The following is a 122287-nucleotide window of genomic DNA, read 5'->3' as shown; positions in this document are numbered from 1 at the left end:
TTTCAAAATGAACATTGAACCTATGAAACACACACAAAATGCTGGAGGAACTCAGCAGGCCAAGCATCATCTATGCAAAAGAGTACAGTCAATGTTTCAGGCCAAGACCCTTTGGCAGGACTGGAGAAAAAAAGCTGAGGAGTGGATTTAAAAGGTGGGTGGCGGGGGGGGATGCGGGTCTTGTCCCGAAACATCGACTGTACTCTTTTCCATTGATGCTGTCCGGCCTGCTGAGTTTCTCCAGTATTAAAATTAAAATTAAACCTGATTTTGATTAGAAGTTGCTTTTCCCTGCTGAGTCACAGAGATTCTGCAGAGCTGGAAACTTGGACGAACACACACAAAACGCTAGAGGAACTCAGCATATCAAAGTAGCATCTGTGGAGGGAAATGAACAGAGACCCTTCATCAGTTAAGAGGGAGAAGGGAGGAGAGGAGCTTTTTAATGCACTCCCCAGCCGGCGATGTCCCTCCTCGGGATGAATGCCCCGGCGAGGACCGGCAGTCTGGGGTGTGCCGAGGAAATTCGCAGCCCCTATGTCAACAACGGCAAGGCACGCTGTACTTGCGGCCTCCGGCCACATGGCGGCGCTGCGGAATCACCCCCCCCCCCCCGCCCTGCCCTCTCCCGTCACTAGGCGGCGCTGCCGAGCGCGGCCAACTCCAGACAGAATCCCAACCTCCTTCCCGGCTGGCTGGCAACCTGCATGTGAAAAACCGTAAGGAAAATTATTTAACATTTCAATCCGCTCCCTGGTCTCGGTCATTCGCAAAAGTCCCTCAAATCTGAAGCGCCCAACGGAGTAAATAGTTGGGCGGGGCTCTGTGGAGGTGCCGCCTTGGCCCAGGGGCCTGGGAGTAACCTGGCGCCACTGCTCACAGTGGCTGCAAAACTCTCGGATCGCCGACATCCCCGGCACCGGCTCCGGGGGGGAAGAGTAAGCGAGGGCCGATAGAACCGGGTCTACTTCCGGCAACAGGCGCCCCTGCTCACAGTGGCTGCAAAACTCTCGGATCGCCGACATCCCCGGCACCGGCTCCGGGGGGGAAGAATAAGCGAGGGCCGATAGAACCGGGTCTACTTCCGGCAACAGGCGCCCCGGCCCCGGCCTCTGCCTCCGGAAAATAACCAAACCAAGCGGTTCCGCCCTCCCGCCCTGGGCGTCAACCTAACCAAAGGGTTCCCGCCCGCCTGCCCCACTTCCGACAATAATAAAAACAGTGCCTCGTCTTTATTCGCCCCCCCCAACAAACTTTACATTCTTTAGAGTTTTATTCTTCGGATGTTTCCTCTCCTATAATCATATTTCGTGAGGGTTTAAATTTAAGAGAGGTACATATAAACAACCAGTGTTCATCATGACAGAGTTCTGCGATCTAAAGTCGACATGATTGCAATGAGTAAGTTTTGCGGAATGGAGATGAGGATTAATTGGAAGGATTTCATTAGGTTCCCCCCCCCCATTTCCATGCTGCCCATGTAAATACAGGTTGATACATTATTGAGCAAAGTCCAAAATAGAAAAGACCCATCTAATTCTTGAAGACCGTTGATGGAGCCGAGTGTGGGCCATTGGATAGCACATTCGCCTGTTCATGTGCACTGTGCTTGAACAGTAAGAACCAGTCAGTTGAGTAATTTGTTGATTAGTGCACATTTATTTTAAGAGATACAGCATCATAGCAGGCCCTTCTGGTACAACGAGACCGCGCCGCACATTTGCATCCATTAATCAATAAACCAGTACATCTTTGGAAATGGAATGGCCTTTATTAATCAGAGTATTGAGTATAAGAGCTGGAATGTTATGATGAGGTTGTATAAGGCATTGGTGAGGCCGAATCTGGAGTATTGTGTTCAGTTTTGGTCACCAAATTACAGGAAGGATATAAATAAGGTTGAAAGAGTGCAGAGAAGGTTTACAAGGATGTTGCTGCGACTTGAGAAACTCAATTACAGAGAAAGGTTGAACAGGTTAGGACTTTATTCCCTGGAGGGGAGAAGAATGAGGGGAGATTTGATAGAGGTATATAAAATTATGATGGGTATAGATAGAGTGAATGCAAGCAGGCTTTTTCCACTGAGGCAAGGAGAGAAAAAAACCAGAGGACATGGGCTAAGGGTGAGGGGGGAAAAGTTTAAAGGGAACATTGGGGGGGGCTTCTTCACACAGAGACTGGTGGGAGTATGGAATGAGCTGCCAGACGAGGTGGTAAATGCGGGTTCTTTTTTAACATTTAAGAATAAGTTGGACAGATACATGGATGGGAGGATGGAGGGATATGGTCTGTTTGCAGGTCAGTGGGACTAGGCAGAAAATGGTTCGGCACAGCCAAGAAGGGCCAAAAGGCCTGTTTCTGTGCTGTAGTTTCTATGGGAGCACCTGTAGGAAACCCATGCAGTCACGGAGAGAACATACAAATTCCTACAGACTGCGGTGGGAATTGAACCTGGGTCACTGATACTGTAAAACATTAGGTTAATCTCTTCCCTCCACGCCGCTCCCTACCCTACCAACCAACATTCAAGGTGTACTGATGCCTTCATAAAACATGGCACAGAAAAGTGTTGACCTCAAATGAGCCATTATTTTCAAGGCAAATTTTTATATACTAAAATTTGAAATACTAGAATGGTTATAGAGTAATTGCAAATTTGAAAACCATCAATATATCAGGCAATAATGAAAAACAACAAAATTCCCTGCACATGTCAGACATGAGACTTATAAAAGAAAAATATGAAGCTATTCAGCAGATCAGGCAGTATCCGTGGAGAAAGGTAAAACAGAGTTAACTTTTAAGGTCAATGACATTTTTCCCATTCAGATGCAAGGCTGAAACCTGAAATGTTAATTCTGTTTCAGTCTCTAGAAATGCTGTCTAATCTATGGATTTAGTTTTAAATTAAATCTTAGGTATTTTTATGTTAATACTATTGTGCAATTAAATTTCTGTTGGTGAAATGGTTAAATTATTTACTTTTTTATACAAGAGGTATAGTATGATTGCAATGGGGTATGAACATATTCTATTAGTTATACTTCGCAGCAAAGGAAATTCTGAAATGCTAAGAATTGCAATTGAGGTAATTTGTGAAAGAGCACCTGAATTCTAAAATATAAGGCATTTCACATTCACTGCATGTCTCAAAGCATTTCACAGTAAATTAATTAATTCTGCAATTTAATTATTGTTAATGTCAATCAGTTCATACCTACCTGAGAGAGCACGTCTGACAAGACACTACAGGATTCATTGATATAAAAGAACAGCACATAACCCACATTAGAAACTCATGGGTTCAAGATCATCTCTAGAACTTCATAAAATCTTAGCTGATAGTACAATGAAGTAGCCAAACAAAAGTGAATCTATTGAAGGAAAGGGTGGCAGTTCTCTTTGTGTCTCAGCCATATTCAACAAAACATTAATTATTCATTCATTTTATTGCTGATTTGTTGGACTTTTCATAAATTTGCCTGCAAATTAGAGATATAAATATTTATTAACAGTTGGTATTGACAACAATAATGAGTTGAAGGTGTGTCTATCAGAGTATATTACAATAAATAATGTTTGAAGAGTTTAAAGAACACTAACAGCAATAACTTCTGTCAGAGAAAGTGAATGGGGTCATGTATAGCAGGGATGAATTTATCATCTCCACTGTGGCTGGCTATTGTTACAATTACCATAAAATAATCTGCAGATATTTTTGAGGGGGGAATTTGTGCATATACATTACATAAATTTGATTCTTACACCTACTTGTGCATTCTAACACTTTGAAAACCTTGAAGTAAATCTTTTAGTGGAGCATTTTCTCTTCTGTATCCAGTAAAGTGGCAGCACATTTGGTCACAGTGACTTCTACAGGGTCAACAAGAGGTGTTACTGGCCTATTTAATTGTATTTTTTATGATTGCGAGATCCTGCTATACATTAAGAATTTAAAGTACTGCAGCTCTGCCACATCAGTAAATTGCTTGTTGGTGGAGAAAGTGAAAGAGCTGCGTGTTGTGCTGCTGCCTGAGTCGGAAGAAGCTCAGTCTGATAGCCAGTGACTGCCCTGGCTGCTTTTCTTGTGATCGCAAACCCTTTTAGACGTTATTAATGAGGAATGGCGTAAGCTTGATTCACTGATTTATTGGCGGAGGAGCTGTGTGGCCTTGCTCAGAGTGAGGTCTTAGCCTCGAGCCGCGGTGTCACCAGGAGAGAGGCGTTGAAGCTAATTTGCTTCGCTGGGGGCAGTGTGGCATAGCGTCCATCTGGAGTTTGTACTGCTTCCCCAGTGTTCGCTCAGCAGAAGGCAAGCTCTACAGTGGTCGACTGCAGATTTATGCAGCATTCAGTGGATTCGGGGCCTCAAGCTGTGAATGACCCCTGTGGAACTCCACTTGCCACCAGCAGCCATCCAGAATATGCCCCCTTTATTCCCACTCTTTGTCTCCTGCAAGTCAGCCAATTCCCTATCCATGCTAGTATCTTTCCTGTAATACCATGGGCTATTATCTTTTTGAGCAGCCTCATGTGTGGCACCTTGCCAAAGGCCTTCTGAAAATTCAGATATACAATATCTACTGACTCTCTGTTGTCCATCCTGCCTGTTGTTTCCTCAAAGAGTTCCTACAGATTCATCAGACAAGATTTCCCCTTTAGGAAACTATGCTGACTTTGGCCTGCTTTATCATGCACCTCTAAGTACCCCAAAACCTCACCATTAATATCTTGACTACCTTCAGACCTTTCAGCTTCCCGAGCACCTTCTTCTTACCAATAGCAACTACACTCACTTCTGCCCCCAGTTACTCTTGAATTTCTGGCATACTGCTTGTCTCCTACAATGAAAACTGACACAAAATACTTATTAAATCTGCCTGACATTTCTTTGTCATCATTACTACCTCTCCAGCAACATTTTCCAGCGGTCTAGTATCCACTCTCACCTCTCATTTACTCTTTATATATCTGGAAAAAATCTTTTGTTATCCCTTGATAGGCTTGACTAGCTTACCTTCATATTTCATCTTCTCTCTTTTTTATAGTTATCTTCTGTTGGTTTTTAAAAGCTTTCCAATCCTTTAACTTCTTACTATTTTTTGCCATATTATATGCCCTCTATTTTGCCTTTATGCTGTATTTGACTTCCCTTGTCACCCATGGTTGTATCACCCTCACTTTTGTATATTGGGATGGTAGCATAATTTGAGATGTATCTATCCTGTGTTTTCCAAATTTCCCCCAGAAACTCGAGCCATTGCTGTTTTGCCATCATCCCTGCTAGTATCCCTTTCCAATCAACTTTGGCCAGCTCCTCCCTCATGCCTCTGTAATTCCCTTTACTCCACTGTAGTAGTGATATGCCTGATTTTATCTTTTGCCCCTCAAAAACTGCAGGGTGAATTCTATCATTATGATCACTGGCTCCTAAAGATTCCTTTACCTTAAGCTCCCTAATCAGATCTGGTTCATTACACAACACCCAATCCAGAATAGCAGATCCCCATGTGGGCTCAACCACAAGCTGCTCGAAAAAACCACCTTGTTGAGCTATTTTATTACAATAATGTGTTGCATAAACAGAAATGCTTTGTTAAGTGGTGTCTAGCAGAACTTCCCAAGACACTACAAGGCAGTAAGCCGCTTTTTGGAGCCTAATAATAATTATATGTAGTAACTTTGGTGGCTATTTTGCTTACAGTCCACTCCACAAACACCACATTTATAGTGACTAGTTAACCTGTTTTAGTGCAATGGAATGTTTTATTTTCACCTAAGAGCCATTTGTTATTCTATTCTTATCTTTTCAGCTCACCACTTGAGGGGTGATTGATAAGTTCATGGCCTAAGGTAGAAGGAGTCAATTTTAGAAAACCTAGCACATCTATTTTTCAACATTGTCCCCTCCTACATTTACACACTTAGTCCAGTGGTCGTGGAGCATACAGATCTTGGACCTCCAGAAAGTGTCCACAGCAGGGGTGATTGATAAGTTTGTGGCCTAAGGTAGATGGAAATGAGTTAACTTTAACTTAAGAGAAGTGTTTCAACAATTAATGTGGAGATCATTATTTCAGTAGTGGAACGGTTGCTGTTAGAACAGAGGAGGAAACAAGTGGTCCAGAGAGAATGTAGGAATTGCAGCATGACCCAGTGATCAAACAGGATGCCTAGATTATGCAGTTTATTTCCCAAAATCTGATTCAAAGAACAGATACAGAAAAATGCCCATATCAAGGGACTATATTTTGTGCTAGGTTTTGATAACATGTAAATTCATTAGTAAGTTGCACCCTTTCAAACACAATTTCTGTTCTATTTAATATGTCAGGTGGTATTGGAAATTATGTAGGTATTGATAAACTGGATGATTCAGTAACTAGAAAAGTTAGAATAAAGATAATTATCATAAAAGTCTGGATGCGAGATGAGAAATATTTTTATACATGTGTTTTTATTATGTTGAATGTTTCTCAGAATGGTGATGGATTAAGAGTTAGAAATAGATTTTAAAGTGAAATTGGACATTGAAAAGGAAATATTTGTTGATCAGCAGAGAAAAATAACAGGGTGGCCACATTCACTGGAAAATTCTCAGTTGCTCTGAGTTTCACCTTTTACCATGGTGAGATATGAGGATTAATGTAAAGACAATGACAGAGAGGTAGTAAAGTGGTGAAATCTAGCAGCAGCTCAGGTGGTTGACAATAAATTATCGACTTCTCAGACAAACTTATTATAAGTATTACTGTAAATGTTAAATACATTTACAAATATCTGTATTTTTCAAATGAAATGATTAACTGCTCTTTGACAATACCATATATATAAAATCCGATTGATTTACTTGCAGTAACCTCGCTGCTATTTTCCCTTGCATCTGTCTTTTTTTATCTTTGTTCCCACACAATGATTGCTATTTTCCATTCTCTCTTTTTAACTGTAAATTTCATAACATTATAGGGGCCATTTTACCTTATTATGATTTTGCTGTCAATAAATACATGCCTTTTAATTTTTTTTCTGGCTGCTACCTTACTCCTGTAAGGAGTTTGTACTTTCTCCCCATGACCACGTAGGTTTCCTCTGGGTACTCTGGTTTCCTCCCACAGTCCAAAGACATACCGGTTGGTAGGTTAATTGGTAATTGTAAATTATCCCGTGGTTGGGCCTCCGTGCTGTATAATCAATAGATAAATAAATAAATCTTTAATAGACTTTGTATTCATCATTGCTATGGTAGAATATACAGTACCATTACAATCGCCCTTCTAAAAATATTTTTCAGTATTCCTTTAGTTCTATTTGTGACGATCTTGAATATATGTTCTAATCTATTTGTTGAGCATTTGAAATAGTTCCTATTCATATCATCAACCTTCATAATGTTCTGATAAGGAAAGGTACGTCGTATCCGGAGTTTCTCCGGTTAGCAGACGATTTCCCTTCACGCCTCTCTGACATAGTGGGGAATTGCGTACGAGGCCAGTTACAGCAGTGGTTTGCCATTGCCTTCTGCCGGGTGGGTTTCCAAAGAGCTCACCAGCTCGTAACCCAGCACAGATGGAAAGCGTGCAGGGGAGCCGGCTGGCTGGATTCGAACCTGGGACCTTTTGTCCCGAAGTCTGACGCTGATGCCACTACACCACCAGCCAGGTCAATGTTCTGATAAAGACTATAAAAATTGTCTAAAATTACTGAAATGCTATACCTGCCCATTTATCTCCTCCCTCACCTCCATTCAGGGCCCCAAACAATCCTTACAGGTGAGGTAACACTTCACCCGCAAATCTGTTGAGGTTATCTACTGTATCCAGTGCTCCCAGTGCAGCCTCCTCTACGTTGATGAAAACTGACATAAATTAGGGGACCACTATTTTGAGCATCTTTCCCTGGTGGCCAGCCATTTTAATTCTTATCCCCATTCCCAATCCAACATGCCAGTCCATGGCCTCCTTTTTTCCCATGATGAGACCACTCTCAGGGTGGAAAAGCAACACCTCATTCAGTATTCCTTCTCGGTAGTCTCCAAATTGATGGCATGATCATCGTTTTCTCGTCTGGTAAACATTTCCTCTTCTATTCCCCATTCTGGCCTCTTACCTCTTCTCCTCATCTCCCCCTATTGCCTCTCCCTTTCTCCATGGTCCACTTTCCTCCTATCAGTTTCCTTCTTCTCCAGCCCTTCACCTTTCCCACCCACCTGGCTTCATCTATCACCTTTTACCTAGTCCTCCTTCCCTTCTCCCACCTTTCTATTCAGGCATTTTCCCCTTTCCTTTCCAGTTCTAAGGAAAGGTCTCGGCCCAAAACGTCTACTAGTTATTGACGTTGCCTGACCTGCTGAGTTCCTCCAGCATGATGTGTGTGTTGCTTTGGATTTCCAACATCTGCAGAAACTCTTACGTTTATCTAGCCGATTGATGTATCTAAAAATGATTGCGATATATTTCGTGTCTCTCAAACCCTTGTTAAGACTGCAGTAGTGTCTTTTGCTAAGATTCAGGCACTTTTTAAAGCACGGTGTCTAAATTGTAAGTAATTAGCATTGCATAAAACTTAGGAGGAGGAGTTGGCCATTTGATCTCTTAGCCACAAAAATTCATGGTTGATGTGATCTATAAATTTGCCTGCAATTTCCTACCCAATTCCTAAATCGTTGATTGCAGTATTGTGCAAAAATCACAATCAAAGGTGAGTTTATTGTCATGTGTACAGGTACGTGTATGCCCACATGTAATGAAAAACTTAGTTGCAGCAGCATTGCAGGAATTTGGCATCATATAAGTAACATTTGGAGGAAAACAAAAGTTATACACAATTTTTACAAAAAAAAGAACACAGAACAAAAATAGTCCATTTTAGGGCAAAATGATCAAAGTGGTTGTAGTGTTGCTAAACTATCTCAGCAGTCGATATATTTAATTTCTCGACATTGCAAATGGTCCACACTTTGTTCTGTGTTTAAGCACCCTAGTTCTCGACCCTCTCACAGCCTCAACTGTGTCAGCCCCTAAGAATCTTTTAAGTTTCAAGAAGATCACCTTTCTCTTAAATGTAAGAGTTAAAGGCTCATTAAATACAGAAGGCAATCTCTTCATCCTATCTATCAATCTACTGAACCTTTACTGATATACCTCTAAAACAAATATATGATCCTTGGGTGTGGTCTCACGAAAGCCCTGTAATTATAGATTCATCACTCTTGTGCTCTGTACCCTTTAAACACAGGCAGATTTTCCACATACCTTTCTAATTATTTGTTACACCTGCATATTAGATTCCCTTGTCCTTTGCCCACAGCCCTGTGAACCTCAACATTAAACTGTCTTTGCACTGTTTAAATATTGTTTTGCTTTTATAGATGATTTGCTAATTTATTAATTAATATCCTATCTCTCTTCTACCAGTATTACTATTTTAAGTAACACACCAAAATACCGGAACGGGAATGGGAAGTGGAATTAAAATGGGTGGCCACTGGGAGATCCGGCTTTTTCTTGCGGACAGAGCAGAGGTGCCCGGCGAAGCAGTCTCCCAATCTGCGTCAAGTCTCACCAATATATAGGAGGCCACACTGGGAGCATCAGACACAATATATGACCCCAACAGGCTCACAGGTGAAGTTTTGTTTCACCCAGAAGGACTGTTTGAGGCCCTGAATAGTAATGAGGGAGGAGGTGTAGGGGCAGGTGTAGCACTTGTTCCGTTTGCAAGGATGAATGCCAGGAGGGAAATCAATGGGGAGGGACAACTGGACAAGGGAGTCACGTAGGGAGCGATCCCTGCGGAAGGCAGCAGTTGGAGGGGGGGGAGGGAAAGATGTGCTTGGTGGTGGGATCCTGCTGGATGGGGGGAAATTGTACAGAATTATATGCTGGACTTGGACGTTGGTGGGGTGGTAAGTGGGGACAAGAGGTGCCCTATCCCTGGTAGTGTGGTGGGAGGATGGGGTGAGAGCAGATGTGCATGAAATGGAAGAGATGAGGTTGAGGACGAGAAGCCGTATCTCTGAAAGAGGAGGACATCTCCATTCTGGAATGAAAAACCTCATCCTCAGAGCAGATGTGGCCAAGATGGAGGAAGTGGGAAAATCGCTATTTTAAGTGATAGGCCTGAATCTCAAAGCTTTTGCATCTGTCCTTCTTTTCGTATACATCCCATTCTGCATTAAATTCCTATTAATTTCAGAAGACCTGGTATCCTCAAGACATTGGCCTCTTCACACTATTTGCTAACTTTATTATGCAGATTTTGGCTTTTTTTATATACCAATGCCATGTGTAATCCCTAAGAGTCACCTGGTTTATATCTTCTGGTCAAAATTAAAATTTATTGTTGTTCTGTTTTCCAGCATTTGATTAACATACTGCTAATGCTTGTCACATTTCATTTAAATCCCTATTCCCTAACTTTACCCTCCCCACCTGACTCTCCTAATGATGCCTTATAGAGTACATTTCAAAGATTTGTGGGCACAGAGGCACAGTTTTACAACTGATTAATTTAGCTTAGTTCGTCAGATAAAACAATCTGCTTATTTTTTCCTGCTAGCTTCTCAAAGTTCTATTTCTTGCTTTTTAAAATACCTTCCTTGTCATAACTGGTTACTTACTGGGCAATTAATAGGCCCCAGAAGTTTGGAAATGGATGGACAGATTAGGACAATAGCCAAAGAAATGGTAGATGAAATATAGTGTAAAAGTACCTGAAGTTTCGAAGCATGAGTGAGGATCTGAGTGAATTTTACCAAATATTGAAAGGCCTAGATAGAATGCAAACAACAGGAATTCTGCAGATGCTGGAAATTCAAGCAACACATAAAAGTTGCTGGTGAACACAGCAGGCCAGGCAGCATCTCTAGGAAGAGGTGCAGTCGACATTTCAGGCCGAGACCCTTCGCCTTCAGTTAGTCCTGACGAAGGGTCTCGGCCTGAAACGTCGACTGTACCTCTTCCTAGAGATGCTGCCTGGCCTGCTGCGTTCACCAGCAACTTTTATGTGTGTTGCCTAGATAGAATGGTAGAGTTTGGGACCAGATGCTACAGCCTCAGAATAGAGGGACGTCCCTATAGAACAGAGACAAGGAGAATTTCCTTTAGCCAGAAGATGGTGAATCTGTGGAATTCATTACCACAGATGGCTGTGGAGGCCAAGTCATTGAGTATATTTAAAGTGGAGGTTGATACGTTCAATGGCTATTTTATTAGGTATAGACCATAAGATATAGAAACTCCCTTCAATTCTGCATCAAGGCTGCCCGCTTCTGCTTTTCATTAACTTTAATGTCAGAGAGAATATTTTTTTACCTTGTCTCTGACTTTTTTTGTGTTTAGTTGTTGGCCAGAGGTGAGGGGAAATTTTGAAAGGAAATCTACATGGCAAGTTTTGTTACACAGAGAGTGGGAGATGCCTGGAAAGCACTGGCAGGGGAAGAGGTGGGAGCAGATACAATAGCAACATTTAAAATATTTATACTGACACATGAACTGGCAGGAAATTGTGGGGTGTAAACCTCGTGCAGGGAGATGTGCTGATTAAATTGACATCATTATCGGCACAGGCATTGTCAGCCAAAGAGTTCCAGTTCTGTGCTGTATTGTTCTATGAAGTTTCGTCCACTTTTCTATAGCTTATGACAAAAAGTTTGCCGCAATTCTCCCAATTTTTGTTCCAATTCACCACTCCTACAGTCTCTCTGTAACTCATTGTCATTGCATCGCACCAGGATTCTTGTACTATCACAGCATCCTTGATATCTATTTAATCATATCTCCGGCTCTGTCTTTCTTTATACAGTGCTTCTAGAAGGTCTGTGAGCCCTGTAGAATTTTCTATTTCTGCATGAATATGACCTAAAATGAGACCAGATCTTCAGGTAAGTCTTAAAACTAGATAAAGAGAACCCAATTAAATAAATAACATAAAAACATTATACTTGTTCGTTTATTTATTGAGAAAAATGATCCAATATTGCATGTATTTGTTGGAAAATGTATGTGAACCTCTGTAGTAATACCTTCTTCAAAAGCTATTTGGAGTCAGGTGTGCCAATCAATGAGATGAGATTGGACGAGTGGGTTGTAGAAGCGCTCTGCTCTATACAAAAAACATACACAGTCAGGTTACTGACAGAGCCTGCTCTTCTCAAGAAAGATCTGTTTATGTGCACCATACCTCGATCGAAACAACTTTCAGAGGACCTTAGAAGAATTGTAGAGATGAATGAAGCTGGAAAAGGCTACAAAAGCATTTCTGATGACCTGAGTGTTCATCAGTCCACAGTAAGAGAAATTGTCTGCAAATGGAGGAAACTCAGTACTGTTGTTGCTCTCCCTAGGAGTGGACATCCTGCAAATATCACCCCAACAGCACAATGTGCAATGCTGAAGGAGGTGAAAAAGAACCCAAGGGTAACAGCGAAAGACATGCAGAAGGCTCTAGAACTTGCTAAAGTCTCTGTTCATATGTTCACTATAAGAAAAAACACTGAACAAGAATGGTGTTTGTGGAAGGACACCACAGAAGAAACCATTGCTCTCCAAAAAAAAAAATCGCTGCACATCTCAAATTTGCAAAGGACCGCCTAGATGTTCTACAATGATTCTGGGACAATGTTCTGTGGATAAATGAGTCAGAGGCTGGATTTTTTTGGCAGAAATGCAGATTGCTATGTTTGGAGGAAAAAGGGCACTGCGCGCCAACACGAAAACTCATCCCAACTGTGAAGCATGGTGAAAGGAGCATCATGGTTTGGGGCTGTTTTGCTGCCTCAGGGCCTGGACAACTTGCAACCATTGAGGAAACAATGATTTCAAAATTGTATCAAGATATTTTACAGGAGAACAAAAGGATAGCAATCCGTCACCTGAAGCTTAGTAGCAGCTGGATAATCCAACAAGACAATGAGCCAAAAGACAAGAGTAAATCAACAACAGAATGGTTTAAAAAGAAGAAAGTTTGTGTTTTGGAATGGCTGAGTCAAAGTCCTGACCTTAATCCAATTGAAATTTTGTGGAAGGACCTGAAGCAAGCAGTTCATGCAAGGAAGCCCACCAACATCCCAGAATCCCAGAGTTGAAGCAGTTTTGTAAGGAGGAATGGCCTAAAGTTCCTCCAAGCCGATGTGCAGGACTGATCAACAGTTACCGGAGACGTTTGGTTGAAGCTATTGCTGTACAAGGGGGTCACACCAGTTACAGTTACTGAGAGCAAAGGTTCATGTACTTTTTCCAACAAGTATGTGTAATATTGAATCATTTTTTTCAATAAATAATGAAGAAGTATAATGTTTTTTGTTTCACTTATTTAATTGGGTTCTCGTTACCTAGTTTTAGGATTTCTGAAGATCTGATCACATTTTAGGTCATATTTATGCAGAAATAGAGAAAATTCTACAGGCTCACAAACTTTCTAGCACCACTGGATTATTTTGCATATTATAGATATATGTGAGTGCGCATGCATTGGTATAAAATATATCTGGATATAAATGTTTGTTTACACTATTATATTATTCCCTAGATTTGGGGAGTTTTGGCTGTGCAAGTTGATACATAAGCTCAATCTTGGTTTTGTTCAAAGCTCCTAATATTCCTTTCAATAAACAGTTCTTTTTCAGAATGGATGTATCATTGTCTTCTGATCAAGAGATTCCATCTAGTGCAGAAGAACATGTAGAAGTTGAAGTATCTGTTTTCCAGATAGAAAGGGAGGAACCTGAAGATGCAATCATACGAATTAGACTGGGTAATCGATTACGGCAAAGAAGGCGACGTCAGCGTCTTCGTGCTGCTAGAAATGAAGCACAGAGAGTGGAACCATTGCAAAATGGATGTCAATTACAAGTTACTGCAAATGAAATTGAACAACCTGAAACTCATTCAGAGATTTTGCAGTTGAACCAAAAACAGCTTGGAAGCATTCCTAATGGTAACAATGCTGAGTCTTCCACTGTTGAAGATACTGCTAATCAACTGGAAGAAAATAGAGAGACTATCGATTTACGTGACTTTGAGCGAATCCTGAGACGTCGAGAGAGTATACGCTTGAGCCAACGAAGGCGGCGAGAACGTCTTCGTAACTTGAGTCGTAGTCTTGAATCTTCTGATCCACTTGCAAGATGTCGAGTGAGTGTAAAGTTATGTAAACAATGGTGCAAAAGTCTTAAATCTATAAATGCCTTTCATTATCTGCATGCAGGGCTATTTTTGGTTCAGTGAGTGCACATGCATATGTATAAAATATGCAATATATCAAACATTTACTTATATCAACGATGTAATTTTGACTTGGGGTGATGGTTGGAAGAAATATACAAGGAACATGTGATTTGACATGAATCATACACTGTTACTCAAAGTCAAATTTATTCCCTTCCATAAATATGATCGAGCTTTTATTCCATATTATTCTACTTAACTACTTTCTCTCTCAATTGTTATTATGACCCTTCCAATGAGTGTAATCACACAAACAAAAAATCTGACCTTCATCTGCCACTGCATTTCCAGTTCTCTCAGGAATTTTCTAAATTATTCTCCCAAATTACACCAACTAAAAGTATCGGTTTAAACCATTTAAAAAAAGTTGAGATACACCCTGAACCATGTGATGATTAAACGCATTCAGTGGGATGTCTCTTAATCCTTTCTTTCAGTGTCTTTCAACATCCTCATTTTTTTATGAAGGTCTCAGCCCCTTTTCTTGGCTGACCTTTTCTTGATTTACAATGCCTTAAACTGAACTTGGATTGTACAATGTAAGCACATAGAGCCAAGTCATGCAGGTCGCCAGCTAGGAATTACCAGCCACTCCTGTATTTACCTGACTCAGAATAATGACTGATATTCTGTATCCTAAGATGCAGCTATGTGGTCTGGATTGCAGCAAAGAGGCACCAATGCCTGATAACCCTTGACATCCTGTGACAGTCAGTAAAGTTGAGGTTAGGAGTCCTGGCTGTAACATTTTTAATTGGTCTGAATAGTTTTTGAGGATCTGTAATATTCAGAGATGTGTATTAGAACATAGAAGAGTATAGCACAGAAACAGGCCCTTCAGCCAACAATATTGTGTCAAATCAATTAAATTAGCAATCAAATGGCCAACTAACTAATCCCCTTTACCTACACAATGTCCATATCCCTCCATTTTTCTCACATTCATGCACCTATTTAAACATCTCATAGAAGTTTCTATTATGTCTGCCTCTACACCACCTCAGGTAATGCATTCCAGGCACTCTATGTGTAAAAAATTTGCCCCTCACATCTCCTTTAAAGTTACCCTTCTCTCCTTAAATGCATGCCCTCTGGTATTAGACATTTCAACTCCGGGGAAAAAGTACTGTTTTTCTATTCTATCTATGCTTCACATAATCTTATAAAACATAGAGCATAGAATAGTACAGCACAGTGCCTTTGGCCCACAATGTTGTTCTGACCCTCAAACCCTGCCTCCCATATAAGCCCCCACCTTAGATTCCTCCATATACCTGTCCAGTAGTCTCTTAAACTTCACTAGTGTATCTGCCTCCACCACTGACTCAGGCAGTGCATTCCACACACCAACCACTCTCTGAGTAAAAAACCTTCCTCTAATATCCCCCTTGAACTTCCCACCCCTTACCTTAAAGCCATGTCCTCTTGTATGGAGCAGTGGTGCCCTGGGGAAGAGGCACTCTATCTATTCCTCTTATTATCTTGTACACCTCTATCATGTCTCCTCTCATCCTCCTCCTCTCCAAAGAGTAGAGCCCTAGCTCCCTTAATCTCTGATCATAATGCATACTTTCTAAACCAGGCAGCATCCTGGTAAATCTCCTCTGTACCCTTTCCAATGCTTCCACATCCTTCCTATAGTCAGGCGACCAGAACTGGACACAGTACTCCAAGTGTGGCCTAACCAGAGTTTTATAGAGCTGCATCATTACATCGCGACTCTTAAACTCTATCCCTCGACTTATGAAAGCTAACACCCCATAAGCTTTCTTAACTACCCTAACTTTAAAAAAATTTTTTATAAAAAAGTTTTTATAAACCTCTGATTTCCCCTCTGCTTCTGCCGCTCCAGAGAAAACAGCCCAAGTTTGTTCAACCTCTCACAATAGCATCTGCCCCCCAACCTAGGGGCAGCATCTTGGTGAACCTCTTTTGCACCCTTTCCAAAGTCTGGGCATCCTTCCTATAGTGGGGCAACTAGAACTGTATGCAGTACTCCAGATGCTGCCTAACTGGAGCTTTATAAAGCTGCAACATAACTTCCTGACTTGAACTCAGTGACTTGAGTAATAAAGGCAAGAATGCCATATGCCCTGTGAACCACCCTATCAATCTGTAAAGCCACTCACAGGGAGCTATGAACTTAGACACCAAGATCCCACTGCTCTTTAACACTCTTAAGGGTCTTGCCCTTAGCAGTGTACTACTTCTTTATGTTTGACCTACCAAGGTGCAAAACTTCACATTTGGCCCAATTAAACTCCATCTGCCACTTCTCCACCCATATCTCCAACTGACCTATACCTTGCTTTATTCTTTGTCATTCTTCTACGCTATTACAGCACCACCAATCTTTGTATCATCTGCAAACCTACTAACCCACCCATCTACATTTTCATCCAGGTCTTTTATATACATCACAAACAGCAGAGATCTCAGTAGAAATCCCTGCAGAACACCGTTAAGCGCAGACCTCCAGCGGGAATAAGTCCCTTCGACCACTACCTTTTGTCTTCTATGAGCAAGCCGGTTCTGATCCAAGCGGCTAGTTCTGGATGAGCCTCCCATGAGGGACCTTGTCAAATGCCGTACTAAAATCCATGTAGACAACAACTACCGTCTACCTTCATCAATCACCTCATCAAAAAAACTCTAAATCAAGTTAGTAAGACATGACTTGCCCTGCATAAAGATATGTGGGCTTTCTGTAACTGGACCGTGCTCAGAAATCCTATCCCTATTAATTCTTTCCAGTAACCACCCTACCACTGATTTATGAATAACAATATTAATTTGGCAGGGGAAAGGGAACTAGAGTGATAGAGCTGAGGATTGGGCAGTTGGTACATTAGCAGATGCAGTGTGTAGTCTGACTGTGAGAAAGGGCAGGCAGTTGATAGGCTAGAATTGCAGTCAGTGGGATGAGGTGAAGTGTAATATGGGGCAAAATAAAAAAGGGTGATGAATATAGGATTGAAAGTGTTATATTTGAATGTACACAATATAGTCATAGTCATACTTTATTAATCCCAGGGGAAATTGGTTTTCATTACAGTTGCTCCATAAATAATAAATAGTAATAGAACCATAAATAGTTAAATAGTAATATGTAAATTATGCCAGTAAATTACGAAATAAGTCCAGGACCAGCCTACTGGCTCAGGATGTCTGACCCTCCAAGGGAGGAGTTGTAAAGTTTGATGGCCACAGGCAGGAATGACTTCCTATGACGCTCTGTGTTGCATCTTGGTGGAATGAGTCTCTGGCTGAATGTACTCCTGTGCCCACCCAGTGCATTATGTAGTGGATAGGAGACATTGACCAAGATGGCATGCAACTTAGACAGCATCCTCTTTTCAGACACCACCGTGAGAGAGTCCAGTTCCATCCCCACAACATCACTGGCCTTACGAATGAGTTTGTTGATTCTGTTGGTGTCTGCTGCCCCAGCACACAACAGCAAGCATGATAGCATTGGCCACCACAGACTCATAGACCATCTTCAGCATCGTCCGGCAGATATTAAAGGACCTCAGTCTCCTCAGGAAATAGAGACGGCTCTGACCCTTCTTGTAGACAGCCTCAGTGTTCTTTGACCAGTCCAGATTATTGTCAATTCGTATCCCCAGGTATTTGTAATCCTCCACCATGTCCACACTAACCCCCTGGATGGAAACAGGGGTCACCGGTACCTTAGCTCTCCTCAGGTCTACCACCAGCTCCTTAGTCTTTTTCACATTAAGCTGCAGATAATTCTGCTCACACCATGTGACAAAGTTTCCTATCGTAGCCCTGTACTCAGCCTCATCTCCCTTGCTGATGCATCCAACTATGGCTGAGTCATCAGAAAACTTCTGAAGATGACAAGACTGTGTGCAGTAGTTGAAGTCCGAGGTGTAAATGGTGAAGAGAAAGGGAGACAAGACAGTCCCCTGTGGAGCCCCAGTGCTGCTGATCACTCTGTCAGACACACAGTGTTGCAAGCACATGTACTGTGGTCTGCCAGTCAGGTAATCAAGAATCCATGATACCAGGGAAGCATCCACCTGCATCGCTGTCAGCTTCTTCCCCAGCAGAGCACGGCGGATGGTGTTGAACGCACTGGAAAAGTCAAAAAATATGACCCTCACAGTGCTCGCTGGCTTGTCCAGGTGGGCGTAGACACGATTCAGCAGGAAGACGATGGCATCCTCAACTCCTAGTCGGGGCTGGTAGGCAAACTGGAGGGGATCTAAGTGTGGCCTGACCATAGGCTGGAGCAGCTCCAGAACAAGTCTCTCCAGGGTCTTCATGATGTGGGAGGTCAATGCCACCGGTCTGTAGTCATTGAGGCCGCTGGGGCGCGGCGTCTTCGGCACAGGGACGAGGCAGGACGTCTTCCACAATACAGGAACCCTCCAGAGCCTCAGGCTCGGGTTGAATACATGACGAAGTACTCCACATAGCTGAGGGGCACAGGCTTTGAGCACCCTGGTACTGACACCATCCGGTCCTGCAGCCTTGCTCGGGTTGAGACGTTTCAGCTGTCTTCTCACCTGTTCAGCTGTGAAGCCCACCATGGTGGTTTCGTGTGGGGAAGGGGTATAGTCATGAGAGCAGGGTGGGGGACTGTGAGGAGGGGTAGGAGGGGAGAGTGGAGTATGTGTTGGTTGGGGGCCGACAACAGATGTCTCGTGTGTCAGATGGACAGGGACCACACTGTCAAAGCTGTTAAAGAACAGGTTAAGTTCATTGGCCCTGTCCACACTGCCTTCCGCTCCTCTGTTGCTTGTTTGCCGGAACCCAGTGATGGTGCTCATCCCCCTCCAGACCTCTCTCATGTTGTTTTGCTGGAGTTTCCACTCAAGCTTCCTCCTGTACCTCCCTGATCCTGGCTTTCAGGTCCCTCTGTATTGCTCTCAGCTTCTCCTGTTTCCATCTCTAAACGCCCTCTTTTTGGCGTTCAGGACGTCCTTAATGTCCTTTGTCACCCATGGCTTGTTATTTGAATAACAAAGGACAGTTCTTGTCGGAACATTGCAGTCCACACAGAAGTTGGTGTAATCAGTGATGCACTCTGTGAGTCCATCAATATCCTCTCCACATGGCTCACAGAGTGCCTGCTCGTCTGTCACCGCAAAACAACCCTGGAGCGCCTCATAAGCCTCCTCTGACCATTTTCTCACTGTCCTCGAGGTTGCAGGTTTACTCTTCACCAGAGGCATGTAGTGGGGTTTAGATGCACCAGGTTGTGAGCTGACCTTCCCAGTGGGGGGAGGGGAGAGGAGCTGTATGTATCCTTAACGTTAGCGTACATCAAATCCAGAGTCCTCTCCCCTCTGGTTTTACAGCTCACATACTGCGTGAAGTTGGGCAGTGTTCTAGCCATGGTAACCTGGTTGAAGTCACCCGAGATGGTAATGAGGGCACTCGGGTGCTGGGTTTGTAGTCTGGCTATGACGGTGTAAATGATGTTACACGCCGATGTCGGGTTGGCCGAGGGAGGGATGTACACAACAACCACAATTGCATGCGAGATTTCCCTTGGCAAATAATATGGCCGGAGTCCAACAGCAAAAAGTTCAATATCCGGGCTACAGACCCATTCCTTGATCATAATATGCCCAAGGATTGCACCATCTGTTGTTTACCAGAACCACCAGCCCCCCTCCTTTACGCTTACCGCTCTCAGTGCAATTCCGGTCAGCTTGAACGGTCTGGAAGCCCTCTATGGAAACGCTTTGATCGGGTATGTCCTCATGCAGCCACGTCTCAGTGAAGCACATGACACCGCTCTCCCGAAATGTTCTCTAACTCCTGACGAGCGCCGTCAATTCATCCATTTTATTCCCCAGCAATCTCACATTTCCCATGATAAGAGAGGGGAGGCACGGCTTATAACTTCTCTTCTCCAAAAGCCTCTGTTGTCTCGACCCTGTCCTCTTCCCTCGCCTTTTTGATCCCCCTCTGCATCCTCTGTGTGTTTTCCTCCAGATTTCAGCCGGTATGTCCGCTGCTCTGTTCGCTAAACCGGCCGGCATGAGCGTAATTAATTGGTCCCTGGAATACCCAATGCGGCCATCCTGCTGCCACGCTAACGAGACGTGTCCGAATGTAACTAATTTCAGCGCTAAAAAAACAAGTAAAACTCTCTCCACCAGCATGCTAGAGAGGGTGCAGCTTCAATGTGTTACCGTGAGAAAAAAAATACAACAAATAACTAAGTTAAGTTTAAAAGTAAGAAACTGCGGAGCAACTGTAACCGGCTGCATGCATGACCGGCGCATGCGCACAATATATGGAATAAGGTAGTTGATCTTGTAGCACAGTTAGAGATTGGCAGGTGCTCATGGCTGAAAGATCATAGTTTGGAGCTTAATGTCTATGGATACACATTATATCAAAAGGACAGGCAGGTAGGCAGAGGGGGTGGTTGGCTCTTTCAGTAAAAAACATGAAATCAACTCCTAAGAAAGAGGTGATATAGGATTGGAGGATGTAGAGTCCTTGAGGATAGAGTTAGGAAACTGGAAGGGTAAGAAAACCCTGATGGGAGTTACATACTAGCTTCTGAACAGTAGCTCAGGTGTGGGATATAAATTACAATGAGAGGTAAAAAAGGCATGTAAAAGTGGTAATGTTATAATAATACAGGGGATTTTAATATACAGATAGAGTGGGAAAATCATGATGGTACTGGATCCTAAGAGGTGGAAGTTGTAGAATGCCTGCAAGGTGGCTTTTTAGAACAGCTTGTAGTTCAGCCCACTAGGGGGAAAGGCAATTCTGCATTGAGTGCTGTGTAATGAGTCAGATTTGATTAGGGAGTTTAAGGAAAAGGAACCCTTAGGAGACAATGATCATGATATGGGAGAATTCACCCTGCAGTTTTAGAGGGAGAAGCTAAAGTCAGATTATCAGTATTACAGTAGAGAAAAGGGAAGTATGAAGGCATGAGAGAGCAGCTGGCCAAAGTTGATTTTAAGGGAACACTAGTAGAGATAACAGCAGAACAGCAATGGCTGGAGTTTCTGGAGGAAACTTAGAAGGTGCAGGATAGTTATATCTCAAAGATGGAGTACTCTAAGGGGAGGATGAGGCAACCTTGGCTGACAAGAGAAGTCAAAGACAGCATAAAAGCAAAAGTGAGGGCATTCAATATAGCAAAAAATAGTGGGAAGTTAGAGGATTAGGATGCTTCTAAAAAACAACAGAAGACAACTAAAAAGCCATCGGAAAAGAAGAGATGAAATATGAAGGAAAGCTAGCCAATAAATATAAAAGCATACCAAAAGTATTATCAGATACATATTGAGAGGTGAGAGTAGATATCGCACTGCTAGAAAATGACACTGAGAGGTATTATGAGGGATAAAGAAATGGTAGATGAGCTTTATAAGTATATTCCATTAGTCTTTATTGAGGAAGATACCAGCAGAATGCCAGAAATCCGAGTATGTCAGGGGGCAGAAGTGATTGTAGTTGCTATTAATAAGGAGAAGATGCTTGGGAAGCTGAAAGGTCTGAAGGTTGATGAGTCAGTTGGACCAGATGGACTTCATCCCAGTGCTCTAAAAAAGGTAGCTTAAGGGATTGTAGAGGCATCAGTAATGATCTTTCAAGAATCCCTAGATTCTGGAATTGTTCCAGAGGACTGTAAAATTGCAAATGTCACTGCATCTTTAAGAAGGGAGGGAGGCAGAAGAAAGGAAATTATTTCCAGCATCTGCAGAATTTCTTGTGTTTATGATTTGCTGCTCCACTGTGAAGTCGCTTTGAGGGATGTCTACCCTGAAGAAGTTTAAGTCTTCTCTTTGACAGGAGTTCAATGAAACCCTCTCTCAGTGCTCCCCCTCTGTGGTATCTGCTGCCCTCTCACTCTTTGACCATATACCCACCCAGTCTCGTTACCACAGCCACGTCCTCTTACCTCTTCTCACCTGCCTATCACCTCCACCTGGTGACCCTCCTCCTTCCCTTTATCTGATGGTACACTCTCCTCTCCTATCCTTCCTCTCCTATCCTTCATCTCCAGCCCTTTACCTTTCTATCCCACCTGCCTTCACCAATCACCTTCGAGCTATCCTTCTTTCCCTCCCCCTACTTTTTTATTCTGGCATCTTTCCCCTTCCTTTCCACTCTTGAAGAAGGGTCTCGAGCCGAAATGTCGACTGTTTATTCACTTTTATGGATAATGCCTGTCTTGCTGAGTTCCTCCAGCATTTTGTGTATGCTGCTTTGGATTTCCAGCATTTGCAGAATTTCTTGTGTTTAAAAATTATAGGCCAGTTAGCCTGACATCAGTGATTGGGAAGATGTTGGAGTCCATTATTAAGGGTGAGGTTTTGGGGTACATGGAGACTCATAATAAAATAGGCCAAATTTAGCGTTGTTTCCTTAAGGGGAAATCTTGTCTGATAAGTCTGTTGGAATTCTTTGAGGAAATAACAGAGGCAGGATAGACGAAGGAGAGTCAGTGGATGTTGGACTTGGAATTTCAGAATGCCTTTGACAAGGTGCCACACATGAGGCTGCTTAACAAGATAAGAGCTTATGGCAGTACAAGGAATATATTAGCATAGATAGAATATTGGCTGTATGGCAGGAGGCAAATTGTGGGAATAAAAGGTGCCTTTTCTGGTTGGCTGCCAGTGATGAATGTGGTTTTGCAGGGGTCGGTATTGGGACCACTCTTTTCATATTATATGTCAGTGATTTAGATGACTGAATTGATGGCTTTGTAGCCCAGTTTGTGGACAATGTAAAGTTAGGTAGAGGGGAAGGTAGCGTTGAGAAAGCAGGGGGTCTGCAGCAGACTGAGAGCTATGAAACACTCCTCACACGTTAACCCTTTCATTCTCAGAATCATTATCGTGAACCTTCTTTGAACCCTCTCCAATGCCGGCACATCTTTTTTTAGGTAAGGGCCCAACACTGCTCACAATACTCCAAATGCGGTGTGACCAATGCCTTATAAAACCTCAGCATTACATCCTTGTTCTTATACAGGTGTCCCCTGCTTTTCAAATGTTCGCTTTATGATACCTCGCTGTTAGGAAAGACCTACATTAGTTACCTGTTTTCGCTAACAGAAGGTGTTTTCACTGTTATGAAAAAAGGCAGTGAGCGATAAAAGGCAGCGCACAAAAAAAGCAGCGCGTGATAAAAGGCAACGCGCGCCCCGAGCAGCCAAGCTCCTCCCCCGGAACTGCATTCTAGCCGGCATTGCTTAAACACGTGCCTGTGAGCAGCTGTTAGCAAGATGAGTTCTAAGGTATCAGAAAAGCCTAAAGGAGATCATAAGGGTGTTACACTTAGCGTAAAACTAGACATAATTAAGCGTTTTGATCGTGGTGAACGAAGTAAGGACAAAGTGAGTTTGGCTTGTGGAAGGTGACGAAGATGATGTTGAAGAGGTTTTGGCATCCCATGATCAAGAACTGATAGATGAAGAGCTGATGCAATTGGAAGAGGAAAAGATAACAATCGAAACCGAATGCAGTAGCGAACGGACCAAAAGTAAAGTCGTCCAGGAACTGAACGTGAAGCAACTGCGTGAGATTTTTGCTGCAATGATTGCAGAAAAGTACGACTTTAATTTTGAAAGGGTACATAGCTTTAGGGCATATTTGCAGGATGGTTTGAGTGCTTACAAAGAACTGTGAGATAGAAAAATGCGCCAGTCTAAGCAGTCAAGCATACTGTCGTTTTTCAAGCCTTCCACATCAGCCACAGCAGATGACGAACCTCGACCTTCGACATCAAGGCAGGCAGACATAGAAGAAGATGACCTGCCTTCCCTAATGGAAACAGACGACAATGAGATGACACCCCAGTGTCCCACCACCCCAACCCCCGGGCCGCGGACCGATACATTGCCGCGGTGGCCGGGACGCACCCAACACATTTTTAAGGAAAAAGCCTCTGATCTGGGCCAACATGTACGTGCCGGGTGGCACCTAATTAATTAGCTTGGTTATTTCGGCTTTTTTCTTAAAGATGTGAAGGGTGCGTCCCGGCCAACGCTGCACCCCTGCATACTTCGCGGATCGGTATCGGTCTGCGGCCTGGAGGGTGGGGATCACTGTACTACCCCAGCCTCCGACGACTCAGCCTAACACACCATCATCAGTGTGCTCGGTGCTGTCTTCCCGATTCTGGTAAGTGAAACTACACTGTACATACATTATTTCTACTTTATATAGGCTGTGTATTTTTATGTGTTATTTGGTGTGATTTGGCAGCTTCATAGCTTAAAGTAGAGAGTGTTTCTGCCGAGAGTGCTTGCGTGAGATTTTGGCTAGGGAGAACGGTGCGGCAATGATTGTGGAAAAGTATTTCTACTTTATATAGGCTGTGTATTTATCATATCATTCCTGCTTTTACCATATGTTACTGTTATTTTAGGTTTTATGTGTTATTTGGCATGATTTGGTAGGTTATTTTTTTGGGTCTGCGAACGCTCACAAATTTTTCCCATATAAATAAATGGTAATTGCTTCTTCACTCTTTACCACATTCCAGCTTATGAACCATTTCATAGGAACACTCTACCTTCGGATGGCGGGGGAAACCTGTATCGTAGTCCTCTTCAAATGAATGCTAACATTACATTTGCCTTCCTTACTGCTGACTCAACCTGCAAGTTAACCTTTAGGGAATTCTGCACAAGGACTCCCAAGTCCCTTTCTTAATCTGATTTATGATCTTTCTCCCCGTTTAGAAAATAGCCTATGCCTTTATTTTTTCTACTCAAAGTGACTAACCTTATATTTCCCTCCACTGTATTCCATCTGACACTTCTTTGCCCTTTCTCCCAATCCATCCAAATCCTTGTTTAGACTCCCTGCTCCCTTAACACCTCTTGCCCCCCCCTTTTTTTTTATTGTCTTCAAACTTGACTACAAAACCACTCATTCCATCATCCAAATCTTGACAAGTGACGTGAAAAGAAGTGGTCCCAATACCAGCTCCTGCAGAATACCACTTGACACTGTCAGGTAACCAGACTAGGCCTCCTTTATTCTGATTCTTAGCCTCCTGCCAATCAGCCAATCTTCTGTCCCTTAGTATCTTTCCCTATAATATCATGGGATCTTGTAAAGCTGCCTCATGTGTGGCAACTTGTCAAAGGCCTGAAAATCCAAGGAAACAACATCCACTGACTCTCCTTTTTCTATCCTCCTTGTTATGTCCTCAAGAAGAATTCCAACAAATATGTCAGGCAAGATTTCCCCTTCAGGAATGTGAAATATCAAAATAATCCAAAATATTTTTAAGAATAACATCTTTGCACCTTTAATCTTTGACCTTTAAGCCTCATTGGAACTTTCAGATCCGAGACATTATACTCGGGAATTTCAGCAAGATTAGGTTTTACTGCTATAATCTCAGCAGCAGGATAGCTTTGTGAATGAAGCAGAGCGGAAAAAAAATTAAACATTAAGATGGTAGTTTTGTATACTGTATTTTTAAAATGATGTGTTGGTGTGTGTCTGTAAGAATGGAAGAAATGTCTGCTCTGGTTTCAATTTGTTTGGTTTTTGATTCCATGAACTTTGAAAGGAGAGAAAGTGAGTCACAACGTAGGGATAAAGAGAAATTGAAACTGGAGCACTTGGGCTAAGCAAAGGAAAATAGTCCATAAAATGATGTTATTTCAGTTAAAACCTGTTAATGAAGTTGCAATTTAAGTTGTAGTTGCATTTTATGTTGCAGCTTTTACATATTACAGCTTTTTTTGTGTTGTAGCTTTATAACATTTAAACTGCATCTACGTAGTCTGTGATCTACATTTTGGTGGTGTGTTATCGAGCCAATTGAGTGAAATGGCGCTTCGCTGTCTCTGAGAAAGCTCTGGGAGAATTCGAATGAAATGTGTGGCCTCAAGGCCAAGAAGTCTGGAGATAGGGCGCGAGTTCACATTATACTGTGTTTCTTTTTTTGTTGCTATTTTGGGTGACTTTGAGTCAGGGTGGCCTTCAGATAAAGAACACTGAGCTGAACTGAAGTATGTTTGGACTGTTTCGATTTTGTGTTTTGAAGTATGTTTGGACTCTTTTGATTTTGTGTTTTCTCACTTGTTTTTTTTGCTGCCAGTTGCGTGTTTTTTTTCTGCGTGGGGGGAGGGAGAGTTTGCTGTTTCTCTTCAATTCAATTCAAGTTTAATTGTCATTTAACCATATATACATAGTCAAGTTCAGTTTAAATCTTCAGTCACCACAGCTGCTCTACACTGCTCCTGGTAGAGTGCAATGGCTCAGACGTCCCAGCAACTTGAGACCTGAGTCCATTGAGTGCCACTAAAAAATCTTCAGTCAGCCACAACAGAGCTTGTCTTCTGCCGAGTGAAACTGGGAGGGCAGCTCCGACTGTGTACGGACACCGTGCCACATCACCCCCAGTAAAGCACAATGGCTTCGTCCCCTCACTCTGGGTGGCTGCAAACAGGCGACACCGTGACTTGCAGGCCTGGTCCTCCCTTCGACCGAGGATTAGGCCCCCTTCGTCTGCCCCTGCTCACATCCAATAAATCAGTGAATCAAACTTGTGGCATCGCAGATTAACAATGTCCAAAGGGGTCTTCCTGATCGCAAGAAAAGCGATCATGATGGCCACTTGCTATTTGACTGTACACCTCCATCGACTCAGGCAGCAGCACGTTCTGGAGCTCCTTTGTTATCTCCACTAGTGAGCAACCTGCTGATGGTGTAGACTTGCAGTCCTTCGAGTTCTTAATGTATAGAAGGATTTTGAGTAGAACGGTAGCACCTTTGGTTGACCCCATAGAAGCCGCTGCAACCAGTAGTGCCGCCACCTTGCCGGAAGGGAAAAAACAGGTTCCATGGTTTTCTTTTATTTGGTGGCTGTCTATGGGGAAGACGAAGCTCAGGGTTGTATACTGCATTCATAGTTTGATAATAAATGTTCTTTGAATCTGGAATATTGCATTCACTTCTGGTCACCCCATTATAGGAAGGATTTGGAGAGAGTGCAGAAGAGGTTGACTGGAATGCTGCCTGGTTTAGTGGTGTGTGCTGAAAAAACAGGGTGGATGGTCTTTGGTTGTTTTTTCCTCAGCGGCAGAAGCTAAGGGGAGATCTGATAGAAATTTATATGATTATGACAGACATAGATAAATAGCCAGTATCTTTTTCCCAGGGTTGAAATGCCTAACACTGTGTGTGTGTGTGTGTGTGTGTGTGGCCTCCGTCGGTTGTGGTTGACCATGGGTACTGCGCCTCTGGTAGTCACTGGGGAGTGGCCTCTCCAGGGCGCAAGCCAGGGCAGAGTTGATATGGAGATCCGTCTGTTGCCCATGCAGTGGGACCCCCCCTCCATGCTGATGACAGGTCCAAAGGAACAACGAAGGTCAATACAGTTTGGTGCCAGCAGCATGGCAGGAGTTGCCGTGCCGGTGCTGGGTACAGCAGACAGCCACCTTCGGGACTCCGACTCTGGATTTTTCCTCGGGGTTTACTCCCAAAGCCTTTCCTGTGAGCGGGTATAGCCGCAAGGCAGCAGAGGTTTGAAATCGTAGTTTTCCCTCTTCTAGATGATCTACCATCCGTGGTTATGAGCCCCATCTGCCCGGAGCAACTGGTTTTAAGGTGCCAGTGGCCCGCCTTCGCCCCTTCTCCTGTCAGTGAGAACAGCTCTGCTGGGCATAAGAACTAGGCCACACGTGAAGGCCAGGAGTTGGACTTGGTTGTCAGAGGCTGTTTGAGATGCATGCCATGAAGAACATTTGTTTAGCAGTGGGAGCTCGTCCCCACTACTACCCTTCAGCTGTGACTACCTTTGGAGCGTCTATTAAAGGTGAGGGGGTTAATTAGGTTCAAAGGAGATGTGCAGGTCAAGTTTCTGTTCTTGTGTTGTACTGTTCTATTGTCTAATTAACTCACTTGTATTTCTTTCCATTTGGAAAAGATAATTTTAGTGGCTTATAAAAGTAAGGAAGAACTTTCCATTTCTAATATTGGCGAGGAGACAGAAAGTCAGCAAAAAAAAACATATGACCATTTCTTTTCTCATTCTGGTTTGATTTTTTTTATAGAGTTGGATTTTGAAATTTTTTTTTAGCAAAATTGACTGGAGATGAAAAGAAAGAAATGAATTGAAGGTTCTGGTGCAACTAGAAGTAAGTTGTGAACTGAAGTTGACAAACCAACTAAGTTAGCCTTCTCTGGGCCAATCATGTTGTAGCCTCTAACTTCATTCATCTGAAGATTGCACATGATATTAACATTGGTCTGCAATTCCAACACAAGTTTTCAAATAATATTGCAAATATGTTTTTCCTTTCAGTGCTTTCTGTTTCTAAATATCATTACGAACTTACACTCTACATATACCGCTGCTAATAGGACAGTGTAATGAAATGGGGAATGTAGTTGTCAATAAAGAATTTGTAATGAAAAATATGGTCAAAATGTGTGACTTTCAATTCGTACGCCTCGATCCAGTTAGCTGTTGAGCAGCATCTGTGCTGGTGGTGGGGGGAGAAGAATAGTCAATATTTCAGGAGGAGTGAAAGGTAACTCGCAGGTGAGAGGAAAGGTGGAGGAGTTGAGCGACAGCAGCAGAAAGATGATAAGTGTGCCAGACAAGGAGAAAATAAAAGGACGAGAAAGATTGAGAACTAGATGGAGATGAGTGAGAGAAGATAAGGGGAAGATTGGAGACAGATGCTGAAAAATGATAAGCAGGAACACAAAATTCTAATTCTGCTCTACTGACCAATACACATAGTATTGGTTGCCTATCTGGAATAGAATGAGAGAAGTCTTTGTATTAAAATCTGTGTGTACCAAGTTCACTGCCTTCTGAAAATGAAAGATGCAATGTGTGTGATTTAACCTTCACTAATTTTATACTACCTGTTTATTTTTATGAGAGCAGCTCTTAATGACCATGTTGTACTGACCATTTTGTTAATTAGCTTGACACATCAGCTTGGAGTCAATTTTATGAGTGATGTTATTCTGTTAGTTACTCTGCACCCACTAAAGAGGAGGCACACTGTAGCTGGTGGTTGTTGCTGTCTGCCTTTCTGCAATGACCTGAAAAACAAAGAAGAATGGCAGAACACGGGAGAAGGCACAAGGTTTTCAGTTGCAGCAAACTGCAAAATACATTCTGTGTCAATACATAACCAGGAGGCCGTGCAGCTATTTGTCAAGAAAGAGAAAGATCTGGAATAGAGCATTTGATGTTAACCCTGGGAGACAAGTCTCAAGGACCTGAATGCATTGCCACAAGGAGTTCAACTTCATCACACTTGTCAAGGTCTGTGAGTAATTTTTTAATGTAATATCTTACCAACTGTTTATAAGCAATCCTTATTTCACTATGTCTCCATTTGTTTTGCCAACAGTCTTGATTAATCAAGGCTCATTCCTAACATCTATCTGTGATGCTGCTAGGTTGGAGGTGTTGTGGTTAGTGTAGAAGATTGTTGTAGGTTGCAACAGGACATTGATAGGATGTAGAGCTGGGCTGAGAAGTGGCAGATGGAGTTCAATCTATAAAAAGTATGAAGTGTTGCATTTTGAAAGGTCAAAGTTTAAGGCAAAATACTGGATTAATGGCATGATTCTTATCAAGGTGGAGAGTCGTAGGGATCTTGAGATCCACATCCATAGACCCCTCAAATTTGCCTTGAAAATTGATATGGTGGGGCCGGCTGGTGGTGCAACGGCATCGATGTTGGACCCGGGAGCTGAGGTTCCTGGGTTCGAAACTAGTCAGGTCCTCTCCGAGTACACTTTCCATCCGTGCCGGGTTGAGTGTCGAGATTGCAACTCAACCTCGTAGGGGAAGGGAAAATACTGCGAAAATGTCTGTGTGAGGAGTGGCACGCCACAGTCTCTCTCTCACACTCCGTGCCTTGTAAAAGCCATCATCACGGATGCACGCATGGACACGCAGACACACACGCACACGCACAGACTCGCACGCACACAGGCAAACGCCAAAAAAAAAAGAAAATTGTTATGGTGGTTAAGAAGGCATATGGTGTGTTGGCCTTCATTAGTTAAGGATTGAGATCAAGAACTGTAAGGTAATGTTTCAGCTCTATAAAATTCGGGTTAGACCACACTTGGAGTATTGTGTTCAGTTCTAACCACTACATTATAGAAAGGATGCAGAGGCCTTAGAGTGCAGAGGAGATTTACCAGAATGCTAGATGAATAAGAGAGAATATCTTATGGAAAGGTTAAGTGAGCTAGGGCTTTTTCCTTTGGAGCAAATGAGGATGAGAGCAAACTTAACAGAGGTTCATAAGATGATAAGAGGCTTTGATAGATTTGACAGCCAGCGCCTTTTCCCCAGCAGGAAGATGGGTAATACAAGAGGGTCTAATATTAAGATGATTAGAGGAAAGTATAGGTGGGATGCCTAAGGTAGGCTTTTTACACAGAGTGTGGAGGATGTGTAGAACATGCTGCCAGGATTGGTGGTAGAGGTAGGTACATTAGGGACATTGAGAATTCTTAGATAGGCATATGTATGAAAGAAAATTGAAGGGCCATGTGGAAGGGAAGTGTTAGATTGATCTTAGAATAGGTTAAAAGGTTGGGATAACATAGTGAGCCAAAAGATCTGTACTGTGCTCCACTGTCCTATGTTCTGTGCTGCAATTTTCATACTGGTATCTCATGGTCTAAACACAGTGAGGTACTCATCCATGATAACTACATTGACCAAACAAGTTGCATGGCACTGAATTTCACACTTCTCTCTCTCTCACTCTTGCAGGGCAAGGTGATGTATAACAAGATGCAGAAGGAACAAACTAAAGCAGACAGGCATGCCTGTATGCCACAGTCATCATTAAAGGAGAGAATACAGACCATTATTAGTGTGTCCATTATTTAGGCCTTGGCTCAAAGATAATGGTATTTTCATGCTTACTTATCACATCCCACATCTCCCCTGATACATTCCTTTCTAATTTACAAGTTGTTAATAATATAAAAATGTTTTCCCCCACCTAGCACAACCTTACCGTTATTTCTTTTTCATTTCAGATACCCAAGATCAGGCCAAATGAGAAGATAAACTGCCCTCAAGTTCCAAATTGGATTTGACAATACACGTAATTTTGAGTATAGCATAACGCAGAATCTGCATATAGTGATAAATCAGGTACTTAATGATACTGCTCATCGATAAGGCTGACAATACCAGCAAAACTCTCTTCACTATCAGCCAGCGTGAAGGTGTCCAATACAGAGCTTTGTACAAAGTTTAAAGCCTATCCTTTCTGCAAGGAAAGGGATGGCTAACTCTGGTCTGCATGGACTGAACTGAACTGAATGGTAGTGCAACCCCAGCTGTAAGATTGGGCTTCAGCGCCCACCGCTGCCTGTAAGCAGTTTGTGCGTTCTCCCCATGACCGTGTGCGTTTCCTCCGGGTGCTCCGGTTTCCTCTCACATTCCAAAAACACACAGTTATGATTAGTGAGTTGTAGCTGGAAGCATGACGATACTTGCGGGCTCCTCAGCACAATCCTTGCAGATTTGATCTGATGTAAATTATGCAATTCATTGTATATTTCGATGTACATGTGACGAATAAAGCTTATCTATAACACAGCATCAGAAGGCCAACATTCCAGCACCAACATTACATACAATCTTGCCTGATTCCAGTGGTTTAGGCAGTTTCCCAGCTCATTCCGCACCCATGAAGTCCATCTTCTGCCATTTTGGTTGAGCATTACTGTGCAAGGTATATCCTGGTGGTCCAGAAATTAATCGGGTTACTTGGATTACCATGGTGCCACTCTGGGTAGAGATGGAGCCCAGAAGTCTCATTTCTGTCTCTTGTCTGTGTCATTGCTGTTGCCTTTCAGCCAGCCAATTCAAACACCACTGTATGGCCACATAGTATATATGCAGTTGGGTTCTCTTTATTAAGAGCTGTTTGAAGTCATTGTTCAAGGTCATCTACAACTCTCCCAATAAACGTCATCCATCATGCACCAGCTGTGCTGGCTACTGGAGTGGTACTGTAAAAGAACATTAGGACGTGCAAAGGCACACCAAAGACATGGACAAAAATAAATTATTTTTGTTGACATTATGACATGATTCCATTCATACATTTGATCTCTATTTTGTATTTTGTTCTTGCATTTACTTTTGTGGCCAAGTAAAATTGATCATTGTCATAAAAAAGATGTAGAGTTGTTGGTGAATAAAGGTTGTTATTATCCTTTTTGCACAAATTAGATTTTTATGGTCAATCCAGGGAGAAAGGGACCGCATGGGTCACTCCCTTTTGTTTTTTCTTTGCCATTAGCTGATGGCAAGATTGGCCCTCAAAAAAACATCTTGCTCAGAACAAACCATGCAGTGAAAGCTTCAGGTCTGCTTTTTTACATTCATTGCACACGTTTCCAGTATGTTGCAGCGATTGTGCACTAGTCATCAGTTGTGTTGTAAGGAAACACCATTTTTACCCAGTGTTTCATTTTCATTTTTCCATGTTTGTTCCATCACAATGGATTGTTGTGGAATGAAGATAATGTGATTCACTGTCTGCCAGCGGGATATTGAGGAAATGGAATTCCTTGTGGTTTCTGTGTAGGTTAGTGTTGACAAGTGACTTCCTGAAACTAATTTTGATGGCACCCTGTGTGCAATAAGGGAAAGCCGTGGCATTGCCACCTGTTTTGTCTGTCTGGAAAGGCAGAACAGAATCCTGAAGAAAATGGCGCCAGTGAACAATGCAACGAAAGGCAACATCCTTCAGACAGTTCACAGAATTGCTTAATTTACTTCCTTTACTTCTTCTTTCAAATATGATTCAGCTGCTATTGGAACCTGTGTTCTACAGTTTGATGGTGTATTGAGCAATCTGGCACTTTGTTATCTCAGAGGGAATTTGGTGAGGTTTCGAATGAAGTGTGCGGCCTGGAGGCCATTTCTTGCCAATCTTACCAATTAAAGCACTGAGGAAAATTGAAACCAATGAGGGTGAGAGCAGAAGGCGAGCGGGTGTTCAGCACTGGATGCTTGTGAGTGACCGGTCTCTCCCATGCTGCTCCCAGAGGAAGGTGCCTGTATTCAATCGGCACCTCTCACTCATTCCTGCTGGAGAATAGTGCCAGAGTCTCGAGTCTTGGGGAAGGTTCAGTTGACACGGTTTGTGGATTGCGCAATTTGTTGTTTTTCTTTGCATGTTGGGGGTTTGATACTTTGAACGGGTTCCATGGTTTTCTTTGTTTCGTGGCTGTCTGTGGGAAGATGAATCTTTGGGTTGTATACTGCATACATACTTTGATAATAAGTGTACTTTGAATCTTTGAAATAGTTCTTTCTGAAAAGAGAACCCCAGTGATTAGTATCCAAATTTAAGCAGCAACACACTATAAGATACTGCAAATATCGTTAGCTTCAGAATGGAAGGAGCCAGCCGCATAAAAGTTTATTTCTGGCATCACTATTACAGATACTGACAATGTAGCCTCCATACTTCTCTAATCTTGTATTGGTGGCTGCAGCAGATGGCAGGTTTCAATAAAAATGTGTTAGTTAAATTGCAAGCATAAAACCATTAGATATAGGAGCAGAATTAGGCCATTTGGTCCATTGTGTCTGCTCCACCATTTCATCATGGCCGATCCAATTTCTCTTTCAGTCCTAATCTCCTGCCTTCTCCCCATGTCCCATTATGCCCTGACTAATCAAGAATCTATCAACCTTTAGCTGAAATATATCCCATGACTTGGCCTCCATATCCGTCTGTGGCAACAAATTCCACATATCCACCACCCTGTTGCTAAAGAAATATCTGCTCATCTCTGTTCTAAAAGGACATTCCTTTATTCTGAGGCTGCCTCCTCTGGTCATAGACTCCCTCACCATAGGAAATATCCTCTCTATGTCCACTCTTTTGAGGCCTTTCAACATTCAATAGTTTTCAATGAGGTCACCCTTCATTCTCCTGAATTCCAGTGAGAACAGGTCCAGAGCCATCAAACTGTCTTCATATGACAAGCCTTTCAATCCTGGAATCATTTTCATGAACTTCCTTTGAACCCTCTCCAATGTCAGAACATCCTTTCTTAGATAAGGGGTCCACAACTGCTCACAATACTCCAAGTGAGGCCTTACCAATGTCTTACAAACCCTCAATATTACATCTTTGCTTTTATATTCTAGCCCTTTTGAAATGAAAGTTAACATTGCATTTACCTTCATCACTACTGACTCAACCTGCAAATTAACCTTTAGGGAATTCCCATGTCCATTTGCAAACATATCATACATTATTCTTTGTTCAGGTATAGATTGGAGAATTACTGCCTGAGCACAGTTGATTGATGTAATTTCCTGTTGAGAGTCCTGCTGACCGTCTCTCTCCTTCTGTCCTGTTTTATATGTGATTTTATTTTTTAACATTGCTACATTTTATGGAGAATGTCTGAATGCATTCTTGCCTGAAAACACACAAAATGCTGCCTGGCCTGCTGCGTTCCACCAGCATTTTGTGTGTGTTGCTTGAATTTCCAGCATCTGCAGATTTCCTCGTGCTTGCCTGAAAACACTGTGTTTATGTGGAACCTTGAGAATTTACCACATCATTCCCATTTGACAACTGAAGCAATTATAGAAAGCACAAACACATGTAGAAGAAATCAACTAGCAACAACCCTCTAAATAGCTGTTAATTCCTTTTTAATAGGAATAATTAAATGTTATTCTTGATGCTGAGAGTGTTGACTGAAGTGCTAAATTTAAACCAGCATTTATGCTTCACAGTTAGCTAACTTTGCCCACCAGAAGCATGCATTCATTGCAAACACATTACGGCATTCATGCATATGGCATCCAAAGTGGTTTGACGCTTTGGTTTACCAAAACTATGGGAAAATTTGAAAGCCGTATGACTCCCTCAGTAGCACATTGCTATTTTTATTGTAGATCTTTGTGCTCTTATTTCTAGAAACTTGAATCTTCTAGCTTGGGTAACTTAAAAACTTATATAAATAGCACATTTTTAAACATGTTAAACTACTACCGGAGCTACAAATGAAATATGATAGTGGTAAATAGCTTTTGTGGTACATACTCAGCTCATTAGCAATTAACAAATCGCTCTCAGTAATTGGGTCCATCTGTGCCACCAGATGGGATTGCAAAATATCGATATCCCATAGCACATTTAGCTATGCGAGTACGATGCCTGGGTAATGGTAGATTTAAAATAATCACTGTATATTAGGTTTATTTGTCAAAGTCAATTTATTATCAAAATATGTATATGTCACCATCTACTACCTTATACTATATACTTAAGATGGCACCAAGCTGTGACCTCCGTTGAGGTTGTGGCTCAATTTTAGCTGTTTTTTTGGGGGTGGGGATGGTTTTTAGGGACAGGGAAGAGAGAAGTTAGGTTAAGGTTGTGGGGCAAATAGAGGACTGCCCAGAGTCTTAAGTCTCCACTCCATGTTTGAAAGCCAGCAACAAGGGCACAGGACATCTGGAGGCTGGGCCACGATGTCCAGCCAGAAGCTGGACTGGCATACCAGCATAGATGAAGGCTGTGTCACCTCCCCCCACCCCCACCCACCATTGCCAGCAAGCTGTCAGTAGGTTTCCAAAGTCCATACAAGCAGGAGAAACGAGGTGAAATGTGTTTGAGAGTCACATGTGGAACTTGGAGATCAAGACCTATTGACTGAAGCCCGGGGTCTACAAATCTCCACAAGTCCTCTGGGGTAGTCGAAGGCCCAATGTCTGCATATCTGAGTCCGCAGGAGGCTGGAGTCCAAAAAGAAACACTGTCTTAGCGTTAAGAGGACTGTGTACACCACGGGTGGGAGGAAGAGGTGTGGCTTATTTTACTGTTGTTGTTTTACTGCTTGTTGTGTTCTGTTTAGTTGTGCTCAGTGTTGTTCCACCAATCACTGTGGGTATGTTATGTTGACACTGGAATGTGACACTTGCGGGCTAACCCCCGCACACCCTCAGGTGTGTTGGTTGTTAATGCAAACGATGAACTTCACTGTATGTTTCAACGTACACGTGATAAATAAACTTGCATTTTAAATCTTGAATCTTGGGATTCAATTTCTTGCAGGCATTTACAGGAAAATAAAGAAGTACAATAGAATTTATGAAAAAAACTGTACATAAATAAAGACTGACAAACAGCCAATGTGCAAAAGAAGACAAATTGTGCCAAATTCAAAGTAAAATTTATTATCAGAGTACATACATGTCACCTCATACAACTCACACCTGAGGTTCATTTTCTGCAGGCATACTTAGCAAATCTATTGAACAGTAACTGTAAACAGGATCAATGAACAACAAACTGTGCAAATACAAAGATAAATAAATAGCAATAGATAACAAGCACGAAATAACAAGATAAAAGGGTCCTTCAAGTAAGACCATCAGTTGTGAGAACACCGTGAGTAGAATGAGTGTAGTCATCCCCTTTTGTTTAAGAGCCTGATGGTTGAGTGATAGTAACTGTTCTTGAACCTGATGGTGAGAGTCCTGAGGCACTTGTACCTTTTACCTGATGGCAGCAGCAAGAAAAGAGCATGGCCTGGGTGGTGAGGATCTTTGATGATGGATGCTGCTTTTCTAAGACAACGTTTCATGTAGATGTGATCAATGTTTGGGAGGATTTTACCCGTGATGTACTGGGCCAAATCCACTGCCTTTTGTAGGATTTCCTGCTCAAAGGCTTTGGTGTTCTCATACCAGCCCTTAACGCAGGCAGTCAGTACGCTTTATACCACACGTCTCTAGAAGTTTGCCAAGGTTCTTATGACATGCCAAACATCACAGGCGCCTGAGGAAGTAGAAGCGTTGTCGTGCTTTCTTTGCAATTATATATGATGGGTCCAGGATAGGTCCTCTGACATAGTGACACCCAGGAATTTAAAGTTACAGATCCTTTTCACATCTGATCCTCCGATGATTACTGGCTTGTAGATCCCTGGTTTCCCTCTCCTGAAGTCCACAATCTGTTCCTTGGTTTTGCTGACATTGAGTGAAAGGTTGTTGTTATTACACCACCTAGCCAAATTTTCAATCTCCCTGCTGTATGCTGATTCATCGCCATCTTTGATACAGCCCGTAACAGTGGTGTCAACAGCAAACTTGTATTGCCGCACAGTCATAGCTGTAAAGCAAGTAGAGCAGGGAGCTAAGCGTACGTCCCTGTGGTTCTCCTGTGCTGATAAAGATTGTGGAGGAGATGTTTTTAACAATCCAAACTGACTGGGGTCTACAAGTAAAGAAATCCAGGATCCAGTTGCACAAGTATTGAGGCACAGGTTTTGGAGTTTACTGGTTAGTTTTGAGAGGACGATGGTATTTAATGTTGAGCTGTAATTGAAAAAAAGCACCCTGATGTATGTACCTTTGATGTCTGGATGTTCCAGGGTTGTGTGAAGAGCCAATGTGATGACATCTGCTGTAAACCTGTTGCTTCAGTAGATGCAACACACATAAAAATTGCTGGTGAACGCAGCAAGCCAGGCAGCATCTGTAGGAAGAGGTACAGTCGACGTTTCGGGCCGAAACCCTTTGTCAGGACTAGCTGAAGGAAGAGTGAGTAAGGGATTTGAAAGTTGGAGGGGGAGGGGGAGATCCAAAATGATAGGAGAAGACAGGAGGGGGAGGGATGGAGCCAAGAGCTGGACAGGTGATAGGCAAAAGGGATATGAGAGGATCATGGGACAGGAGGTCCGGGAAGAAAGACAAGGAGGTGGGGGGGGGTATATTCAGAGGGACAGAGGGAGAAAAAGGAGAGTGAGGGAAAGAATGTGTGTATAAAAATAAGTAACAGATGGGGTACAAGGGGGAGGTGGGGCATTAGCGGAAGTTAGAGAAGTCGATGTTCAGGCCATCAGGTTGGAGGCTACCCAGACGGAATGTAAGGTGTTGTTCCTCCAACCTGAGTGTAGCTTCATCTTTACAGTAGAGGAGGCTGTGGATAGACATGTCAGAATGGGAATGGGGTGTGGAATTAAAATGTGTGGCCACTGGGAGATCCTGCTTTCTCTGGCGGACAGAGTGTAGGTGTTCAGCGAAACGATCTCCCAGTCTGTGTCGGGTCTCGCCAATATATAAAAGGCCACATCGGGGGCACTGGACGCAGTATATCACCCCAGCCGACTCACAGGTGAAACCTCGCCTCACCTGGAAGGACTGTTTGGGGCCCTGAATGGTGGTAAGGGAGGAAGTGTAAGGGCATGTGTAGCACTTGTTCCACTTACACAGGTAAATGCCAGGAGGGGGATCAGTGGGGAGGGATGGAGGGGACGAATGGACAAGGGAGTTGCGTAGGGAGCGATATCTGCGGAATGCGGGGGGGGGGAGGGAAAGATGTGCTTAGTGGTGGGATCCCGTTGGAGGTGGCGGAAGTTACGGAGAATAATATGTTGGACCCGGAGGCTGGTCGGGTGGTAGGTGAGGACCAGGGGAACCCTATTCCTAGTGGGGTGGCGGGAGGATGGAGTGAGAGCAGATGTACGTGAAATGGGGGAGATGTGTTTAAGAGCAGAGTTGATAATGGAGGAAGGGAAGCCCCCTTCTTTAAAAAAGGAAGACATCTCCCTCGTCCTAGAATGAAAAGCCTCATCCTGAGAGCAGATGCGGCGGAGACGGGGGAATTGCGAGAAGGGGATGGCGTTTTTGCAAGAGACAGGGTGAGAAGAGCCTGAAACGTTGACTGCACCTCTTCCTAGAGATGCTGTCTGGCCTGCTGCGTTCACCAGCAACTTTTATGTGTGTTGGTTGAATTTCCAGCATCTGCAGAATTCCTGTCGTTCGCTTCAGTAGATGCATTGGAGTGGATCCAAGTCGCCACTCAGACTGGAACTGATATCCTTGAACGCCAGCCTCTCAAAACACTTCATCAAGCTGGATGTAAGTGCCACTGGACGATATTCATTGAGACAGGTTACCATGCTCTTCTTGGGCAGCAGTGTGATTGAAGCCTGCTTGAAGCAGGTGGGTACCATACTCTGCCAGAGCAAGAGGTTGAAGATATCCATGAATACACTAGCCAGTTGGTCAGCACAGGTCTCCAGTTCTCAGCCAGATACCCTGTCCATACTGGATGCTTTCCTTGGATTCACTCTCTTGAAGGAAGCCCGCACGTCATCTTCAGATACTGACACCAAAGGATCGTCAGGAGACATGGGGATATGTGATAGTTCCTCCCTTTTGGTGGTCAAAACAAGCATAGAAGACATTGAGCTCATCTGGAAGCAAAGCTCTGCTGTCCCCTATGTTGCAAGATTTAACTTTGTAAGAGGTTTAACTTTCTGCGCAAAAAATAATATTCAGAACGATAGCTGTAGAGTCCTTGAAAGTGAGTGCAGGTTATGGATTCAGTTCAGAGTTGTGTCAGTATAAAACAGCATTCTTGCAACCTTCATATATTTCAGTTTTCTTTCATACAGAGTGGGATTTATTTTGCTTTTCCTTTTCAACTAAACACCTGTTCAGGTCCCTTTCAAAAACATGAACTGTTCCCATTGGAAATTACTTAACTGACACTATAAATAATGAGAGGTATATAGTTTGGAAACAAAAGTTGTAAAGCCTTATGATCAAGAAAAGAATCAAATGTGAACTGAAACTTATTTCTATCTCTTATGCATGTACTGGGATGGACATTCTTATGGCCTTGAAACTGACACTGTAAATGTCTTCCCATTTTATCTCTATGTGGTTAGTAATTTCCTAGTAGACTGGCTGCATTGAATCCTTATTGAACTGTTTCCCTACAGTTTCCTTTGAATAACTCCATTTAAGCTCTCAGTTTGTCTCAGAGTGATACAGTTAACATGTCATATATATGTGGATATGTCTGTGGTGCTAGTAAGTTATGCTTAGTATATTTGGGGAAGAATATTACTGAAACTTGTAACCCATGGAAGTAGGTTGCTATGATACATGTCTATCAGTACTTACGATGTGGATATGCAGATTATTTTTAAAAATCTTTTTTGGGAGATTAAAGCATAACTGGCAAGTCCAAGATTTATTGCCAGTCTGTATATGTCCCATGGGATGCTGATGGTGAGGAGCTACCTTGAACTGCCATGTTCTGTCTGGAGAAGCTATTCTTACACGTTTGTTGGCTAGAAGATGTAGAACCAGGGGCAATGAAGGCATACATGGTTTTCAAGCCAGGATATTGTTCAATTGGAGTGTTGGGGATGTTTCCATATACACAAAGTCTTGTTCTTTTTGCATGAACTTCATGCAAAAGTAAGTTCAAGCAAGTTAGGGAAAAATTGCTAAGGTAACCCAGGCAAGTGAATAACTACAAATGAATTTTGTAGATTTTAAACATTGAAGCCATGATACACTGATGGAGGAAGGATATTAAAGAGTTGTTTACTCTGTCCTGAAAAGGATTGAGATGCTTGAGTGTTGAAACTGAGCATATCTATCAGTGGAGAATGTTCTGACTGACTTCTGACTTGTACTTTGTAGATGGAAGAGCTTTACAATGTCAGGAGGTGAGTTGCTCTAAGCAGGGTACACATCTTCTGATCTGTGCCAGTTTGTAGAAGACTTAATTAAATTTCATATTATTAGTGAATCCAGATGACATTAACAGCACAATCCACACAAAATGTTGGAGGAGCTCAGCAGGCCAGGCAGCATCCATGGAAATAAACAAACAGTCAACATTTTGGGCCAAGACCCTTCTTCAGGACTGAAAAGGAAGAAGAAAGACACCAGAGAGTCCAGGGGAAGGAGGATAGCTAGGTGATGAGCTAGGTGGGTGGGAAAGGTAAAGGACTGGAGAGGAAAGAATTTGATGGGACAGGAGAGTGGAGCATAGGAGGAGGGGAACAGGGGTAGGTGATACATATGCAGCTGAGAAGAGGTAAGAGGCCAGAATGGGGAATAAAAGAAGTGGAGAAAGGGAGGGATTTTTTTTAAACTGGAAGTTTGAGAAATCAATATCATGCCATCTAGTTGGATGCTACTGAGACAGAATATAAGGTGTTAATCCTCCACCCTAAAATGGCATCATCATGGCACAAACGGAGGCCATGGATCAACATGTCAGAATGGGAATAGGAATCAAAGTTAAAATGTTTCACCATCAGGACGTTCTGCTTTCGGCGGATGGAGCAGAGCTGCTCAGTGAAGAACTCCCCCAATTTATAATGGGTCTCACCAATGTAGAGAAGGCCGTATTGGGAGCACTGGATACAATAGGCAACCCCAGCAGATTCGCAGTTGAAGTGTTGCCTCATCTGGAATACTGTTTGGAGATGAGGAGGAGGTGAATGGGCAAATGCAGCACTTTGGCCACTTGCAGAAATAAGTGCCAGGAGGAAGATTAGTGTGGAGTGCTGAATAGACAAGTTAATCAAGGAGGGAACGATCCCTGTGAAAAGCAGAGCTTGGCGGGGGGGAGAGCTAAAGATGTATTAGATGGTAGGATCCCTTTGGAGATGGTGGAAGGTGCAGAGAATGATATGTTGGATCTGGAGGCTCATGGGGTGGTAGGTAAGGACAAGAACTCTGTTGCTGTTAAGGCAGCGGAAAGATTGGGTGAGTGCAGATGCCCCGGATATGGAGAAGATGTGGTGAGGACGGTATTAATGGCAGAGGGAGAGATTTGATGATTAAACCTATCTCAAGGATAGATTCACTTGTTGGAGACAGTCATTTGGCACTTCTGTAGCACAAATTTTATTTGCCAGTTATCAGAGTAACAGAGCATTTGCAAACTCATAATCTGGAGTCTTAACAGTTATGGTTACCAGCTTCACGATGTGCCATGATGCAGTCATAACCATGTTCTCAAAGCTTACTTTTGAAAGGAGAAAGTACCACTGATCCCTGAAGGAATCCTTTGGGTTGAAATCTTAAGCACATAATTTAAGCAAATGAGCTGTACAGATGGATTACATAAGGATGGATCAACTGAATGAAGCAGGAGATACGACTTGTGTTATGCTACTGCTTAATCCAAGGAGACAACTGGTACCAGGAGTCAGACTACTGAAACTGTAGGTAGGCTGACATTTTAGCTGTTGTGTACTGTATATTGTTATAGAAGTTAAGTAATCACTTTTCAAGTTTTCTTGCTGTGAGTAATGCAGCGTCAAGTGTTTAGATATTAGTCACCTGCCAACTGTCTGTTAGTTTGTTGATATCCAAGAATTTGCACAGATGATGTTTGCATCTCGCTGTTAAAGAGCATATAAATTAAGGTACCCTATTGCGAGCTTGAATAGTGTCTGAGACCATAATGGCTACAGCAATACTGAAAGTGGTTTTTTTTGGCGTGTGTGTCTGCGTACATGTGTCCATGCGTGTGTGATGTTGGCGGGACGATGTCTTTTTCATGCCTTTACAAGGCGCAGAGCGAGAGAGAGACTGTGCAGCGCACCACTCCTCACACAGACATTTTGCGGTATTTTTCCCTTTATTTTACGAGGTCGAGTTGCGATCTCGACACTCAACCCGGCTCGGATGGAAAGTTTACTCAGGTGCAGATCCGACTGGGTTTGAACCCGGGAACCTTCGCTCTCGGGTCCAGTGCTGATGTCATTGCGCCACCAGCCAGCCCACTGAAAGTGTCTTCATGGTTGAACGTGAATCACCTGAAATCAAGGACTGAGTTTGAGGAAAGAAGAGAGGGGCTGGTAACTGTAGGTCAAAGCCTATGGAATATGGACAGCCTGGCAAACCAGATAAGTGGTGAGAACATTAGATAATATCCTTAAAAAAGATTGGGACCAGGGAAGGGTTGGGGTGATGCTTGAGATTTCTGCTTTTACAGGGATCAGTGTCAGGTAAAAGGTGATTGATACAGCTTACCAAGGATATAGCCTAGGAGAGGTTTGTACATGGCTGAAGGGGTGGGGGTGGAGGTAGTTTGTAGAGTGAGGTTTGCATGGCTTCCACTGGGTGCCGGATCAAAAAGGAGATGTGAGAGGGGTTCCTGGGTCTTATGGGGTGGTGAGGCAAGGCTTTGAGCACCAGAGATCAGGGCCATCAGGGATTCAGGGCCTGGGCCAAGAGGTACTATGTTAGATTAGTGGGGAGTTGTAGGTTTTGTGCCAGATCCTGTGAGTTGGCCTACAGTATCAAAGGTAATTATAGGGGTCCCAGTGTAGTAGTCTTATGTTAAAATGTAATTGTTCCAAGATCAGTGAGTTTTACTTCCACAATAATTGGGTCAAATTAACTGCAATAGGAAACATTCCATTACAGAGTCCTTTGTGCACTGACAAGGCATTTATGTCCAGCACTTAGGGTTAAATTTCTGGACTGACAAGCAACAACCTGGAAATATTCATTGTTGTGCTTCATTCCAGTAGGGTTAATTTACAATTGTGTAACATGATATCACATAGTTGAATTTCTAAGCAATTGTGTCTGAGAGACACAAGGGACTGCAGATGCTGGAATCTGAAGCAACAATCTGTTAGAGGAACAGCAGCATCAATATTAGGAAATAAATTTGAATATTTCAGTTTGAAACCCTGCATCAGGACTGAGAGTGGAGAGGGAAAATAGAGAGGAGAAACACTTAACAATTTATTTCTTCCCAATAATGCTGCTTACCCTCTGAGTTTCTCCAACAGATTGTTTTATGTTTCACAAAGTGCCTTTTTCGGTTTCTTCAAATTAACAAGTGCTTTTCAAATATCTGTTTCTTTAATAACTGTCAATAACTTGGAGGCATTGCTCTTTCATGAAGAGTGACCTTTACAAGTTTAAAAAGTGAACTGCACTGCGTTGTCACAGTTTCATAAGAGACTAGGAAATCTGAAGTAATTGAATGATGTATTCATCCAGCACACCAATGAGTATGAGTAAACAATTGTCTTCTATAGGTGTTGGTAAGAATGATTCCAGACAGGCAATGAAGTGATTGTGATACCTAGCCTGGTCAGTTCAGTCCTAAAGTAGGGAGGTTAAATCCTGAGATGACATTGCATAGAGAATCTTTGTACTAAAAACAAAAGGTGGTGAAACTCCAAAGATAAATGTTCAGGCATTGAGTCCTCAGACCTCCTTTGCTGTTTGATAGCAAATTCAGCATCATTAATAAAAATGGTGGAATACATTTTTCATTTAGGTTGCCAATGGTGCCATTGAAAATTGACAAGCAATCACTCTGATGCAGAGATACTTTACTAAACAATGGAGCATACTTATTATAACAAACTTATTATGACTGAAAATCCTTTGAGGAAATAATTTTGTTATTATGATTCTAAAACCTTAGCCCCTAATCCCCTTTTTCCCATTGACAACTGTTTTTATAATACATTTTTATAATGCAAGGTTTCATATGAACACAACTACTGAATTATATGTATATTGCTTGATATATATGACACGGAAGCGAAGCTGGCTCCTGCTGTACTCCTGGGGATTAAGGTTTGCACACATGAACTTGACCAAATATGCTGTATTTAGGAGTCCACTTGTACCTTGTGCTTCTTGAATGCACTCAATGGAACCAAAATATTGAAAAAAGGTGATGCTTGAAAAAATTACTCAGAATCTGTGGCTTTGATCACGAAACAAACCTTTGCTTGTCAAAAGTGAAAAGCAGTGACAGCTACTATGAATAGGTACTATAAAAATATACTTCCCTTTGAGTTTCCTGATCAGCTAGAAATGATGCAGTTTCAACAAGGCATTGAAATGAACATTGAAGATATTTTTGTGCAATCTCTAAATGGTGATATTCTGTGTGAGTACTGCAGTACTACTTGATTTTACAGGCTACACAGATCACACTATTAATGCTATTCACAAATAATTACATTATTTCCAGCCTAGTATGCTTTAAAATTACCAACGTAAATTTATATGAATGAAACTTTTAAAATTTCTCTCTCATATCAATTTTAACTAACATTTAACTGAACAAAATTCAGACTGAATGCTACTTAAGAATACTTGTAAATTGTGAATACCACAGTTGCTGCAATTCAAGCAACTGCCTTCAAGTTTTAAACTATAAATACTATAATTCTGAAATGTACAGTGATGCTAGAAAGTTTGTGAACCCTGTAGAATTTTCTATATTTCTGCATATGACCTAAAATGTGATCAGATGTTAACACAAGTCCTAAAACTAGGTAAAGAGAACCCAATTAAGTAACACAAAGAACATTATCCTTTTACATTCATTTATTGAGAAAAATGATCCAATATTACATTTATTTGTTGGAAAAAGTATGTGAACCTCTGGGGTAGTTATGCCTTCTACAAAAGCTATTTGGAGTCAGGTGTTCCAATCAATGAGATGAGATTGGAGGTGTGGGTTGTGGAGGTGCACTGCGCTGTAAAAAAGACACACACAGTCAGGTTACTGACAGAGCCTGCTCTTCTCAAGAAAGATCTGTTTATGTGCACCATGCCTCGATCAAAACAACTTTCAAAGTACCTTAGAAGAAGAATTGTAGAAATGCCAGAAAAGGCTACAAAAATATTTCTAAAAACCTGAGTGTTCATCAGTTCATAAGAGAAGTTGTCTATAAATAGAGGAAGCTCAGTACTGTTGCTGCTTTCCTGAGGACTGGGCATCCTGCAAAGATCACACTAAGAGCACAACATGCAATGCTGAATGAGGTGAAAAAGAACCCAAGGGTAACAGCAAAAAACCTGCAAAAATCTCTAGGATTTGCTAAAGTCTCTGTTCATGTGTCCACTATAAGAAAAAACACTGAACAAGAATGGTGTTCATGGAAGGACACCACGGAGGAATCTACTGCTCTCCAAAAAAACATTGCTGTACGTCCCAGGTTTGCAAAAGACCACCTGGATGACCTACACTTCTGGGACAATGTGTGGACAGATGAGACAATAGTTGAACTTTTTGGAAGAAATACACATTGCTCTGTTTGGAGGAAAAAGGGCACTGCACACCATCACCAAAACCTCATCCCAACTGTGAAGCATGATGGAAGGAGCATCATGGTTTGGGGCTGCTTTGCTGCCTCAGGGCCTGGACAATTTGCAATCGTTGAGGAAACAATGATTTCAAAATTGTATCAAGACATTTTGCAAGAGAGCATCAGGATAACAATCCGTCACCTGAAGCTTAATAGAAGTTGGATAATCCAACAAGAAAATGATCCAGAAGTTAAGAGTAAATCAACAGCTGAATGGTTTAAAAAGAAGAAAATTCGTGTTTTGGAATGACCAAGTCAAAGTCCTGACTTTAATCCTATAGAAGTGTTGTGGAAGGACCTAAAGCAAGCAGTTCATGCAAGGAAACCCACCAACATCCCAGAGTTGAAGCAGTTTTGTAAGGAGGAATGACCTAAAATTCCTCTAAACTGATGTGCAGGGCTAATCAACAGTTACCAGAAACGTTTGGTTGAAGTTGTCAGCAAGGCATTTGACAAGGTACCCCATGCAAGGCTTATTGAGAAAGTGAGGAGGCATGGGATCCAAGGAAACATTGCTTTGTGGATCCAGAACTGGCTTGCCCACAGAAGGCAAAGAGTGGTTGTAGACGGGTCATATTCTGCATGGAGATCGGTCACCAGTGGTGTGCCTCAGGGATCTGATCTGGAACCCCTACTCTTCGTGATATTTATAAATGACCTGGATGAAGAAGTGGAGGGATGGGTTAGTAAATTTGCTGATGATACAAAGGTTGGAGGTGTTGTGGATAGTGTGGAGGGCTGTTAGAGGTTACAGCAGGACAGTGATAGGATGCAAAACTGGGCTGAGAAGTGGCAGATGGAGTTCAACCCAAATAAGTGTGAAGTGGTTCATTTTGGTAGGTCAAATATGATGGCAGAATATGGCATTAATGGTAAGATTCTTGGGAGTGTGGAGGATCAGAGGGATCTTGGGGTCATAGGACACTCAAAGCTGCTGCGCAGGTGGGCTCTGTGGTTAAGAAAGCATATGGTGCATTGGCCATCATCAATCGTGGGATTAAGTTTAGGAGCCGAGAGGTAATGTTGAAGCTATATAGGACCCTGGTCAGACCCCACTTGGAGTTACTGTGCTCAGTTCTGGTCGCCTCACTATAGGAAGGATGTGGAAATCATAGAAAGGGTGCAGAGGAGATTTATAAGGATGTTGCCTGGATTGGGGAGCATACCTTATGAGAATAGCTTGAGTGAACTTGGCCTTTTTCCTTGGAGCGACAGAGGATGAGAGGTGACCTGATAGAGGTGTATAAGATGATGTGAGGCATTGATCGTGTAGATAGTCAGAGGCTTTTTCCCAGGGCTGAAATGGCTAAAACGAGAGGTGACAGTTTTAAAGTGCTTGGAAGTAGGGACAGAGGAGATGTCAAGGTAAGTTTTTTACACAGAGAGTTGTGAGTGTGTCGAGTGGGCTGCCGGCAACATTGGTGGAGGCGGATAGGATAGGATCTTTTAGAGACTCTTGAACAGGTACATGGAGCTCAGAAAAATCGGGCTATGGGTAACTCTAAGGTAATTTCTAAGGTAAGGACATGTTTGGCACAGCTTTGTGGGCTGAAAGGACTGTATTGTGCTGTAGGTTTTCTATGTTTCTATGAGGTTATTGGTGTACAAGGGGGTCACACCAGTTACAGTTACTGAAAGCAAAGGTTCACATACTTTTTCCAACAAATTAATGTAATATTGGATCATTTTTCTCAATAAATGAACAAGTATAATTTTTGTGTTATTTATTTAATTGGGTTATCTATCTAGTTCTAGGACTTGTGTGAAGATTTGATCACATTTTAGGTCTCATTTATGCAGAATTAGAGAAAATTCTATAGGATTCACAAACTTTCTAGCACCACTATAATTAAAACAAGTAATTCAGCTATTTATTGTCATTCAGCTTACTTGAAAAGTTAACGATTTAAGCAAATGATGAAAACATGGTGGTTCATTTCTCACGGATTAAAATGTTCTTTACAGTGATTCTACAGAATCAGCTAATTTCAGAGCTTGGTGCTAAATCTCCTTTGTACTCTCCCTTGTCCTAAATACACTCCCAAACAAACATAAATATTTCAGTCAGGTCTATTGTCATATGCAAAAGTGCATACAGTCACAGGTGCAATGAAAAACTTACTTACAGTGTCATCACAGGTACATGGCATTATATAAGCAACATTCACAAGAACACCACAATTATATACAATTTTTACAAGAAAAAAATGCCGTTAGAACTAAAAAAGACAAAGTCTGTTTTAGTGTAAAGTGATCCTAGGGTTGTTAAAATAATAGAGTTTTGCCAGTTGTCTCAAAAGCTGAATAGTTGAAGGGAAGTAGCTGTTCTTGAACCTGGTGGTGTGGTACTTCAGACTTCAGTAACCCCTGCTTATTGGTAGTTTATGAAAATAATGTTCTAAAAGCATTAACGTGCATTAATAAACTTACTACAAGGTTTAAATATCTTAAAAGAAATTATATTAGTAAACAAACTACTTCCAATTACAACCAGCAAAAGATTTGACATCACAAGGAGCTACCATGTAAATATTAAAATAGCACACAGTATTTGACGGTGTTTTAGTAAAACGGAGCTTTTCTAAAACACTCTCCAGAGTGTGTACATTTGAAAATGATTGTTGCGCGTTGTAGTGCCATTTGACAGAAGTAGTCTGGAAACTGATCACCATACTTATAGAATGATTGGTTCCTGAATGTGTACATATATATAGATATATTACTAGAGCCTAGAGCCTATTTCGTAAATATGTGGATAACACATCAGTGGATAATGAACTTTGAGTAACACAAGAGAGAGTTGGAAAAGATTTTCTTAATTGAATTAATTATATGTACAGCTACTTTTGATAATGGACAGTCATCTGGTGGGGTTCATCAAGGACGGTGACCCACTATTCAGACTGAACTTTGCATAATAGTATAGGCATACGAATAGCATAGGCTTGCATATGCAAAACAGGAAAAATTGTTTTTCTGCAGTCAGGCAGAAGGTGAATTTGTTGTATTTGCAAAGAGATCAAACGGATGCGGTGCAAATATGGTAATTAACAGCTCAACTGCTCAAATGGGATGTACAAATGTTTAAATATTATGTAACCATTTACTTGTTCAAGCTGAGTGATATACTGTTATACAAAAGGAGGTGTAATTCCACAGATACTTGTTCAGGCTTTGAGTCCTCAGACCTCTGACTGTTTCATAGTAAAGTCAGCAGTAATTAATAACAATGATAGAATACATCTCCATTAGACACTCTTTAGTAGATCATCCACCACACTTTGTGGGGAGTTACGGCTTTTCAATTCTGTTGGAAATAACTGAGGCTACGTCCACACTACGCCGGATAATTTTGAAAACGAAGCTTTTTCTCTTTGTTTTGACCCTCCGTCCACATTGAAACGGCATTTTCATCCCCTGAAAACGGAGCTTTTCTAGAACACTCTCCAGAGTGTGTAAATTTGAAAACGATTGTTGTGCGTTGTAGTGTGGATGGGGTAAACGGAGATATTTAAAAACACTGTCATGACAACACCACAACAACAATGCTTTTAATGCTTCTACTTGGTACTGCACAGGCACTGCTGGACAGCTGTTGGTGTGAACGGCGTGAGAGTTAAATTGTAAAGTGAGCTTTTTTGACTAGATCCCCTAAATTGATTTGATTGAGTCTATCTTTAAAAATATTAATGTCAGAAATACTGCGCAGGTCTGGCGGCAGAAGATTCCACTCTCTTGTTGACCTTGGGTAGAGGACGGCTTCATGCGTGTTTTGTTTACTTTATTGTCTACGTTAATAGCTTGCTTGGAGTTAAGCATCTCCACGTTCTCCACTGCTTTGCTAACTTTGTAGTCGTTTGTAACTCGCAGAAACAGCTCGACTTCATTGTCTGTCTAAATGAAGAAGTCCAGTCTGCTTTTTCTAGCGGAGGTTTTCTTTGCATTCCTCAAAGACATTGTTGAAAACTTTCTTTCGCTGCTGTTGTTGGTACTCTAGTTTTTGACCAATGGAAATAGCACAATGCCGCTGCGGAAACGTATTATACCGTTTCCTCTTTGCTTGTTCTCTGTAGATGTGTCTGCGCATGCCCAGTAGGAGTAGATTCGCCCAAGTATCCGTTTTAATGTGAACAGAGATATTTTGAAAATCGCCTGTCGTTTTCAAAATTATCCGGTCTAGTGTGGATGTAGCCTGAGTTGTGCAGATCCAATAGTTTAAACCCATTTTCAATAAAATGGAAAATCTCCAAAAAAATAGGAAACACAAATTAAATGCAATTTTCTATTTCACCAAACATTTTTTAAGGAAGATAGTTATCTAAGGTAGAGAGATTAGAAGGTTAGAATTCTGAGTTTCTTTGTAAGAAAGAATAAGGAGGAAACTTGGTTAAAGTTTAGGAAGCAAGATTCAGTTAAGGTTCTGGAATGTTACAAGGCAGCCAGAAAGGACTTCGAAAAGGACTTGAGGAAGCTGGAAGGGGGCATAAGGCGGCCTTGGCAAAAAGGTTTAAGGAAAACCCCAAGGTGTACTACACTTACATGAAGTACAAAAGGAGGTCTAGACTGAGAGTAGGACCGATCAGGGATAGAAGAGGAAACATGCCTGGAGTTGGAGGAGTTAGGGGAGTTCTTTAATGAATACTTTGCTTTAGTATTCACCAGTGAGAGGGACCTTGAGGTTTGTGAGAACAGCATAAATCAGGCTGAAAGTCGGTAACTAATAGTGTTCCTCAGGGATCTGTTCTGGGATCCCCTGCTCTTTGTGATTTTTATAAATGACATGGATAAGGATGTGTAAGGGTGGATTACAGACATCCCACCCTGCAAAAACTCATTTCAGGGAGGTAGCACCACCATTTCAGAGAGGTAGCATCCCCGTCCCCCCGCAACCCCATATCTCCCACCCCACCCCCCGTCGACCTCCAAGGGTGTATGTAATACTTTGTTTAGTGATTTTGTCTAATCTGTAAACAAGTTGGGTATATGCAGAAAATGTGACATTAAGCTATGTACTTATATTATCATTTTTATTCTATTACAACTTTAAGCAAGTCTACAGGGAGTTTGGCCTCATCACGTAGGACATCAATAGCATAGCTCCTTAGCAGCCAGCCAGCTAGTTTAAATAATGTTAGCTATGCTAATGAACGAATGACACCTGTTAAACTCACCTCAACATGTCTTTTACATTTTAACCCACCACGGGCAAAAGAAAAGCCACTGTTGCAAACAGTGCAGCGAGCAACACTGTCATTATTTTTGAGGTCGACTGTAAAGCCCGCCCACAGAGAAAACTGATAGGTCTACTTGGCAGGGGTCCCTAACCTTTTTTGCACCACGGACCGGATTAATATTGACAATATTCTTATAGACCGGCTGACCCCGGGGAGGCGGGGTGTGTTAATCATGACCGGAATATAGGTGATAAGTCAACTATAAGTCACTTATAAGTGGCTAATACACTCAATTTCGTTTCTAAAAGGGTTTATCTAACAAATTTAATATTAAACACAGAGCATATTTTCCTCACATGAATGTAGTGATAGGTCAATTATAAGTCAATAGCATCATACATTTTAAGTAACGTTTGGATATTAAACACACAGTGCATATTTTCCTCATATGAACATATAAAATCATTGCAACACACCAATATTGCTGAATCAGTGGGAACCCTGGGCTTGTTTTCCTGCAACAACACATTCCTATCGAGGGGTGATGGGAGACAGCGATACTCGAAGGAGGTTCCTTATGTCCAGTCTATTCCACAATTTATTTTTCGTTGCATTCATTGCAGAAAATCCTGCTTCACAGAGATATGTTGGAAATGTAAGCAACGTTTTCAGTTCTTCCGTAGCTATCTCTGGATATTCAACCTTGACTTTGATCCAGAATGTTGGCAGAGATGTTATGTCAAACGTACTTTTCAGCCGGCCGTCATTTGCAAGCTCAAGGAGTTGATCTTCCCGTGCTGACATGGATGACGCGTGCGTAATGACCTCACGTGCGTTCAAGTTCAACAGTGGGCGTGACAGGGAATGAGGAAAAGGTGCAGCTGACTCATATCGCCAAATCGCATCGTTTCCTCGCGGCCCGGTGGTTGGGGACCACTCTTAGCATGAAGAGAGACCAATCAGGATGCTCATTCTCCCTCTCCCTCTCCTTCTCAAAAAAATCGATTTCCGGAATATTGTATTTAATTTCCAGGCGTCAGGGAGCCAGTATCAATATGCGGGAGACTCCCGGAACTTTCGGGAGAGGTGGGATGTCTGGGATTAGTAAATATGCAGATGATACTAGGTTGGTTTAGGTGTGGATGGTGTAGAAGGTTGATGTAGGCTCCAACAGGACACTGACTGGATGTAGAGCTGGGCTAAGAAGTGGTGGATAGCGCTCAGCCTGGAAAATTGTGAAGTCAATCACTTTGGAAAGTCAAATTTGAAGACAGAATACAAAGTTAATGGCAGAAGTCTCAGTAGTGTTGAGGCAAAAGGGGATCTTCAGGTGCCCGTCCATAGATCTCTCAAAACTCGCGTGCATGTTGATAGGGTCGTTAAGAAGGTGTATGGTTGTCGATCTTCATTCTGAACTCGAGAGCTATGAGCTAATGTTCAAAGTTCAATAAATATCCCTCTTTGCTGATTCATCACCAGCTTTGATTTGACCAACAGTGCTGACATCAGCAAACTTAAACATGACATTGGAGCTGTACTTAGCCTAACAGTCGTAAAGTGAGTAGAACAGGGGGCTAAACACACAGCCTTGTGGTGCACCTGTGCTATTGCAAGTGAGGAAATCAAAGAAGTTGCAGTTCTTTAAAAACCTGGTTAGATCACACTTCGAACATCATGTTCAGTTATGATAATCTCATTCTAGAAAGGATGTGGAAGCTTTACAGAGGGTGCAGAGTAGATTTGCCAGGATGTTACCTGGATTAGAGAGCATTTCTTCATCAGGATAGGTTGAGCGAGCTAGGGGTTTTCTCTTTCGAGAAAAAGAAGTTGAGAGGTGACTTCATGAGAAAAAGAAGTTGAGAGGTGTACAAGATGATAGGCATAGATCAAGTGGATATCGAGAGTGTTTCCAATGGTGAAAATGGCTAATATGAGGCAGCATAATTTTAAAGTGATTGGAGGAAAGTACAGTGGAGTGACAGAGTTAACATTTTTTTTTACTGAGTGGTGGGTCCATGGAATGCCCTGCCAGGGGTGGTGACATAGGCAGATACATTATCGACATTTAAGAAACTCTGAGATAGGCAGATGGATGATAGAAAAATTGAGGGCTATGTAGGGAGGAAGGCTTAGATTGACCTTAGAGTAGGTTAAAAGATCAGCACAATGGAACAATGTTGTGAGCCAAAGGGCTTGAACTGTGTTATAATATTCTATGTTCAGACAAGAAAGGATGGTGGGATTGATGTAATATATTTGCATTATAATGGTACAATGATAGGAAGGTTAAATATAGCATGACAAATTTATATTGGAAATTTTCAAGTAAGTACATCATAGAATTATATACTGAAATGAATACAGAAAAAAAAAACAGTATAAACAACCTCCTGGACAGTCAAGATTAAATTAGGATTTAAGGTGTAGTGTGGTCAGATGCTGAGATAATGGAATCAGATTAACAAAGTAATTGAATCTTCATTTCAAAGTTATACATTCTACTCTAATTTTTATTTTCTGCCAGTTAATTCCTGATGCTACACTCAAGTAATTTAAGATGACATGGAAGTCTGTTGTTGCCTGAAAGTGCCAGAATGAAAAGAGTCTGGTAAAGAAGGTCCAATCAGAAACAAGAGAAAATCTGCAGATGCTGGAAGTCCAAGCAAAACACACAAAATGCTGGAGGCACTCAGCAGGCCAGGCAGCATCTAAGGAAAAGAGTCAAACTGTTGAATATAAAAAGTTTGGAAGTCATGTTGAAGCAGTATAAAACTTTGGTCAATATTTGGAGTATTGTGTGCAGTTGTGGAAGGAACGTGAACAGGCAGGAAATTGGGGAGGGGGTGGATATAGACCATGTGCATGCAGGTGTGATTAGTTTAGATGGGCATCATGGTCAGCTCAGCAATGGTGACATGAAGAGTCTGTTCCTGCACTGTACTGTTCTATGCTGAATGTAATCTATAGGTGAAATCTGCATCGCAGTCCGTCAGGCTAATTACATCAAGACATCTGAATTGTTTCAAGCTCTATTTTAAAATTATACATCTTATTATTGTTTCTATTGGAAATTCCTTCCCTAGCACCTAGATTTCTCCTTTGACAGACTAAAACATTGTGTGTAGCAATAGCACCAGGTTTAGCACCAAGTCCTGATGAAGGGTCTCAGTCTGAAATGTTGACTGTTTATTCCTTTCCTTAGATGCTGCCTGACCTGCTGCGTTCCTCCAGCAATTTGTATGTGTTACTTTGTAAAATCAGTTGGCGGCTAGCATGCAACCGATTGGTATGAGTTTCAGTCAAAGGTACATTAAGTTGTCATGAGTATAAGTCTCCATGGGATCATTCAGATTTATTACCGCTGTCATCAATTTTTTGCGCCGCAAAGAAACTTCAAACAAAACACACGAAATGCTAGAGGAACTCGGCAGGTCAGGCAGTCGAAAATTCAGGCCAAGACCCTTCATTAAGACATCTGCCTCACCTGCTGAGTTCTCCCAGCATTTTGGGTGTGCTGTTCTGGATTTCCAGCATCTGCAGAATGTCTTGTGTTGACCAGTCTTAAAAGACACTTTTCCCATGGAAGCAAAACAGAAACCGAATCAGTATGGCTACGTAAAAGAGACGTAGGCTGGAGAGGACTCTGTTCTCTTGAGTGAGAGAAAGAGATATATGTCATGAAAGATTTCCCATATATAACAGAAAAATAAAATTAAAGAACAATGAACTATAGATTTTAGAACTCTGAAACAAAACAGAAAAAACTTGTAGGCTACTTAGGTAGCTTCTGTAAGAAGAGGTAAAATATCATATAATAGGTTTATATCAGATTTGAGAAAAGCTAGAGATCTAACCTATTCAATTTGCAAAGAGAGACTTGCAAATAGAGTAAAGGAATGTCAGTGATACTTACTTAAGCCGGCAGTAGCTCGCCAGAGCCCTCTGTCCTGGGCCACTCCTCCGTGTTGTCTTCAGGTTTAGCCTATCTTCTTGGTGTATCCTTCATCTCCCAGGGATGAGGGCTTTGGAGCTTCATTTGGCATTGCTGTAGCACTGGGTTTTTAAGGAGATGGGGCTGCTAGCCCCATGCCCAACCTTCCTCCTTTCGCAGCCAAGCTTCAGACCATCTATGGCGGAGTTATGTCAGTAACAGGCAGGAGATAAAAAAAAGACCAATTGGTGATACTGGATAAAGGTTATTAATCACACTGATCTGTGTAAAGAATATGCAAACAGAAGATGGATGGAAACAGGGAAAGAAAAGAAACCATGTTGGAGCTGAGATACAGAACAATGCTGATGCCAGGAATTTGAAATAAAACAGAAAGCTGGAAACAGACCATAGATCAGGCAACCTCTGTAGGATAAGAAAAACTGAATTAACATTACAGGTTGTAAAAGTGTTTCTGAAACAAACTGAAGTTGATTCAATCAAGATGGCAGTGTGTCCAGTTGTAGTGACTATCTCAGCTCCAGCAAATGGTGTAATTGTTCATCCTTTACATCTTTCTTATGATCACACGACATTGCTGGATATAAGGACACCAAGTACTGCAAGTCTACCTCACTAGTGAGTGATTGGGAAGCAAATAGGCTCAGCAGCAGAGCTTATTGTGCACCACGTTGTCACCTGCTACAGCCACCCAGGGATATGCTGTCCGAAGCCATGCGCAAGGGAACAAACGAGAGGAAAGCACGCTGGTATTTGTGCAAGACTAAAGGTGAAACCATTCAGACCAGCTCTCCCATCAATTCTGCTTTCAAACATTTGATTGCTAGAAAATAAACTAGATTACCCGTGTCTGAGACGGAATCAGCGTGCATTCATTCTGATGGAAACATGGCTGAAGCAGCCAGCCAGCTAGAGGATTTCATCTCTTTTCGGGCCTCTTAACAGAATTCCCACGATCTCTGTTAAGACCTGCGGTGGAGGTATATGTGTCTGCATTAATAAGAACTGGTGTGTGAACGTTTCAGTAGTGATAACCCACTGTTCGCTGATGTGGAGTTCTTAATAGTGAAGTGCAGGCCCCTCTGATTACTGAGGAAGCTCACTGCTGTTGTGATTGTGGCTGTATACACCCCCACCCCACTGCTAATAATGCTGGTGAAGTATAGCATGACTTCTGTGGCACCATCAGTGATTTACAAACAATGGTTTCTTTATTGTTGCTGGCAACTTCAACCATGCTAACTTAAAAACAGTCTTGCCTAAATCCTATCAGCACATTGACATTGCTCCCAGAGGTGAGAACACATTAGACCTGGTTTATACCAACATCCCTAGGCAATACAAAGCTGCACCCCATCTTCACTTTGGATTCCCTGACCACTTACCTATTATGCTAATTCCAGTTTGGGGACCACTGATTAAACTGTCAAACCAGTTCAAAGGAAGATAAGACCTGGCCAGAAGGAGCAACCTCAGCATTACAGGACTGTTTTGAAAACGTGGACTGGAATGTGTTCAAGGAGACAGCTACCTACAACTGTCACACTAATATCAATGAATATGCAAGATCTGTGACTGGCTACATAGAGAAGTTCATTGAGGATGTTACCATTATTAAACACATCTGTGTGAGGGCAAATCAGAAGCCATGGCTGACAGCAGAGGTCCGAGCATAGCTGAGAAATGGGGATGCCGCCTTCAGTTTGGAGGATAAGACAGCTCTCAGGTCAGCAAGAGCTGTGCTTTCCTGTGCCATCAGGAAAGCAAAACAGGATTATTCACAGAGAATATTCAGCCATTTCATACAGCCAGAGACATGAGGTGCATTTGGCAGGGCATTCAGGCCATAGTGGTCGACAAATCCACGCTGTGCGTCAACGACAGTGACGTTTCTGTTCCTGAAAGGCTGAATGTCTTTTACACTCAGTTTGATGCATGGAAGGATGTGCTGGTGAGGAAAGCCCCCCTTCCCCCCAAGGAGCAGGCACTCTGTCTGGCCACAGCTAATGTGAGGGAGATCCTAGCCAGGGTCAACACATGTAAAGCTGCAGGGCCTGATAACTTGACTGGTCAGGTGCTGAGGTTCTAACAGACATCTTCACCATCTGTCTGGAACAGTCCACTGTCCCCTCAGGCCAACATTATCCCTGTGCCCAAGAGAGTGACAGTGACCTGCCTCAATGAGTACCATCCAATGGCACTGACCTCAATAATGAAGTTCTTTGAGCATCTGGTTATGGATCACATCAAAACTCCCTGCTACATTGGATCCTTTCCGGTTCGGTTATCGCTCAAATCGGTCCACTGTTGATGCCATAGCCTTTGCACTCAATTCCATCTTGTCCCGCCGAAACGTAATGCCTCATATGCCAGGATGCTTTTTATTGACTTCAGCTCAACGTTTAATAGATCATCCCTCAGAAGCTGATGGGCAAATTGTCCTTGTTGGGTCTCAACACCTCTCTATGTAACTGGATCCTGGTCTTCACAGAAAGGCCATAAGCAGTCCATGTTGGCAGAAGCATCTCTTGCTCCATCATGCTAAGCATTGGTGCTTCCCAGGGCTACTTGCCCAGCCTGCTGCTGACGCATTTCTGCACTGCTAGATTGAATTGAATTGACTTTATTTTTTACATCCTTCACATACATGAGGAGTAAATATCTTTACGTTACATCTCTGTCTAAATGTGCAATTTATAGTAATTTGTAATAAATATTATGTACAACAGGGCATTGAATATAGCATAGAAATACAATTGTATTAGCATGAATGAATCAGTCTGATGGAAGAAGCTGTCACAGGGCCTGTTGGTCCTGGCTTTTATGCTGTGGTACTGTTTTCCAGATGGTCGCAGCTGAAACAGTTTGTGCTTGGGTTGACTTGGGCCCCCAATAATCCATTACTTTACTTTATACTTTATTGTCGCCAAACAATTGATACTAGAACGTACAATCATCACAGCGATATTTAATTCTGCGCTTCCTGCTCCCTGGAGTACAAATCAATAGAAAATATTAAAAATTTAAATTATAAATCATAAATAGAAAATAGAAAATGGTAAGCAAGGTAGTGCAAAAAAAGCGAGAGGCAGGTCCGGATATTTGGAGGGTACGGCCCAGATCCGGGTCAGGATCCGTTCAGCAGTCTTATCACAGTTGGAAAGAAGCTGTTCCCAAATCTGGCCATACGAGTCTTCAAGCTCCTGAGCCTTCTCCCGGAGGGAAGAGGGATGAAAAGCGTGTTGGGTGGGTGGGTTGTGGCCTTGATTATCCTGGTAGCACTGCTCTGACAGCGTGCGGTGTAAAGTGAGTCCAAGGATGGAAGATTGGTTTGTGTGATGTGCTGCGCCGTGTTCACGATCTTCTGCAGCTTCTTCCGGTCTTGGACAGGACAACTTCTATACCGGGTCGTGATGCACCCTAGAAGAATGCTTTCCACAGTGCATCTATAAAATCTAGTGAGGGTTTTAGGGGACAGGCCAAATTTCTTTAGTTTTCTCAGGAAGTAAAGGTGCTGGTGGGCCTTCTTGGCAGTGGACTCTGCTTGGTTGGTCCAAGTCTGGTCATTTGTGATATTGACCCCGAGGAACTTAAAGCTTTTGACCTGTTCCACTTGCGCACCACCAATGTAAATTGGGTCGTGCGGTCCGCTACTCCTTCTGAAGTCAACAACCAATTCCTTCGTCTTGCTGACGTTGAGGGATAGCTTATTGTCTTCGCACCATGCCACCAGGTTCTTAATTTCCTCTCTGTACTCAAACTCATCATTACCCGAGATACGGCCTACAATTGTGGTGTCATCAGCAAACTTATATATTGAGTTTGATGGAAACTTGGCTACACAATCATGGGTGTACAGTGAGTACAGCAGGGGGCTGAGTACACAGCCTTGTGGGGCACTGGTGCTCAGAGTGATTGTAGAGGAGAGCTTGTCCACTATTTTTACAGCCTGGGTCCTGTCTGTGAGGAAGTTGAAGATCCAGCTGCAGATCCTTTGGGCTCTTTTTAAGTACCTGTCTCTGTAAATGTCCTGAATAGTGGGAAGTTCACATCTACAGATGTGCTGGGCTGTCTGCACCACTCTCTGCAGAGTCCTGCAATTGAGAGAAGTATAGTTCCCATACCAGCCAGTGATTCAGTCAGTCAAGATGCTCTCAATTGTGCCCCTGTAGAAGGTCCTTAAATTTGCGGACTCATGCCAAACTTCTTCAGCCGTCTGAGGTGAAATAGGCGCTGTTGTGCTTTTTTTTCACCACACACTGGTATGCACAGACCACATGAGTTCCTCGGTAGTGTGTATGCCGAGGAATTTAAAGCTGTTCACCCTTTCAACCCCAGATCCATAGATGTCAATAGGAGTCAGCCTGTCTCCATTCCCCCTGTAGTCCACAACCAGCTCCTTTGTTTTTGTGACATTGAGGGAGAGGTTGTTTTCTTGACACCACTGTGTCAGGGTGATGATTTCTTCTCTGTAGGCTGCCTTGTTATTATTTGAGGTAAGGTCAATCAATATAGTATCATCAGCAAATTTAATTAGCCAATTGGAGCCGTAGGTGGTGACACAGTCATGGGTATACAGAAAGTAAAGGAGTGGGCTTAGGACAGAGCCCTGAGGGGCATCTGTGTTGAGGGTCAGAGGGGCAGAAGTGAGGGAGCCCACTCTTACCACCTACCAGTGATCAGACAGGAAGTCCAGGATCCAGCTGCACAAGGCAGGGTGAAAGCCGAGGTCTCTGAGCTTTTTGCCAAGCCTGGAAGGAATTACGGTTCAAACCAAATCAAGTTCACTGTCACAACAGTGGTGGCCTCATCAACAATGACCATGAGACAGCATACAGAGACAAGTGGAGTGGCTGGTAGAATGGTGTGAACATAACAACTTGACTCTCAATCTGGACAAGACCAAAAAAATTATCGTGGACTTTAGTCTGACCACTCCTCCCTGCACATACTCAGTTCCTCCATGGAGAGAAATAGGAGCACCAGGTTTCTGGGAATGCAGATAGCGGACTATCTTACCTGGTCCCTCAACACCACCTCTTTGGTACAATGCACAACTGCGTCTGCACTTCCTGAGGAAATTGAAATAAGTGAGGCTCCCTTCCCCCCCCCACCAAACCATTTTAATCATTTTTTTATAGAAGCACCACTGAGTGGCCTGACCAGCTGCTTTATTGTCTTCTATGGGAATTGCAAGGCATCTGACCGCAAGTCCCTACAAAGGATAGTGAGTACTGCTTAAGAGGGTCACTAAGGTCTCACTTCCACCCATCAGAAATATTTATCAGAAGCCCTTAGCATTGTCAATGATCTCTTCCATACATCCAACAGTCTCTTTGGCCTACTACTATCAGGCAGGCGGTTCCATAGCATTAGGACAACAACTGTAAGGATGGAAAACAGCTTCCCCCGGGCAGTAAGACTACTGAACTCCCTTCCACCACTTAGGTCTCTTCACTTATGAAGCACCTGTAGTGTTATACTGTTTACCTATTAGCTCGCATTGTAAATGCATGTTATTGTAATTTTATACGTGATAATGTTACTTTATGTCAGGGGTTCCCAACCTGGGATCCAAGGACCACTTGCTTAATGTTGTTATTCCCATGGCATAGAAAAGGATGGGAGCCTTTTCTTTTTATATCATGTGGGTGAGTTATATGTACTGTATTGTGCACCTTTGTCTCCAATTCAATCCAATAACGGCATATCCTTTCTTAGATAAGAGGCCCAAAACTATTGACCATATTCCAAGTATGCAAGACAGTGATAAAGACATGAACAACAAAAGATATGTGTGTGGGAAGTTTATTTAGGAATGAAATGCAATCTCCAGGACATGAAATGATGCAAGACTGGTTATTGGAAATAGCAGAAGAGTCTTAGAACAGGGGTTCCCAAACATTTTTGTATCAGCCTGACGTCAGGCTCTGAGACAGAGGTCACAAGTCACTGGGTGCTGCAGGATCCTCATAACTGTAGTTTTATTCTCCCTTTCAAAGCGAGCATAAAAGGCATTGAGCTTTTCTGGGAATGAAGGCATCACTGTCATTGAGTTTTGCTTTGTAGGAGGTGATAGACTGTAAACCCTGCCAGAGTTGACGTTGCCTGCAACCTCGTTCAGAATTGTGTTCCTTAGCTCTTGAAATAGCCTTCTGCAAGTCATACCTGGTTTTCTTGTACAGACCTGGGTCACATGAATGCAACACGTGTTAGGCCTGATTTTGACATTCTCAGGCCACAGTGGGGTCAAGATGGAGAATTAAAGTCACAAACAGCACAAGCTCAGAATCACCCTGCAGACTGAACAAAGGTGTTCCAGAAAGTGTTCACCCAATTTGATTTCTCGAATGTACGCATAGGAAACCACAACGTGAACATCAAATGCAGTACATTAGTCTGGAAAAAGTGTAAGTGAATCATCTACTTCACCTGGACAGACTGGGTTCCTGGATAGCGGGAAAAGAAAAGGTGAAAAGGCAAGAATGAATCACCTGCAGTTAAATGGTAAAGTGCCATGTTAAGGGGCAGAGAAGAAATGGACCAGGGAATCAGGAATCAAGGAATGGTCCCTGCAAAACGCTGAAAAGAAAAAGAAAGCAGGAAAACAATGGTGCCAAAAGCGGTTTTAGTCCAATCTTCCTTAACTCTTTGCCTAAAATGATGGCACACTATGTAATAGTGGAATGGAGAATATAGGTTTTGAAAAGAGAATTGGATCCATTTTACCTTCAAAAAAGGGAAAGTGACAGCAATGCAGATGATGGAAATCTGAAGTTTAAAACAAAATGAAACATGCAGGAAACACTTAGGTCAGGCAGTATCTGTGGAGTGAGATGCAAGGTTAAAACTAGGCTTCTCTCTCCACCCACCCTACCCGTCAGATGTATTTTCAAAGTCAATTTATGTCAAGTGCATATATGTCACGAGACCCTGACTCATTTTCTTGTGGGCATTCACAGTAGAATTCATTCATTCATTCATTGTCTAGAGGCATCGGCATTTTCCGTGCGCTACTGCAGATTTCCAGTACTTTGCTCTTGGATGACCGGCTGCCGAGAGGAGGCAACCTTAACTGAACGCCCCTGAACTGTCAGTCAATCCGCTACCTCAGGGGTTCATTTTAAACAAGGCAATACAAAAGATTAAATGAACATGTACGCGGATGTACAACCGCTGAAGGAACGGCGTCCGGCGTACCACATTACCCGGAGCCGGGCAGGCAGTAGCGCGCCGGGTCGGAGCGGGCCGGGCCGGCCGGCGGTTCGCCTTTAACCTCCGCCAGTCCGCCGGCGCTGACGGATCGCCTCCGCCTGATTGGTTCCCGGGCCGGGCCGGGGCGGAGTGATTCTGCGCGGGGCTCAGCTCACTGAGCGGCGAGGAGCGAGGAGCGAGGAGCGCGGGGCTCGGGGCTCGGGGCGGAGACGGGAACGCAACATGGCGGAACAAAGCGCGGCGAAGGTAACGGCTTGGCGTGCTGGCGCGGCGGTCGCTGTCAGGCCGGGCCGGGCCGAGTCGGGTCGGCACACAGCCAGCAGTTCCAACGGGACGGTGCTGGGGTTTGGATGAGTTCCGCTTTTGATTTTTTTCCTAAGGTGCTTCGGGAGTGAGCGACCCCCACTCCCGTTATTGAGCATGCTCAGTTCAGGATTTTTTAAATATGCCTTTAAGTTTCCCGCCAGATACTTCCGCTTGTTTGTTGGACGGGGAGTCCAAGGAAAGAGATGGCTTTCGTCCCGAGGGAGACAATAACTTCTATGCCATTTCAGTGAGGTTCTCCTTTAACTGGGAAAGGCAGTCCGACTAAACAAAACTCCGATAATCCGGCAATCCCCGAGACGCTGCCGATTTACCTTCTTTTTTCCGATCTATTGGATGGTGTTCTCCATTCGTATTCCATAACTCATAATACAGATGGTATTATTACACACACCTTTTTAACTTCAGTTGATTACTATATAAATTTAAACTATTTCCCAATGAATCAAGTAAGTTTAAAGTGAGTGTGGGAACCTGAACCTTGAAAAAATGAATGAGAGTTTGGGAGTACGGATTTCAGTTGTCTCTTGCTGATAGTTCTGAATTTCTAGTATCAATCATATAACTGTGATAGCCTAATGACTGCCAAGAATCTTAGCCCTTGATTATTTACTGCTTATATTAATGACCCTGGAGAAGAGGGCAGAATGCAAAGTATTCAATTTTCTGGTGACACTAAAATAGGTGAGAGGATATATTGCAATGAGAATGATTGAGCTGTGCAGGAGGACGTATATAGGATGAATGAATAATCAAAGACGGGAAATTGTATTTATTGTCAGAAAGAGCCAGGTCATGCAATTCAGTAAGGAATAAAAAAGTTTAGGGCATTTGTTAAATTGGATCCAAAATTGGTTCAGTTGCAAGAAGCAAGCTGTAATATTTGCTGAGTGTTTTGTGACTAGAAAGTTGCTCCCTTTGGAGTTCCATAGTATTCAGTATTTGTATCTTTTTTTTGTAGAATAGGTTGAGCATCCCTTATCTTGCCTTACAAAGCGCGGAACGAAAGACTGTGTGGCGTACCACTCCTCACACAGACAGTAGGTGGCCATTGACTCACAAAGAGTTCATCTGCCCTTTGACAGGTTTTGTTTTCAGTCCTGCTGGGTGCCTGCACACCCTCCTCCCTGGTTAACCGAAGTGCACTGGGGGGTGTACCAGTTGAGTCGCCGACAACCCGACCCGAGACAGGTAGTACTGGGCTACGTGGTACCAGTAGCGAAGCAAGGCCCTGACCTGACCTAGTAGTAGCAATAGTATCCCTTATTTGAAATGCTTGGAGCTGGAAGTGTTTTGGAATTTGGAATACTTGCATCTATATAATGAGATAGCTTGAGGTTGGGACCCAAGTCTAAACACAAAATCCATTTACATTACATACATAGTTTATAAATATATCCTGAAGATAGTTTTATATATTATTTTAAAAAATTTATGCATGAAACAATGTGTACATTGAACCATCGGAAACGATTGTATGTCACAGATCCATAAAGAAGCAGTGAGATGATTTAAATGGTATGCTTTCTTTCAGTAGCCTAGATACAATGGAAAAGATGACATAATATTGTAATTTTGAATAATCTGAATTTTGTATATGAATATATGGAAGGAATTATACTAGAGCACTATACAACATCAGTCAGGCCATAGTTTGAGTCTAGCATAACGTTCTGGTCACTACATTACAGGACTAGACAAGATGAAAATGAGATTTATGAGATGTCAGTAGAAAAACTTGTAGGATTGGATAAACTGGGATTTTCATTTTCCTTAGGAAAGACCGAGAAGCAACTTAATTAAGGTACATAAAATTAGAGTAATTAATTAAAGATAAACTGCTCCAAAATCATGTTTTGTTAGTTTTTTGATCCCTTTTCTAAATTCTCAGATATTTGGAGGATTTTTTAGAAAAACATTATTTAAATCTTCAATTTTTTGAAATCATGGCTTCATTTTCCTATTATTTCATGTGTGTATTCTACTTTGTAATTTCAATGTGCTAATCACCAGAACTATATTAATAACCTTGTTTATTCTCCTCCCCCCCCCCCCACCCCACAAAAAAGAACATGATCCTGGGCTTTAGGATATCTGAGCTTCAAGCACTTTTAAGATTTGCAGGACGTAACAAAAGTGGGCTGAAACATGAATTGGTGTCACGAGCATTACACCTGGTAAGGACCAACTGTTCATCAGAGATTCTAAAGAAGATTCAAGATTTGCATGCTCAGAGGAACAGTTTAGCTTCGACAAATGCACAGAGTCAACCGCTTCTGTCTGCACCAACGTTTCCTTTGCATTCTTCAGAAGCAGCTTTGAATGCAAGAACATCAATTCCAATTTGTCACGCAGGAAAGGATGATACAAAGTCTAAAGTGAGATTAACAGAATTGCCTTTCTATGAAATATTGGATAATCTCATGATACCTACAGAACTAGGTAGGTTAATACTTTGTTAGATTTTCAACATGCGCAGACATGATGCAATGATGAATGGCCTCCAGAGTTATAAATTTTCTTTGATTTGCGTTTGTTTAAAAATAAAGCCCCAAATTAGGAATGTCTTGGTGATAAGAGTTTTCTCAGATAGATCTTGAACATGTGCTTGGGTTATCTGGGAGATATCTGATTATTTTCAAAATTTGCTCTTAACTAAACATTTCAATAATACGTAGATGCATCAATAATATGAACAAAAGAAGTTTTTACAGATTTCAAAATCCTTTTGTTTCTGTTTCACATTGAAGTAGTGGTTTAAATATTCTCACCTTTCAAAATAGCAATTTTACATTATCTCAGTTCTTTTTGTCATTAAAGGCAGTGACTCATTTCATTGTGCAGTGCCTTAATTTTTTTAGGGAACTAATAATTATAAATTACTTCGCTAATTAGGCCATGGTAGTCAAGCAATTTACAACTATCTGTAACCTAAAAAATTATAGTCAAGTTCAGGTGTAGTGTAGAAGTCTTCAATGCAGTCCTTCCTTAACGGTCTCTCTTTTCTACTTCAACCCAGTCTCTTGTAGATTATTACTTCTGACTGGTGACTAAATAAAATAAAATGAAAACATTGTGTGGAGGCCATAGGATGACTGATGTGGGAAAACAGAAAAACTGCCTTCAGAGTAAAAGACACTGTTTCTGGCATGAACTCTGCTAAGTTAACTTGGTTAATAGTGCAGCTTGTTTAATAACTGGAACGTATAATTCTCTCCCTAACATCTCTCATTTTGAAGAGCACAAAGGTGTTAATAAAAATTCAAAATGATGTACAAAAGACATTTAGCAGCCTCTTGCCTTGTAAGAGTTGTCACTTTTGTAAAAGATATGATGAATTCCAACATATATTTACAAATTTTGATGTTGATCCCATTGATTCTTGGGAATCCCTGACCCATTATCATTCATGGCAAATTAGCTTTTCAGATGCTGTAGAGTAGTGGTCACCAAACTTTTTAAGCCCAAGATCCCCCACCTGGCACGAATTGCGCTCTTTGGGGGGTAGGTGTCTTTAAATTTCTGGTGGTTGCTGTTGTGGTGCTGCTCCAGTGCCCTCTTTTAGTCAGTGCTTGTGTTTGGTGGCACAACGTACATACACACTTGTCTTTCACCAAGGTATGGGTTTCCCCCGTCATCCGAAGGTTGAGCGTTCCTATGAAACGGTTCGTAAGCCGGAATGTCGTAACGCGAAGAAGCAGTTACCGTTTATTTATATGGGAAAAATTTGTGAGCGTTCGCAGACCCAAAAATAACCTACCAAATCATGCCAAATAACACATAAAACCTAAAATAACAGTAACGTATAGTAAAAGCAGGAATGATATGATAAATACACAGCCTATATACAGTAGAAATACTTTTCCACAATCATTGCCTGCACTGTTCTCGGTAGGGAAAATCTCACGCAAGCACTGTCGGCTAAAACACAGCGCAAGCGCTCTCCAGTAACCTTTAAGCTCTGAAGCTGCCAAATCATACCAAATAACACGTAAAAATACACAGCCGATAATAAAGTAGAAATAATGTATGTACAGTGTAGTATCACTTACCTAAATTGGGAAAGCGCCGAGCACACTGATGATGGTGTGTTAGGCTGAGTCGTTGGAGGCTGGGGTGGTGCAGTGGCCCCCACCCTCCGGGCAGCGAACCGATACTGATCCGCGAAGTATGCAGGCGTACAGCGGTGTCCGGAACGCATCCAGCACATCTTTAAGAAAAAACCTAAATAAACAAGCTAATTAATTAGGTGCCGCCCGGCATGTAAATGTCGGCCCAGATCAGAGGTGACGCAATCGGCAATCGGCTATGATTTGGGCCGACATTTACGTGCCGGGCAGCACCTAATTAATTAGCTTGTTTATTTCGACTTTTTTCTTAAAGATGTGCTGGATGCCTCCCGGCTACCGCTGCATTCTCTGCGAATCGGTATCTGTCTGCGGCCCGGGGTTTGGGGTGGTGGGACACTGGGGTGTCATCTCATCGTCTGTTTCCATGAGGGTAGGCAGGTCATTTTCTTCTATGTCTACCTGCCTCGATGTCGAAGGTTGAGGTTCGTCGTCTGCTGTGGCCGATGTGGAAGGCTTGCTTGACTGCTTAGCCTCGCGCATTTTTAGATCATACAGTTCTTTGTAAGCACTCAAACCATCCTGCATATATGCCCTAAACTGACGTACCCTTTCAAAATTAAAGTCGTACTTATCATTGCAGCGAAAATCTCACGTAGTTGCCTCACGTTCAGTTCCTGGACGACTTCACTTTCGGTCCGTTCGCTACTGCATTCGGTTTTGATTGTTATCCTTTCCTCTTGCAATTGCATCAGCTCTTCATCTATCAGTTCTTGATCATAGGATGCCAAAACTTCTTCAACATCAGTTTCGTCAACTTCCAAGCCAAACTCACTTTGTCCTTACTTCGTTCACCAAGATCGAAACGCTTAATTATGTCTAGTTTTACGCTAAGTGTAACACCCTTACGAGCTCTTTCAAGCTTTTCCTATACCTTAGAACTCATCTTGCAAACGGCTGCTCAAAGGCACGTGTTTAAGCAATGCCGGCGAGAATGCTGTTCCAAATCAGGGGGAGAGCGGCTGCTTGGGGCGCGTGCTGCCTTTTTTTGCGCGCTGCTTTTCTTCATAACAGTGAAAACACCTTCTGTTAGCGAAAGCAGGAAGCTAATATAGGTCTTTTGTAACAGTGAGGTTTCGTAAAGTGAACATTCAAAAAGCGGGGGACACCTGTAAATAGAAATTCCTCTTCCCATTCTGGATGGAATTTGTACGTTTTCACCTTCTTTCGTGGAGCCTCCGCCATACTATCAGGATATCACGAGCGAGTGCCGTATATTGATGTTTGTGACAGTCTGTACTCTTATCGAGTAGTTCCCAAACTCCGGGCCGCGAAGAATGCAGCGGTGGCCGGAACCCACCCAGCACATCTTTAAGAAAAAAAGCCAAAATAAACAAGCTAATTAATTAGGTGCCACCCGGCACGTAAATGTCGGCCTAGATCAGAGGTGATGCAATCGGCAATCGCCTCTGATCTGGGCCGACATTTACGTGCCGGGCGGCACCTAATTAATTAGTTTGTTTATTTCGGTTTTTTTCTTAAAGATGTGCTGGGAGCATTCCGACTACCGCTGTACCACTGCATTCTTCGCGGCCTGGTGGTTGGGGACCACTGCGTATCTAATTTAATTGATCACTTTGATGCAGCACAAGCCATGCTGAAAACGCAGTTCATGGAGAGGGTGCTACACACATGCGCAGTGGGCAGAAAGAACGGAACTAAAACCCCGCAACCCGGAAACAATCTCTCTTTACAAAAGTATTGCTATATTACCATTATCCTAATTAGTATTACTTATTTTTATAATGCTCACATTACAACAGTATTTGTGTATTTATTTTTGATTTTTTTTCGGGATCTACTGGGAAAGTCTCAAGGATCAACGGGTTGGCGACCCCTACTGTAGAGAAACTTGTGAGCATGCATCAGGACTACGCAGAAGTTCTATTTAAATATAAGAGTATGCAGTCTTAAACTACCCACCTGCCTAGCCCACCAATCATCTTAATTTATAGATCAGTTTGCTTTTTCCATGTTGGCTTTGTCAGTCACTTCATAATCGACAAAACTGGAATGGAGGCAGATATTCCTCGATCCCAAGGAAATGCCTAAGAAGAAAAGGCATTTAAGGTGAAGCCATATAAATATATATGGGGAGAAAGGAATTGAATGTTATTGCAGTTGGGCAGTTTAGATCAGGAGCCTTTAACACAAATAACAAGAACTCTTTCCAATATGGTTAAAAATGGTAATATATTAAGAATAGCAGTGCAATTGATGTGAATAATCAAGTAACAAAACAGACTAGTAACTGTGCTCACCTTGGTTAGGATGACCAAAACACTCTGAAGAAGATACCTTCATAAATGTAGTTTAGTCATATTTAAAGTCACATGCTGTGAATCTTGCTACTCCCATCATTAAATCTGGATCTCTTTTTCCCGTCAAATCAATCACCTCAACTTAAAATCATAAGACATAGGAGCAGAATTAAGCCATCTGGCCTATCGAGTCCACTCCACCATTTCATATGGCTGATCTTGGATCCCATTCAACCCCATACACCTGCCATCTCACTATATCTCTTGATGCCCCGACTAATCAGGAATCTATCAGCTTCCGCTTTAAATATACCCACAGGCTTGGCCTCAACCGTAGTCTGGCAGAGTATTCCACAGATTCACCACTGTTTGGCTCAAAAAATTCTTCCTTACTTCTGTTCTAAAAGGCCATCCCTCAATTTTGAGGCAATGCCTTCTAGTTCTGTATACTCCACCCCCCCCCCCAGAAGAAACATCCTGTCCACTTCCACCTTATATAGTCCTTTCAGCATTCGCTAGGTTTTGATGAGATCCCCACTCATTCTTCTAAATTCCAGTGAGTACAGGCCTAAAGCTGCTAAATGCCCCTCATATGTTAACCCCTTCATTCCTGGAATCATCCTCAGGGAACTCCTCTGGACTTTCTCCAATAACAACGCATCCTTTCTGAGATAAGGGGCCCAAAACTGTTGACGATACTCCAAGTGTGGCTTGACTAGTGTTTTATAAAGCTTCAGCATTATCTCCCTGCTTTATATTCTATTCCTCTTGAAATAAATACCAATATTCCATTTGTCTTTTTTGCCACAGACTCAACCTGAGAATTAACCTTCTGAGTCTTCTAAGTCCCTTTGCACCTCTGATGTTTGAATTTTCTCCCCATTTGGATAATAATCTGCACTTTTGTTCCTTTTACCAAAATGCATTATCATATATTTTCCAGTACTGTATTCCATCTGCCACTTTTTTGCCCAGTCTTCCAATTTGTCTAAGTCCTGCTGCAATCACGTTGCTTCCTCAGCACTTCCTACCCCTGCACCTATCTTTGTATCATCTGCAAACTTAGCCACAAAGCCATCAATTCCACTGTATAAATCATTGACAAGCAATGTGAAAAGTAGTGGTCCCAATACTGACCCCTGAGGAACACCTCTAGTCACTGGCAGCCAATCAGAAAAGGCCCTCTTTATTCCCACTGGCTGCCTCCTGCTTGTCAGCTGTTCCTCCAAACCATGCCAGTATATTTCCTGCAACACCATAGGATATTATCTTGTTAAGCACCTCCATGAGGCACCTTATCAAATGCCTTTATGAAAATATAAGTAACTGACATCCACCCTGCTTGTTACTTCTTCAAAGAATACCAACAGATTTGTCAGGCAAGATTTCCCTTTACAGAAACCAAGCTGACTTTGACTTATTTTATCATTAGTCCCCAAGTACCCCAAAACCTCGTCCTTATTAATGGACTCCAACACTTTCCCAACCACTGAGGCTAGGCTAACTGGCCTATAATTTCCTCTCTTTTTAAAGAGTGGAGTGACATTTGCAATTTTCCAGTCATCCAAGACCGTGCCAGAATCAAGTGATTGTTGAAAGATTGTGACAAATGCATCCGTTATCTCCTCAGCAACCTGTTTCAGGACTTTGGGATGTAGTCCATCTGGTCCAGCTGACTTAGTCACCTTAAGACCTTTCAGTTTGCCTGGCACTTTTTCCTTTGTAATAGCAATGGCACTCACTCCTGCTCCCTGACACTCACAGACCTCGGGCATACTGCTGTGTCTTCCACAGTAAAGATTGAAACAAAGTACTTACTGAGTTAATCTGCCATTTCTTTGTTCCCCATTACTATATCAGCAACATAATTTTCCAGTGGTTCAATATCAACTCTCACCTCCCTTTTATTCTTTATTTAACTGAAAAAACTTTTGGTATCCTGCTTTAGTTTGTCGGCTAGTTTGTCCTCGTATTTCATCTTTTCCCTCCTTATACCTTTTATAGTTGCATTTTGTTGGATTTTAAAAACTTCCCACTCACTTTTACTACCTTATATGTCCTTTCCTGGGCTTTTATGCAGTCCTTAACTTCCCTTGTCAGCCACAGTCGCCTGACCCTGCCATCTGAGAACAACTTCTGTTGGACATATCTATCCTGCGCCTTGTGAGCTATTCCCAGAAGCTTCAGCCATTTCTGTTCTGCCATCATCTCCGCCAGTATTCCCATCCACCTACCTGGGTAAGCTCTCTCGTGCCTCTGTAATTCCCTTTATTCCATTACGATACTCATTCGTGTGAGTTGTGCTTCTCCCGCTCAAATTGCAGTATGAATTCAATCATATTATGATAACTGCCAGCTAAGAGTTCCTTTATGTTAAACTCCCTAATAAGATCTGGGTTATTACACAACACCCAATAGCTTTTCCTCGAGTATACTTGAGCATAAGCTGCTCTAAAAAGCCATTTCATAGGCATTCAATAAATTATCTCTCTTGCAATCCAACACCAACCTGATTTTCCCAATCCCCTTGCATATTGAAGTGTCCCATTACAATCATGACATTACCCTTACTACATATTGATCCCTTTCAGATTCAAGTACAACCCATTCCTTTTGTATATAGGTCACACCTGCCCCAGAAGAGGCCCCTATGATCTGGAAATCTGAATCCCTGCCCCCTGCTCCAATTCTTCAGCCATGCATTTATCTGCCACCCCATTCTCTTCCTATCCTCCCTGTCAGGTGGCACAGGCAGCAATCCTGAGATTACTACCCTTGAAATGCTGCTTCTCAACTTCCTTCCTAACTCCCTGTATTGTTTTCAGGACCTTCTCCCTTTTTTTTTACCTATGTCATTGGTACCAATATGTAGCACGACTTGTGGCTGTTCACCTTCCCTTTTCAGGCTATTGTAGATGCGTTCAGAAACATCGCGGACCCTAGCACCTGGGAGGCAAACTACCATCCATGTTTCCTTTTTGTGTCCACAGCATCACCTGTCTGTCCCCCTAACTATAGACTCCCTATTACTGTTGACATCCTCTTCAGTTTCCTGTGTTTCTGAGCCACAGGGCCATACTCAGTGCCAGAGGCACAGGCACTATTGCTTCTGCCAGGTAAGGCATTGTTCCCCTCCCCTCTCTTCTCCCCCCCCCCCCCATTCTCTTAAAACTCAGCATGCCAGGCAACAAACAGGGTTAATGTTTCAGGGAGGTGGCTTCTCATATCTCTCCAAGCTGCTAGCTGACTTTAGAATTCTTAAATTTTTCTGTTTTATTTCAGATGTCCAGAATCTGCACTGCCTTGACTCTTTGAAAAGCAGTTAGGCTACCTTCTGATGTGACAGAGGTCTTTATTTTGAAAGGTCTGAAAAATGGTGGCTTGGACCTGAGGCAAACATTAAAGCAATACTCCAAGCCATTCAGAATTTTTAATTTTAACATTTAATTCCTTTAAACAGAATCTTAGTTATATTTTAGGTATAAATATAACTAAGATTTTTGCACAGTCCTGTAATTCTTACTAAATAATTAAATATATTTGAATACATAGAAACTAAAAACAGTAGTAGGCCACTCAGACCTCAAAGACTGCTCCACCTTTTAATATAATTGTGGCTGATCTGTGCGAACCTTTCATCTTCATTCTTATCTATCTGGGGTGTCCTTTCACTTCCTTACTCACTGACTTCCTATCTACCTCTGACTTAAAATAAGTAAGGACTTTTTTCCTCTAAGAACAAGGGAGCCACAGTTCCAATGACCCAGATCTGAGAGAAATTATTTTCATGTTGGCTTTGATTTAAATTGCTTTCTCCCTTATTTTAAGCAGTGATCCCTAGTTGTATATTTTCCCACAGGAGGAAGCATACATTCCACGCCCACCATGTTAAGATTCCCTTTAATTCTCATCAAGGATCTTGTACATTTACATTGAATCCCTCTCGCTTGTCTAAACTCCGTCAAATGTAAGATAACCTGGATTGGTCTATTTAATCTTCCCTAACTACCACTCATGTAGTAACATCATTCATTAAATAAGGAGGTCAATAGTGTGAACAATACAGGGCTCCCTTAGGATATGAATGACCTAATTTGCAGAAATATGATTATGCAAATTCTTCCATACATTTTAAAGCTTTTTCCAGACCGGTGATAGTAGATAGCTTCATGTCATTCATTTGTTGCTGTCTATCGTTTCCGACAATGGCAAAAAACCTGTGAGGGAGAGATTTTAAAGTGGAAAAGCTATTGCACTGGGGCAGTTGGACTCTCTGGACCTTAGAAATCCAGGTCCAGTGGTATGAACAGACATCACAAACTGGGGTATTCCTTGGTTGCAGTGGATGACCATGATGTTTTCTATGCCCTTTGCTTTCCATGGAGCATTGCAGTACCTTCCTGGCCATTGGATCTCACTGTAGATTTTATCCACCTAGTCTGACTTCGTGTGCTAGGGCAGGCATACCCCTATCTCACCGGGGTATGAGGCTGCCAGCTACGCTCACATGGTATAGCCCAGGGGTCCCCAACCTTTTTCGCACTGCGGACCGGTTTCATATTGACAATATTCTTGCGGACCGGCCGACCGGGGGGCGGTGGTAGGGTTGCCAACGAACAGGAGTGGCAGTCAAATACGTTGAGTTTACCCTGTGAAAGACTACAATGACCATGAAGTTTTGTGCGGGCACCAGTGCGCATGCGTAATTTGCGCATGTGTGTACGTGCCAATTTTTTCTACAAATCGTTTTTGGCGATTCTGCTGGAGGGGGGTGGGGGGGTGTTAATCACGAATGCAATATAGGTGATAAGTGGCTAATATATTCAATTTCGTTTCTAAAAGGGTTTATCTAACGAATTTAATTTGGGTTAGGGTTAGGGTTAACCCTAACCCTATTGCGAATTTAATATTAAACACACAGCGCATATTTTCCTCGCATGAGTATAGTGATAAGTCAATTATCAGGGGAGGACGGAGAGCTTGAAGTAAGTGTTGAACGAACTTCCAGTAGAAATGGTAGAGGCAGGTTCGATATTATCATTTAAAGAAAAATTGGACAGGTATATAGACAGGAAAGGAATGGAGGGTTGTGGGCTGAGTGCAGGTCGGTGGGACTAGGTGAGAGTAACGTTCGGCACGGACTAGAAGGGCCGAGATGGCCCATTTCCGTGCTGTAATTGTTATATGGTTATATAAGTCAATAGCAGCATAACATTTTAAGTAACATTTGGATATTAAACACACAGCACATATTTTCCCCGTATGAACATATAAAATCATTGCAACACACCATATCGCACTATATCTTGTTGCAGTTTTGGAAATAATAACACTAAACCCGAACCCTAACGCGAGAAGTGGTCTACAATTTCTTGAATCACATTAACATCAGTAGCAGCCAGGGCTGAGTCGTCTGCATACAGAAGCTCTCTGACACACATCTCTCTTGATTTGGTTGAGGCTTTGAGTCTTGACAGGTTGAACAATTTTCCATCTGAGCAAGTCCTGATGTACACACCTTTGTTCAAATTATGGTCCATTATTTCCAAAACTGCAGCAAGATATAGTGTGAACAAAGTTGAAGCAAGAACACATCCCTGTTTTACCCCCTGGTTGATGGTGAAGGCTTCGCCTAACCCTAACCCTAACCCCCCCCCCCGAAGAGTTGATGTTTTATTGTTTTACAACATTGAATCACAGTGGATTTAATTTGGCTTTTTTGACACTGATCAACAGAAAAAGACTCTTTCATGTCAATGTGAAAATATATCTCGACAAAGTGATCTAAATTAATTTCAAATATAAAACACAAAATAATTGATTGCCTAAATATTCATCCCCCTTTAATATCTCACACCAAATCATCACTGATACAGCCAAATGGTTTTAGAAGTCACATAATTAATTATATGGGGATCTGTATTTGGAGACCTCTGTACAGTCAAAGTGTTTCAATTAATTGTAGTAAAAATACACCTGTACCGGGAAGATCCAACTGCTAATGGGTCAGTATCTTGGCAAAAACTACATAACAAAGACAAAGGAACAATCCAAGCAACTCCTTGAAAAGTGCAAATCAGGAGATGGATACAAGAACATTTCCAAGTCACTGAATAATCCCTTGGAATAAAGTGAAGTCAATCATCAAGAAATGGAAAGAATATGGCATAGCTGTAAATCTGCCTAGAGTAGGCTGTCCTCAAAATCGTATGACCGTGCAAGAACAGGACTAGCAAGGGAGGCCACCAAGAGACCTATGACAACTCTGGAGGATTTTCAAGCTTCAGTGGCTGAGATGGGAGAGACTGTGCATACAACTACTGTTCCCTGGGTGCTTCACCAATTGTAGTTTTTTGGGAGAATGGCAAAAAGAAATGAAATCTCAGCTAGAGTTTGCCAGAAAGCATGTGGTAGACTCTGAAGTCAGCTGAAAGAAGGTTCTGTGGTCTGATGAAACCAAACTTGAGCTTTTTGGCCAACAGGCAAAAAACTATGTTTGGTGAAACACCTCACATCATCAAAAACCATCCCTACCGTGAAGCATGGTGGTGGTGGCTGCATCATGCTGTGAGGATGTTTCACTGCAGCAGGCCCTGGAAGGCTTGTGAAGGTAGAGGGTAAAATGAATGCAGCCAAATACAGGGAAGTCCTGGAGGAAAACCTGATGCAGTCTGCAAGAGTACTGTGACTTAGGAGAAGTCTTGTTTTCCAGCAAGACAATGACCCCAAGCATAAAGCCAGAGCTACAAAGGAATGGCTTAAAAACAACAAAGTTAATGCCTTGGAGTGGCCAAGTCAGAGTCCAAACCTCAACCCAACTGAGAATTTGTGGCTAGACTTGAAAAGGGCTGTTCACTCACGATCCCAAAGTAATCTGACAGAGCCTGAACAGTCTTGTAAAGAAGAATGGGGAAAAAATTGGAGTGTCCAGATGTGCAAAGCTGATTGTCCATTCACACAGACTGAAGGTTGTAATTGCTGCCAAAGGCACATCTACTGAATACTGACCGGGGTGGGGGGGGGAGGGGTGTGAATACTTAAGCAATGAATTATTTTGTTTTATATTTCAATTCATTTAGATCACTTTGTAGAGATCTGTTTTCACTTTGACATGAAAGTGTCTTTTTATGTTGATTAGTGTCAAAAAAAGCAAAATTAAATCCACTGTGATTCAGTGGCGTAAAACAATGAAGCTTGAAATCTTCCAAGGGCGGTGAATATTTTTTATATTTTTTCTGAAAGTTGAGATGTGTTGATTTAAAGGTATACAGGTGTCTCTGCTTTTCGAACGTTTGCTTTATGAAACCTCACTGTTATGAAAGACTTACATTAGTTCCCTATTTTTGCTAACAGAAGGTGTTTTTTTTAAATTTTATTTTTATTTGGATAAGGAATTCACAAATATCATGTACTTTTTTCACACATATAACCTTTTCCCTTTTTTTATATGTATAAAACTATAATTATTTATACATTTTTAAGTACACATTGAGATGATATAAAAGGAAATTAGACACTTAAATAGATAATTATGTACTGTGGTAATTCTGATCTATTTGGCTAAGTAATGGTATTAGTTGTTAAGAAAAATGGTAATAATAGTTTCCATATAACTCTTCTGGACCATTTCCACTGGTCCAAAATGTTGTATATAAGCCTACGTAACAACCATTGTAAGTGTTTATATCCTAATTTGTTCATGCTTGCTCCTGCCCGCAGACATAATTATCCAATCCCTATGTACTTATTTAGTTAATTTTTTCATTTTTTTATCCCTTTCCCAAATCTTTCCCTTTACTTGCGTTAATTCTCTATGTTCCAAAAGAAAACGCAAAAAAAAGACATTTAGACTAGGGGTGCTTAGGTTAGCAATATTACTGTGTTGATGAGAAGAGCAGTATAAATCATTAGGAGAGTCATCTAAAGTCTGCTCGCATTGGGGTTATATATTCAATCCATTTATTCCAGATTTGATAAAATTTTTCTTTTTGAATTCTCAGGGAGTAAGTCAACTTTTGCATTTTAAATATTTCCAAGGTAATTTCGTGCCAATCTTCTAATGTAGGTGGTATTGGATTTAGCCACTTTCTAGTGATTGATTTCTTACTTACCGCTAAGAGGGCCTGCAGCAACTTTATATCTTCCTTCTGTTCAAGAAACAATACATGTCCCAAATAGAGCGTCTCAAAGTTCAGAGGTTTCTGGGACCTAAGTACCTTAACTAATGTTCTATGAATACCTTCCCAATATAGACTTAATTTAGGGCAATCCCAGAAAATATGAAAATGATTTGCCTCCTTGGAGCCGTACCTTCTCCAACACGTCACATTTGTATCTTTATATTTTTCCTGATATGGGGTCTTGAAGTATCTTATAATGTTTTTCCAACAATGTTCTCTCCAAGTCAAAGAATTAGTCGAGGACCATTGAAAGTTGCAGATTTTCCCCCAAGCCTCCTCTGAAAGTACCAACCCCGCTTCTTTCTCCCACTTCTCTTTAATATACAGTGTATTTACATTTTTAGCATGGGAGAGTGCATTATATAATCGAGAAACTGATTTATTAGGTATTGAACTGCAAGCCGAATTCAGAATCTTGAAAAATTCTAATTCTACTGTTGATAGGTCTGTATATCTACAACTCTGGTTAACATAGTTTCGTACTTGAAGGTACCTAAAAAAGTCATTATGTTCTAGGCCATGTTTGTCCTGCAGGATTTGGAAACTTTGTAATACTCTTTTACCTATAAATGAGAGGTAGGTTGTAAGACCTTTCTTTATCCATAGCTCAAATCTTTTATCTTCTCTGTTGGGAAGGAATTCGGTATCATATGCACACCATCTAAAGAGTTTTAACATGTTATTAATTCCACATGAATTAACCACCTTCTGCCATACTTTTAATGTAAGATTTATCCAACTGTTCAGAAGGTGTTTTCACTGTTATGAAAAAAGGCAGCACACAGAAAAAGCAGCGGCGAAAAAAGGCAGCATGCGAGAAAAAAAAATCAGCGCGCACCCCGAGCAGCTGCTCTCCCCCGGATTCAGAACGGCATTGCTTAAACATGTGCCTTTGAGCAGCCGTTTGCAAGATGAGTTCTAAGGTATCAGAAAAGCCTAAAAGAGCTTGTAAGGGTGTTACACTTAGCGTAAAACTAGACATAATTAAGCATTTTGATCGTGGTGAACGAAGGAAGGACAAAGTGAGTTTGGCTTGTGGAAGTTGACAAAGATGATGTTGAAGAGGTTTTGGCATCCTATGACCAAGAACTGATAGATGAAGAACTGATGCAATTGGAAGAGGAAAGGATAACAATCAAAACCGAACGCAGTAGCGAACGGACCGAAAGTGAAGTCATCCAGGAACTGAATGTGAAGCAACTGCATGAGATTTTCGCTGCAATGATAAAGTACGACTTTAATTTTGAAAGAGTACTTCAGTTTAGGGCATATTTGCAAGATGGTTTGAGTGCTTACAAAGGACTGTATGATAGAAAAATGCGTGAGGCTCAGCAGTCAAGCATACTGTCGTTTTTCAAGCCTTCCACATCAGCCACAGCAGACGACAAACCTCGACCTTTGACATTGAGGCAGGCAGTCACAGGAGAAGATGAACTGCCTGCCCTAATGGAAACAGACAATGATGAGATGACACCCCAGTGTCCCACCACCCCAACCCCCAGGCCACGGACAGATACCGATTCGCGGAGAATGCAGCGGTAGCCGGGAGGCACACAGCACATCTTTAAGAAAAAAGCTGAAATAAACAAGCTAATTAACTACGTGCCAGGCAAGACCTAATTAATTAGCATGTTTATTTCAGCTTTTTTCTTAAAGATGTGCTGCGTGCCTCCCGGCTACCGCTGCATTCTCCGCGAATCGGTATTGGTCAGCGGCCCGGCAGGTGGGAGCCACTGCACCACCCCAACTTCCAACGACTCAGCCTAACACACCATCATCAGTGTGCTCTGCACTGTCTTCCCGATTCCCGTAAGTGATACTACACTGTACATACATTATTTCTACTTTATGTATAGCCTGTGTATTTTTACGTGTTATTTGGTATGATTTGGCAGCTTTCATAGCTTAAAGGTTACTGGAGAGCGCTTGCGCCATGTTTTTGCCAACAGCGCTTGCGTGAGATTTTCGCTACAGAGAACAGTGCAGGCAATGATTGTGGAAAAGTATTTCTACTGTATATAGGCTGTGTATTTATCATATCATTCCTGCTTTTACTATATGTTACTGTTATTTTAGGTTTTATGTGTTATTTGGCATGATTTGGTAGGTTATTTTTGGGTCTGCGAACGCTCACAAAATTTTCCCATATAAGTAAATGGTAATTGCTTCTTTGCTTTACGACATTCCAGCTTACGAACCGTTTCATAAGAGCACTCTACCTTCAGATGGCGGGGGAAACCTGTATTAAGCCCTTGGATCTGAGCCAGCTCTAGAGAGGCAAACCTACACTCACTTAAATTTTAGACCATGTATGTATTTTGTGTTACATAATAAAGTGCTGCTCTATTCGTAAATCTATTGATCTCTGCAGTACATCAACATGAATAAATTTGGTAGCATATCCTATGAATTCCCAAAAGTCTTTCATCTTTTAAGTGACAAGTCAAGAGTGTAATGGACTATAAGAATAGTTTAATTCAGCTACTCTCCAGTGATCCACAGGCTAGTGGCACTACTGAAGAGTGCACTAACTTTGTTAGTAACATTTTTTGGCATTGTACCATACATGAATTTACTTCTATTAAGAAAAAGTTATTTTAACTTTAATTCATTCGTACATTTAGGCAAGATGCCTTCTTTAATGCAGTCACCAGTATGGTTGATTTCAATAATTAAGTTCTTTGAAATAGTTTAATTCTAATTGTAATAATTATAGATGGCCTGTTTGAAAAATATTGTTTTAACTCCCTCTGTAGTTTGTAGGATATCTGAAATAGCATGAGCGTCCTCATAAAACCAGACTTCTAAGATGATTGTTCAGATCTAGATCAACTTTATTGTGGTGACAAGTTTGTGTCCCTTGACTTCACCAGTGTTTTTCAGTTGTTAGGATAACCAAATACTTCAAATTCAGTGTTACTTATGTAAAAGTACAGCAAATCTGATATTTGTGAAAGAAAATATCTTTGAGAGCAACAGTATCACTTGTGTGATATTAAGCTAAAATACTTCAAATATATTTTTGCCATTCACAAAGATAATCTTGAAAACTTGAAAACAAGTTCTTAACTCTGGAGATATCATTGGCTGAACAGCTGTTCACCCTGTATAAATTACTTTATCCTTTTAGTTACAATTTTGCCTTTGCCAGATTTTCCATGAATTGGATATAGTTTTCAACCTCTCAGTCTGAAAGGAAATGTAAGAATGATTTTGTTGCAAGTTTAAATTTTTAAGGCAGACTGGTGGTTTTATGGCAAATTGCTGTGAATCCAAGCCAGATTGGACATGGACTTTAAATTATACTTTTGAGTTGCTAATTAAAAATAATGAAGTTATGGCATAAATATTTTGAGGTCTGTGGATCTTTGGACTTCTCTCCCTCAAAGATTAATGGAAGCAGTCCTAAAAATTTTGTAAGGCAGACTTGCATTCATGATGATCCATGATCTTATTGAATGGAGATGGCTGGGTGTCAATTCCTCCAAGTTTATATTTATATACATATATATAGCATTATTAATAAGCATAAAGTCTTTACTGTAATTTTTTTCACACTCTTGTGGTACCTCCATGCCACATTCTTAAAACAATCACATGTACCTAATAGATCCAATAGTAAGCAACACACATCAAAGTTGCTGGTGAACGCAGCATTTTTAGGAAGAGGTACAGTCGACGTTTCGGGCTGAGACCCTTCGTCAGGACTAACTGGTCTCAGCCCGAAACGTCGACTGTACCTCTTCCTAGAGATGCTGCCTGGCCTGCTGCGTTCACCAGCAACTTTTATGTGTGTTGCTTGAAATTCCAGCATCTGCAGATTTCCTCGTGTTTACGAGATCCAATAGTAATGTGACTGAGTTGGGAAAAGAGAATACATGGAATAGTAAAAATGCTGACATCAGAGGTTGATCTTGCATATGTGGTATTATTATCCCCTGCATTTTATCATAGAAAGAATAACTGGTGTATTCACTTTATTTATACAATAATTAAAGATAAGCATTTTTGCAAACAATTACCAAAAAAGCCTTAAAACACAAAACTTTAAAAAAAAGAGGATAATTTGACTGTTTTGTTCTTCTGTTATAGTAAATCATACTTAATAAACTGTTACTCTGGTAAAATGAAATTATTTCTTGGATAAAAAGGGAAATTAGCGTTTTGATAAATTTAAGAACTAAAATTTACTCTTGATTAAGAATGGATATACAAAAGGAGGGTATATAATTCCATTCGGGAATGCTGAATTTCTTTTCAGCTTTGATTGCGGTGTGAAATAATTTAATTATTGGCATTTTTTGTCTTAAGTCCCAACCAGCATAGAGAGGATTCAATCAAATGAGTTTCGGTTTGCATTAACTGAAAAGCAGAGAGAGCAGATTATTGCTGGGTAAGTTTCTAGATTTGTGTATTTTTCAAAATGGCTCATGTTACTAATCACAGTTAAATTTTCAGAAAATGAAGTATCTCTCTTTGGCAATATATATGTGCATCTTCCCTACCTTCAGGTGTATTTTTCTGTACTATCAAATTTGAATGTTGTCAAAAAAATAACTTCATTTGTCCTGAAGTGCACTTTAACCAGCTTTTCTGTCTCATCTGTGGGAAAATAGTGAACTGGGAATCTGCAGCTGTTGCCAATTTTGTTTTTTAAGTATTGCTTTGCCTTCATTAAACTGGTTTAATGCAGCTCAGTTCAAAGTTATTGTCTCCAACTTATAGCATTCATGAGAAAGCTATGACAGTTGTCTGCTGATTATCACAGGTTGAACTAATGAGCTCACGAGTGATATAGCTTTGGTGACCTAGTCTTCCCATTTTGTACACATTTTACTTCTTAGATATGAACTTTGATACAAAAATATTTATTTTGTGAACATGTGTGTAATTTCTAAATTTTGGTTTGCTGAAAAACAGGAAATATATTTTATTTTCTCCAGGTGCTCTAAAACTGGTGTGCAGACAGTTCAAGTTCAGTTAAGGTAAGCAGTACACAATTTACAGAACAACATAGTTTGGTTTTGTAAGTAGATATGAAATATTTTAAAAGTAATCATAGGCACAGTAGCTATTGTTCTTGCTTTGTAAATGGAGACAGCATCTTAATGACCTACTAGTACCTTAACAATTGGAACGATAGATCTCCAGTATATATTTTAATTTATTGAGTATGACTTCTATATGTAAAGAACCTATCTAAAATATTTTGAATTTTAGAGTAGCTTTGGGCTTTAATATTAAGGTAGAAGGAGCAACAAATATTTCAGCGAGTCAGACAGCATCTGTGGAAAGAAACAGATTTGACGTTTTAGGTTGTTTTCCTTTATCTAGAACTCATGAACCCAAAATATGAAATGTGTTTCTCCTTCCATAGGTGCTGCCTGTTTCTGAACATTTCCAGCACTTTTCTGTTTAAGATTTACAGCATTTACAATATCTTGTAGTTGCATTCTAATATAGGAATAAAGGGATTTGATAATGAGGAACTGTTCTGTCATCCAGTTACGTTCTTGGCCAAGATGATTGAGAAGTGAAATGATTGCCATTTTTCAGATTCCAGGAACTAGATAATGTAAAGTATGATGAACTATTAACCCATTGTCCAGAGAACTGAGGGATTTTTGAGTAGAGAGAATTCAAAATTAATCTCCAGAAATATTTCAGTAAGCATTTCTTTGGAGTATAATTCAATGACAGCAGTAGAAAAAGCAATTAATTTTAATTCATATGAGTTATTAGTCTTGGAAATGTTTTGTTTGTTTAAATGGAGAAGTAAAATATGGTGGATAGAGCACATAACTTCTCCTGTTTCTGCTGTTTGCCTTAGCCAATAAAATGCATATTTTTAAAAACAAAACATCTCAAAATCTCATTTTATATCCCTCTCAGTACATTTACTGTTAAAATTGGTTGATACTCAAATGTGGTATAACTTCAGCTCCACAAGATGTAAAACAGCATGTGGTATGTTGTTTACTCACAAATAAAATGCCACAGACTGGATCCTTAGTTTCTCGTATTGATGTGTGTTTTTAAGAATTCAATTTGTGGTAAAACAGCATTCGTTGAATATATTGTGCAGAATTTACATAATGCAGCCTTTAAGTTTCCCATCTCCAAAGTTAAAACATCAAGTTCACATTGTAGAGATACTATTTTCGAGAGCATTTTTGAGACAATTCTTTCACTACCTAAGTGAAATGTGTACTTGCGGTGAGGAGTACAGTAAAAATCCACACCCAGTAAACTAATACCAACATTTATCCCACAAAGAAACTTGTATTGCCTTACACATCAATGTATAAGTTGTTCTTCCTTGTTAGGCAGCTCCTTGGTGTAGAGGATGACTTGCATCTCTGGTTTTGTGGGTTCTGAGGTAACCAATGTGGCCAGAGTAGCATATGCAGATTCGTCCACTGTTGGAGCAGGGTGTGTCAGTTAGGGTGGCAGGGAAGTTTTTGAGATGGTGTGCATCTGCCAGTTACACATTCATTTGCTCCCAGTGCATGGCTTTAGGATTTACAGGCCCAAATATGCCTTCTCTACTTTGAGTGATTGTGGACCAGGGATTTGTAAGAGTGCATAGGAATTGCATTTTATTTCAGAGGCTTTGAGTATATCTTGAACTGTTTCCTCTCTCCAACTGATAACCCCTTTGCATCGCAGATTAGTGTCTCAGTGGATAGAAAATTGGTTAATTGCAAAGGGTTCATAACCTTTTTTGTCTTGCAACTCTACTTTTGAATTACTTTGGCTACAATCTGTAAATTTTCTAACAACGAACTTCTGAATTACGTCAATGATCTTCAGATCTCACAATTGATGAAGGAAAGCAGATTAGTCAAGCGCGGTGCCTGTAAGGGACATTGCCATGGTTGGAAGCGTGGCAGGTGAGGGGGAATCCAAGTCAGGCTGAAACACAGAGGGATGAGGCCTCCTCTACCCAGCATCTTGTTGGCGAGTGTGCACTCACTAGATCTGTCCTGTGGGCAGCACTTCTGTATCAGAGGCAGATGTCAATTGTTTTCAATGCCGAGACTTGGTTATCTGCGGATGCTGGACACAGCAAAAGGATTTACAATTTTCAGAATGGATCAAACTGCATATTCTGGTAAGGCAAAGGGAGGTGGCATTTGTTTTATGGTCAATTCTCGTTGGTGTTCTGAAGTGGCAATTATGTCAAACTGATTTTTCCCCTGACTTGGAACACCAAATGCAGACCAGTCTATTTGCCTCAAGAGTTCTCATTTGAGATCCTGACCACCTGTTCTAAACCACTAGTGGCCAGATATAAGCAAGCACTCACGACTCTGCACTTTGTCATCTGTAGACAAGGAACAGCCTATCCGATCTCATTTCATATTGTAGTTGGAGACTTCGACCACACCTGTTTGAAGAAAACCCTGCCAATTATCACCAACATATAACCTGCAGCACCAGAGGCTGCAGCACACTAGACTACTGCTACACTACAATAAGGAATGCTTATTGTTCCTTGCCTAGGGTGCACTTTGGTAAATCAGACCACTTGGCTGTCCTCTTACTACCTGAATACAGACTTAGCCTAAAAAGCAAGGCTACAGCGATTAAAACAACTCAGAGGTGTTCACATGAGGCAGACGAATATTTACAGGATTGCTTTGAGTCATGGACTGGGCTTTGTTCAAGCATTCATCTGTGGATCTGAATGACTATATTAACAGAGTTTTAAATCAGAATCAGGTTTATTATCACTGGCATGTGTAAAATTTGTTAACTTAGCAGTAGCAGTACAATGCAATAAGTGATAATATAGAAAGAAAAAAATAAATAAATCAATTGCCATAAGTGTGTGTGTGTATATAGTTATGTGTGTGCGCGCGCCAGCGCGCACACACACACACACGTATACATATATATATGTGTGTGTGTGTATCTATATATCAAATAGATTAAAAATAGTGCAAAACAAAAATAATATACATTAAAAGATTTGAGGTACTTTTCATGGGTTCAATGTCTGTTTAGGAATCATATGGTAGAGGGAAAGAAGCTGTTCCTTAATCACTGAGTGTGCACCTACAGACTAGATGAGTGTGTTCAGAGTCTTCCCCATTCAGAAGCTCTGGATGAGCCATGAAATCTGAAATTTGCCAAGTGCCAGATCGAGGCATTCAAGTCTGGAGACCAAGAATGCTGGTATGATCTCGGAAAGCCATTTCATAGGCAAAGTGGAGATACTGCGACAAATTTGAATCAACATAGGATGTTCGACAGTTATGACAGCGCTTGAATGCGAGAACCTCCTTCAAAGTTAAATCAAGTGACATGGGGACAGTGGGGCTTGCTTTCAGATGCCCTCAATGCCTTCTCTGCTTGCTTTGACCATCAGAACATGAAGGAACCATCATGAACCCCCACATCTCCTGATGATCCTTTGATCTCAGTATCTGAAGCTGATGTGTGGGCTGCCTTCAGGAGGGTGAATCCAAGGAAAACTTCCGGACCGGACGGGCTACCTAGCTGCATACTAAGGACCTGTGTTTGCCAACTGGCTGTTGTGTTCACTGATGTTTACAACCTCTTACCTTGGCAGTGTGTGGTATCTGCCTGCTTGAAGCAGGCTTCAATTTAACCAAGAATATCATGGTGACCTGTTTCAATGACTACGCCCAGTTGCACTTACATCCACAGAGGAAGTGTTTTGAGAGGGTGGTGATGAAACATATGAGCTTTTATGTGAGAAACAACTTGTAGCTGCTCCAGTTTGCCTACCGGAGCAACAGGTCTACAGCAGCTGCCATCCCACTGGCGCTTCACACAACCCTGGAACAGCTGGACAACAAAGGTGTATGCATCACGATGCTCTTTACAGCTCAGCATTTAATACACAATTCCTTCAAAACTAATCAGTGAACTCCCAAGACTTAGTCCTCAGTACCTCCTTGTGCATTTGGATCTTGGATTTCCTCATTTGCAGACCTCGGCCAGTTCAGATTGGCAAAATCTCCTCCACAATCTCCCAACAGCACAGGTGCACCACAGGGCTGTGTGCTTAGCCCCTTTTTCTACTTACTTTGAACCTATGACTGTGTGGCTGATGAGACCACTGTGTGGGCCATGTTAAGGTTGGTGATGAGTCAGCATACAGGAGGGAGATTGAACATTTGGCTGAGTGGTGTCAGAACAACAATGTCAGCAAGACCAAGGAGGTGATTATAGGCTTCAGAGAGGGAAACCAGAGGTCCATGAGCTAGTCTTCATCCAAGGTTCAGAGGTGGAGAGGGTCAGGAACTTCAAATTCCTGGGTGTTACTATCTCAGAGCACCCATCCTGGACCCATCATAGAAATGTAACTGCAAAGGAAGCACGACAGCACCTCTACTTCCTTAGGAGTCTGCGGAGATTCAGCATGACATCAAAAACTTTGACAAACTTCTATAGATGTGGAGAGTGTATTGACTGACTGCATCATGGCCTGGTATGGATACACCAATGCCTTGAAGGGAAAATCCTACAAAAGATAATAGATTCAGCCTAGTACTTCATGGGTAAAGCCCTCCCAAACATTGAGCACATCTAAGTGACACACAGTTGGAGGAAAGCAACATCCATCATCAAAGGTCCTCGCCATCCAGGACATGCTCTTTTGCTTGCTGCTGCCATCAAGTAGAAGGTACAAGAACCTCAGGACTCACACCACCAGGTACAAGAACAGTTACTACCCTCAATCATCAGGCTCTTAAACAGAAGGGGATAACTGCACTCAATCTGTATGAGATGCTCCCACAACCAATGATCTCATTTTAACGATGCTTTATCTTATTTCATGTTCTCATTATTTATTGCTATTTATTTATGTTTGCATTTGCATAGTTTGTTGTCTTCTACACTCTGCTTGATGTTTCATTGATCCTGTTATAGTTACTATTCTATAGATTTGCTGAGTATGCCCTCAGAAAAAAGAATCTCAGAGTTGTATGTGGTGACACATATGTTCTCTGATAAAAATTTACTTTGAACTTCAAGTTAAATGATTTTGTAGTGACAGGATTGATGGTAATATTCCAATACCTTAGGTGTCTGGTATAAGTAACATTACTGTGACTGTGAAGCAGATAGAGGGTCCAGCGATCCTGCTGCCTAGTATACCACAAGTTTTATGCCAGATCTAAGGTCTTGAACTTCAATTAACAATTGAGGAAGATGGCAGGAATATTAATCTACAGTTGCTGCAGTCAGACTAATTTCTCTTCTTGAAGATTACGCTTATGACGGAAGTCCTACATATTTTACAACTTCAGCTGTTTTTTCGTGAGTCCTTGTTATTTAGTTAGGATAAGGTCTTGACTTGTTGCAGTGAAATTGAACTAAATGGTTTGCTGTGGGATGATGTCAAGGGAGCTCATGTCAAAACCAAGTTACAGATAAGAAGTTCTTTGAAGTATTTATTTTGGCAGGCATTGACTGCCTTTCTGCCATGATGACTTTGTCTTTAACTCAAGGCCTTAGATGTTTGGGATCTGGATGCCCTGAAGAGTACTGAAGAGACCACACACTCATGGCTGTCAGCAAGTTGTGATTTTCTCTATCCACTATCTGTTCTTTATATCACACAAGACATCTGCCTTCAGGTGCCTACTGGACTGCTTGAACTTTGAAGCTTCCAATCAGGAAAGCTCAACAGTTACTGATAATTAGCTCTTTGATCGTTCAGTGATTCTCATCAGACTTGTCATGGTTGCTCTTGATAGAGCCAAATATGTCTTTGCAGGATGATTATGATGAACCTGAGGGTAGTCCATAAGATGTGGACACTCTAGCTCGTGTCAAAGCTGGGAGTTGACAGGTCAACTGTGAGGCACTAACTGATAAGCATTACCTTTTGTGTATTGGGGCTGACGTTGACCTTCTAGCAGTAGCTCTTCTGTTGCTGATGATGTTTTGAGCCAAGCTGATGGAGATACTTGAGTGGGTTTGGTGATGGACAGTGCAGTAATTTTCAGTATCTGCCTTGGCAAAGGCAATGAGGTCATGTTAACAGCCCCTGACTGAAATTATGATTTAGTTTATCAGCTGCCTTTTCTCAGACTGAAAGTGTTGCTGTTATGTCTTGTAATTATCCTTCAACTAAAACAAAATATTTGTCATAACCTCTGAATTTTTCCTCAAACATGTTGGAAAATTGCAAAATAAAATTTTAAATGAAAACTGTAGATGCTGGAAATCAAGAATAATACCAGGAGGACACAAAGTCAGGGACGTCCTGAGTGGTGATAAATGCACTGCCTATATAAAAGCAGACAGCTCATCTCACAGTGGATATAACTTTTGGCATTCCTACTGGCATGTTAAAAGCGAGTGGAAGAAGCTAGTTATGATCTCCTGATATTTATTGTTTTATTAGAATGGAGTTTAATCAAAAGTGTAATTGGGTGCATATTACAGAAAAACAAAAATTCTGCAGATGCTGTAAATCTGAACCAAAAACAAAACTGCTGGAAATACTCCGAAGGGGGCATCTGTAGAGAGAGAATTAACATCTTGGGTCAATGGGAGGTCATCTGCTTCTCTCCAGAGATATTGCGTAATTCATTGAATATTTTCAGCATTTTCTGTTTTCATGCATTATAAGAGGTGTGCGCAATTTCTAATGTAGCAACATTACCTGATTTAATAGTGGTATAATTTTGTTATCTAATAAAGGCAATGGACAGCTGAAGTTGTGCTTATGCTATGCAGGACAGATTTTCAGAATGTTTCTGTGGTCATGACTACTGATATTCGGGAACTTTGTATTCCAAAAATGAGTTGGCGTGACTACATTGTAAATTTTGATTTAAGTACATCGACTCTGCACTGAAGGAGTTGAGACTAGTAATAACTAATGTCTGTCTGTTTATCATATGTGAAGCCAATGTAAGATTAAATCCTAGTTATTTATTGTAGATGAGAGCTAAGATAACTATTTGAACATCTAGTGTTTTGGTAAGTATATCCCCGAATAAGATAGATGGAATAATGGTCCGATCCACTTTTTTTTAAACAAATAATTTTTTCATCTTTTCTCATTTTGTAAGTGGATATATACTGCAATCAGAAATTGAATGTACTGCAAAAAAGGGGAAGTACTCTGATTTTTCTCAGTAAGCAGCAGTATTGACTTGTCAAGAGAATTTGTTTCCTAATTGCCAAATTACTGATTGTAACATGGAAGACAGATGGTTGGAACTAACATAATTTTAATTCTAGCAATGATAGAACTAATATTGGAACAGCAGCTTTTGTTTTCTGACAAGAGTATTAAAGAGTGTGTATTGTTAATGCTCTTGAAAAAGCTTGCAATTCTTTTTCTCAGTTAACCCTGAATGTATATGTTACTTCATTTTTAAGGATTTGTCATACAGATACTGAATTGATTCAGGAAGACCAGTATCCCCCCTACCTGTCAGTAAAAGTGAACTCAAGAGTGTGTCCTTTCACGGTAAGCTTTTGTCATCATCTTGCATGGGACAAAAGAAAATTTCACAACTGGTTGTAAAACTTTAATAAGCAAAATAGTATCTTTTTATTTTACATGTCTATTTACTTTTTAAAAGGAATTGGTAAAGGTAATAGCATAAAAACCAGTTGCTAGTAACAATGGAATGAAACCTAACACATTCTGAAATAATCTTTAAATACCTGTAGCTTATGTTGCTATCTTGCATTGACGTTTTTAAGTTCATATTTGTTGTACAATGCTCCCTGCTCCAACTTTGTTTTTCCTCTGCTTTAATTTTTTTAGTTAGTAATGAGCGTGAACACACGACGACAATTTTCGGGCCAGGCAGTTGAATTTTTTTTTTACATTCCCAAGATGTGGATGTTGTTAAGAAGGCCAGTACTTAAGCCCATATTTAATAGATCTTGGAAAAAAGTAGAGGTGTACTATCTTTAATGACTGCAATCTTTGTGGTGAAAATACTCTCACAATGTTGTTAAACTTTCTAGAATTTTGAACCTCTAAGGGTAAAGAAATGGCAATTGTATTTCTAAATCAGTGTAGTATGAGGCAATGAGGAGAAGTTGCTAATAGAGATATTCTTCAAGTCTTTCTGTGCAGTGGAGGTTGTGCACTTGGAAAATGCTATGTAACATCTTTGCCAGGCTGATATAAGGCATTTTCCAGATGGTATGCACTACAGCTACAGTGCTCTGGTGGTCAGTTATGATACTCTGTCTTGGATACTTTGAGCTTTGTTAAAGTGAGTAAAAAATACCCCCAAGTTCCTGACATGGTTTGTGAAACGTCTTTGAGAAGTTATTAATGGATGACTTATGCTAATAGTTACACAGTTTATGTGGCTGATCCTGTAAAGTTTCTGGTTACAAGTTATTCACCTCACTGTCAGAATGTTGACTGTTGGTCACATTATTAAATGTCATAGAGGAGTGATGGCCTAATACTCATGTAATGAATTGTACTTTGCATTTATCAGCCCATACCTATTGTTCAAGTCTTGCTGCATGCTGGACTATCTGAGTAGTTGTAAAAAGCACTGAAAATTACGCAATTGTCCATAAACAATACAACCAACTTCCTCAGCTAATCTAATTTTGCGCTAATGATGGCTAGTTACTAATGATGTGGCTGGCTGGGCCTAAGACATTGATGTCATGAAACCAAGTTGATTGCTTTTCACAGTTGTGACCATTTTATGTTGTGTTTGTTCTGACCAACAACCACAAATGATAATTATAGTTGGGCTAAAGACGTCTTGTTAAGAGCTACATCATAGATATGAACATGCTTGAAATTGATGGCTTTTCACTGACATTTCACTGATTTGAAAGGGCTTTGAAAACTTCTAATTTTGGATTTGTAACTTTAAAATTTTGCAGTAAGGGATCTGTAATTTTTATGTCAGCAGAAAAGGTAATGGATTTACTTGTCCCCAGTGAGAATCAGAGAGTCAATTGCTAAGCTACTGTGTTATTCATCAATCTCATAGGCATTTTAAAAAAACCACGACATCACTCCTAAATAATGATACAGATATTTCCTACATTTGGCTGGATTTTGATAATTAAATGTTTCTTGTTAAGTTCCAAGTGAGATTGTTTTTGATTTTTAAACCAACAATAGAGTACACAATAACATTGAAGGCACGTAAGTAATGCTTTTTACCCTATTCTGTCAGAATGAATAGGAAATGATTTGACAAGGAACATTGGAGTTGACCAGTGATTTTATTTTATCAGTGTACATTCTTATCTGTTTTGAGTATGGATGAATCCTGATATTTCAAAAACATTCCTGTGGGCTTTTACCCATTGAGAAAAAGAATCCAATGAAACAACATGGTAAATCACAGCTCCCTTTTAAGGCTAATTGAGATGAAAGATGATGTTTCTGCTAAAATGTCAATGGTTCAATTTAATATCAGAGAACATATACAATATACAGCCTGAAATTCTTACTCTTCACAGACATCCACAAAACAGAAAAAAACCCCAAAGAATGAATGACAGAAAACATTAGAACAACTTACATGCACGAACAGCAGCAAAGCCCCAACCCTCCCCCTCCCTCCACTTGTTCCAGCAGAATCATTAACCCCCACCACCCACCATACAAGCAGTAGTAAAGCCCCCAAAGAAACCATGATCTAGAGTTCATCAAACATTATTGTCCATCCCAACTCTTCGACATCTCAGACAGGCTCTTTCACTAGTGAGAGAGAGATTGAGATCGCTCCTGCAACAATGAGAGGGGAGACCAGCAGCTCGCTGTTTCAATGTTACAATCTGCCACATCGCTTGTCCAAGACAGCAACTCAAGGACCAACAGACTTGTTTACCATCGAGAGAGATCGCTCGGGTGCAGGGGTCTTCCAAAAGCAGTGCACACCACTTGCTCTCTCAATATTTCAATCTCGTGTGATGCTTCAGCCTGCAACATCGGCAAGGAACTGAGTCATCCATGGGGCTGCCCCAAAGGTGCATGGCATCCAGGCCACACAGCGAGTCTAAGAATAAGAACCCACCTCCCTTGCAGAACCATAGTTTGAGGTGCAGTTATAGATCACACACTGTGACAGGACTCCAGCCATCTAGAAAAGAATAGACAGGCATGAAAGAAGAATAAACTGTTTCGCTAATGAACTGGAAGAAGTCGCCTGGATCTGCGGAAACATCTGCTTCTTTGCTTGATATTTTGAATTATGTTATTTGTTATTTTTTGAATGCTTGCTTGCTATTTGAATGTTTTGCACCTTGGTCCAGAGGAAGGCTGTCTCATTCTGTATCTGAATTGAATTAACTTTATTACTTAGATCCTTCATATATATGAGGAGTAAAAATCTTTGCGTTACATCTCCATCTAAATATGCAATTATAGTAATTTATAATAAATATTATGTACAACAGGATAGTCAATATAACATAGAAATACAGTTGCGTCGGCATGAATTAAGCAGTCTGATGGACTGGTGGAAGAAGCTGTGGCGGAGCCTGTTGGTCCTGGCTTTTATGCTGCTGTACTGTTTCCTGGATGGTAGCAGCGGGAACAGTTCGTGGTTGGGGTGACTTGGGTCTCCAATGATCCTTCGGGCCTTTTTTACACACCTGACTTTGTAAATATCCTGAATAGTGGGAAGCTCACATCTACAGATGTGCTGGGCTGTCTGCACCACTCTCCGCAGAGTCCTGCGATTGAGGGAAGTACAGTTCCCATACCAGGCAGTGATGCAGCCAGTCAGGATGATCTCAATTGTGCCCCTGTAGAAAGTTCTTAGGATTTGGGGGCCCAGACCAAACTTCTTCAACCGTCTGAGGTGAAAGTATTGCTGTTGTGCCTTCTTCACCACATAGCCAATATGTACAGACCACGTGAGAACGTCGGTGATGTTTATGCAAAGGAACTTAAAGCTGTTTACCCTCTCAACCCCAGATCCATTGATGTCAATAGGGTTTAGCCTGTCTCCATTCCTCCTGTAGTCCACAACCAGCTCCTTTGTTTTTGCCACATTGAGGGAGAGGTTGTTTTCTTGAAACCACTGTGTCATGGTGATGTCTTCTCTGTTGGGTTCCTCATTATTATTTGAGATTAGGCCAATCAGTGTAGTGTTGTCTGCAAATTTAATTATCAGATTGGAGCTGCGGGTGGCGACATAGTCATGGGTATACAGAGCGTAAAGGAGGGGCTTAGTACTCAACCCTGAGGGGCACATGTGTTGAGGATCAAAGGGGCAGAGGTGAGGGAGCCCACTCTTACCACCTGCCGACAATCTGATAGGAAGTCCAGGATCCAGCTACACAAGGCAGGATGAAGGCCTTGTGTATGGTATTGAATGATAATTAAACTTGATTTGATTTGAACATCTGCCGCCATCGCAAAAACGTCTGGCATTGTAATACATATTTTAAACTATTGGACAATAAGACCAGTGTAAATGAAATGAAAAGGTTCAGGTGGGCAGTTCAATGAAAGGAAACAGAATTGGAAATGATATTTAGTAAATTCTACGGGTAATTTGCAAGCTATTTCACTGTTTTAGGCTCCTTTGAAAGCGGTCACGCTAGGTTACAGAAAAACATCCCAGGTTCATAAATGAAGAATTGCTGAGTAGGTGAGGCTTCAAAGGGATGCCCTTAGCAGCGAAACCTTATCTAAGCAGGCATCAGAGTCTGCAGAAGAGATGAACTGGAAAGGTGAAAAAGCAGAAGATTAATTTGCATGAGCATGTCATCCGGATAAAAGATTTGCAATTAGTGGGTAATTGTTTTCAGCTCTATGATACTTCATTAAAATACTTAGATTGGGTTTTTTTTTATCACGTACATACAGCGTCATGTACATTAGTGAACACACCTAGGAATGTGCTGGGATCAACCTGCAGGTGTCCCACATTCTGGTGCCATCATAGCATGCCCACAGTGCTTGGCAGAACAACACAAAACACAATGAAACAGAACACAACAAAATAACAACAGCAAACTAAGCCCATTTCCTTCTTCCCTCCCACTCAGCCCAACACACACACCACACACACAGACTGCCTTGCAGTTCCAGGGCAAGTCTCCACACGTTGGCCATCAGGATAAGATTTTTGAACTTCCAGTCAACCTTTAGCCTCTGATTGTGGGTATCAAGCTCCAGAGTAGCTGATGATGGGATCCCAAACTCCAGGGTAAAACTGTGGTTGTGCTGACTATCTGACCTTCATGCCAACTCTCACATGGGCACCTGATCCTGGAAACAACCTGGGACAGCCCAACATCCACAAGTGTCCTCACTACCTGTCCACTGGCCTTCATGTAGAGTGGAGGTGTAAACTGTGGATGTGTGGCTACATTTTGCAATGCATGAGCCATTTGAAAACTGCAGGTCTTGCCAGGAGTGAGTCATTGTTTCAGCCAATAAAAAGAAAGGAGATGTAAGCCGAGCGGCTGTTGTTTGAGCAGGTCAGTGTTAGTGGTACGCTTTGGCTCAATAGGCTTGGACAAGAGCAGGCAGAGGCTCTAAGTAAGTGTCTAGTAAGTTTTTCTGTTAGAACTTACCTAGTGCACTGAGAATGGATCTAGAGTTACTGGAATGTTCTGTTTGTGAGATGTGGGAACTCTGGGAGACCTCCAGTTAGGTGGCCTTGAGGAGGTGATAGATCGGAGCTACAGGGAGATAGATAGTCACCCCTAAGCTACAGGAGGTAGGCACCTGGGTGATTCTCAGGAGAGGGAAGGGGAATAGGCAGCCAGTGCAGAGTACACCTGTGGCCATTCCACTTAGTAATAAGCATACCACTTTGGGGGCAAGCAGGTCTCTAGCACTGAGCCTGGTTCTGTGGCTCAGAAGGGAAGGGGGGAGAAGAGGCAACCTGTAGAGATAGGAGATTCATTGGTTAGGGGAACAGAAAGCAGGTTCTGTGGACGAGAACAAGGTTCCTGAATGGTTTGTTGCCTCTTGAGTACCAGGGTCGGTGACATCTCGGATCAAGTCCACAGCATTCTTAAGTGGGAGGGTGAACAGCCAGAGCTCGTGGTCCATGTTGGTACAAATGACATGAATAGGATGGGTGATGAGGTCCTGCAAAGCGAGTTCAGGCAGTTAGGTGCTAAGTTAAAGGACAAGACCTCCAGGGTTGTAATCTCATGATTGCTACCTGTGCCACGTGCTAATGAATTAGGAAAATCATACAGTTTAACAAGTGGTTAAGGAGTTAGTGCAGAGGTAGAGCTTCAAATATTTGGATCATTGGACCCTCTTCCAGGGAAGGTGGGACCTGTATAATTGGGACAGTCTGCACCTGAACTGAAGGGGAATGATACCCTATCCTAGAGAGAAGGTTTGCTAATGCTGCACAGAAGGAGTTTAAACTAGAGTTGCAGAGGGATGGGAACCAAAGCACCAAAACAGATGGTGGAGTAATTCTGGTGAAAGATGTTATTAAGCCTGCGTGCAAAATCAGCAAACAAAAGGTTGAGCATGGTGGGACTAATGTTCTGAGCTACATATATTTCAATGAAAGGAGTACTGTAAGAAAGGCGGATGAGCTTAGGACATGAATCAGCACATAGAATTATGATGTTGTAGCCAATAGTGAGACTTGGTTGCAGGAGGGCTAGGACTGGCACCTAATGTTCTGGGGTTTCGTTGTTTTAGACGTGATAAAGCAGAGGGGATTAAGGAGGGCAGGGTGGCATTACTAGTTAGGGAAAACACGGCAGTGCTCAGTCAGGGCAGACTGGAGAGCTCATCCAGTGAGGTTTTGTGAGTAGAACTGAGGAAAAGAAGGGTTATGACCACATTAATAGGGTTATATTATACACCACCCAACAGTCTGCAGGATTTAGAGGAGCAAATAAGTTCAGAGATTGCAGACTGTTGCAAGAAACTTAGAGTTGTTATAGTAGGTGATTTTAATTTTCCACATATTGATTGAGACTCCCATACTGTAAAAGGGCTGGATGGGAAAGAGTTTTTCAAATGTGTTAAGTAACGTTTCCGTAATCAGTACATAGAATACCCAACTTGAGAGAGGGTGATACTAGATCTCCTGTTAGGGAATGAGACAGAGCTGGTGACAGAAGTTTGTGTAGGGGAACACTTTGAACATAATACCATTAATTTCAAGGTAATTATGGAACAGGGTAGGTCTGGTCCTCCGGTTGAGATTCTGAACTGGAGAAAGACCAATTTTGGTGGTATCAGAGACAATCTAGCAAGTATGGTTTGGGACAGGCTGGTTTCTGGCAAAGGTGTACTTGGTAACTGAAAGGCCTTCAAAAGTGAAATTTTGAGAGTACAGAGTTTGGATAAAACACAAGAATAACAGGTTTTTGAGGGATATTGAGGTCCGGGTTAAGAAAAAGGAGGTGCAAAGCAGATATAGGCAGGCAGAAATAAATGGAAGTACTTTAGGTGTATATGAAATGCAAGAGAACATTTAAAGAACGAAATCAGGAAGCTAAAAGAAGAGAGATTGCTGTAGCAGATAAGGTAAAAGAGAATCCTAAGCATTTCTACAGACATATTAAGAGCAAAAGAATAACAAGGGACCAAATTGGTGCTCTGGAAGATCAGTGTTAATCTATGCGTGGAGCTGGAAGAGATGGGGAAATTATAAATTGATTTTTTGCATCTGTATTTACTTGGGAGATGGATAGTCTATAGAAGTGAGACAAAGCAATAGTGAGGTCATGGACAATATACAGATTACAGAGGAGGAGATATTTGGTGACTTGAGGCAAATTAGGGTGGACGTTACCTCAGACCCTTTCGGAGGCTAGTGCAGAAATTGCAGGGAGCAGAGGTATTTAAAACATCCTTAGCCACAGGTGAGAAGCTGGAAGATTGTAGGATTGTTGTTCCATTGTTTCAATAGGTACATTTAATGTCAGAGAAATGTATACTATATACATTGGGGGTGTTGTGGATAGTGTGGAGGGCTGTCAGAGGTTACAGCAGGACATTGATAGGATGCAAAACTGGGCTGAGAATTGGCAGTTGGAGTTCAACCCAGATAAGTGTGAAGTAGTTCATTTTGGTAAGTCAAATATGATGGCAGAATATAGTATTAATGGTAAGACTCCTGGCAGTGTGGAGGATCAGAGGAATCTTGGGGTCCGAGTCCATAGGACACTCAAAGCAGCTGCGCAGGTTGACTCTGTGGTTAAGAAGGCATACGGTGTATTGGCCTTCATCAATCGTGGAATTGAATTTAGGAGCCGAGAGGTAATGTTGCAGCTATATAGCACCCTGGTCAGACCCCACTTGGAATACTTAGCTCATTTCTGGTCGCCTCACTACAGGAAGGATGTGGAAGCCATGGAAAGGGTGCAGGGGAGATTTACAAGGATGATGCCTGGATTGGGGAGCATTGCTTATGTAAACAGGTTGAATGAACTTAGCCTTTTCTCCTTGGAGCGATGGAGGATGAGAGGTGACCTGATAGAGATGTATAAGATGATGAGAGGCACTCATCGTGTGGATAGTCAGAGGCTTTTTCCCAGAGCTGAAATGGCTGCCACAAGAGGGCATAGTCTTAAGGTGCTGGGGAGTAGGTACAGAGGAGATGTCAGGGGTAAGTTTTTTACACAGAGAGTGGTGAGTGCATGGATGGGCTGCCGGCAGCGGTGGTGGAGGTGGATACAATAGGGTCTTTTAAGAGACTTGGATAGGTAGAAAAATAGAGAGCTGTGAGTAACCCTAGTAATTTCTAAGTTAGGGAGATGTTCGGCACAACTTTGTAGGCCGAAGAGCCTGTATTGTGATGTAGGTTTTCTATGTTTCTATATCCTGAAATTCTTTTTCTTCACAAACATCCACAAAAACAGAGGAGTGCCCCAAAGAATGAATGACAGTTAAATGTTCAAACCCCAAAGCCCCGCCCACGTATAAGCAGCAGCAAAGCAGCACCCACCACCAGCAAAAAAGCATCAGCACCGCCCATCGAGCACTCAAACGTGCAGCAAAGTATCAATAAAGACACAGACTTGCAGTACCCCAAAGTCTACTCATTCACCAGCAATTCAACATACCACAGGCTCTCTCTTTCCCTAATAAGAGAAGAAGAGGTGTCCCCATTTCACAGCGAGATGGGAGACATAACAAAGCAACTCACTGATTTATGGTATTAAAAGTCTGTTGCGTTGCTTTTTCCAAACTCTGTGCCCAAAGAACTCAGGTCTCTAGGCACATAACCAGTAGCCAGCTTGCTGCTTACAATCTTCCGTCTCCCACGAAGTATCAGGCGGCAGCACTGGCTTTGAATCTGCCCGTCTCCAGAGCCCATAAAAATCTGACACCCTGAAGGTACGCTTGTCTTCCGGGCTGCATCCTTGGCATATCGAAAAGCAGCTGGTGGTGAAGTCCCAACAGTGGGTCCCATTTCTGCAAAGAATTGAAGTCAGCGTGTAACTCCAGGTCAGGGTCTTCAAAAGAGCCTTGAAAGGGGAAAAAAGAGCTATCAAAGATAAAATAGAGCTGTTTCTGAAGATGCACGCAAAGGAGCCGCTGTTAGGCGCCATTGTCTTCCTAAACGCAGCCTCCTGTCCTGTTTAAGGAAGGCTCTAAGAAAAAGCCAGAAAATTATAGGCTGGTGAGCCTGACATCAGTAGTGGAGAAAATATCGGAAGGCATTCTAAGGGACCAGATGTATAAGTATTTGGATAGACAGGCACTGATCAATGATAGTCAACATAGCTTGTGCGTGGTAGGTCGTGTCTAACCAATCTTATAGAGTTTTTAAGGAAGTTACCAGAAAAGTTGATGAATGCAATGCAGTGGATGTTGTTTACACAGACTTTAAAAAGGCCTTTGACCCGGTCCCGCATTGGACATTGGTCAGGAAGGTTTAGTCACTCGGCATTCGCAATGAAGTAGTAAATTGGATTAGACATTGGCTTTGCAGAAAAAGTCAGAGAGTGGTTGCAGATGGCTGCCTCTCTGTCTGGAGACCTGTAACTAACGGAGTTGACCAAGTAACTGTTCTTTTGTGGTGGGAGGAAAAAAAGCTTTAATTATAGGAAATATGGGTTTGGAGACAAAGAGTTCACTGACTCTTGGCTATTGTTGCTTAAAGTTTGTAATTGACAATAGAATTGAACTTATTGGGTTTGCATATAAGTAGCTGGTGTCAATAGAACATAGAATAGTATAGTACAGAAACAGGCCATTCAGCCCACAATATTGTGCTGAACCAGCTAAAAAGCAAATCAAAAACACCCAAATACTAATCCCTCCTACCTGCACATTGTCCCTATCTGTCACCTTCCTTACATCCAGTATTGACTATCCAAACATCTCTTAAAAGCCTGTAATGTATTTGCCTCTACCACCATAACTGGCAGCACATTCCAGGCATCCACAATTCTTGCTCCTTACGTCCCCTTTGAACCTAACCCCTCTCACATTCAACACATGTCCTCTGGTATTAGACTTTTCAACCCTGAGAACCAGCTATTCCCTCTCTACTCTATCTGTGCCTCTCTTGTAAATCTCTATCTGATCTCCCCTCAGCCTCTGTCACTCCAGAGAAAACAACCCAAGTTTATCCAGCCTCTGATGATAGCACATGCCATCTAAACCAAGCAGCATCCTGGTAATCCTCTACTGCACCCTCTACAAAACATCAATATCTTTCCTATAGTGAGGCGACCAGAACTGTATGCAATAATCCAGATGTGGCCCAACCAGAGCTTTGTAAAGTTGCAACATAACTGCTTGACTTTCGAACTCAATTCCTCGACTAATAAAAGCAAGCACTCCATAAGCATCCTTATCAACCTGTGTAGCCACTTTCAGTAGGCTATGAACTTGGATCCCAAGATCTCTCCACTCAGAAACACTGTTAAGGATCTTGCCCTTAACAGTGTCTGTCTGTTTGCATTTACCCTACCAAGGTGCAACACCTCACATTTATCAGGGGTAAGTTCCATCTGTCATTTCTCTGCCCATAGCTACAACTGATCTACATCACACTGTATTCTTTGTCAGTCTTCAACACTATCCACAACTCTACTAATCTTGGTATTATCCACAAACTGAACAACCCACCCATCTACATTTTCATCCAGGTCATTTATATACATCTCAAATAGCAGAGGTCGCAGCACAGATCCCTGTGGAGCTCCACTGATTACAGACCTCCAGCTCAAATAAGTCCCTGCAACCATTACCCTCTGTCTTCGATGTGCAAGCCACTTCTGAATCCAAACAAACAATTCACTATGGACCCCATGCATCTTTACCTTCTGTATTAGCTTCCCATGACGACTTTGTCAAAAGCCTTACTAAAATCCATGTAGATAACATCCACTGCCCTACCCTCATCAAATCTCTTGTCACCTTGTCAAAAAACTCAATCAAGCTGGTAAGACACAGCCTGCCCTGCACAAAGCCTTGCTGGCTTCCCCTAATTAGGCCATGGGTTTCCAAGTGCTAATATATCCTATCCCCAAGGATTTTCTTCAGCAATTTCCCTACAACTGATGTGAGACTCACTGATTTATAGTTCCCAGAATTTTCCATTGCTTCCTTCGTAAATAGAAGTACATTAGCCACTTGCCAGCCCTCCAGGACCTCACCTGTGGCTAGACAGTACACGAAGATACTGTCAAGGCCGCAGCAATTTTGAATCTTGCCTCCTTCAATAATCTAGGGTAAATCCAATCAGGCCCCAGGGACTTATCTGCCTTAATACTCATTAGGAAGCCCAACATTTCCTCCTCCTCAACCTCTGAATGCCCTAACATATTTATACACTCAGCACTGATCTTCTGGTCCTCCGTATCCTTTTCCTTGATGAATACTGAACTAAGGTACTCATTAAGTACCTCACTCACTTTCTTTGCATCCAAGCAAATATTTCCCCCCTTTATCCTTGTGATCCCACTCTCTCCCCAGTTATCCTCTTGCTCTTGATGTATGTATCGGATACCTTGGGATTCACCTTGATCCTACTTGCCAAGGACTTCTTGTGGCCTCTCTTGGCTTTTTTCTGGCTCGTTTATACTCCCTGTGTGCTTCGTTTGATCCTAACTTCTGAAGCTTTATATACTTTTCCTTTTTATTCTTGATTAAATTCATCACCTTTCTGGATATCCAAGGCTCTCTTATATTTCCATCCCTGTCCTTCCTCCTAACAGGAACATAGCTTTCCTGTACTCTCTGCAATTGATCTTAAACACCCTCCACTTATCTGATGTGGACTTGACAGAGAAAAGGTGTTCCCAATTAATGCTTCTTAGTTTCTGCCTAATTTCCTCATATTTTGCTCCACTGCAGTTTAGAACTCTCCCACAAGGACCACACCTATCTTGATCTGTAGCTATCCTGAAAGTTGAGGAGTTGTGGTCACTGTTCCCTAATTGCTAACCTCTGCCTCTCTGTGGCTATCCATCCCATAGGATGATGATGGTTCCTTTCAGTCAGTTAGTGGGGTGGTACCCCACTCCTCAGAAAGGAACAGCGTGTGCGTGAGTGGATTTTAGGTGTGTAGGGGGTTGCGCAGGTCCAGACCCACCCTCCCGACATCCCCTCCGAAATCCAGTGGCATGGTGTGCAGTTTTGGTCTCCAAATTTGAGGAAGGACATTCTTGCTATGGAGGGAGTGCAGCGTAGGTTCACTGGGTTAATTCCAGGGATGGCGGGAATGTCATATGTTGAAAGACTGTAGCGACTAGACTTGTATACACTGGAATCTAGAAGGATGAGAGGGGATCTGATTGAAGCGTATAAGATTATTAAGGGTGCACACACCTGCCGAAGGGTCTCGGCCTGAAACGTTAACTGTACCTCTTCCAATAAATGCTGCCTGGCCTGCTGCGTTCACCAGCAACTTAAAATTATTAAGGGATTGGACAGACTAGAGGCAGGAAACATATTCCCGATGTTGGGGGAGTCCAGAACCAGAGGCCACAGTTTAAGAATAAGGGGTGGACCATTTAGAACAGAGTTGAGGAAAAACTTTTTCACACAGAGGGTTGTGGAACTGTGGAATGCTCTGCCTGAGAAGGCAGTGGAGGCCAATTCTCTGGATTCTTTCAAGAAAGAGTTAGATAGAGCTCTTAAAGATAACGGAGTCAAGGGATATGGGGAGAAGGCAGGAACAGGGTACTAATTGTGGATGATCAGCCATGATCACAGTGAATGGCAGTGCTGGCTCAAAGGGTTGAATGGCCTACTTCTGCACCTATTGTCTATTGTGGGGTCCAAGACGGCTAGGGGAAGTTCTGTTGCAGTGAATGGCCAGAGCAAGCTTTGATGCAAGGGATGCCCTTTCCACGCTTCACGGCACGTGTTTGCTAAATGGCCGTTGACTCTACGAGAGGGTTCATCCGCCCTTTGACAGGTCTTATATTTTGTCCTGCAAGCCTGGAGGGGGAGCCGGTTTAGTGGCCAACCATGCAACAGGTAGTACTGGGTTACATGTTACCAGTAGCACTCAGACAAGTGACCTGACCAGAAATGGCCGGGCCCATTACCCAATACCAGATCCAGTACGGACCCTCCGCTCGTTGGACCATCCACATATTGATTTAAAAATCCTTCCTGGATGCAGAAATTCTGCCACATTTAAAGCCTTGCACTAAGAAGGTGTATATTAGGAAAGTTGAAATCTCCCATGACAGCAACCCTATTATTTTTACACATTTCCTTAATTTGATTACCTATCTGTTTTTCAAAGTCCCAATAGCTATTTGGGGGGTGGGGGGGGCATCTGTTGTACAATCCCATCAGTGTGATTACACCCTTTCTATCACTGAGTTCTTCCCAAATGGACTCGATATCTGAACCCCTCCATTATGTCTCCCATGAGTGCAGCAGTGATATTGTCCCTGGTTACTAGTGTAATTTATAACTTGTGTTAATAAATCATAAAATTGTGACAAGGAAAATTTTTTTTCTACTTTGAAGCAGCAAAGAAGAATCATCACTTTGGTGCCAGCATCCGACTTGCATGCTACGGTATTGAATTTGTCTTGCAAACATCCATAAAAGGATAGTCTTTGCCATCAGACAAAATTCTGACCTTTGTTCTAAAATTGGCTCAGACTTGCAAGCTGAAAGTATAACTTAGTGTTGCGACAGATATGTTGGCCTAAGGTTTGGATCTTTGAAAGCTAGAAGCAGCTTGAATGTCAATTGCTTTAATTAATAACAATGGTTGGACTTAAACTTTATTGCCAGATATTATAATCCTCTGTATTTTTCATTTAAGAGTTACTTTTCATCAAGAAGACCTGGAATAGAACCAAAAAGACCTTGTCGACCCATTGATGTTACACCTCTTCTCAATTTGACATCTCGTGGAGCTAACTATGTAAAAGTATTTTGGGGCCATTTTACTCAGGTATGATTATGTGCGATGTGATCATTTAGAATCGATACTTTAGCAATAGTATCACCAGCCTCTAGTATTGCAAGTAATACGTTAACTGGTGTAGGGACAGAATCAGGATTTAATTTGAAGGAGATCTGTGGCTGTTCAATGAATGAAACTATCCTCTTTGGTTATTTCTTGTAGCGATATTCTGTGGTACTAAACCTGGTAAGGCAGCACAGAGCTGCAGAATTGTTGCGTAAACTTCAAGTAAATGAAACCCGAGCCTCTGAAGTGTCCAGGGAGCTAAGTAAGTACTTAGTCCCATTATATTAAGTGTGTGCAATGGAGTAATTAGTAATATTGTAACTTGATTTTGCTTAACAAAAAAAAATCATACTAGGAGCACCGTTTCTCGGTTAAGCTGGGATAATTGCAATTTTGCTTTTGTTGAAAAGTTTTGGTAAATTAAATTATCTTTTTTTCCTTCATTAAAGTTCGCAAAAAGCTTCAGCTGGAACCTGATAATGACGTTACCACAACTGGCCTTCGTGTCTCTCTTATGTGTAGCGTATGTATTCCTTCCTGTGACAATATGTCTTAAAATTAGTAAAAGATTTGCAAAAATTACTTTAATACTTAGACACTACTTTCAAACACTACTGACAAGGTAATAAATATAATTGTTTTTTTAATTAAAAGAAAAACTAAATATTTCTTCACATTTGAAATACTACTTGTAAAGATCATGTGTTACTTAGATTGAGAGCAGTCATTTTTTTTCAATTTGCACTCCTTAGTAAAGAGAGAGTTTAATGTTATCAATAATATACTTTGGAAATCAATGAAAGAATGGGGGAACTAGTATCTGGTAGGGGGATTGAGGTCTTGAATGAATTCCTTGCATTAAGCAGTGTATATGCTAATAAGAATGAATACAGCGATGACCCTGGTGGAAATAATAACTGAGAAAGGTCAAGTTAAGAGTCCGAGAATATGGCAGCGTCAGCAGGAAGGAGGTGTGAAAAAAGTTTAGATTTCAGATTTATTTATCACATGTACATGGAAACGTACAGTGAAATACATTTTTTTCATTAACAAACAACACTGAAGGCTGTGCTGGAGGCAGCCCACAATGGTCACCACACATTCTGTTGCCAACATAGCATGCTGACCATGCTCAGTGGAATTACACAGAACACAATAATACTGAACATACCAAGCGATAAAGCAGCAACAGAGAAACAAGCTCTATTCCTCCCTACCTTCAACTCACCTACACACATATACAGTACTCTAACCCCAGGACAGACTATCTTCGGGCTCCAGACTTCAGCAGACTTGTGGATCGCAGATGTTGGGTCTTCAACTTCCCCAGTGGACTTGCAGAGATTCACAGACCCAGGATTCAGCCATCGGGCCTCACTTCTGGACTTGCAGTCAATCTTTGGGCTTAAATCTGGCCTTCCACGACCTTCAGGCTTTGATCTTTAGTATCAACTCAGGACTCACTAATGACAGGACCCTAAACACTAAGTCTTTAACTCTGTTCTCACTATTTGCATGCCTGCCTTCATCCTTGACAGTCTGCTGGCCCGATATCCGATCATGTACGTATTGCTGGTCTTCAAATGTGGAGCAGAGGCTTAGACTCCAAACGGTCATCTAATTCCCCCACCTCCCAGTCCCTAACCCTAACTCCCCTCTCTGTCCTCAGAACCATCCTTATAATCCTTAAAAAAAAAACTAAACCACGAGCTTGACGGAGACCACAGCTCAGTGCCATCTTGAGATGATTGTTTCAGAAGCCTTGATAGCAGTGGAGACGAAGCTGTGATAATGTCAGGATATCTTGGCTTTCACACTCCTGTGTCTTCTCCCAGAAGATAGAAAAGACAAAAGGGAATGACCAGGGTGGTTGATGTCCTGGATTATATTATTGGTCTTCCTGAAGCAATGCATCCTGGAGGTGGACTCCATGGAAGGAAGTGACAAGCCTGTGATGAACTGGGCCATATTAGCAACTCTTGGCAGGTTCTGTCGGTTTAGAACAGAGAAGTTACCATTACCAGGCTGAGATCCAACCTATCTAGATACTTTATATGATGCATCTGTAGAAGTTCAAGAGAATCCTTGTAGATAAGTTACATCTTCTCAGACTCCTGAAAAAATAACTACGCTAATGCACTTTCTTGATAACCACATCAATGTGGAAAAATCACGTGAGATTGCTGGTGATATGGATGGCAAAGAACTTGAATCTGTTTCAGTTGATGAGGGCTGAGTTGTGTTCATCAAACCAGCTAATCCTGCTTGTTTAGGTCAACAACTAACTTCCATTTTGATGTTATGGGCGAGGTGACTGTTCTGATACCATGACACAGGTTCACAATCTGCTTTCTGTACTCTATCTCATCATTGCCAATAGTAGTGGTATCATCAGCAAACATGAAGATCATGCTTACACTGTAACTGGTCACAGAGTCATTGGTATACAGTGAGTAGATCAGGGATTTGAGCATACAACTCTGGGAATCGGATCACCAGGATGATGCAATATGACCTGGTTGGCTGAAATGATCAGGTCAACCACAATCTTAGTAAATGATGGAGTGGTTTTAGGGGTCCAAGAAGCCCATTCCTGCTTTGAATTTTTATGTAGTTTTGCTGTCTGGAAATTAGTACTTACCCTATTTGTGCCCCTCATAATTTTGTATACCTTTATCAGGTCTCCCCTCAGACTCCTCAACTCCAAGGAAAACAAACCCATGTGGTCCAACTTCATAACTGAAACATTTTCTGCCAGTACTAGATAGTTGTAGGAATGGGGCAGTGCTAGATCTAATCCCAGGAAAGGAAGCCAGGAAAGTGGATATAGCAGTTCAAAAATCATGTTATTGAATCTTACTGCATTAATAAAAGGGGACTCGTTTCTAATCTTTTTCTAATTTTGTTGCTTAACAGCTTGGTAAGATGCGTCTTTCAGTGCCCTGCCGTGGTATTACCTGCACACATTTACAGTGTTTTGATGCAGCTCTATATATTCAGATGAATGAAAAAAAACCTACGTGGATGTGCCCCGTGTGTGACAAGCCAGCCCCTTATGAACTGTTGTTTGTAGATCAGTAAGTATTATTATTGCAAACCTACAGTACTGTTTTCTATGCTATTCTGGAAGTGACTGGTTTCACACTGGCTGTTTGATTGGGCTATCTGATGAAATGGATAAACCAAGTTTTCCCTCCATCTCCCCTCCACAAAAAAGAATATGTTAACACTTCTATGTGCATCTTCTCATTGTCCAAACAGACTGTACCTCTTGCGTGACCAGCTTCAGGTCGGGAGGCAGTTGGACAAAGCATCTCTAACCCAACAGCACCCAGCACCAGGTGGGATTTTTGTGGCTTTATTTTCCACAAGCACTGATTTAGTGGGGACTGTCTGAAAGAGCGGATCAGTGAAAGGCTAGGTTGGAAGCGGTAGTTCACCTGGGTTAGTTTTGACTCAGTTGAAGTGAAGCTTCTCCTATGTGTGGTCATCCTTTTATTGTGAACTATTTCACTGCAGTCTCATTGATTACCCCACATTGAAATGCTAGAAAAAGAAGGAAAATTTCATTCTTAAAGGAAAATTGGACAAGATCCTTTATGGAAATGCTAATTTATTTTTCTCTCTCTGATTCATTCCACCAAAGTATTCAATTCACTGTATACCCAACAATTTTACCTCTCCATTGGTTAAATTTGTGGAACCTTTCTGTGAACATAGCTAACCTATTTATGATTCATATGGTACAGAGAATAGTGAAACGTGTATAATTTAATCTATTAAATGTATATATTGTTTGTTTTTCCTTTCTTCCATTTATAATTTATTCACCTGTAGGATTAGTCTCTTTAGTACATTCTTTTTTGGCGATGTACCTTCCAAAGAGCTAGAAAGCTATGTCCACTTGTTCCTCCTTATCTGTTCTGCTAGTCACATCCTCAGAACTATAGCAGATTAGTCAAACATGATTTTCCTTTCAGAAATCTTCATGGGTTCTGCTCAATTCTGTTATTCTTTTGTAGAAGTTTTACTACTTTCTACCGTTACATCACTGTTTTGTTTACTGTGTGCCACCATCTGTGGTGGTTTTATTCCGGCATTGGTACAAATCATATGAATGATGATTGAAGCGCTTGGAGTTCTGATTGAAAAATGCAGTTTTGCTTTAATGGCGGACTAGCCTGAGAGACAACTCTTTCAATTTTGATGCAAAGGTTCCAGGTAAAGGTAAGGAGGTCTTTGCTGGATTAACAGGCTGGATCTACAAATGATGTGTTAATATACGCAACATTATGTGTAACTTGTTATGTACAGTGCCATGATTAGGAAAAAAATCACTTTGCTATCTCCTCAGAGTAGAGTTGAGATGATGGTGATAATTGGATTGCTTGAAGAATAAACACATTTTTATTTTCTAGGCTGTTTTTAGATATATTGAAGGAGTGTGAAGATGCTACTGAAGTTCAGTTTAAGGATGATGGCAGCTGGTCTCCAATAAAGCCAGATAAACAGCCTCAGAAGAACTTCGGAACCAAATGTTCAGTAGTGGAATTAGATGGTTTGTCTCTTTTTAACTTCTGTCCCATTGATATGATAATTGGGGAAACATGATTTATAAGTTACAAATCAGCTACTCTATAAAGAAGGGAACAGGAATTTTTGTGCTTACAAAGGTGTTGTAAAATACAACACACTTAGTGTTCCTTACTGTTGTGACACTGCTTGATGCTGAATATTGCTCCTTCATTATATCTTCTATCTTGAATTTAACTTTGAGACACTTTTGATTGTATTGATGTGGTGTTTACAGGAATAGCTATTCCTTTTGTATCTGAAGGAAGCTTGGGGAGTTTTTGTGCTGTAGTTTCACACCAGAAAAGGAATTGTGGTGACTGCATATTGGCTCTTTTTCACTTGCTAATGTACTAGTATGGAATCACAATAGATGGCATTTCAATCCAGATGCCAACATGAAAGAAGCAATATGTAATGTTCCTTTGCTTGCTCATTTTTAATTTCTGCCCATTTTTACTCTTGATTGCTTTCCTGGCATGCTAGTACACTGACTGGATATTAGATGTACCACAGTTTGCATATAATTAACATCAATCCAGTGCTTCCTGTCATTTTCCCCCTCTTCCCTGTTCATCTTTGGAAGGGAAAACATATGCAATTGATACTTTTGTGATTATCAGAGAGCAATTATTTTAATCGAGATGTGCCAGTCATTGCAGTTGTTCCACATGACAGCGTGCAGAGCTTAGTCACAATTGGCTGTTGTATATTTGGCATTATTCAACCAGGTGTTGGATTGATTAATGATCAAATTATTTGTAATTGAATATTGAAGCAGTCTAGTTAAAATTTGGATAACTTAATGGGCTGATTGGTGGCAAGTAGCATTTGCACTGCCCAAGCATCTGACAATACCATAACCAATTGGCCACTTCCCCATGACATTATAATCACTGTGGAATTCCAATCCTAAATTAACATGCTATCATTATAGACCAGAAACTTAATTAGGGTCAAACCCTATCTACTGTTTACTACAGGCAAAAATGAGATAAATTGTATACTATGGCTCACCTGATTTCCCAGAATCCTTTCATTATCTACAAATTAGGATGCTGAAGGAATATTATCACCACTGTCTGGATGAGTAAACTTGAAACAGTATTAAAGACTAGAGACGTAGGCTATTTTCTAAACAGAGAGCAATTTAGAAATCAGAGGTGTCCTAGTGCAGGATTCCCTAAACGTTAGCTTGCAGGTTGAGTCGTTGATAAGGAAGGCAAATGCAATGTTAGCACTCATTTCAAGGGGACTAGAATATAAGAGCAAGGAGGTAATGCAAAGGTTTTATAGGGCATTGATCAGACTGCACTTAGGAGTATTGTGATAAATTTTGGGCACCTGATCTAAGAAAGCATGTGCTAGCATTGGGTCCAGAGGAGATTCACAAGAATGATTTTGGAAGTTAAAGGGTTAAACTATGAAGTGTTTGATGACTCTAGGTCTGTACTCACTGGAACTGTACTCAATGAAACTTAATTATTGAAATGTCGAGGTAGAGTGGACATGGAGAGCATGTCCCTAAAGTGAGGAAATGTAGGAAGGGAGGATACAGCCTCCGAATACAAGGATTAAAACGCATGAGGAGGTATTTCTTTAGCCAGAGGGTGATGGATCTGTTGAATTCATTGCCATGGAAGGCTGTGGAGGCCAAGTTATTGGGTATATTTAAAGTGGAGGTTGATAGGTTCTTGATTAGTAAGGAGGTCAAATGTTGTGGGGAGAAGGCAGGAGAATGGGGTTGAGAGGGATAATAAATTAGGCAAGGATAGCAGAACATACTTGATGGGCCAAATGGACTAATTCTGCTCCTATGTATTATGGTCTTAAAGAACGAGACAAAGCAACCACTTTGTCCCAAACAAAGGTCTCAGCGTGAAATGTTGACTGTTTGCTCTTTCCATAATACTGCCTGGCCTACTGAGTTCTTCCAGCATTTTGAGTGTGTGTTGCTTTGGATTTCCAACATCTGCAGACTTTCTCATGTTTGTGCAACCACTTAATTGCCACTCAATTGGCCATCTGCAGTGTGTACCATCCACATAGAAGCAACTGACAAGATCTTACTGATAGTATCCCCAAAAACCTCAGTCCCTCCCATTAAGAACCATAAAATGGCCGAGCAGACTTGACGGGCCGAATGGCTGACTTCTGCTCCTTTGTCTTATTGTCTTGTGGTCTAAAATATGATTTGAAAATGTATAACCATTCCTCATTGTTGCGTCATCTAAATAATAGAAAACTCTTCCTAAAAATACTGATAAAATCCTTCACTATTTTCTCAAAAGTAACTAGAATACAGCACAACAACAAGCCCTTCAGTGCACATTGTCTGCACTGATCATCATGCCGGTCTCACAAATTCCATCTGTCTGTGTGTGGTCCATATCCCTCTATTCCCTGCCTGTTAATGTGTCTTAAACATAGCTGTCATATCTGCTTCTACCACCTCCCTGGTAGTGTATGGCGGGCACCCATCACTCGCTGTATAGATAAATAAAAATGCCTCTCACATCTGCTTTAAACTTGCCCTCTTTTACCTTAGAGTTCAAAGTAAATTTATTATCAAAGTGTATATACCATATACAACCTTGAGACACATTTTCTTGCAAGCACCCACAAAAAAACGAGACACAATAGACCTATGCCCTGTAATATTTGCTGTTTCCATCCTGGGGGGAAAAGACTCTGGCTATGTACCGAATCTTTGCCTGAATAATTTTATATGCTTCTTTTGAGTTTCCCCTCAGCCTTCGATGCTTCAGAGAAAACAATGAAAGTTTGTCCAGTCTCTCTTTATGGATAATGCTTTTCAACCCATGCAACTCATCTGGTGAACCTTTTATGCACCCTCTCGAAAGCCTCCATATCCTTCCTACAATGTGGTGACTGTAAACCTGTACACAGTAGTCCAAATGTGACCTGACAAAAGTTTAATATAGCTACATCACGACTTCCCAACTTTTTTTACTCAATAGTCAAACCGATGAGGCATTATATGCTGCCTTAACTGCCCTGTCTACTTCTGTTGCTATTTTCATGAACTATGGATTTAGATTTCTTTGTGCATTAATAACATTATGGGTCCTGCCATTTACTTCATACTTTATTCTTTCACTTGACCTCCCAAAATGGTCCTTCCCTAACACTTTTCCTTAATAAGCTCAATTGCCATTTCTTAACCAGCTGATATTCTGCTGTAACTGACACCATTCCTCACTATCCACAACTCCATCAATTTTTGAGTCACTTGTAAGTTCACTAATCAGATGACCTACATTTTCATCCAGACCATATATATATATGCGTGAAAACAGCATACAAGTTCAAATTTTGTTCCGTGTACTTTTCCTGAACCTGATGAACAGGGAAAATCATGTGGATGATGCTGCGACCCAAACAAAAACTGAACTGTGTTGCAGGGAGGTTCTCTTCTGATATGCTGGTGATCAGATTGTTGAGAATTATACAGGTCGGAGCTTTCCTGACAATGGACAAGTGTGAGATGCCTCAGTACTTAGCACAAGCAGCTTTGCTTCCCTTCTTTTTGAAGAGCAGGACGATTGTGGCATCCTTGAAGTCTTCAGGCATGTTGCATGTTGTCTTCTTCCCAGATGCTCGTACGAATGCTGTGGAATCACAGATGGAGACGAGAGGGCGTACAGGAGCGAGATTACCAACTAGTTGAGTGGTGTCACAGCAGCAACCTTGCACTCAATGTCAGTAAGATGAAAGAGCTGATTGTGGACTTCAGGAAGGGTAAGATGAGGGAACACAAACTAATCCTCTTAGAGGGATCAGAAGTGGAGAGAGTGAGCAATTTAAATTGCTAGGTGTCAAGATCTGAGAATCTAACCTGGTCCCAACATATCGATGCAGCTATGAAGGAGGCAAGACAGCAGCTCTATTTCATTAGTAAGAGATTTGGTTTGTCACCCAAAGCAGTTAAACTTCTATAGATATACCATGTAGCGTATTCTGACAGGCTGCATCACTGTCTGGTATGGGCGGGCAGCTACCACACAAGACCGAAAGAAACTGCAGTAAGTTGTAGAATTAGTCAGCTCCATTCTGGGTACTAGCCTCCATAGTATCCAGGACCTCTTCAAAAAGCAGTACCTCAGATAGGCGACGTCCATTATTAAGGACCCCCATCACCCAGGGCATGCTCTCTTCTCATTAATTACTCAAAATCTGGTCTGATCTTCATCTAAGTCACAATAATAAACAAATACAATCTGCCTAAACTAGTAACACACAAGTAATTGTATTTCTCATCAATACAGAGTACACCATTTAAACGATCAGTCTGTTAGAAAGAAGTATGTGAATCTCTGGGGTAATGCCTTCTACAAAAGCTATTTAGAATATAGAATAGTACAGCACATTACAGACCCTCAAACCCTGCCTCCCATATAACCCCCCACCTTAAATACCTCCATATACCTGTCTAGTAGTCTCTTAAACTTCACAAGTGTATCTGCCTCCACCACTGACTCAGGCAGTGCATTCCACACACCAACCACTCTCTGAGTAAAAAACCTTCCTCTAATATCCCCCTTGAACTTCCCACCCCTTACCTTAAAGCCATGTCCTCTTGTATTGAGCAGTGGTGCCCTGGGGAAGAGGCGCTGGCTATGCACTCTATCTATTCCTCTTATTATCTTGTACACCTCTATCATATCTCCTCTCATCCTTCTCTCCAAAGAGTAAAGCCCTAGCTCCCTTAATCTCTTATCATAATGCATACTCTCTAAACCAGGCAGCATCCTGGTAAATCTCCTCTGCACGCTTTCCAATGCTTCCACATCCTTCCAATAGTGAGGCGACCAGAACTGGACACAGTACTCCAATTGTGGCCTAACCAGAGTTTTATAGAGCTGCATCATTACCTCGCGACTCTTAAACTCTATCCCTCGACTTATGAAAGCTAACACCCCATAAGCTTTCTTAACTACCCTATCCACCTGTGAGGCAACTTTCAGGGATCTGTGGACATGTACCTCCAGATCCCTCTGCTCCTCCACACTTCTAAGTATCCTGCCATTTACTTTGTACTCTGCCTTGGAGTTTGTCCTTTCAAAGTGTACCACGTCACACTTCTCTGGATTGAACTCCATCTGCCACTTCTCAGCCCACTTCTGCATCCTATCAATGTCTCTCTGCAATTTTGAACAATCCTCTACACTATCTACAACACCACCAACCTTTGTGTTGTCTGCAAACTTGCCAACCCACCCTTCTACCCCCACATCCAGGTCATTAATAAAAATCACGAAAAGTAGAGGTCCCAGAACAGATCCTTGTGGGACACCACAACATATCCCTGCAGAATGGGGCTTTCTGCAGTGAATGCAACGAAAACTAAATTGCGTAATAGACTGGACATAAGGAACCCCCTTCGCTGTCTCCCGTCACCCCTCGACTTGTTGCAGGAAACAAGCCCAGGGCTCCCACTGATTCAGCGATATTGGTGTGTTGCAATGATTTTATATGTTCACACGAGGAAAATATGCGCTGTGTGTTTAATATTCAAACATTACTTAAAATGTTATGATGCTATTGACTTATCACTATATTCATCCAAGAAAAATATACACTGTGTTTAATATTAAATTCGTTAGATAAAGCCTTTTAGAAATGAATTTGACTACATTAGCCACTTATAAGTGACTTATAGTTGACTATATTCCGGTCATGATTAACACCACCCCCCCCCCCCCCCCCCAGTGGTCAGCTGGACCGCAATGCAAAAAAAGTTGGGGGCCCCTGACTTGATGATCAAGGCACCTCGCATCCAATTTACCAACTTGCCATGGATCTGTTGTGATATCTGGACCAGCCTACCACTAGGAACCCTGTCAGTGTTTTAACCAAAATTTATGCAGCCAACATCGACTACGAATTATATTTGCCAGTTCTATCATTTCTTCAAAAAAAACCTCTCATTTTTAAAACTAGGCCACACCTGCACAAAGCCGTGCTTATTTGTCCTAATAAATCCATGTTGTTCCAAATGCAAGTAAACCCAGTCTTCTATAATTACCACTGATGCAAGAGCCACTTGCCTGTAATTTTGTGGTTTGTCTCTTGCTTTTAAAGAAAGGAACAATATTGGCTATTACCCAGTCTTCTGAGACCTAACTCATACCTAAAGAAAATACAAAGATCTCTGATATCGAGCACCTTTACGCTATGTAATATAACAAAAAACAATTAACTCAGAATGGGTCAATCATATGTGCATTTATTTTACTTACAGCAAGGGAAGACTAGCACTGCACAGGAGCTGGTGATAGCTTTGTTAAAACAGACAGCATAGTTACTCCTTTATATACAAGTTCAAGGATATGATGCATTCTGTTAGTCTGCTTGATCAGTGTATTTAGCATTCTTCCAGTTACTTCTGGTCTGTAGTTTTTCAAGGACTCAGATTCCATCGGCGTAATGTTGCATGAGCGTTATTAGCAAAGCACTCTACTATAAAAGTTCAAAGTTTAATGTACATTATTATCAAAGTACGTATAAATTACACAACCTTGAGATTTATCTGCTTCCAGGCAGCCAAAAAACAAGAAACCCGAAATAACCCAATTTAAAAAAAGACCCAACACCCAATGCGGAGGTCGGGGGGGGGGGGACCACAAAACATGCAAACAATAAAAGCAAACAACAGCATTCAGAGTGAAATTGAATCCATTGACCTGGAGCTGGAGTACGTCCATAGCCTCAGTCTCAGTTCATCACACAGCAGGGCTAGTCACAGTGAAGCTCACAGATGCGAAGCCTGCAGCAGTCTCACAGCCTCAGTGCCATGGAAGAGTGAGCAGAAACGGTTAACTCTCACCTGCAGTCCTGACACGCTGCCTTTTCAGTCTTTTTTAACATTTAAGAATAAATTGGACAGATACATGGATGGGAGGTGTATGGAGGGATATGGTCCGTGTGCAGGTCAGTGGGACTAGGCAGAAAATGGTTCGGCACAGCCAAGAAGGGCCAAAGGGCCTGTTTCTGTGCTGTAGTTTCTATGGTTCTAAAACAGGGGTCATGTCCTACACTAGGACCCTGACCCTGCTGCAGCGATACACTCTGGACCTGTGTGAGGCAGTACACGATCTTTCCAAATCAGCTTGGCGCTTAGATCGATCTTAACCTCACTCCCAATTTAGATGGACAGGCTCTGAAGCTTCTCTGCTCTGATTGCTTTCAAAGTCGCTCATTCCAACTCCATCTCTGACTCCTTGACGTGCCTCAACCTCGCTTTGACCACTTCTCGAACATACTACGCTCCAACTTTGCATCACGCCTGCACACCTCGACCCTCGGGTCAGCCTCACCTTTTCCTGCCTATTCATCGTTTGTGGTGATAGTTTACCACAAGTTACCACAGAAAAAGTGTTATTAGTGGTATTTAGTTGTATTTTTTGCTTTGTGAAGCACCACTACGCTGTCGCCCTACTTCGGTAGCACCATCTTAAACAGGTTCTATTTTGTTACAGACAAAAATGCCATTTTGTTACTACAAGTAAAATACATTTCCATACTGGCAAGGCCCCAACACCCTCTTCCCTTATGAACGGACTTCATATACAGTGTATATATGACCTAACAATGGCAAGAGTAGAGAAGAATTCTGTTAATGGAGGTCAAAATCTGTGGTTTTGTTATTCAACAAAATGTGGATAAATGACTCAGAACAGGATCAGATGTGACAACAAGGTCGTGCAATCTCATTTAGTGTGAGGCAGTAGCTGGCATGATGGATGTCATTTGTAAAAAAAAAGCTTCTGATGAGAACAAACAGTACTGGTTTGGTCATATTGTAGTTTTTAATGAAGGAAAGTATCTCATCCAATAGTGGAAGCAGATGAATGGACTGAGAGCATAGGATATCGAGGTAACGATGATGTCCCCATGCATTGTGTATACTACTGCATGTAGCAAACAGGAGAAAATCTGCAGATACTGGAAATCCAGGCTCAACACACAAACTGCTGGAGGAACTCAGCAGGCCAGGCAGCATCTATGGAAAAAAGTACAGTTGACATTTCGTGCCGAGATCCTTCGGCAGGACTGCATGTACTGCTACTATTAGAGTTCTGTAACTTCAAATCTAAATATATACTAGAGGATTATGGTAACATCCTCTAAACAAGAGTGTGCTAAATTCGGGACAAATCAAAACTACAAATAAAAAGTCAAAAAGTGGTCAAAGTGCCAGGACAATTTTTGCAACTGTGTTAGTGTGTTTATAATTGGCTGTGCTGCATAATTTTAATCAAAGGCTTGGAAAACAGTTTGGAGCCTTTTTGGAGCTCCTCTTTACTGTTTGTCACGTTGCTCCTGTTTAAATAAATATCAAGGGCAGTGAATGCCATTAGTTAATCATTGAACAGATTTGAAAAAGAAAATGGACATTTCATTCTCAACTATTTTGTTTTAATGTTTACCCACTCATCATCTCCCCATTTTCATCTGTGCATTGAAAGTTTTCTGTTAATAGACATTTTTGAAAGCATTTAACAAACCTCTGATACTTCCTTCTATCCTTTTTCTGTGGCCTTATTTTTTTAAGGTTTTTTGTTTGCAGTGGAAGACCTGGATCTGAAATACAGACATGTATTTTCAATATTCATAAATTATATTTCATATTCACATGGTTGTACAATTCCTTGTTCCTATTTGTGCCTGTTCAGTAGCTATTTGAGAAGGGATGACAGACTGAGTCACTTTATAATTGCTTTGGTTTAACGTGAAGGTTTCATTGGAACATTTATGCTTGATCCATCATCCATTTTGCATTTTAAAATGATGTGTCATACTTACATTTTCTTGGAGTAATCAGAATCACCAGCATGTGTCGTGAAATTTGTTAACTTGGAGGCAGCAGTACAATGCAATACATGATAATGTAGAAATAAATAAATTGCAGTAAGTATACTGTATATATGTATATTAAATAGATTAAAAATAGTGCGAAACAGAAATAATTTTTTTTAAGTGAGGTAGTATTCATGGTTTCAATGTCCATTTAAGAATCATGTGGCAGCGGAGAAGAAGCTACCTGAATCGCTGAGTGTGTGCCTTCAGACTTCTGTACCTCCCTTCTGAGGTACCACTCTTTGAAGATGTCTTGGATACTACGGAGGCTAGTATTCAAGATTGAGCTGACTGATTCTACAACTTTCTGTAGCTTTCAGTCCTGTGCAGTAGCCACACCAGACCAGGCACTGATGCAGCCTGTCAGAATGCTCTACACAGTACATCTATAGAAGTTTTCGAGTGTTTTAAGTGACAAACCAAATATCTTCAAACTCGTAATGAAATACAGCCGCTGTCATGCCTTCTTTGCATCGATATGTTGGGACCAGGTTAGATCCTCAGAGATCTTGACACCAGGAACTTGAAATTGCTCACTCTCTCCATTTCTGATCCCTCTGAGGATTGGTTAATCACATTCCTCTTCAAGAAAGGAGATAAGACTTGTTTCCACACAGCTGATGTACTTATTTGATGTGCCCAAAGTGTCCTATAATTTACCCAGCCTGAGATGCTCCTTTCCTTTCCTCTTTGTATGATGCTTTTTTTCTCTCCATTTAGTTCTGACTCTGACATGTCTGAGGATTTAATTTTGCATCATGGAAAACAGTGTGTGACTTTGAGATATCTTTGAGGTAGCAATGAGTGGATGAGGAGACTGTAAAATTCCATTAATCTAGCACTCCACTGGTGGTGTTGGATTGACATTTAATGGGCTATTATGTTTTGGAAAGCCACTGTGTTGGAAAAAAGTTCTCTGCAAATGGGTCCTTATACACAGTGTTTTTGTACCTGACTCACCAGTTGTCAATTTTGTATTTTACAGACTCCAGCAACAATCAATTTAGTAATCCTGCAAATGGCAAAAGTGATGTGGACATTATCGACCTGACTGTAGACTGTTGATAAGGAGGATCGGCTATTCAAAAAGAATGTTACTGTGAATATTGGAGAGAGTTCAACAAACATGAAGGACGCATTACGGAAAGATCCATTGAAAGAAGTCTACCTCTGACATTGTAGGCTTTACTTTCTTTGAGGCCCTCCAGCCATATCTACCTCTTGAAAGGATTAGTACAGTAAAAGATGACAAATAGTCTGTTTGGAGAAATGCTGCTCTTGAAGAGCGCATTGTTGTAGATGCGAAGGACTGATACATAGTTTATAAATTGTTTGGAGAAACAAGTACAGTACCCCATAGTTGGATTGCTTTTAAATTATGCTGTATTAACTCCTAAACAAACATTGATACCTGGTCATGTTCTTGTTCTTAGAATGAAACATATAGAAACAAAGTTTGACTGGCCTCTCCTGTTAATTGCTTTCACTTTTAATTTCCAAAGCAAGTGCTTGTGTCACGCAAGCCCAAGAGTTTATAAGTTGATTTTAGAAGCTGAAACAGCCCTTTTCCATCTCATTGTTTGATTCGAAACACCTTGCAAATATATTGGTATTGGTTGAAACTGAGGTAGCTATAGACAAACAATGTTGATTACAACTTTCTCTTTAGTTTAAACAGGTGGTTTGGAGAAATATATTGGCTGAGGTGCAAAAGAACTTGACTACGTAATCCTTTTCCCACTCCCTTGCAAAAATGGTAGGTTTCCAGGAAAGTATGACATGAGCGTAAGCCCTGCTCTCAAGATGGGAAGGCTTGAGAGAGGAGTGTTTTGCATTTATAAATCTCTTAAGTAGTTAACTGAATGGAAAGACTTTGAAATTTGTCTGCATCCTCCATTATCAACGCAGGAAAATAATAATACAAAATAAAAGCTACAAAGAATATCCAATCCAAAGATTCAATACTTGAAATTTTTCTTCCTGAAAAGGGTGCAAACATGGAGGCTCCATTTTTTTTTGATGGAGCAGTATTCCTTGTCAACTACACTGCCCATATTTATTATTGTTTAATTTTCCAAACTTATGGGCACCACATTAGCAAACATTGAGATTGTGTGGATCAACGAGTGGATTTTGCCAGTGTATTTTCTGTTCATTTCCACCATGAGGCACTCTAGAATTAGCAAAGAGGCTGCCCTGTTTTCTTTTCCTTCCTTGGACAGGAAAATTTGCTGATTGGGAATCCAAATACTAGTCCAAGTTTACCTTGAACATTATCGAGCCCGTTACTTTGGTGCTGTAGCTACTGATGTACACATGATTGACAGTTGTTATTCCTTTGTTACTTTGAATATGTTGCTGTACAAAGTTGTACATATTAAATAGTTTATTTAGTTTATTTGTAACACTCAAATTAGTTATTATGTCTCAATTCAGATTCCAAATGAACAAATTGTTTGGGCAACAAGCAGATCTTTGGGACCTTCTACACATCAGATTCATCACTGATTCCAATAATTATTGTGATGTGATAAGATTGAACATTGCTAACAATTAATAATTTCTCAGCAGTTAAGTGAGAATTAATCCTGGAAAATTTAGATTTACTGCAAAAAGATTCTGAAGAGAAATTATTTAGGTTAATACTAATTTTTGCCTGTCCCAGATTCTATGTACTGTATTGGCATTATTTCTGTTGAAAGCATAAATCACTTTGGGTGAGTTTACTACTTTCACAGAAAATTTTACTTGTCATCTGGTTATTAAAATGAAATGTGGTCAAGCAAATTTATTTGACAATAACAATGGTTTTGCACCATGATTTTCATGTGAATATCAGTGTTTATGCTATTGTCTCTGCCTTTAAATTAAAGCTTTGGATCACTAACATTTCTGGCTAATTCTTTTGTTTCAAATTAATGCACATTTGGGTGGAAGGTAGATAGAATTAAATATAATGAATTTAATGATGAAGGTTTGTGAATGGTGAAACTAGGCAGCTAATTAAAACAACACACATCAAAGTTGCTGGTGAACGCAGCAGGCCAGGCAGCATCTCTAGGAAGAGGTACGGTCGACGTTTCAGGCCGAGACCCTTCGTCAGGACTAACTGAAGGAAGAGTGAGTAAGGGATTTGAAAGTTGGAGGGGGAGGGGGAGATCCAAAATGATAGGAGAAGACAGGAGAGGGAGGGATAGAGCCAAGAGCTGGAGAGGTGACTCCAACTTTCACCCTGCCCTCAAGTTTACCTGGTCCATTTCCGACACCTCCCTCCCATTTCTAGGTCTTTCTGTCTCTGTCTCTGGAGACAGCTTATCCACTGATGTCTACTATAAGCCTACTGACTCTCACAGCTATCTGGACTATTCCTCTTCTCACCCTATCTCTTGCAAAAACGCCATCCCCTTCTCGCAATTCCTCCGTCTCCGCTGCATCTGCTCTCAGGATGAGGCTTTTCATTCTAGCACGAGGGAGATGTCTTCCTTTTTTAAAGAAAGGGGCTTCCCTTCCTCCACTATCAACTCTGCTCTTAAACGCATCTCCCCCATTTCACGTATATTTGCTCTCACTCCATCCTTCCGCCACCCCACTAGGAATAGGGTTCCTCTGGTCCTCACCTACCACCCCACCAGTCTCCGGGTCCAACATATTATTCTCCGTAACTTCCGCCACCTCCAATGGGATCCCACCACTAAGCACATCTTTCCCTCCCCGCCTCTCTCTGCATTCCGCAGGGATCGCTCCCTACTCAACTCCGTTGTCCATTTGTCCCCCCCATCCCTCCCCACTGATCTCCCTCCTGGCACTTATCCGTGGAAGCGGAACAAGTGCTACACATGCCCTTACACTTCCTCCCTTACCACCATTCAGGGCCCCAAACAGTCCTTCCAGGTGAGGCAACACTTCACCTGTGAGTCGACTGGGGTGATGTACTGCGTCCGGTGCTCCCGATGTGGCCTTTTATATATTGGCAAGACCCGACGCAGACTGGGAGACTGCTTTGCTGAACATCTACGCTCTGTCCGCCAGAGAAAGCAGGATCTCCCAGTGGCCACACATTTTAATTCCACATCCCATTCCCATTCTGACATGTCTATCCACGGCCTCCTCTACTGTAAAGATGAAGCCACACTCAGGTTGGAGGAACAACACTTTATATTCCGTCTGGGTAGCCTCCAACCTGATGGCATGAACATCAACTTCTCTAACTTCCGCTAAGGCCCCACCTCCCCCTCGTACCCCATCTGTTACTTATTTTTATGCACACATTCTTTCTCTCACTCTCCTTTTTCTCCCTCTGAATATACCTCTTGCCCATCCTCTGGGTCCCCCCCCTCTGTCTTTCTTCCCAGACCTCCTGACCCATGATCCTCTCGTATCCCTTTTGCCTATCACCTGTCCAGCTCTTGGCTCTATCCCTCCCCCTCCTGTCTTCTCCTATCATTTTGGATCTCCCCCTCCCCCTCCAACTTTCAAATCCCTTACTCTTCCTTCAGTTAGTCCTGACGAAGGGTCTCGGCCTGAAACGTCGACTGCACCTCTTCCTACAGATGCTGCCTGGCCTGCTGCGTTCACCAGCAACTTTGATGTGTGTTGCTTGAATTTCCAGCATCTGCAGAATTCCTGTTGTTTGAGCTAATTAAAACATTTGTTTTAATTATCCTATGTACCTTTATTGAAATCCTTGTCATTTTAGAGCATTTCTTCAAACTAAAAACAAAATGCACAAACATAAACAAAGCTTCATAATGTTTCTAAGAAATTCCACATAACTATTGGGCACGTGGCCAAGTGGTTAAGACGTTCGTCTAGTGACCTGTAGGTCGCTAGTTCGAGCCTCAGCTGTGGCAGCATGTTTGTGTCCTTGAGCAAGGCACTTAACCACACATTACTCTAGTTTCTGTGCGAGGAGTGGCACCCCACACAGACTTCCAATCTGCGCCTTGTAAGGCATGAAAATGCCTGACGCAGGGGACCTCTCATGGTCTGAGTCGACGTTCCCTTCCCCCTGTTGAAACTTTGGAAGTTTGTTGTGAAATAGAATAAATTAGTTTCTGGAAGGTTTTCTTTTACTTTAAACTGAATAAAATCACACAGTAAGACTGAATATCACAAAACC

At 41.6% G+C, this 122287-nt stretch overlaps 1 protein-coding gene and 1 long non-coding RNA gene across 5 annotated transcripts; both read left to right on the top strand.

Moving 5' to 3' along the window:
• Nucleotides 1-645: 645 nt before the first annotated feature.
• LOC140187969 (E3 SUMO-protein ligase PIAS4-like) lies at nt 646-118664 on the top strand. Of its 4 annotated transcripts, none has more exons than XM_072243834.1 (13): nt 647-719; nt 9414-9623; nt 13614-14132; nt 64879-65251; nt 81689-81770; nt 82321-82362; nt 89753-89843; nt 103564-103695; nt 103870-103975; nt 104163-104236; nt 106630-106790; nt 108132-108271; nt 118154-118664. In XM_072243834.1, the coding sequence occupies exons 2-13, from the start codon at nt 9603-9605 to the stop codon at nt 118231-118233; spliced, it is 1821 nt and encodes a 606-aa protein (XP_072099935.1). In that variant the 5' UTR covers nt 647-719; nt 9414-9602; the 3' UTR covers nt 118234-118664. The 4 variants fall into 4 exon arrangements, with proteins under 4 accessions (XP_072099936.1, XP_072099935.1, XP_072099937.1 ...); XM_072243836.1 differs by lacking the exon at nt 118154-118664 and adding an exon at nt 106975-107054 and having other exon boundaries at nt 108132-108225; XM_072243835.1 differs by lacking the exon at nt 9414-9623 and having other exon boundaries at nt 646-719.
• LOC140187971 (uncharacterized) lies at nt 28033-31805 on the top strand. Its single transcript, XR_011883191.1, has 3 exons — nt 28033-29492; nt 30966-31105; nt 31238-31805. It is a non-coding gene; the product is annotated as an uncharacterized lncRNA (long non-coding RNA).
• Nucleotides 118665-122287: the final 3623 nt, after the last annotated feature.

The sequence above is a fragment of the Mobula birostris genome, chromosome 26 (assembly GCF_030028105.1).
Source record: "Mobula birostris isolate sMobBir1 chromosome 26, sMobBir1.hap1, whole genome shotgun sequence".
Classification (NCBI taxonomy): Eukaryota; Metazoa; Chordata; class Chondrichthyes; order Myliobatiformes; family Myliobatidae; genus Mobula; species Mobula birostris.
The sequence above is the reverse complement of the archived record's forward strand: the minus strand, read 5'-3'. Positions and strand labels throughout refer to the sequence as shown.

Coding starts and splice junctions, on each gene's coding strand:
- LOC140187969 (XM_072243834.1), top strand. CDS start 9,603: ATGACCCCAACAGGCTCACAG. Junction 14,133..64,878: donor ATCCACTTGCAAGATGTCGA/GTGAGTGTAAAG, acceptor CCCACAAAAAAG/AACATGATCCTGGGCTTTAG. Junction 81,771..82,320: donor AGAGAGCAGATTATTGCTGG/GTAAGTTTCTAG, acceptor TATTTTCTCCAG/GTGCTCTAAAACTGGTGTGC.